The sequence below is a fragment of the Urocampus carinirostris genome, chromosome 4, assembly GCF_059441175.1.
Source record: "Urocampus carinirostris isolate Australia breed hairy pipefish chromosome 4, RoL_Ucar_1.0, whole genome shotgun sequence".
Classification (NCBI taxonomy): Eukaryota; Metazoa; Chordata; class Actinopteri; order Syngnathiformes; family Syngnathidae; genus Urocampus; species Urocampus carinirostris.
In genome coordinates this window covers 46,361,363-46,488,128 of record NC_142352.1, presented here as the reverse complement: position 1 = coordinate 46,488,128, position 126,766 = coordinate 46,361,363, and the positions used below count along the sequence as shown (strand labels likewise).

Here is a 126,766-nt window from a genome sequence, read left to right as displayed (position 1 = left end):
GGTTCCCCGCGACCCTACTGAGGATAAGCGTTGCAGATAATGGATGGATGGATGGATGGATGAATGAAGGTTTTGTTGTACCCTAGGAGACGCTAAATACTACACTCTGTCCCTTTAAAATGACTTATCATTGTTGATGTCTTGGATCAAAATATACCAATTGATATGCCAAAAGTTTAAACTTTACAAAAATTGATAAATTAAAGCATCTACAGCAAGGTTGTCTAAATTTTTGAGAAATCGGGCCAAAATTTAGCTTGATAAAAGGGTATTTAAGCTAGTTAGCAACCACAAGAGACATAATGTGAAAAAAAAAAAAAAGAAAATCAAATTGATTTTTAAAGAACTCATTTGCTAATCAGGGTTGAAAGCAAGTATTTGGTCATTACCAAAAGTTAATATGTATACTTGTTATGTACACTATGTCTGCAATAACGGAGGCCAAACATTTTCTGAAACTCTTCACATGCTTTTCACACACTGTTGATATCTCCAATGTTTTCGCTCAGTATCTCTCTTTTTTCTTTAACCAAACAGTTTTTAATGAATTCACCCTCGGTAAAGGGTTTGCAGTGCTTGGTGATCTGCGCAGCGACGCCGCAGCTCGCCTTGAAGCCTTTTTCGTCGACTTCGTGAAAAAGCACTGCTGTGCCGTTAAACAGCTTCCATTTGCTTCACCTTTTTACAGTGTTCGTTTCCAGTTTGCTTTTTATAGTCAGCATATTTCGTCTGGCAGCGCCTATTGATATCATCCATCCATTATCTGCACCGCTTATCCTCAGTAGGGTCGCGGGGGTGCTGGAGCCCATCCCAGCTATCTTTGGGCAGTGGGCAGGGGACACCCTGAACTGGTTGCCAGCCAGTCGCAGGGCACTCAGGGACGGACAATTTGCCCGCTCATTCACACCTAGGGACAATTTGGACCGGCCAATTCACCTGACATGCATGTTTTTGGAATGTAGGAGAAACCCGTAGTGCAAGTATGGGGAGAACATGCAAACTCCACACAAGAGGTTCGATCTCATGACTTCAGAACTGTGCCGCATACGCGCTAACCACTTAAATACTCAACTTTCCTTTTATGGGTTGGGATAAAATTCTAACAGAAAGGCAAGGACAAGGTGGCCAAAGGGTTACTATAATCATCTGGTGAAATGGTAATTGTATTGTTTTTTGGTTTTTTTTTACAGTAAAAATGTATTTTATACTGCGATCAACATTACTTGTGGGCCACATATTATTTTTCGACCTCGGCCGCGGACTAGCAAAAATTTGATCACGGGCCACAACTGGTGCCAGTCTTTGGACATGCCTGATCTGCAGATATAATCCCTCATTTTCCATGCCGCAGTCTTCACTTCCTGTTTCGTAACGATGGACAGAAATTTTGTACCCTAAACCAATCGAATGTTTAATGGTTTCCTTGTGTTAATGGATGTTAATAATTTAGAGTGTTCTATTGTAGCATTCTTGACAGGTGCCTATTCATTATGATGTCAACAGCTGCTGCAGGAAATCAAGGTGAATGATGCTTACACGAGAGGGTAAAATGTTAGCATCCTATTTAAAGTACACATGTTAAATTGGCATCCTGACAAAACATCAAAATGTACATATAGGAATGAAGTCTTTATTTACCTTTCCGATTCCGATTTTTTGTATCGATCCGATCCAAATAAATATAGGGTAGTATCGATCGATACTGTTATTACATGGCTTAGAAATCCCATGCTGATGGAATAATTTCACCCTCCCCTCCCCTTGAGCTATTTTATGATTACCATAAAAACTATTTTTATATTTTTATTAAACAGCAGTGATGCAAACTTTGACTGTATAAAAAGGTATATAAATGTCAGAACTGTTTCAGAACAAAACTCAAGAAAGTCAAACCCCCCCCAAGAAGCAGCAATTTGGTCAGGACCAGAACGGAGACAGGACCCACTCGCGTAACGTTTCTCACAAGTTTTATTGGTAGAAAGGGAAAGGATTGCACACACGATTCGGTGATCGCTGATCGTGGGGAGCCGGTCGCTCTGAACACGGAAGTGGCACTTCCGTGGCGAGCGATGGCGGTGTCGAGAGCGGAAAAAACAGGAGAGCAGAAAACGTGGTCGAGATCAGCAACGGGTCGAAAGCCAGGAGAGGAGAGTAGACGTGGTCGAGATCAAAACAATTCGTAATTCGGGACGGAAGGGCATACGTGGTCGAGATCAAAACAGATCGTTGCAGGAGACAAAACAGAGCAAACAACAGGACCTGCGAAAAAGGGCTTGCCATGTAAAAACAGACATTTGCAGACGGACCGACAAAAGGGGACTGACAGGACAGAGTTTAAAAACGGACAGGGAGCCAATCCGACAACAAGCTGCAGCTGGCGCCACACGGGCGGGGCCAATTGGCCGCCATGGCAACCGTGACACAATTTAACAAAAATACAAATATAACAAAGTCAACATGACCAATATAATACTTTCCATTGCACAATATTTTGAAAATATGATATTAAAACCTTTAACAAAATTCAAATCCTTCAACATCAACAACTGTTTCAGAGTTGAGTCAAACCAAAACGGCATCAGCGAAAAAAATGTAGAAATAGTGTATGACAAAGTCAACGAGACAACTAAAATACTGTAATTTCCGGACATATTTGAAAATGTGGGTATTTTTGAAGGTGCCTCTTATAATCAAGTGCGCCTTATATTCAGAAAAATATGGAACATTTCATTGCACAATATTTTGAGAATAAAATGGGTAGAGCAAATAAAGTGAAACCAGGATTCGATTAAATTTAAATGATATAATCCATGTATAATGGATTGACACGCTAAAATCATTATTATAGTGAGAGTTAAAAAGGGAAAAACAGTATCATTCACCGTTAATGACCGTGTATCACAGGGGCCGCCTGGAATTTTTTTTTTCGGGGGTCATGAAAGAGTCAGTAATCATGTTACGAGTGATTACTTTTGGCCCTTTTTTTCCATCCAAACATTCAATATCTAGCAATATCTACCACAAAAATGTGTTAAGACAATGTAATAACAGTTTAACATACACAACTAAACAAAAAATGGACTTGTACTTTCAAGTTTATAATGACGTATAGACTTGAACTGAACATGAACATATTGTAAGACAAAATAAAGTGGAAATATAAAATTGTAATAAATATATACAATAAAGTTTTTATGTCTTGCGCTCTCAGTTGTTCATCTATTGTCAACAATTTTTCACCATGACCAGGCCTGTGTGCTAGAAAGTGAAGCAATTCCTGGAGAGAGAGACCAACATCATACATGACCCATCAGAACCTCAATTCATCGCCTCTTTGACAATCAAAACTAATAATAATTAAGTCTCTAATCAAAGTAATGTTTAAAGGATTCAAATGTTTTTCTTTTTGGTTACACAAAACAAAACAAAAAATCTATAAAAATTGCATTACTTATTTTGCCCCTCCTGTGTCATTTCTTGCCTGTGATTGGTCCGTCGCCACACATGGATGCTTGTGAGATACAATTAAAGGAAGTTGCTGTCACCTTGAGGGTGTTTTGGAGAATCCTCTTCGATTTAAATATGGTAATTTAATCAGCACTCGTCACACAGGGGTGCCGACAATAATTTTAATTCATTCCAAGTACTCGCTCAGTATCGATAGTATTAATATTTTTATCGATCCCCCCACCTTTTTTCTCTCTCTCTCTGCCTCTCACTGGGTCCTTCTCTCCACCAATCTCCTCTCCCTTCTTTTGTCTTAGGCTTATTCTCCTCTCTCTCTTTTTTCTCATGTACTCTCTTTGTCTCATTTTCTCTTTTTTCTCTTTTTCTCTCTTACTTTACCTTTCTCTCTCATTTTTATTTGAGGTTATTTCTAACACCCCCCCCCCCTCTCTTTTCAATCAACTAGTCCGGCCCCCGTGATAATGTTTTTTTAGCATGTGGCCCCTGAGCTCGAATGAGTTTGACACTACTGATGTAAAACATAATTGCATTTGTGAGCGATGCTTAGGGACATCTTAAGGGAGGCCTTTGTTAAATGTGTTTTTTCCCTTTATTTCCTCCTCCGATGGCGACATCCGGCAGACGGGAAGATGAGATAATGTTGGGGTTTTTTTTTTCTAAGGCGTGGCAGCAAGTAGAAGCAAATGCAGAGGGTGAAAAGCTGGAGACATGACAACTGTGTCAACAAATGAAACGCAATGCACATAAGTTAGCTTTGTCTGCAAATAGCCAACCACTAAAATAACAGTTTGACGTACCTTGTACAAGGTTTTATTTGTTAAAAAAGCTCGAGATGTTGTATCAGTACATTACTTCGGTGCAGGTAACTAGTTTATAGGTCAGAGGTCTCCAATGTTTTTCAAGCGTGAAGCTACCTTTTCTTACTAATTGGCGCAAAGGGCACCCAGTTTGATGTGAAATTCTAAAATAGAAACTTAGTTAAGTGACTTGCTAAATAATTAAAAAGACACCTTGACAGTTAGCTAGAAAAGAAAACAGGTTAAAATAAAACTAAAAGGGAGCTAGCTAGCTGGCTAAAAGAGTAAAAAAAATGTAAATAGCAAGACAGAAAGGTAAAAACAGAGCTAGTTAGCTAGCACGGAAGGAGGCCAAAATTTAGCTTGATAAAAGGGTGTTTAAGCTAGTTAGCAACCACAAGAGACATAATGTGAAAAAAAACTGAAAATCACATTGATTTTTAAAGAACTCATTTGCTAATCAGGGTTGAAAGCAAGTATTTGGTCATTACCAAAAGTTAATATGTATACTTGTTATGTACACTATGTCTGCAATAAAGGAGGCCAAACATTTTCTGAAACTCTTCACATGCTTTTCACACACTGTTGATGGTATTTTGGCCCATTCCTCTATGCAGACCTTCTGCAGAGCAGTGGTTTGTGGCTGTCGTTGGGCAACATGGACTTTCAACTCCCTGCACAGATTTTCTATGGGGTTGAGATCTGAAGACTGGCTAGGCCACTCCAGAACCTTGAAATACTTACGAAGCCACTCTTTGTTGCCCTGGTTGTGTCTTCCCAGCCCGATATAGGTCAACAAATTGGTCTAAGGTGTCCTTCGACAGCTCTTTGGTCTTGGCCATGGTTGAGTTGAAGGTGTGACTGCCTGAGGTTGTAGGTAGGTGTCTTTTTTACCCATCATGATTCAAAACAGATGCTATTAATAAAGGTAACTATTGGAGCCTTGTTAGACCTCTTTATAAGAAGTTAAACCCTTTTGACAGCCTGAAATCATGCTTGTCATTGATGCCCAAATACCCATTTTCCACTTTAATTTGGAAATAAATTCTCTAAAAATCACACAATGTAATTTTGCACAATTGGTGGGTGACTAAATATTCAACTACCGTATTTTCCGCACTATAAGGCGCACCTAAAAGTCTTATTTTTTTCAACAGCTGACCATGCGCCTTATAACACAGTGCGCCTTATATATGGCTCAATATTAAATTCGCAAGGTCTCGCAACTACGAGAAACAGCCGCCGACTCCATTTTTCGCGCTGTGCATACTGGGAAATATTAAACGATTGGTAGTTGCCGGGGCTCGTGTTGTATTTGTTTACTAAGTGGCAAAATGGCTACCCCATTAAACTGCTTAATTCATATTCAACAAATACAGTATTTGTCTGAATCCAGGGTTTTGACTGGTGAAGATGTAAAGCACAATTTACCTTAAACAAACGCAGAATTATTCAGAATGTCACGTTTGACAGAGAGAGAGAGAGCGAGAGAGAGAGAGAGAGAGAGAGAGAGAGAGAGAGAGAGATTCTCTTTCATACGTGCATTTGTATAAAAAATGGCTCCTGTTAAGAGACACGCGTACAACGCCGAGTTTAAACTCAAAGCGATCAGTCACGCAGCACAACACGGCAATAGAGCGGCAGCGAGAGAGTTAAACTTAAATGAATCGATGGTACGGAAGTGGAGAAAGGATGAAGATAAGCTCCGCCAAGTAAGGAAAACTCAACAAAGTTTCCGTGGCAATAAAGCAAGATGGCCAGAGTTAGAGGAGACACTTGAACAGTGGGTTGTTCAACAAAGAGCGGCAAGCAGAAGTGTCAGTACGATAACTATACGTATGAAGGCAACAGCGCTGGCACAAAAACACCGGACGTGTTGGATGGCCCATTCACTGAGATATGGTCAATTCGAACACAGCAGAAGAAGAATTCGAGGGATTCGTCGATGAGGAGCTTATAGAGTGATCTTTGTTTTTCTTTTGTGTGTTTACGTTTTACATTTTACAGTTATTATGTTATTGCTTTATTGTTATCGTTTTGCACTCGTTGTTTTTGCACATTACGAGTGTCACTTTATTGCGATTGCACTAACGTTTCATTTAAAATAACAGTATCAGACGTTTTTTTCTTTGCGTGTTGACTAAATGGACAAAAAATAAAATGATATGTCGATGTTGTTCAAAGATGTTAAAGATGTGTCACGAAAATGCTTTACCTCAGAGAAAATAATAAAACGGCTGTTTATTTATTTTGGGAGTGAATGGAGTTGTGGAAAGCTTGTTTGTTAATAAAGTTTGACCTTTTTGAATGTTTTGTTGACATTCCCTTGAGCGTGGCAACATCTAGAGGTTGCATAACGTAACTACATTCTCTACTGTAGTCAAGTCGTCACATTTATTTACCGTAAATAGCCCTTAATCCCAAAAATGTCTCGAAGGACTGCACAGGATTACAATTACAAAATTGCACAATTACCTGATCTTAAACCAGCATGCACTTATAGCGCCTTATAATGGGGTGCGTCTTATGTATGGCATAAGTTTTAAAATATATCATTCATTGAAGGTGCGCCTTATAACATGGTGCGCCATATAGTGCGGAAAATACGGTACTTTATCTTTGGCTCTTTCATAGTCCAAAAGCAGTCAGCTGTTTCCATAGTGTAGTGGTCATCACATTTGTCTCACACGTGAAAATCCCCTGGTTCAATACTAGGTGGAATTCAACACTTTTATCATGTTTTAACTGAAAAAATGTGTCTTTAGTAATACTGGTTAACTACTCTACAACTTTGTGTGTCGGTCTTTCACATGGCAGTAGCAGTAAATTAGTTCTATAGTATAGTGGTTATCCCATTTGCCTCACATGCAAAAGATCCCTAGGTCAATACCAGGTGGAAACATCCAACACTAGTGTCAATTTTTAACTGAAGAAAATATATTTGGTGATACTGCTTAACTACTCAACTACTTTGCGTGTGGCTCTTTTACATGGCAGTGGCAGTCAATTGTTTCCATAGTGTAGTGATTATCATATTGGCCTCACATGTCAAAGGTCTCTGGTTCGATACAAGGTGGAAACATTCAACAAGGTTTGACTGAAAAATATGTCTTTGCTAATACTGTTTAACTACTTAACTATTTTGCTTGTGGCTCTTTCACATTTGGCTCATGTGTGAAAGATCCCTGGTTTGATTCCAGGTGGAAACATTCAACACTAATGTCCTCTTTTAGCTGAAAAAATGTCTGTGGAAAAAAAAGAATTTTTGGATTGATTCTTAACTACCCACATAACCAACAACACACTGCAAATAGCAAATAGAGCACAACAGTTAATCTCAGTTGACCAAGTTTTTTTTGTTCATTTTTCATCAATCCTGTGTATAATATCACACTATTTTAAGTGGAACCAAATTGAAAATGGTGCTGACATTCTATGTATTAGCAGGGCTAAAAGAATCGACCCACCCATACCCCAGTGGATAACATCAAATAGATTTTCTGCAAGCTCAATTCCTGAGCATTGTGCCCTTGGATTTGAGACAGCGCCTAAGTGGTGCTATTTATAGCACCGTTCATTTTGTCTTAAAATATATTTCTTTCTTTCTCCTCCAAAAGTGAGTTTTCATGCATGAAGGTGTCCCCTGGCTTCTCTGCTCTTCACTGTCAGCTCTTTCACCATCCACACCACCATGCCTACACTGTTCTCTGTTGCCTTGGCAACCTTATGGCCATTCGTCCCTCCCTTCCTTTTTTCTCTCCCTCTCTCTCTCTCCGGAGACACAACGCTAAGTTGTGTGCTCGCCTCCGAGCAGCTGGATGACTTTTCAATGCAAAAGGTGCACATGTTCGTCCTTTCCTACCCACCTCCCATTTGACACAGGATGAAAATCTAAGCAGGATGTGAATCAGGCATTTTGTAAACTTGAGCCTAAAGGATGCTGTTATACAGTGATCCCTTGTTTACCGCGAGGGTTGCGTTCCAAAAAAGTCCCACCACAGACAAAACATGCAAAGTAGATACATTAATCATGTATTAGATGATAGTAACATATAATATATGCGACAGTAACAAAATGACAACTACAGATCTACAAATGAAAACACGGAACACAAAATTCTAGTTAAATGAATGATCTTTATTGTCATTACACAATAGTAAAACAAAATTGTAGGGCTTCTCCTTTCAGTGTAAAAAAGTAATGTACAGCGCGACCGGCTATCTGCACGATAGCATCAGGAACCTTCGGATTGTGCCAGGTCTCTGTGGTGATTAAAACACAACAGTCACAAATGTATTGGTTGTAACTCCAGGTCATCCATTTCATGCGTTATGGATCCGGTGTTTGTGAGATACAGGCTCGACAGCATCACATTTCAAGTCAAGTCAAGTCACATTTATTCGTATAGCCCTTAATCACAACATGTCTCACATGACCGCACAGGCCACAATTACACCACCCCCTGATCTGAAACCGACATGCGGGCAAGGAAAAAAATCAGCTCAACATGAAAAAAATAAACCCTAGAATGGGCCACACATATGGTAATCCCCCTTCCAGGTTGACCAGGCTGCAATAGATGTATCATTGGGAAACAATACACAAAACCAATGAAAAAACAAATGTAATATGTGAACTCCATGGCAGCTTCCATCTCAACCGGCTGGTCGATCCAGATGAGGACATGCTTCAGGTCAAGCGGCTGGTCCGCTGACTCATCCCAGTTTGTCCTACTCCCTCATTTCACAACCAACCAGGCAGGCGGAAAGGACAGGAAAAGAAAAGTTTGAGGTTGGCATCAATCATAAGCTATAGAAAAGAAGTGAATCTTAAGTATAGATTTTAAAACTTCCACTGAGACTGCAGATCTTATTTCTGGAGGCAGAGCATTGCACGGCACCGGGGCCCGGATGGAGGACGCCCTTGAGCCTGCAAATTTCTTTTTGCCTCTTGGAGTCACATTTTCAATGCGGAGGCTCAATCCAGGAACATAGGGGGAAATCAAGACAGAGAGATAAGGGGGGGAGGTCCATGCAAACATTTGTATGTTAGTAAGGCAAGGGTGGCTTGAGAGATTTGTCAGGTAGCCTAGCTGTAGCAGTATAGCCTTGCTGATGCTTTCTCTGTCGACGCCGCCTCAGTCTCCTCCCAGACCTGATAACAATCCACGAAGCACCCGTTGGTATTCACAGCATTCAACTGACTTTGCTCAGAGTTCGATTTAAATGGTAATTTTGTTTTCAATGTGACAAACCGCTAAGAAAGTAACTGTTCGTAGTAGAATTCAGTGGACACATTTTGTTGTGTGCCCCGCCCCCTGTTTGACTGACAGCATACACCAAGCTATCACAGTCGCAAACACAGACATTGACAGCCACTCGACAACCACACAAAGCCCTCCACAACCTGCCCTGTGATAGCATTTGCTGGGAGCTGTCTGCTGCTGCACACAATGCACGATATGTTAATATCAATGACCATAAAAATTATTTAAAATATCGAAATTGTGGAAAGTAAACTGCGATACAGCGAGGGATTACAGTGGGACCTCGGTTATCGCGGTTAATGGGGACCAAAACCACCCGCGATAAGTGAAAATCCGCGAAGTAGCGGCGCACCTTAAAAAAAAAAAAAGAGAAAAAATGTATATATATTTTTTTTTATTTTATTATTATTTTTTTAGACCCGGTTAATGGGGACCGAAACCACCCGTGAAAAGTGAAAATCTGCGAAGTAGCGACGCCCCTTCAAAAATGCTTTTAAAAAAAAAAAATATATATATATATTAATTATTTCATTTTATTATTATTATTTTCTAGGCCCCCAAAGCTCTGAATCCGCGAACGTCAAAGCGCGAAGTAGCGAGGTCCCATTGTACTGTATTGCTCATTTTGCTTTTCTGTAAAACTATGCAAAGACTGAAGCTATTTCAGGCAATCAAAATGTGGAATTTTGTTTATTTAAAAGTCACATGCTTCGATTCCAGTACAACTTGGCAAACAGCTGGATGGAGCAACTCACATTTGTCCCAGTGGAGTTAAGTTAATGCACAGATCACAGTGTTAATAGCAAAACTCCCCATGGTCATCTTGGGCATGTTGCTCAACTTTGTATGGTGCCAAGTGAGATTAATTGCTTGATGACTCCACTTTCATACTTGAGCACAAATGTAGTGTCCATTTCACGATAAATTATTTCATATTAAATAAAGTCAAAGTAGATAATTTGTATTAAACACAACATAAGGCGTAAGGCTTGGGGAAAGTTTGGATCATATTCTGTGAGTCATATCACATTGCTTAGTATAATGGGGAGGCTTTCATTTATTGGCTGTATAGGTATTTAGGAACATGTAACATTGTGTTGTAAAACATTTGTTAAACCACTTAACGTTCAGCGGACTGTTGTGAAGAAAATACGTGTCTGTACGATGGCACCAATCAGTGAAATATGTCATGCCACATATCATTGGAAAACCTAACATCTTGGGAATCAATATATGCTAAACATTTAAAATGTACTCATCACATAAACATCACAATCAATCTGAGACAAGATACCGAAAACTATAAAGCCTGGGTAGCTCACCAAAGACGTCGTCCTGCAGACATCACATTCGATGATAGTACGCAATTATGGATTCCTTACATCCAGGAGAGTCTAGTGAATCCAACCGTGTAATGATTTTACTCCAAAACACACGACAACAACCACATATGAAAAAAATTCCACCGAAAAGTATCCGTACATCAAAAAACGTTCCTCGTTGCTAGCCGGCTGTTCCGCCCCACGATCCTGTTTATGATTAAACAAACTAGTAAAATGATTTCCTAAAGGCCTTTGGCATTTGAACTTGTAATTGTCATCTTTATCCTATATGGGCCTGTATTGCTATAAAGAACCTGCTTTCTTTCCCTTTGAATAACTTTAGCCAATATTGACTGTTTCAAATGATGATTGACACATTGGTCAGCTAAGGAAATTCAGAATAAATTGATATGAAGATGTCCTTATTGTAACCCCACTAGTGAATAATATTCACGCACCATTTTTCCACGCAAGTATACACAATCATTGATTAACTTCTGGAAAGAGAATTCAAACTTTTAAAACTCTTTCACAATGTCTAAAAAATTGGCCAAAGTAAAATACACATTTGCAAAGGTTTTAGTGCTTTAAACTAGTCGTCTCTAAATGGCCATTTTTGAAAACACCTCAATCTACTCTTGGAAAAATGTTCAAAAAACTCTTTTTTTGTTGACAACGTACCAGGTAAGGCTACCCTCATCTCCAGGCATTTGATTTCCCAAAATCAATGGCGAGAATATAAACCTTTTATTGCGTTCTAACTCAGATGACTTAATCTTAATATTTCGGTTTGGGACATAACTTACCTTTCAAAAGGGACATACACCGTCCATATTCTCCATATTGTTCAAGAACAGCATTCTATCTACTTTGTGTGCGTCTTAGATTGGGATTTTAGGTGAACTTTACAGGAACGTGAACATGTGCTCGTTTTCTTTATTTGATTTCTGTGTACGCTTTTTTTCCTGACAGATTTCTTTGTTAGAATTTGTCTTATGAAGTAATCTATTCGCTTCTAAAAATATTTTTTTTTTAAAAGAAAGGTAAACACACCATTCCCCCCAAGAAAACGTAACATTTTGAAGGAAAAAAGAACAAAGACCATTTTAAATACAAGCAAGAAGGCTGCAAGACACAAATAATGTCGCTAGTGAAGGAAAACAAATAACTATTCCTTCATTCTTGATCAAATTCTCTTGACTGATATGTGAGAAATCATGACTTGAGTGCCGTTGAGCAATTGAGATGTGTGTCCATGGGTATATTCCAGAACTGCAAACCACAAAAGCTAATCCATTTGGTTTATGATCACATGTTAGAGACCTGGGCACTCCGGTCCTGGAGGGCCGTATGTTCTGCATGATTTTTGAGGTTTCTCTGATCCAATACAGGTTATTCCAATCACCAGTATCGTTAACGAGCACTTGCTAGCTTGCTAACGAGGTTATAATTTGTATCATCTGAGTTAAAGAAGAGCAAACTTCAAAATCTGGCAGGACGTATGGCCCTCCAGGACCGGACCGGAGTGCCCAGGTCTGTTAAAGTTAGACAGTTCGAGTTAACCCTTCGCAAGAGGGGGTGTACACCTTTGACTGATTACCAACTAATTGCTGCATAAATAAAAATTGTACCCTTAAGTGGAAGTGACAGAAATTATTTCGTAACAGTAATATGTTTATGGGCCAACACTATATTCTGTGGGATGACGACATATGGTCAGCGGGCTGTGTATAGCCCCCGGGCCGAAATAGAGACACCACCTCTACTAATGATGCAACATCTATATGTTTTATTTGTTCAGGTTGTGCAGCAAAGCTTTGAAGAAATTTCTCGTCCAAGCTACTCTAAAAGTGCATTGTTCTTGCTGAGTGGAAGTGGAATTCATCAGGACCTTGGCACAGTTTTAGGGGCAGAAGCAGATGTGTAGCTGATAACGACAGTGTTGAAAGCACTAAATGCACAATTTACACGCTGTCATGGTAGTTTCCAACAAGCTGTTACTGTAGTAATGACTTGATTTTCTCATTCTTAAACCCATTTAAACTACCAAATTTTCCGGACTATAGGTCACTGTATTTTTCAGTTTGCCCGGGCGGGGGTGCGACTTATAATGGATTCACACTGCAGAGAAATCTGATTTTTTTCACACCAGACCCAGTTCACCTACATATGTAGTCCTAAATACATACATAGCCGATATTTCGGAATGTGTCTTCTGTGTGAACGGTCAAGGCTCAGTCATGCGACCTGCATGTCATCGATAGGCGGCACACGTCACTATTCTGCGCTCAGGGGCCGGTCAAACAGCCGTTTGCGGCTGAATCACGACTAAAATTTTGCGTTTTTTTTTTGCCCGTGGTTGCCCGCGATGGAAAATGCGCAAAATTGGCCAACCCGCTGTTCATCGGTGGTATGCCCGCAAAACAGACGCCAGCGACTGTTCCGCTTCCTCATCGCGTCATTTCCGCGTCATTTTCTCGTGTGGACAACAGGTATAAAGGCTCCCGAGCCGGTGTTGTGCCCAAATCCGACTCCTACACAGCCCCGCCCCCCACCCCCCCAGCCTCGCGTGAATGCGCATTCTGCTGCGATCGCTTTTGTTGGAAGCGTGCATTGACATTGGTGACTTTTTCATCCGCGTTAACAAACGCATTTTGTAGAATACAATCGCACTTTATTGTTTAAATAAACGCGTTATATAGACTAGGATCTCCCAATTGTTATAATTAGCTCGCTTTATTGTTTTAATAAGCGTTTTATATAGAATACGATCGCTTTTGTTGGAAGCGCAGCAGAATGCGCGTTCACGCGAGGGGGGGAGAATTTTATATACGGTGTGCATTACCGTTCGATTACGTTCACAACAAAAACAAAGACGGAATGGTTTTTCATTTTTATTTTATTATCTTGTTATGAAATGAAAATAAATGTCAAGAAATAAAAATGGATTAAGACGAGGTCACTACGCTGACGGGGATCCATGTTCACCCCCTTGACGTCTCGAGCACAACTGACGTGTGCTCGGCAAATCGCGCTGTATATACGCGGAGAAAGGCGTTTGACCGTCACACGCGTAACACGCTAATTTCACGTAATAACACCGCGATACAGGCGCAGAACATGCTATTACCATGCTCCACCCACGATTACCCGCTGAAATTTCCCGTCCTACCCATGTGTAACCACGCCCTGGCCGCGGCCAGAGCACGTCGTTCCGCGTCATTACCTCGTGTGCCGCCCGCGGTTAACACGTGCTCAAAGTTTTGAGCGGCGCAAAACTTTTTCGCGCTGCCAGCCGTGCGCGGATTTCCGACCGCGTGTTAAGCACTGCTGTATCTCGTCTGTATGGCGATCTTAAAGCGTCCAATAGCGTTCTGGCCGTGATTCAGCCGCAAACGGCAGTGTGACCGGCCCCTCAGCAAGGCGGGAGGAAGCGGAGAATTCAAAAGCATTACAATCAGCAAATTGTGAAATATGCAGCCGAAATGCAGAAAGAAGATTTGGAGTTAGCAAGAGACTTGTAAGAGACTGGCGAAAAGAAGAGGTGACCATGAGTCTTAACGTAAGCGACGTAAAATGGGAAAGAGAAAACATATGGCATATTGTTTACAGTGACACTGAAGATGTAAGTTTTATTGGATTCAGTGATTTGGAGTGAAAATGATAGTTTGGTAAGCATGTACTTGATGCTGGAGTTATCAGAATAATTCTTAATATGTTACATCATTGCTGACGAGCGTGTCCAATATCATTAGTGCAGAGACCCCTCGCTAATTTGCACTTCGGTTATGGCTGGTTCACTCCTTCGCAGATTTTTAAATTAATTGATTTTCTCTTTGTGGTCATTAATATCAATGTATCGTGTATTGTGTTCAGCGGGGACAGATTAAGGAGGGCGCTCTGTTGAGTGGGTGTGACTGCCGGTGTGCGCTGCCATGATAGGCTGGTATGACTGTGTGTGCACAACCCTGATAGGCTTGTATGAGCTGTCAGTCAAACAGCGGGCAGGCGCTGTCACGCCAACAAACTAGGAATCACCACGGCCGCTAGCTTTTAGCGTCTTGTTACATCGAAAATAATTTCATCAATGAAATCCTACTCTCAGTAAAGTCAGAAGAGCACAACCAAATTGTGATAACCAGTGGGTGCTTCGTGGATTATTATCTGGTTCCAGAAGCGACTCTGGCGGCGTCTCGGAGAAGGCATGCAGTGCTGCTGGTCTGGCCTACTGCTAATGGCCATACTAACAACTCTTTGAAGCCACCACTGCGGACCGTGTATCTTGCCAATGCCAGGTCCATTAGCCATGAAATGGATGACTTGGAGCCACAATTCATTGGCAACCACTACATTTGGGACGGTTTGAATTGAATCATTGCGGAGCTCTGTCTCCCAATGCTAGCACGCAGTTAGCGGGCCGTTCTCTAACTTGCTTTTTATCATTTAAAGGAGAAGCTCCAATTTTGTATAGAGACAACAAAACCATTCATTCAACTTCTATTATGTGTTGTCTGTTATTATTTGTAGATCTATATCTGTTATTTCGTTACAGTTATATACTCTGAGTCGGTAATGACATCATCTTAAGGTAAGTTTAACCGTTTGGGGGCTTTTGTGAAGGTCCTACGCTACCTTTTCACTTTTGAAGGGTGGTTTTGGTCCCCATTAACCGCAAAAAACGATGGATTTCTGTAAACCATGTTCTCTGTTTTATTTTAATTTTAAATTGCCTTTCAAAACATGTATTTTTGGGTGTTGGATTTTATCAAATAAATTTACCCCCACAATGCGACTTTTTTTCTTCTTATGTATTAATTTTTGGCCGGTGGAACTTATTCCCTGAGAGACTTGTAGTCTGGAAAGTACGGTATACTTTCAAACTGGAAACTGTTTCTCACTTAACATGTTTCGTTATAGCACTATTTAGTCTTTGCTTGATAATCAGTCCCGTTCCGAGATAGACAGACTCAGAGTTTTCAGAGCGTGTGCGTTGAGAGAGATTGAAACAGGGACAAATAAGGACTTTTCCTCACGAAGATCCTTGACTGTGACCGAGGTCACAGTGGAACATTTTGTTTTGTTGGCTTTGACAGACAAATCATTCATGCTGCCCAAGGAAATAATGCTGAAGATATAACTATGGCTGAAATATAATCATCTTTATCATCCTAACACAAAGGTGGAAAAATATGGCCTGTGGGCCACATACAGCCGGCAGGCTCTTTAATCAAGCCCGCTAAACATAGAGGAAAAAAAACTATCGCAAAATGTCATAGATAATAAGCAGTGTGAGTAATTGGTTATAGTTTCCTACTACTCCTTTCAAAAAGTAGTTGAGTTAGTAACTGATTAACTGAGTAACTTTAGAAGTTGGTGTATGTCAAAGAATTTGAAATTTTCTGAGAAGTATTCGGGGTAGTTAAATAGAGAAGAACAGACAAGTAGTTATTATCGTACCTTTTAATATTCATTGTACGTCACCGACAACAGTTTTATCCTACACTTGAAGTGCAACAAACATAAACAGTAAACACTATCATAAAATAACAATCAGCCGTAAACAATATAAAGAGAGTGTTGTAAATCATATCTAACTCTCACAACCTGAGACATCTGGTCAAATAGACATTGCCTATTGTAGTAAAACAATATAGAGTGACTATCCAATTATTCTCTATTTGATGTTATCTTCTTAATAACATAAGAACTATATTAACCATGATACCACATTGTTAATGAGCATTCTCAGTGTGTCCTCATGTTTACGGTTGTATGTTATGGTTTACTTGCAGGGACAAAATAGTAAGCATCCATCCACGCAACACGCCTCGCCTCAATTTTTTTAACGTAACGCACCGCTTTCGACCGTCAATAACAGTAACGGCAATACTAAAAAAATATAACACAGTTGTGTAATGTAAGTCCCACCACTGATAATAAAGCATTGAACCCTGTTCCCAATGGGATTGGATAGCAATTTGTTGTTGTTTTGGGGCCAAACTTGTCCCCAGTGTCCTTTTGTGCTCATATTGCAATAATGTGTACGTCCCTAACATTTAAATAGTGTCATTTTCTGTATTTGCGTTTATTTTGTTTATCAAGATACTATTTATTAGAGCCATCATACTTGCAAAACTATTTGCCCCCCTTGAACTTTGTGACCTTTTGCTACATATCAGACTTCAAACATAAAGATAAAAAAACTTTAATGTCTTGTGAAGAATCAACAATAAGTGTGACACAATCATGAAGTGGAACACACTTTATTGGATATTTTAAACTTTTTTAACAAATAAAAAAACAAAAAAGTGAGTGTGCAAAATTATGAAGGCCCATTGAGTTAATACTTTGTAGCGCCACCTTTTGCTGCAATTACAGCTGCAAGTCCCTTGGGGTATGTCTCCATCAGTTTTGCACATCGAGAAACTGATATTTTTGCCCATTCCTCCTTGCAAAACAGCTCGAGCTCAGTGAGGTTGGATGGAAAGTGTTTGTGAACATCAGCTTTCAGTTATTCCACAGATTCTCAATTGGATTGAGGTCTCGACTTTGACTTGGCCATTCTAACACTTTGATATTTTTTTTGTTGTACCCTTCCTTTGTAGCTTTTGTTCTATGTTTTGGATCATTGTCTTGTCGGAAGACAAATCTCCGTCCCAGTCTCAGGTCTTTTGTGGACTTCACCATGTTTGACTTTGGGGATGAGGTGTTGAGAGTGATGAGCTGTGCTGCTTTTACGCCAAACATAATGTCTTGTCTCATCTCATCTCATCAGCCGTACCGCTTATCCTCATTAGGGTCGCGGGGGGGCTGGAGCCCATCCCAGCCATCTCCGGGCAGTGGGCAGGGGACACCCTGAACTGGTTGCCAGCCAATCGCAGGGCACACAGGGACAGACAACTCATTCGCTCATTCACACCTAGGGACAATTTGGACCGGCCAATTCACCTGAAATGCATGTTTTTGGAACGTGGGAGGAAACCGCAGTGCCCGGAGGAAACCCACGCAAGCACGGGGAGAACATACAAACTCCGCACAGGAAGTCTGGAGCTGGATTTGAACCCACGACAGGTTCCCATGACATGAACTGTGCCGCACAAGCGCTAACCACTGCGCCGCCGTGCTCATAATGTCTTGAATTGTTTCAAAAAAGTTCGATTTTGGTCTCATCTGACCAGAGCACCTTCTTCCACATGTTTGGTGTGTCTCCCAGGTGGCTTGTGGCAAACTTTAAATGACACTTTTTATGGATATCTTTAAGAAATATATATATATATATATATATGTATATAGGCAGCACGGCGTCGCAGTGGTTAGCGCGTGTGCGGCACAGTTCTGAGGTCGTGGGAACCTCCTGCGTGGGTTCAAATCCAGCTCCCGGCCTTACTGTGCGGAGTTTGTATGTTCTCACCGTGCTTGCGTGGGTTTCCTCCGGGCACTCCGGTTTCCTCCCACATTCCAAAAACATGCATTTCAGGTGAATTGGCCGGTCCAAATTGTCCCTAGGTGTGAATGAGCGAGTGAGTTGTCTGTCCCCGTATGCCCTGCGATTGGCTGGCAACCAGTTCAGGGTGTCCCCTGCCCCTGCCCAGAGATGGCTGGGATGGGCTCCAGCCCCCCCGCAACCCTAATGAGGATAAGCGGTACGGCTGATGAGATGAGATGAGATATATATATATATATTTATATATTTATTTATTTATTCATTTATTCACTTATTTTTTACAACTGGAGTGCAACCGTAATCTCTTTGTAGAAATACAATGCTAATAAAGGTGATTCTGATTCAGATTCTGAAAACCTGATCAGACCTTAAGATTGAGCTCAAGTGTTGTCCATTATATTCCCTTCTCGAACGCTTTCATCATTCAGGTCTTTTCCGTCGGACGACAGCAAACGGATGAGCGTGTCAGCCATACTAGGCAGCCAACAGTCGCCCACCTGGATCAGTCAGGCGCTTCCGCAAATCCACCGCGCTGTCACACAATGGCGGCGCTGTTCCCTGGCTGAAAACTGTGTCCAGCCAACCCGATAATCAGCTCTAAGACCAGTCATGCACAAGAGCCATTTTAGACGCTGGACACATAAGAGACTGGAGGAAATCGCTGATGAAATGTGTTTGCTATTCATACACATGCGGGAAAAACAGGTGAAAACAGGGGGTCAGCAATCCAAAATGTTGAAAGAGCTGTATGAGACCAAAGAAACAAATTTACATAAGCCTTAAAATTATTGCAACACGTGCTGTGTGTATCTATATTACTGTATTTTCTGCACTATAAGGCGCACCGGGTTATAGGGCGCACCCCGAAAAAATAGTTTTTGGTCCTATTTTTGACATACATAAGACGCACCGGATTATAAGGCGCTACAATGGGAACGTCGACAAAACAGTCAGATAGTTCAGTCCAACTTATTACCCCCTTAACATTCCCAAAGCTTGCAAAGAAGCAAATACGTGTCGTAGCATCCTACTTTGCGTTTGCCCTGTGATGGTCTAGCGCGCCTCCGTCCACCAGAGGGCACCTAATCGATTTGTAATTAGGAATGGTATGTCTAATCACACCACACCTATCCCTAATTAGACTGACCCTTTAAAAAGGCATTTTTGACAGCGTCTAGTATCGGATTATTTTTATTTTCTGGTAAAGGTGTTGATGATGATGAGATGAAGATCATCAACAGCTTTACCAGTATTATCCTGATTTGTGAGGTTTGGTTTTTGTTTCCCGTTCTGACGGTTCTGTTGCTGTATTTGACCGTTAATTACTTTGTGTATTATTTTGTTAAAAATCGTCATCTGTTATTGAGCACCTTGCCTTTTCTTGCTTCCTTTTTTTGGATCCACCACAAAATCACAACATGCCCATTATTAACAAAGTGTGAACAGAATATTATCTGATTGGGTTTACAATTTTGTAAGTACAACTGTTAAGAGTTTGTTTTCTCAGTTATGTTTGCAATATAGTGATAGGGATTAGCATCCATCAATTTCATAATTATAAAGAACATCTAACATATGCAACATAACCGGGGAAGGAAAAAAAGTCATACACCAGAGCTTTCTAATAATGAAAGATCCAATCACCTGCCTTGTCTTTGAACACACCATAAGTACAGATCTTAATGTAGTAGGGGCCATTGCCAGGGAGAAAGAAGCATGGCCTCTGGGCCAGAGGTTTCCAACAAAATAACTTCTACTATCGAAGAAAGTGCAATTCTATTATGTCAAAGGAAAAATATAATCAATCTAAAGCCAGTTGTTTGTTGTTTCAAATCAGGTAATATATGTCTTTAAACCTGGCTGGATAGCTGTGAATGACTTACAATCTGCACAGCCACATTAGTTAATGAGGTAATCAAAATTGTGACGCTCTTAACAAAAAAAAGACAAAATTTTGGATTGGCTAGAATCAAATTGAATCGAACCGAATAGGCTTGAATACAATTTATTGTCATTAAAACATGTCAAATGTACAATCAAAATTAAAAGTAGCCATCCTAATTTATAACAAGTTAAACAGCAGATAAAATACCACAGTGCAAGATAATAGGTTACGCAGTAATAGTATAAAGAAATAAGTAACCTTTAAAACAAATTGAAGGATAAAAGGTATAATAAAATGAAGAGCTCAACTGAAGCATGTTTTATTTTCCAGTGTTGAGGGTGATTGAGTTTGGGTGGAAGCCGTTTTTCCGTATGTTAGTTCTTGACTTGATGGTCCTGAACTGACACTTAAAGGGCAACAATTCAAACTTGTCCAGGTTGGAAAAGCACCTTAAAGCCCCAATGTGTAGTAATTGACCACTAGAGGGCACTGTTGTCAAATGTGAGTGAAAACTATTGCCAAATCATTACTGTTTAGCAGCTAAATGCCAGATAAACATAGCGGTGACTACTGGCTATGGATTCCACTATGTAAAATAAAAAAATACACATTTGTCGACCTATAATTTTTTTTTTTTGATTAAAAATGATCATCTGTATGATAGTTCATGTAATTTGTCTACTATTAAAATCAATGTGTTTTTGTTTTTACTGGATGAAAGTTTTTTTTGTACCACTGGGGGGCACAGAATATTACTCACTGTCCCTTTAACAATTTTCTTGGCTCTCTCAACACAACAAGCTCAGTACAGTTCATCAAGTAAAAATTGTTGTCATATAAATGAGCACATTATTTATTATTTTCTATTCTAAAGGTTGAAGTCTTAGTTGTGATATTCAAACAGGGAACTAGCAGGCAGCTTAACCCAACTTGGCTATTCAAAAGAGTTACTTGTATTTAATCCACGTGGGTCAAGTGCAAATGTCAGCCAGGAAACATTGGGCCTAGTTAAATGTTAGAGGCATTATACTGCCGACAAGCAATAAGATACGTCAAGGACTGGACCACTTCCATTGACGCCATGGCAGCAGTGAAGATCCGGACTCGGAAAGCTGTTTCCCTTAATGTCGCTAGTGACATCAAGGAGTAAGCGAAATCGCAATCTAGCCCTTCTGAATGGTCGTGAGGGCTTGTTTAGGCGTTTTTTGGGGGGGAGTTTTATTTATGCATATGTGCCCTGTTGATTAAAAATGTGTGGAAAATTGTATTAATAATAGTGGAGAGGATCAATTGTACATGATGTCAGCCTTTTTTAGGAGTCTGGTGTTGAGAATGATGAGGTCAATGTGCTGCAGGCTAAATGGGGAATAGATTCTGGCTCATTGCTCTGTGATGTGTGCATTATGGTTTGACTCCAAGAGGGTGGGGAGACGCTTGCTTTGCTGGATACAACTTTAAGCTGAATTCAGAGGTATCCAAACTTTTCCCTCTGAGGGCCACATGTAGAAAATAGAAGGATACAAGTGCCACATGTTTCAAGTTTTTTTTTGTGTCTGGTTGGTTGGTCTGGTTGAATGGTTGGTTGGGTAGGTAAATAGGTTTGTTTGGTAAGTTTTATTGGTTGGTTTGTCGGTTGGTTTGTTTTGGAAGTTATGAATTCAGTTTTTTTATTCATTGAGTTACAAAGTACACCCCTTAAAAACATGTAACATTTTTTATTCTGAACAGAAATTCAATTAGCTTTTTACCGCACAACTTTGCACTGATAGTACAAACATGATCCAATTTATGTAAAAAATAGTAAAGTACTTCTAAAAATTATATATAATCAGTTTTCATATTTGTGAATCATTCTTAAAGGGATGTACTGTTTTTAAGATATTTTTATGGGCAACTGGCACATTATTTACTTCTATTTCCAGCTTGAATTCTGTCTGAAAAAGAAAAATGCTCTGTGAATAGAGCAAAACAATGGAATGTGTAGAACTGTTTGCTCATTCAAAGTATATTTAAAACATATTTAAAAGGAAGAACTATACGCCCCATGTTATTTAAAAATAATATCATTTTAATTGTTTTAATACAGTTTTTCCTCTTTATTCAAGTGGACATCTTACAGCAATGCATTTTGAGTAAGTGCTCCAGACCAACTGAATATAGTCTGCAGCAGGGGTCTCCAATATTTTGAAGGTGAGAGCTACTTTTTGTTACTATTTAGTGCAAAGGAAACCCAGTTTGTTATGCAGTTCTAAAATACTGGGTTCAAACGGGTGTTTGAAATCCTTAAAATGTTTTGAATTTCTCACTCTATCTTTCTTTCACTCTTTCTTTCTCACCCTCTCTTTTCTCTCTTTTTTCTTTCTTTCTTTCTTTCTTTCTTTCTTTCTTTCTTTCTTTCTTTCTTTCTTTCTCTTTTCTCTCTCTTCCTCCCTCTCCCTGTTTTCTCATTTTCTCTCTTTCTCACTCACTTTTGTCTCTTTTTCATACTCACTCTCTTTCTCTCTTTGTCACTTTGTCTCTTTTTCACTTCTCTCACTCTTTTTCTTTCTTTATCTCTTATCTTTTGCTCTTTGTTCCCTCGCTCACATTTTTTCTCTCCTAATTTCTTTCGCTCTTTTCCATCTCTTTGTCTCTTTTCTGTCCTTTTCTCTTCTTTCCTCGCCTTTTTTCTCTCTTTCTTTAAATATACTTGGGTGGCCACTGTAAGATTTCTTTTTTTTAGCATGTGACCCCAGCTAAAAGGAGTTTGACACCCCTGCATTAAATAAAAAATGGGTAGAGTGGCCAGAAATGTTTCTCAAGAATGTTGTGTTACTTAAGATAATAGAACTCAAGTAAAAAGTAGTCATCCAAATAATTACTTGAGTAAAAGTAAAAATGTACTTAGTGAAAAAAATTACTGAAGTAGGCTACTGTGTAACTGTAGGAACGTCTTATTTATTGATAATTTCTAAACACCCATTCAAACAGATCAACAAAGTCCATCCAATCCACAATAAATTACATTTAACTTAAAAATAGATTAAAATAATATAGTTAAATTCAAATAATTTAATAAACAAAAATTATAAAAATACAAACCAAAGAACTCAATTAAGCACAGGTAGCACATTTAAAGCTTTGACGACCCCTGCTCTACAGTCTTCATCATCCCAATGCTTTGCAGGCAGAACAACAACCTAGCCCAGGGGTCGGCAACACAAAATTTTGAAAGCCATATTGGACCAAAAAAACGAATTTGTCAGGAGTCGGGAAAAAAATAAAAGCCTTATATACGCCTTATTATGAATGCAACACAGGCTGTATGTATCAATATTAGCCTATTGTCAAAATGACTAAGTTGAATGCAGCTGTTTCTGTGGAGAATGACGTGACTACTAAAGGAAAATCAACATACAAGCATTAAAGGAAATCAAAGTATAAGCATAGAGTGTTTTGTTCGATGATGCTGCTTATTGTATGAAAGTACGAGGATATCTGCATGAGCGCGTGACGGGTGGAACAGGATGTGTGGTGCGTAAAAGTGCAAGAATGGAATGTTCTAGAACAGACGGTAACTACCACAAGCAGGGTGATGACTCAGAGGCAGTTGGTAAACAACTGCCAGGAAACCACAACCAGGAGGGGCCAACACGTGAACCTGCAGGGGAGGAAAGACCAATCAGAGCGAGCTAACGATAACTGCATTATACACATAGCCAATAGAATTATGCTAGGATGTTTTTTGCTGTGCTATTTGCATATTGTATAGTATAAATTAATGCTGGGCTACTCGGATGGGGGGTGCGCCTGCTGGTGGGAACAGAGACGCACAAGATTGTATTAAGAGGGACCCGAGACCCAGTTGTTTGTATTAGATTTGAGTGTTAGGAATAAATCCACTCGTGTGTGAAATGCCGGCTTCCTGATGCATTTCTATTGCAGAACGAGCGCATGTGTTGTTGGATGAGTGGCGTTTGGGTAAGGTCAGAAATTGGAGTCAGATTACTAATGTAAGTGTGTATTGATAAAGTAATAATTCCAACACTACTCTGTTGTATGATACCTCCTCAAGTTTATTAATGAACAACAGAATGTTTAGTTGTTTTGGTAAAGTTAAATAAATGCAATAAGAAATCAGATTCATGTCATTTCATTTTGATGATTGGAGCAAATACATTTTAAGTTTATGTATTTTTACCTTTGGGCTCCGTCACCGATCACACACTCGACTGTTTGTTTTAAAATGGCCACCTGCTAGGCATAGGACGCTGCCCCTGTAAAAGGGGCGGGGCTTGGACCGCACAGTGGCTCTCATCGGAGAGAAAAAAAGCAAGCGAAGGACTCGTAGAAATGCGTGTACTTGCGTGGAGGGGGTTTAAGTTGTACCTAATGTTGCAGAGTAAGACAACCGTTTCTCCTTCAAAAATTTACACGAGTAAAAGTAAAAAGTATGTAGTTATTTAGAAATACTCCCAGAAGGACAAAATGTCCCAAAACTTACTCAAATAATGTAACGGAGTATATGTAACTCGTTACTACCCACATCTGCATTAGATCAACATTACAGGCCATACAAGGGAGCACAAAGCAGCACATGGCATCATTAGTGACACTTTACATTCAGGCCACGGCCTTGTCCTCCCTTTAGGGAGGTGCCGGCTGCATCTACGAAGGAGAAGCAGGGAAGACTCCCGAGGCGGGGAGTGGCGGTATACCCAGCTGCTCAACATCCCAATGCAGACAATATTTTTTTCCAGAATTTTTCATTCAACATTGTTATTTCCCGATTGACACAGCTAAAAGCATAGGTGTGACCATTTCCCCTTATAATGACCACTGGAGATAAATCCGAATGAAAAAGGATAATGAAATTGGTGCTAGTAGAAAAATACATTTTCTCTACAATATGTTCCATTAATGCCATCTAGTCTAAACAGGTCTTTTTTGATTTTGATTTTGATTTGTGGAATATCAGTTCATTCGGACAACGAGCTCTTATATTCTGCAATATAATCTTGAATGTCATATTTTGACGAGTGGAGGTAGATACAACATATTCTTTGTTTTATTTCTGACTTTTAGTGGTTGACTGAGTCTACTTAACTTTTTAAGGATCAATCCAGTAATAACATATTAGCATAATGATGACATGATACGTTGTTATTTTAGAAATGCATATTCATCTCAACTTCTAATTTCTTGTCAAAATATGCTCTATGCACAACATACAACAAAAAAGCCATTGCTTCCTCTTCTTTGCGTGCAAACATGAGATAGATAAGGCACAATACATATAAGCAATTGTTTTTAATCAAGTTATATAAAATATATTGATTTTAAATGTGCCAGTATAGCCAGAATCTAAGTAGAACAATTTTGAATTAATTTGTCAGAAGGCATAGAGGTTGTGTGAGGGGTTATGGAGTGGAGCGAGTTAAGAGTCCTGACAGCCTGGTGGAAGAAGCTGTCATTAAGCCTGCTGGTTCTTGCTCTCAGAGACTAGTCTTTTCCCTGACGGCAGCAGGTTGAAGAAGCTGCGAGATGGCCGGGTGGGGTCACCTGCAATCCTAGTGGCTTTGCAGGTAAAGCAGGAGTGATAGATGTCTAGGAGGGGCGTGAGGAAACACCAATTACATTTTTGGCTGGTTTTCTGCTGCGCCTTGCCTTTCATCAGACTAGTAGCTCTTTGCGCTAATTAATTACAAAAAATAGTTCTCAGCTTCAAAAAGGTTGGAGACCCCTGGTATAGAGAGTCAAATTCTTCAAACCCCTGAGCGTGAAGAGTTCCAATGACCTCTCCAGGAGCTGTGGAAAGCCCAGCAGCGACTCACTTCCTGAAAATGCTCAGCTAAAACAACGGAATCTGCTGGTGGTCTTTTTTTTTTTTATCAGGCTTGTCCAAAGTCCGGTTCGAGGGCCGGTTAAGGCCAGTGATCTTTTTTTTTTACAAAAAAATTAACAAAATGTTGCTTACTAGTAATGACCACAATAGAAAATACATTTCCACCATTTCACCAAATAATGGCAGTAGCCCTTTGGCCACCTTGCTCTTAGCTTTCTAGGAGAATTTTAGCCCATCCTATTTCCGATAAAGCGACCATAAATAAAAACAGGAAAGTTGCTTTTAGGAAATGTGATTTTTTTTTTCACCTAAGTTCTAAACCTGCCTAATTTGCCATGGTTGTTTTCAAAGGATATAATATCAAGAGGCACTGCCAGCTGAAATATGCTGTCTTTGAAAAGCCAACTCGTGACAAATAATAACATGGATTTCTGTTTTAAAATACTCATATGTTGGGAAAACTATCTGACTTAACATGAGTCTCACCTTGTGTCAGGCTGGGCAAGAAAAGAAAAGTGGTGCAGTTCGGCCACTTTGGGTCTCTGTAAAATGTATTCTTCTTTGTGCTTTGAAGCACTCGTTTTCAGTTGCACTACACTATCAGCAGCATCTGGTGGTCAAATATTACACAGTGTCCATTTAAAGAGCAATCTAACCCTACATTTTAATATTTGTCATGACAGTGGTACTTGGTTAATTTGGTTTGTGCTGGATATCAAATACTGGTCAATAATTATATTTCGAAGCGATTCCTTGAGGCTCCCTGCACCGTATGGTGCTTAATAATTATGTCGAAGTATACATTGTCATATGCACATTGGTCATAAACTAACTCAAGTGGGTATAAAGAACCAGTACCTCAGTCATAAGATATCAGTGAGAAAAGCTAGAAGCAGGCAAATAATTTTTTTAACAGACTCCGCATGGTAGTTTTATGCCACTGATTTAACGAGGCATGTGTCATAAATGTTATTCCCATCACTGCTTATGGGATGCCAATTTGATGGTAAGGAAATGCATTTTAGATGGTTGGAATCAACCTAACAAAGCCTGTGGCGTTGTCCTCGCATAGACAGACAACACGCAACGGGAATAGACGAGGCCTCGGCTTTCACACAATAGACTGCGACAACATGGAATTACAGCCTCTGCATTAGTCTTTTTATTTTCCCACTGCTCAATATAGCGTTCAAAAAGGCGCAGGGACATACATTCGGAATAATCACCTGCTCTTGTACTAGGATGCCATGGCAACATGTGGACAAACCTGGTCCCCTGCTATAAAAAAGGAAAATACGAGTGCCTTCAGCGGAGCGCAGGCCTCTGCCAAATCCATAAATAAAATCTAAGTGTTCCTTTCCTACACAATTTATTGAGTACATTTTACTTTAGAAAGACTATATTTTGTTTTTATTTAACAGAGCATTATTTATGTTACATTTGTAATTACTTTGAATAGAAAATATACACAAAAACTTACATAAAATTTGAAATTCAGGCCAGGTCCTAAAATCTTACAACTATGTGTTAGTTCTTTATCCCTGTTTTTTTTTAATAATGCCATCCTTATTTTGAGCTCCCCTTTTTGGTTCTTTATTCCCTTTCACTTGGGTCCACCCCCATCCATTCATCTATCCATTAACTGTACCACTTATCCTCATTAGGGTCGCTGATTTGCCGAAGCTCGTCCCAGTTATCTTTGGCCAGTAGGCAGAGGACACCCTGAACTGGTTGCCAGGCAGCAGGGCACATAGAGACAGACAAACCACTCACTCATACACAATTTGGACTGGCCAACTAACTTGCCATGCATGTATTTGGAATGAGGCAGGAGACCGAAGGGCTTGGAGGAAACCCACCCAGGCTCGGGGACAACATGCAAACTCCCCACAGGAAGCCTGGTAGCCTAATTTGAACCCATGACCTCAGAACAGTGCTGCAGATGTGTTAACCACTCATCTGTCGTAACGCGGGTCAACTTCCATAAAACCTAACGTGATGGGTCAATCTCTTAAATTCAACGGATCAGGGCGGGATGATGAGTACACTCCTAGCAAAACCCGCCACGGCTAAGGCTCTGGGATGTGAGCTGCCAGTGAAAAATAAGTCAAGTTAAAAGAAGGTGAGGCCATCAATCATTAATGGGCTGACACATGTGAAAAGGCAGACAGTCTTCACTTGAGATGGGTTCATCGTAGTCCAACACAGCTGACAACATCACATTCACTTATGAATGAATGAATGGTTCAAGGAAGACATGATTCATACGTATGACATCGTGTCTGACTAATAAACAAACCCATTCAGCATGGACACCTCATATCCTGTCCTTCAGCTCCTCAAGTGCCTCAATAGTCACACTTTTGGATGGCACATGGTACAGTGTTTAACCAACCCTATAGTGAAGGGCTGGGAAACTATTTGGAGACGCGGGGCCGTATCCTGGAGACCTATTCAATTTTTTCATTTATGAATGAATGCAGTCCCCTGCCCACTGCCCGAAAGCAGCTGGGATGGGCTCCAGCACACCCCGCGACCCTACTGAGGATAAGCGGTGCAGCTAATGGATGGATGGATGGATGGATTTTTTTAGTAGTTATGTAGAATTTTTGTCAAAGAACTGTAGTTTTATTTTTGTAGTATAGTGTAGTATTTCTCCCGTTGTATTTTTCTAGTCATTCAATAGTAGTATATTTGCTGTATTTTTGTAGTATTTTTTTTGTTTTGTTTTCGGAATGAAAGCGAATATATGTTTTTTTTTGTAGTACAGTATATATGATGTATTTTTGGAGTATATTTGTACTAGAATTTTTGTAGTTTAATTTTCTGTAGTTTTGTACTAGAATTTTTGTAGCTTTCTCACAATTTCTATAGAAGTATTTTGTATTACTGTAGTGGTATTTTTGTAGAAGTATTATGAAGTATTTCCGTGGTAGTATTTTGTAGTATTTCTGTAGTAGTATTTCTGAATTATAGTTTTACTGTAGTGGTATTTTTGTAGTATTTCTGTAGTACTTTTTTGGAATGAAAGCAAAATCCTATATTAGATATCTGTTTTCAGCACTAAATTTGATAATTACTTTTGTAGTGTTTGCATAGTATTACTTTTTTGTATGTCTAGTATTTTTGCAGGTTTTTTTGTAGATTTATGTTGTAGGATTTCTGTGGTAGTACAGTGCCGTGAAAAAGTATTTTCCCCCTTCCTGATTTCTGTTTTGTTTGTAAAGGTTCAAATCATCAAACAAATGTTCATATCACAGACACAACACAAGGAAAAAATGCAGTTTTGAAATGTTGATTCCATTTATTAAGGCACAAAAAAATCACAACCTATCTAGGCCTATGTGAAAAAGACATTTCACCTGAACCTAGTAGCAAATCGTGCCACCTTTGGCAGAAATCAAAAGATTTGTAGTTTTCTGTCTCACAATTTCTATAGTAGTATTTTGTATTACTGTAGTGGCATTTTTATAGAAGTATTTTGAAGTATTTCCTTGGTAGTATTTTGTAGTGTTGAGATAAAAGAGTGGATGTCACTCAATTTCTTGCGTCTTAACTCTGAAAAGACTGAAATGTTAGTAATTGGTCCATCAAGCTTAAAACAATTTTCTACTCTATTGCATATACTTTTCATGGACAATATCTCTGTATTATTTGTGATTGCAACATCCTTTGCTGTCTGGTAATCCTGAAAGGGGGATGCCACATCTGCGGTCCCTTCTCAAGGTTTCTTCATTTTCCTCATGTTGAGGTTTTTGAGTTTTTCCCTGCCCTCGCGTTGGTTCCAGATAAGGGGATGGTGTAATAATAGTCTGAAAAATAGTCTGTGTAATAACCTGTGCAGCCCTTTGAGACTCTCTGTGATTAAGGGCTATACAAATAAAAATGACTTGACCAGACTTATGATAACTGGTAGTGAATATTTCACAACGCTGTGGAACATGATGCCAACCATAAAGCATGGTAGTGGCAGTGCGATGGTCAGGGGCTGCTTTGCTGCCTCAGAACCAAGAAAACTTGTTGTGGTTGACAGAACAATGAATGAATTATTGTGTTACCAGAAGATCCTGAAGAAGAACGTCCAGCCATCAGTTTGTGCCCTCAAACTCAAGTGCTCTTGCAGCAGAACAATGATCTAAAACACACATGCAGGTTCATGTTTGGATGGCTCAAAACACAACAAAATGAAGGTTCCGGACTGTCCAAGTCAAAGACCGGATTTAAATCCAATTGAGATGCTTTACCATTTGGAGTGACCTTAAACGGGCAGTTCATGCTAGAACACCCTGCAATATGGTAGATTTAAAACAATTTTGCAAAGAAGAGTGGGCCAAAATTTCTCCAAGGCGATGAAAAAGCCTGACGGGCATGTGGCTATAGTGACATAGCTGCTATACTGTGTTTAAACATAGAAGATTTCATAAATATTTATAATGTGAAAGACAAATGGCAATTTTCTCTTAAAGGTGCCTGGTGGCTTCATTAACGTGGCACCAAACAAAAAGTTGCAATTTAATTTAGTAAGCCATTACTAGACGGTCTATAAATCGTAAAGCCAGATTATTTAAAAGAGTGTCATCCTCATTCAAACCTTCCTTAAAAAGTTTGACACCAACCATCACAGGAGAGCTTTGAAAAACTCTTTGAACATAAATCACAATTAAGTGGAATTATAGCACAGGGATATCCTGCTTCTCTGGCGAGTGGAACACTTTATGCCGAGTGAGTGATCATCAGGGTTCAACTCAGATATGAGAATAATCTCTGACCTTTAGAGCTAATGAACTCTTCAGAGCATGTGTCATTATGACACAGGCATAAGATGGGGGCTTTAGTGACCTGCACTTTGCGGACGTAAGCATCCGTAAGAAGGTTTTATTATTACTTTCCTTTGAAACACTAATTTCTTCATCAATAAAGAGAATAGCTGACTACCACTATAGACGACCATTCGTAGTTGGGCATATAATGCAAGGGACGTTTGATTTAATCCGGGGGTCGGGAACCTTTTTGACCCATAGAGCCATAATAGTCAAATATTTAAAAAACTTTTTCAGAGAGCAAAACCATATATTTTAAGAACAAATTCAGAAATGCTCTCCAGACAAAACCAAAATTTTCAGCGCATTTTATTTCACTGCGTGACATTTGATGATTTGATAACATTTATGAAAAATGAATAATACCATATTCTTTGTCCCATACAAACAAATACATCCCTTTTACTTGTCTCCCTCCTGCAAATACTTAACACCGTGAGGCTTATTTTGACCATTTTAAAAAAATAAATAATGGTATTAAAATAAGCTACTGCAAACGAGGATACTGATACTGTTTACCTTCTGTGCAGCCTGCACTGAGCAGAGAGTGGTGCGCTCTATGCATAGCTCTGCCCATCCCTACCACTCACCCAATCCAATTGCTCTGTGTGCTTGGCTGGTGATTCTGGCTGTTTACAGTTTTTCTGTGTGTGTTCATCACAAAGTGTCCCAACAGTGAATCTAATTTCTTTAATGAGCTTCTACATGAAGGATTATTTCGCGATGTACAGCCAAAACAGGGTCTATTGGTGTGACACCTTGACTGTAAACTGAAGTGAAAAGTATGTTCTTTATTTACCGGACCAAACTGTGCTATGAGCTCTATCTCAGCTGTGTGCACACTGGACTCGACTCTGTTAACGCGATGTATGAGATTTTCATGAGTATACATTTATCTCCGAGCCATATGTACTCATTAAAAGAGCCTTATATGGCTCGGGAGCCATTGTTTCCCAACCCTTGATTTAATCAATTACAATGTCTGTTAAAAGACAAGGTAAATGCATAATGTGTTAAAGAGTTGTCACTAAAAGTGACCTAAGCAGTGATGGTGCTGCAGAGAATGTATTGCCATGACCATATCCACAATAGACCTCAACCTAATAATGAATTTAATTTTCCTCGCGGTTTCTCTTATGACGTTCATTAGTGTTGCAGACGGAGTAAATGTCATCTTGAATCTCTGATTAAAAGCTAACTTGTTAGCTTGTTCTTTATAAGTAATTAGAGTTCCAAAATTATGTTGTTGATTTCAGAAATGTTTCAAGTATACATGTCAGAAATTTTGAAGCATAAATTTGGTGTTATAAAAGCCATTAGTTGCAAATGTTCTTTCTTGGTCTGTCTGAGCGTGAGTGTGAGAATTTTGAGTGTGGCTCAATCTATTTTTGCAAATTGTTGCACTTCAGAATCAAATAAATAAAAAAGACAAATTTAAAAGAAAGAAGTGCATTGCTTCCATGAATAAAATCGGGAGTGTTTGATACAACCTTTTTCATACTAATATCAATCCGATACACACCACCTGAGCAGTAACTGATACAAATACCAGAGACCGATAACTGTAATACATGTAAAGTCATCTCATCTCATCTCATTAGCTGCACCGCTTATCCTCAGTAGGGTCGCGGGGTGCTGGAGCCCATCCCAGCAATCATCGGGCAGTGGGAAGGGGACACCCTGAACTGGTTGCCAGCCAATCGCAGGGCATACGGGGACAGACAACTCACTCGCTCATTCACACCTAGGGACAATTTGGACCGGCCAATCCACCTGAAATGCATGTTTTTGGAATGTGGGAGGAAACCGGAGTGCCCGGAGGAAACCCACGCAAGCACGGGGAGAACATACAAACTCCGCACAGGAAGTCTGGATCTGGATTTGAACCCACGCAGGAGGTTCCCATGACTTGAACAATGCCGCACATGCGCTAACCACTGCGCCGCCGTGCTGCCCCATGTAAAGTCAAGTCACATTTATTTTTAAAGCCCTTAATCTCAAAAAATATAAATTTTCCTTTCTCCTCCAAGAAAATAATGACTGGAACTGTAGTGTTAAAGCAAACATTATATATATTAATAGTTGCTAACCTTAAACCTAAAATCCAACCCTAGCCCCTAACTCTAAGCTTCCAATCTTAATTGCCAACCTTAATCCTACCATAAAGCTAACCCTCACCCCAAAATTCCATAACTCTAACCCTAAATCTAACCAGAGGGTTAGACTGGTGTTAGTCATCCTCAAACATGGCTAGTTTTGGCCCTGACACCAATACCTGATCAGTACTTGTCCGTCCCTAATCAAAGTAGATAGATAGATAGATAGATAGATACTTTATTCATCCCCGAAGGGAAATTCACTTTTCCAGCAGATCCCTAAGCTGAGAACAATCGAAAATAACTGAGAACAATCGAAAATAACACGGGAGCTGCTGGAGTGGCTGCCATTCGTGACGGCGCCGGAGAAACGATTCAATTTGAATCATGTACAAACAAACAAACAATTGAATCATGTACAAGAAACGATGATTCAATAAGTCATAAATATGTTTTAAAGCACGTCAGCAGAGTGGTTAGCTCGTCCGCAGCATAGTTCTGAGGTCATGAATTCAGGCTGGCTGGCAACCAGTTTAGGGTGTCCTCTGCCCACTGCCCGAAGATAGCTGGGATGGGCTCCAGCACCCCCGGGACCCTGCTGAGGATAAGTGGTGCAGATAATGGATGGATGTGTTAAAGCACCATTGCACAATATAACTTCACACATTTTGGCTTACACTTGTTTCCGATTACATTTTCTTTCAATTTTCAAAATAGGCGTTATTTTTTTAATTTAAATAACAATTACTGTATGCTTCGTTAGATGCTATTTTGTATCCATAGATTGGCTGTTTTTCTTTTATTTTAATAGTGAAATAGACCTTACTCCAGCAATAAGGGCTAGATTTGAAGTGTCGCCTGGCCGAGGCGTGGCATGAATCATCTCACCTTAGCGTGTAGTTTACTTAATGTTAAGTGCTATTTAGTTGCTGGTTTTTTTTCTTGCAGTGTTTTTAATGCAATACAATTTCTTCTTAACTATCAGGCCTGTGGACCACCAGATGCTGTTTTTGCTATGGAAGAGAAAGGGGTTCATTTGGTCATACAAAGCATGAATTTTTTTGTCTGTGTCTGTTTGTAGCAAATCTCTTGGGATGTTAAGTGCATACGTTGGTGGACTTTGGGTGGTCAGTTGATAACTTTTTTACCTACGTTACTACGTCAATTTTGCTGTGCAAGTTTCCGTCGTTTTTAGAAAAACGTCTCTTTTGGCTGGACTCACTAAAAAGAGCTGGCTCTTTAGGCACCCAAGTGGCTTTTCAGATTGTTTCTGTTGCCTTCATCCATATATTAACCAATTATTATGTCATCTTATGCACAAAATGACGTAAAAAGGGAAAAAATAAAGCAAAAGCAAGCTAGTAAAATAAGTAAAAACTATGGGGGAAAAAGAAAAATAAGTAACAAAGGAAAAAATTAAACTTAAAAAGTAAGGGAAAAAAATATGCTAGGAAAAAAAACAAAAGAAGAAAAAAATTAAAGAAAAAAAGGGTAAAAAACGAAGAAAGAAAGGTAGGACAATTGCACATTTTGGGGGTTCTCCTAGATCGCTCTTGTGTTACATTTAAATAATTTGCGTATTATTTGCTGTCTTGGTGTCCCATGGTTTTGGGTGCTCTGAGGAGAGTGATGAGTAACAAGAGTATGAGTATGGATGTTAAGAGAGGACTGTATGAGAGTGTGATTGTGCCGACTGTGTTGTTTGGTGCAGAGCCTTGGAGCCTGGATGCAGATTTGAGAAGGAAATTAAATGTTTTTGAGATGAAGTGTTTGAGGAGTATGTTAGGAGTGACAAGATTGGATAGATTGAGAAATGAAATAGTGAGAGACAGAACTGGAGTAGGAGTGGAACTGAGCAAGCGTGTGGATAAGAGAGTACTTGGTTGGTTTGGACACATGGAGAGGATGGATGAGGAGCAAATGTTGGAGAGGATCTACAAAGCAGAATTAAATGGAAGGAGACCAAGAGGAAGGTCGCGATTGACGTCAATGGATGGTGTTATTAGATGCGGCAGGGGTAAACCAGTGAAAGCTGTTGGGTCCTGCTGAACAGAAGAGTGTGTTGTGTCATACTGACCCGAGTGACATGGCCGCTTTCTTGTGTCCTGTTCCATCTGAAGGGGTGAAAGCATGACCAACTTAGGTGCCGAGGTGCTTAACTTGTTTGGGTGTTTGGGCATTTTGGTTGGCCATGGTCAAATGTTTTGGTGTGTGTTTTTTGCTACTTTTTCCTTTTTTTAATTTTCTTTGTTTTTATGTCGGTCACCCCTCTTGGGGCGTATGACCAGGGTAAATAGATAGCATATTATTTGGATGTAACAGTCAATCTTTTTGCCAACATTGAACTCTCACTAAAAACACAGTTCTTTGTTGTGCAATCAATTTAATAAATCCACAAAATATTTGGATTATTTAACAAAAGACACTTTTTTAAAAACGTAAATCTCATGTAGTATTTGTTGTTAAAACAACTGACGGGTGGGCAGTGTAACCTTTCCAATATGACGTTAGCCAATTTATTCAAATGTGTAATCTAACCAGTGTTGACGGAAAGTCAGCAGAATGTAACTTGATTTGATCGCAGGATTTAGACATGTTTGATAAGGATTTGGTTGCCACACTTTGTGATTGATGTTGCTCACCATTATTTCAAGGGACGCTCTCAGACTCTGTGTGATTGCTCAGACCTGTGGGAGCTTAGAGGGAACATTGCCCAATTTAACCTTTACAAATGTGTAGGGTTGATAGCACAGTCATTAAAGCCACTTTTAGACACATACACTTTTGTCCCTGTGTAGAACCACAAACGAAAAGCAATTGAAATACCACTTGGACCGTCTTTTAATCGACTTTTATTGTTTTCCATTTCAATACACTGCTAGAGAGACAGTAAACCCTGAAGAAAAAAACAGCAGCAGTTGCGGAACAACAGAGCTTTACCCTAGAAATGCGACTGGTCAATGCCATTTCCATTTTGATGGAGATATCCTTCAAGAGAGTAAACAAACAGACATTACGCTAACTGTGGTAATCTAAACATTTTATAGAACTTTTAATCAGTTTTATTTTAGATGGATTTGGCCTGAACTGACTCAAATGCCAGACTTTTTACAGTGCCCCGTAAAAGAGATGGCCCCCTAAGAACTTTTTGACGTATTGACATATTTCAGGCTACAAACCTTTAGATGAAAAACTCAAAATAATTATTAAGAATCTACTACAAGTAACACACAATAATGAAATAAACCCAAATGTAGTCAACATTTTATATTGTACTAACGAGTAAGAATTAAAAAGTAGGTGTTGCAAAAACATTGACCCCCTTTGAGGTCATAGTTGTACGACGTCCTTTTGCTGCAATCATAGCCACGAGTCTCTTTGGGTATGTCTCTATAAGTTTCTTGAAACAGAAATATTTGCCAATTCTTCCTTACAAAACAGCTTGAGTTCCCTAAGGTTTGATGGTGATCATTCGTGCACAATATTTTTGAGATTTTTCCCCAAGTAGGATTGAGGTCTGGACTTTGGCTTGGCCATTCTAACACCATTGTATTGTAAGTTTTAAACCATTCCATTTTAGATTTTGCTTTGTGTTATGGGTCGTTGTCCTGATGGAAGGTAAACCTGCGCCCCATTCTTAGGTCTCTTGCAGACTGCAGCAGATTTCCTACCAGAATTGTCCTGTACTTGTCTCCATCCATCTTCCTAACAACTCTAATGATCTTTTTTTGCAGCTTGGTGTATTTAAAATCTTTCAAACTTGATATAAACTTTAGTCATTTTTAATAAAAATCCGGGTCAGATGTTCTGTTTATTACCCCTACAAACCAACCAAAATAATTATTCAACCCACAAATCAACTGCATGAACAACCATCCAACATATCAATCAACAACCTAATTATCCAAGTAGCTGACCAACCAGCAGACAAAGCATAAGTTGATGCACAAATGGTTGCGTTTCATCAAACAGGTTTGAAAACAAAGAGACAATGCCCATTTGCTAATATAGAGAACATAGAATCCAGCAAATTGATCTAGTAGCTTAGAATGTATGCAAGAAAAGGAACATGTTTGCACCCAAAACAATAACCTAATCCACTTTTGGTTTAAGCTACCTGAAAGAAACAACAACCAGGTATCCAGTGTGGCTTTTTTTATTCACATTTTGCAAAACGTAAAATAACCAAAAGGGTAAAATTAAGAGTAAATTACAACATAACTAAATGGGGATGTGTCACATTCTATTTGTCTATCAACTAAACATAGTGCACACTGTACCGATAATCTTAGTCACATGTACTGTCAACTCACACGCATGACTTTTCAATGAGTTGCGTAAAGTATGTTTTCCTTACCATTGTACTGTATTAGCTATGATATGAACACGCTGAACCAATTTCATTACATAAAATAGAATTTCCACCCTCGAGTGAGCTACCAGCTGCAGAGAAACGTGCGTACATACGAACTTTTTTTTTCTTGGAAATAAGGCTTTTACGTAATCTCTTGCTGCCTTCTCCTGGGATGTGTTTTGAATTTGAACGTGAACTTGAAGTGCCCCAACACACCCAGTGTGTACGACACTGCAAAGTACTGCGAGCTGTCAAGAGCCCAATGATCTCATGCTGTTACGCCCAACCCAAACACAAAGTGGATCTAATGGAAGACGGAGTACTATTAACTGACCCTCAATTGCATTTTTACATCACTACAGATTTTTACTATAGGACCAATGATAAAAGAGAAAATCTTCATTAGAAAAAAATTCAACTATTTTTTTGGCCATTTAAAAATGCCAATTTCTTACTAAAAACACTTGGTGTTTTGCTCCAATCATGCATTTTGTACGTACATCTGTGGAATTTATCAAGTGAATGTTTATATACAATATATATATATATATATAAATATATACATATATATCTCATCTCATTAGCTGCACCGCTTATCCTCAGTAGGGTCGCGGGGGTGCTGGAGCCCATCCCAGCAATCATCGGGCAGTGGGCAGGGGACACCCTGAACTGGTTGCCAGCCATATATATATATATATATATATATATATATATATATATATACAGGGAGTGCAGAATTATTAGGCAAATGACTATTTTGACCACATCATCCTCTTTATGCATGTTGTCTTACTCCAAGCTGTATAGGCTCGAAAGCCTACTACCAATTAAGCATATCAGGTGATGTGCATCTCTGTAATGAGAAGGGGTGTGGTCTAATGACATCAACACCCTATATCAGGTGTGCATAATTATTAGGCAACTTCCTTTCCTTTGGCAAAATGGGTCAGAAGAGGGACTTGACAGGCTCTGAAAAGTCAAAAATAGTGAGATATCTTGCAGAGGGATGCAGCACTCTTAAAATTGCCAAGCTTCTGAAGCGTGATCATCGAACAATCAAGCGTTACATTCAAAATAGTCAATAGGGTCGCAAGAAGCGTGTAGAAAAACCAAGGCGCAAAATAACTGCCCGTGAACTGAGAAAAGTCAAGCGTACAGCTGCCAAGATGCCACTTGCCACCAGTTTTGCCATATTTCAGAGCTGCAACATCACTGGAGTGCCCAAAAGCACAAGGTGTGCAATACTCAGAGACATGGCCAAGGTAAGAAAGGCTGAAAAACGACCACCACTGAACAAGACACACAAGCTGAAACGTCAAGACTGGGCCAAGAAAAATCTCAAGACGGATTTTTCTAAGGTTTTATGGACTGATGAAATGAGAGTGAGTCTCGATGGGCCAGATGGATGGGCCCGTGGCTGGATCGGTAAAGGGCAGAGAGCTCCAGTCCGCCTCAGACGCCAGCAAGGTGGAGGTGGGGTACTGGTATGGGCTGGTATCATCAAAGATGAGCTTGTGGGGCCTTTTCGGGTTGAGGATGGACTCAAGCTCAACTCCCAGTCCTACTGCCAGTTTCTGGAAGACACCTTCTTCAAGCAGTGGTACAGGAAGAAGTCCGCATCCTTCAAGAAAAACATGATTTTCATGCAGGACAACGCTCCATCACACGCATCCAAGTACTCCACAGCGTGGCTGGCAAGAAAGGGTCTAAAAGAAGAAAAACTAATGACATGGCCTCCTTGTTCACCTGATCTGAACCCCATAGAGAACCTGTGGTCCCTCATCAAATGTGAGATTTACAAGGAGGGAAAACAGTACACCTCTCTGAACAGTGTCTGGGAGGCTGTGGTTGCTGCTGCACGCAATGTTGATCGTGAACAGATCAAAGCACTGACAGAATCCATGGATGGCAGGCTTTTGAGTGTCCTTGCAAAGAAAGGTGGCTATATTGGTCACTGATTTGTTTTTGTTTTGTTTTTGAAGTCAGAAATGTATATTTGTGAATGTTGAGCTGTTATATTGGTTTCCCTGATGAAAATAAATAATTGAAATGGGTATACATTTGTTTTTTGTTAAGTTGCCTAATATTTATGCACAGTAATAATCACCTGCACACACAGATATCCTCCTAAAATAGCTAAAACTAAAAAAGCCCCACTCCAACTTCCAAAATATTCAGCTTTGATATTAATGAGACTTTTGGGTTCATTAAGAACATGGTTGTTGTTCAATAATAAAATTAATCCTCAAAAATACAACTTGCCTAATAATTCTGCACTCCCTGTATATATATATATATCCATCCATTATCCGCACCGCTTATTCTCAGTAGGGGCAGGGAGGTGCTGGAGCCCATCTCAGCTAACTTCGGGCATTGGGCAGGGGACACCCTGAACTGGTTGCCAGCCAGTCGCAGGGCACACAGAGACGGACAACTCACTCGCTCATTCACACCTAGGGACAATTTGGACCGGCCAATCAACGTGACATGCATGTTTTTGGAATGTGGGTGGAAAGGAAACCCACGCAAGCACGGAGAGAACATGCAAACTTCACACAGGAAGGTTTGATCTCACGACCTCAGAACTGAGCCGCACATATATAGTCAAGTCAAGTCAAGTCATTTTTATTTGTATAGCCCTAAATCACAAAGAGTCTCAAAGGGCTTCACAGATTATTACACTATATTACACAGACTATTTTTCAGCCGACGAGAAGAGTAGGTTATTCATATGCTATGGAGTAGAAGTGAGTTTTAAGCTTAGATTTAAACATTTCCACTGAGGTTGCAGATCGGATCTCAGGGGGAAGAGCATTCCACAGCACCGGTGCCCGGATGGAGAACGCTCTCGAACCAGCAGAACACTTCTTTGCTCTTCGGATCACCAGAAGACCGGCACTCTCAGATCGTAGGCTTCGGACCGGGACGTAGGGGGAAATCAGATCTGAAAGATAAGAGGGAGCAAGTCCATGTATGATTTTGTATAATACTAAGAGAACCTTTAAATCACATCTAAGGCTAACTGGGAGCCAATGCAGGTTAGCCAAAATCGGTGTTATGTGATCGTACTTTTTTGTCCTAGTTAAAAGCCTCGCTGCGGCATTTTGTACCAGCTGAAGAGACTTGATTCTAGACTTCGGGAGACCAGAGAGTAGTGCATTACAGTAATCGAGACGGGAGGTAACAAACGCATGAATTATAATTTCCGCATTCGGCTGAGACAGTATTGAACGGATTTTAGCAATGTTACGAAGATGGAAGAAAGCGGTTCTAGTAATTTTCTTTACATGCGTTTCAAAGGATAAATCAGGGTCAAATATGACACCTAAATTTTTAACTGAGTCACTCTGTGTGATGTGACATTTGCCAATGTTCACAGCAGTTTTTGAGAATAAGTCACGGCATTTAGATGGACCAATGACTAACATTTCGGTCTTTTCAGAGTTAAGACGCAAGAAATTGAGTGACATCCACTCTTATATATCTGAAACAGCAGCTGCTGGTGTCCTTTTACAAAGCCACAGTGGAGCGCATTCTAACATACTCCATTACGGTGTTGCATGCTGGGTGCACAGCAGCAGACAGGAAAACGCTTCAGGGGGTCATCAACACAGCCCAGAGAATTATTGGTTGCTCTCTACCTAGTCTGGAGGTCATTGCCTGCTCTCGCACAATGTTGACTATTTTTGCACTTAATGTATATTGCACTAATACGATCCCAAAACTGTATGTAACATCCTACATGCCCACATTTCTTGTGTAAATATTGTGTAACTTATAACCTTATCTTCCTAGGGATAAAATTCAATGCGGATGGAGGAGGCGAGACCAACTGGGATGCCGTGACAAGGAAAGTTAAGCAAAAACTTGTTTTTTGGTCACTAAGAAAACTTACAATAGAGGGGAAGGTCCTACTCATCAAAGCGATCATCCTCCCAATGCTTTTGTCAATCAGTTTAATTTTTATGCCTAAAAGAAACGTGCTGTTACAACTGGACCGAGCCATCTTTCGCTTTGTCTGGGGCACAAAGTGGGAAAGGATAAAAAGAGATACAATGAAAAAGAAAAAGGAAAAAGGGGGGAAAGGAGTGCCTGACCTCCAGCTTTTCCTGGGAAGCAAATATGTCTCTCTCCACTTCCAAAACGCTGTGGGCCCACCCAACAACCCGAAAAGTCAAGCAATGACCCGTTTTTGGATGGGCTCATATTTGCGGAAGCTAAAGCTTGTACCAGACAATCGTTTGATTCCAGTTTCGTTTAACTTGCCATCAACACATCTCTTTATTCGGGATTTTTTGAAGAAGTTTGATTTGGAAACACAAGAATGTCACACTTTACAAAACCACAGGGCCCTTATTGCTATTGTGCAAGAGCGAGCTACAGTAAGCCCTGTGCGGGGGCTTGCGTTTGGCGAATCCACAACGGTTTGGAGCAACGTCAATCATCCTGCCCTCCCAAACAGACTACGAGACTTGTCATGGATGGTGGCTCATGAAGTTCTCCCAGTCAGAGCTGTAATGCACCACCGAGGAATGTCAGCGACTTCGACGTGCCCTCGACCTGGCTGTGGCGCCCAGGAGTCGGTGAGGCACCTTTTTTGTGAGTGCAGCGCTGCCCAGGTCTTGTGGACAATGGCCGAACAACTAGGAAAGTTCCCGGACTTGCCAGCAGGAGAGGTCCCTGATGCACAGTACGTGCTTTACGGGGTGAGTCGGTCGAGGAGGCCTCCGAACGACTTTGCCAGGGACTGGCTCACTCTCGCCGCCATCAAGGACGCCATCTGGACCTCCAGAAACCTGCTGGTATGGAGGTGCAGGCAGATCCCCCCCGTGGCTGTGCTCCAAATGGCTGCAGATACCATACAATCTGCGAGCGGCGGGCCTAGGACGCAGCCATAAAGAAGACTCGTCTGCACCCACCCGGAGGGGGGAGCCGGAGCTACACTGTGGGAGTCCCGGCAGCAACGGCCTGGGTTGTGGAACCCAGAAGGGAGAGGACCCACGCAGAAGGGAAAGGACCCACACAGAGGACTGGAAGAATGCTGCTTGGGAGGGTGGGATGGCAGAGCTATGCCCTTGCACAATAGTATTGCCTTTTACACGCTGGTTAACTACTGTAAAAGAAAATAACTCTGAAATTGTTTAATTGATGTTGAAAATGTCAGGAAAAAATGTTAAAACGTCATATCGTCATGTCATATTGTCAAATATAAAAAAATTGTGAATATGCTTGATGGCTGTGTTTTGCTGCTGTTGGTGTCGGTGGATTTGTTCAGACCGAGGACAATCGACTTTGGCCTGGACGGATCTATTGACACTAACAAAGATGTTATATAATGAAATTGTGAATATGTTTGATTTTCGAGAAGGTTTGTTCAAACCTCACTTTGTGTTTGCTGTTAAAAACGTAATATTGGAATATAATATTGTGAATATGCTTAATTGCTGTTGAGATTGTCATGATTGTTTTCTGTTTTTAGTGTCAATAAATTTGTTCAAACCAAAAAAAAAAAATCTTCTTTGTTCCTTTATATTGTGTGAATTATAACCTTATCTTCTTTGTTCCTTTATCTTCTTTGTTTTCTTTTATCCTCGCTGCTAAATGTGACACTGGAGTGCCACGCCCAGTTTTTTTAATCACAATATGTTCATCCCATTTTGACAATGACAATAAAGGTATATTCTATTCTGTTCTATTCTATTTTATTCTATATATACACATATCCCCCTAGTGGAAGGTGGCTAGAGTCAAGAACACATTCACTACCTAAAATCTATTCATATATTTATTATTTGAATGTCAAATGTCATAAAAAGCCTGAAAGCAACCATACTGAAGTCATTATATTTGTGATATTCTTCAGATAGCTGTTTTTTTGTTAGCATTTCCATGCTGGCGATTGTTACACGCTATCTTTACTCTTCAGAACTAGTCAGACATGCAAATTAGTGCAGAATCTTTAACCAAAGTATTCAAGGCATGCATGCGAGCATTCATACTTTGTTTGGTTTTGCTTGATGACAAAAGAAGTCTATGTTACCAAGGCTTTGCCTACAAATTCTTCTCTCATCCTGCTCTCGCACAATGTCTGTTTCTCATCGACAGTTACGCAATACGCTTCTTTTCCGCACGACCAGATGTCGACAGAACAGTGGCAGCGCCCATCTCAACGAGATGGATAACCTTGGCCCTAGTATTTACATGTAGATTGTCTCTGGAGCCTTTTCAACATCATCAACTATTTTTAAAATGACCAAGATGTCATGTGATGAGAACTAGAATTAGAACATCCAGCGATATATCCACGTATGTTTACTTGTCTACTGTTATCGGTAGTGTTGTGAATAACCATGTTTAAATAAACGGGGTCATCTAACTGCCATTACAATGCCGTTACCATTACTCAGGGTTGGGTAGGGATCCTTTAACTTGATTACTTTCAATTATATTATATATATACCACAGCCATATCCCCCTAGTGGGAAGTGGCTGTTGTTTTTGGACTGTGGCTTTGATGCTATGTAAGTCCTTAGCTTGGCCTTTGCCATGATCTTTGATTTTTGCAATCCGGAGATGGAATAAGAGCTTGCTCTGTCCACTCCACGCATCGGCCCGGTATTGCAGTACCTCCGGGAACGGTGCATTCGCAATGATCGCAGCAAGGCTTTAGGGCTAGGACCTTAGCTTGGCCTTTTGGCTGAGAGTAAGTGTCCCGGCTCCTAGGCTTTGTAGCGTATTATGAACTGACCGATAACGGATAATGGATAATGAATAACGAAGATAGAACAATAACCCTTAAAAACCCCAAAACCCCATAGTCATTTCTGTCTCTTTTTGGGAGATTGATTCAGAGGAGGGGATTCCCAGCCCCCTCGCTCAACCCAACTGAGGTGTTGGGAGTCATTAGGTAACCAAACCCCCCAATTCCAACCCCTAATGCTGAACGCCAAGCAGGGAGGCAACGGGTACCAATGTTTTAAATCTTAGGTATGACTCGGCCGAGGCTTGAACCACAACCTCCCAGTCTCGGGGCGGGCGCCATACCCCCAAGGCCACCGAGCTGGTTACTTTCAATTACTTTTGGATTACTCCAATACCAAATATGCTAATGAAAGACACAAGAAACTAAATATGAATAAAATTATGACTCACAACACGTGGTAAGCTTTCTCTCCTGGCTTTGATCTCTTTGATCTCAGGCAAAACTAACATAAAATGCGACAGAAACAAAATGAAAATTAATCCAAACAGCTTTCCAACATCATTTTTGACGTTCCATGTATTCCGTTATTCCCCAAGCCTGCACAAAATTTTGTAATTTTGACAACTTTTTTTTTAAGTAACGGAAAGGTTACTTGTCCTGGTAACTAGTCACTTCTACTAATGAGAAAATCAGTTACTGACTCAGTTGCTTCTTGGAAAAAAAAGTGAGTAACTATAGATAATTTTTTTAAAAAAAGTAACGTGCTAACACTGGTTTTAATTGGGAATAAAGCATGGACAGTTTGAAAAGCAATAGAAAATATTTATTCTCAGCCTCCAATGCAGACAACTCATTATTAACTGGAAAAATAGTAGCTCGAAATCCTATTTTAAAATCATAATTTCAGACTTGGGCAGCTTGACGGATTAGTGGTTAGTACTTGGCCCTTATTTTCTGAGGTCTGGGGTTCAAAATTCTAACTGGTGCTTGCGTGGGTTTCCTCCGGGCACTCCGGTTTCCCCCACATTCCAAAAATATGCATGTCGGGTTAATTGGCCGGTTCAAATTGTCCCTAGGTGTGATGAGCGAGTGAGTTGTCTGTCTTTGTGTGCCCTGCGACTGACTGGCAACCAGTTCAGGATGTCCCCTGCCCACTGCCCGAAGATGGCTGGAATGGGCTCCAGCACCCCCGTGACCCTACTGAGGATATGCAGTGCAGATGATGGATGTATGGATAGTTAAAATGGGAAGACAGAATTTATTTTAAGACAACAGTATTGCCTCAGTATTGCTAATAGTATGCTAATATTATTTGGATTGATCAACCCACCTTTAGTAATGACTTCACATTATTAGGTGAGAAGCTAAACAATAAAGTGAATGAAGAACTGGAGTATAATATGAATAGAATACTGTTCTTGACTCTCGGGTCGGAAATGTAACATTTTTATATCAAATTCCGATGTCCATCTTGGTAAACACCCTGACAGACCACCAAGATATGCCAGACAAACTGCAAAAAATCTGGACAACAATTTGCCATCAAACTCTTGAAATAAAATATTGACCTTTGCCATAAGTTAAAAATCAAATAAAGGGACACTAACTTCATCAGACTGCGCTATGCTGTACTTGAGGCCTCTTAATTAAAGTTAAAAATTGTGTGTTAGTGCTCTCTAGTGTCGAAACTGTTTTTCTACACCATCATTTCGCAGATAAATGCAGTAATTAATAGATAACAAAATGCTTTATTTTGCAATTGGATTGTTTTCGTCTAAGTTGTAAGTATTATAGGTTAGCTGTCTTTTCGCACAAATGTGGTTGGATGTAGGACTTTAAAAGTGAACACCAACCGTCAATAATACGTAAAATGCTTTATTGAACAAAATAAAACATTAAACGATCTTGAACATCATGATAAAACTATATGTACTACAGTAGATAAACTGCTGGGGTTATGTAATTGGTTTGGTAAAATAAAACAAAAGCAAAACAAAAATTTACAATGAAACACCCAACTCTCAACTGTAAGATTCAATGGAAAAAAAAACACACATTTTGACTATTTTTAACCACATCCAGGTTCTTCGGGAGAATTGATATCATCATTCCAAAAACAAAACGTGTCAACTTTGCATACGAATACTGTACCATTACATTTTGTTTTCAAGTTGAAAAGCAAAACGTGACGTCACATTCGGATTGTCAATGCTGAAACTACGTAATATGGAGGCCAGGTGTGCCACAAGACAATTAATTAGATGAACATTCAATTAATAAAAACGTACTTTAAACAAACAATAAATCAATAAAAACGGCCTCTTGTAAATAAAAGGCCTTTAGGAAAACATTTGATTTAAAATGTTATCATAATTAAATTATACATAATTGTCATGGTTCTATTTATATTAAGTTCCTTGTTTTTTCAAAACAATTTTTTTTCCCAATGCCCTTCTGTATTTCCAAACGCTTTTTTTAATGTTGGTTTGCCACATGACGTTTTGACCGATCGCATATTAAATCATTGCTTTTTTTTCAAGTTGACTCTAGCTGTCAATCAAAGTTGGTGGGTGGGAGCTTGGGCTTGATCCATAAAATAAATTATTTTTCCTGGACATTGGTCATGCCTGTCCTGCCCCTGTAGGTAGAGAACTCTACAAATTACAGAACCAGTGCAATCAGAAGTGAACAAAAATGCATTACTTTGGCTGTGTTTCTGTGACTTTAGCAGATAAAATGGAAAACCTGCCATGGGATAATATTTTTCCAAAACTGTTTTATGTATTGCTCTGGATAATTGTTGCTATTGTAAATGCCCAAATCGATTACTACATTATACATACTTTATAAATAATCGAGTGCCCTCTGCATGTAGAATATATGCACTGGTCATGCACAGTTTGAGATTCCTCGTAAAGCACACAGATTTTGGGTGCTGCCTGGCACCAAAGTTTAAAAATTGTCAGCATATTTGGTGTGCCACTTACAACTATCCGGGGGAGAGTTGCAGAAGACGGTTCACGGTCAGTTGCTAATAAATGTTCATGATTTTTGTTGATAAAATGTAATTATTTTTTTCAATTATTTTTTAAATTAATAAGGCAGCACGGCGGCGCAGTGGCTAGCGTGTGTGCGGCACAGTTCTGAGGTCATAAGATCAAACCTCCTGTGTGGAGTTTGCATGTTTTTCCCGTGCTTCCCTAGGTTTCCTCTGGGCACTCCGGTTTCCTCCCACATTCCAAAAACATGCATGTCTCCCACATTCCAAAAACATGCATGTCAGGTTAGTTGTCCCTAGGTGTGAATGTGCGAGTGAATTGTCTGTCTCTGTGTGGCAACCAGTTCAGGGTGTCCCCTGCCCACTGCCCGAAAATAGCTGGGATAGGCTCCGGCACCCTCGCGACCCTACTGAGGATAAGCGGTGCAGATAATGGATGGATGGATATTATGTTATTAATGTATTATTATCAATAAAGCAAAAGTACGCTAATGTCATGAGACTGCAGTATATTTGAGGAATCTTAGTTGATTTGTAAACATTGTGTGATAGTGCTCTGTGGTGTTTAAATTGTTTGTCCACATCATCATTTCGCAGATGAATGCAGTAAAAAAATGTAATACGGAGTAAAAAAAAAATGTAAGAGGAGTAATGCCGCCATCTTGTGGACTTTCTCGACGCGGCCAAAGTGACGTCACATTGAAAGAAAATCGTCACAAATGTGGCACTGGCTTTTTCTACCTTAACTTGGACTCTTTATTTTAATTATGCTCTAATAAAGACATACTGTATCACACGTTTTTGATTTACTATTATGAATGTGTTGTATGAGCCATCATTCAAATGGTAGGATCATGTTCACGATTAAAACGTGATCGAAAAACAATGACGTTTAGTGCATGTTGTTAATTGTCATTAAAAATAAAAAAGGAGGAAGCTGTTGTTTATTCACCGCGTCATCTCCTCTGCCCTCCTTCTTCTCCTCCCCTTCCTCCCTCCTGCTTCACACAACGGCCGCCGTCCTTCACTCCGATCGCTTCTTCTTTCGTCCCAGCTCACAACGCACCGCCTGTCTCGTCGCCACCATAAACCCGTTTTGGAACCAGGTGAGAAGTGGCGTTTACACGTTATAGGAACGCGGAAACGAATCCCTCGTTTGAAAAATGTTTGCGCGAACCGCTTCAAACGCAACTTGCTTCGATTTCGCGCTCGAGGGCTGACCACCACTTCTCTTCCGTAGTTCGTTACCTTTAATCTTTTGTAGCGAGCAGTGTAGCTTAGCTACAATGGCTAAAATGCCGTTTTGATCGCGCTGTTGTTGTTCTATGTGTTTCCGTGTTTGCCATACGAGGGACGAGAGTAGAGCTGTATAGCCGCATGCTGGAGCAGAAGCCGGGGCTACAAGGCCACATTAGCCCTACCATGCCCATCCCTTCTCCTTAACACGGGGATGCCTCATGCAAGGCCCAATCTTCTAACTTTATCGCTGTGGTTGCTATTGTAGTGTGTGGGATGGCTGATTTTATTTAAAATGGTGCTAACATGATGTAAGGGACACTGAGGGGGGGGGGGGGTGGTGCCAGTCACAATCGTGCACTTGACATTGTTCTATTATGCTACGAGCCTGTGGCAGGCAGTAAATGCTAAAACATAGTCCTAGGAAGTAACAGCCAGTGTTGGGCACGTTTTTTTTAAAGTAATTTGTTACTTTTTGGAGAAGTGGGGAGTAACTTGAGTTAGAAACTGATTAACTCTAAAGAAAAATTCACTGGTTTTGGGAAAGTAACTATCTCTGTAACTTTAAAAATAAGTTGTTGCATGTCGAAGAATTTGAAACGGTAACGTCTTTGACCAGAGTTTTCTTGTAGAGATTGTTTTTCTGATTATTTTAGGGAACCGGCTTTGTCGACTCGGCTCTCTAAAAGATACGTCTTTTTCAGGTCTCAAACGGTTTTTTAGGTATTTTTTTTTGCTTTTTGTTCCCTACGTTTCCAATCATTATTCGACATAATACATGGAATGACTTATAAAAAGAAAAATAAAGAAACCAAGGCAAAAATGGAAAACAAACAAAAAAAAGATAAAAGAAGATAAAAGAATAATCTTTACATTTTTATTTCAACACCTTAACGCTGAAAATACAGGAAATGTAATTGAAATATGTATACATTTACAGAAAAGATTAAATCCAAAACGACTTGAACCTTTTTTCCTTCCTTGAAGTCAACATCACAGAGGCCAACTGAAAATGCATATTGACCAATCACAAGATAAACTAGGCGTCCCAGAGAGAATCAGCTGTTGATTTGTGGGAAGTCGGTTGTTTTGTTCGCAAAGACACGAGTCGTTTGTCGTACCATTGAGGGGACTGTCAAATATAGGGATCACATTTTTCGTGACTCAGCCCACACTCGCCTTTTCTTTCTGCGCATAATCGCTAAATAACTATTTGTTCTCTCTACTTTAAATGATGACATGATGCGAAAATATGTGACATAAACAACCCTGAGGTGAGCAGAAAACCTTTTAGGTTTGCAGGCCACGTTAACGTTTTGCAGCAAAAGTAACGCACAGCTTTTGACCGTCGGTAACTAACGCTGTTACGCTCTAAACTTTTCAGAAAGCGCATCAGATTTGGCAAGCTGAAAATGTAATAATTTCACCCTCCGGGAAAGGTTTGCAGTCAGTGTCGCAACCTCATAGCATGCCTTTGATGTGTTTTCATTTGATTCGCAGTCTCTTGACTAAGTGCGACAGTGCTGATAAAAGAGCTTCCAGTTGCTTCACGTTTTCACATCGTTTGTTTCCAGTTAACTTTTTGTAGTCAGCATGTTTCGTCTGGCAGCGCCTCTTGATAACGTATTTATTGAAAACAGCCACAGTCTCTTGGCAAATGAAGCAGACGCATCTTTCGGACTTCGGTGAAAAATGTCAGAATTCCTACTTTTGAACTTTCTATGTTTTATTTATAGTCGCAATTTTTCACAGAAGGCCAAGGTGGCCAAAGGGCTACTGCATCAGCTGATGAAATGGTGAATTTCCTTGTTTTGGTCCAAATTGATTTTTTTACTGCGGTCAACATTACTGGCGGACCTCTTATTAATTTTATGAACTAGGCTGTGAGCCAGTAATAAACTTATCACGGGTCATGACTGGCCCCTGGACCGGACTTTGGACAAGCCTATCTTACCAACAGTTGTATTAAGGCTGCAACTAACGACTTGTCGGCTTTATTGAAAAGATGTTTTGAATAATCAGATAAGTATTATTTATTTTTCTTAAATTTACTATGAAGCTGAATTAATTGTGTGGAAAATGATGATAAACGCCAGAAAAATCGGAAGAACGAAAAATGCATCTTTAATTGAACATACGCCATATTCTAACCAAAAATAAATACAAAGGCACTATATAAATCAAATTTGAAGTTTTAAAACTCAAATGTTTAGGAACGGGCAAAAAATAATACATTAAAATCAACATGTGTTGTATTCCTTTAACCCCTTAACGTTCTGATGGCTCGGTGGCAGGCTGTCAGACTGTTGATTAAAAAAAGACGTGATTTCACAGTTTGACCAGTCACTGAAATACATCATGTCACATATCATTGGAAAGTTTAAACCTGTAAGATTCAAGATATGAGGCTTCCAAAATATACTCATCACAGCAATATCACAATTAGTCTGAAACAAGATACTTGTAAACTATTAAATCCGCATAGCTCACCAATTATGTCCCCCGTTAGTCAGGTGATGAAATTATTGTCTGCAAATATGGACTCGTTACATTAAGGACTGTACAGTGAATACAACCGTGACAGTAAAATATCTACTCCAAAACACACGATAATGCTGACAGATACAAAAAAATTCACCTAAAAGCATTTCTGCATCTTTGGGCGTTCCTTGTTGTAATCAGTTCGTTTTGCCAAATAATTTCAATTTACAAATAAACGAATCGTAAAATTCTTTCCAATATGGCTGGCAACCTCTGACCTTTTGATTGACTTCACTTTTGGCCAGTAGCAGGATTTTATCACTGTGTACAGACCGCATTAGCCTATAAAACGGACATCGCCTCCTTCAGCTTTGTAACCAAATCAAGTGATGATTGACACATTGGTTAGCCAACAAAATTCTGTTAAGAGTGACATTGCTGTAAGTTAGATTTTGTATTGTGTGCACCTTTTTCCGAGTACAGGACATCGCTGTAGTGCTTCTTTCCGCCGCTACCGGCATCTGGAGCTGTGAGAGGTCACCAAGCATCCACCCGGAAGTAGAAAAAAAATCTTCTTTCTAGTCCGTGTGTAAACATGCAATGCTACGTATACTGAATCTCCAGCACGCTCAGAACTTTGCCGTTTGTATTGTTTAATTCAATTCATTCAATATGGTTAGTTTAAAGAAGAGACGAGCCGTTTCTTTTGAAATTAAATGGGAATCAGAAAGCTTAATGCGGTTGAGAAAATGGTTGGATTGCTCTTTTTTGGCCACTTTATTACCATGGAGGAGTACCTTTTGAAGCTCATCTTCCAAAAGTAAGTTAAACTCTGTTTATAGAGCATATTATTTTATGAAATGTTTATTTTTTAGTACCAAGCAACCCAGGTTACTGATACAAGCCTTAAAAATACAAATTATAGAACTGAAGCAATTTACGAACAAATTCAACTAACGAAAGATCGTCTGGAACCTCTCGTTCATAAGTCGGGCAGCGTGTGTGTGTGTGTTAGGAGAAAAACAAAAAAATTCTGTGTTCCAACTCTGATTACCCAATGTTGGTAGTACTTGTAATTGTTATTTTAGTTTGGGACAAAACTTCAGTCCATGACCTTTTTCAAAAGAGACTAAAACCGTCCATATTCTCCAAATGGTTCAAAAAGAGCATTCAATTTACTTTTGGTACAACTTGGATCTGGATTTTAGGCGAATATTAAAGGGCTGTTAAGGGGTTACACCAGGGAATGGAAACCCTTATGACCCAAAGAGCCATGCTAGGAAAATATTTAGTTTTTTTTGAGAAAGTCATACCATGTATTTTAAGCAAAACCCATTCTACAGACAAAAGCTATTTTTTTAGCATATTTTATTTCTGTGACGTTATATTATTTAAATTTATGAAATATTGGCTCCAGAACATGTGGCCCATATCAACAAATTATACTCCTTTAAACTTGTCTCCCTTCCAAAATTACTGTATCATTGAGGCTCATTTTGACCTTCTTTTCTTTAATTAATAATGGTTTCAAAACGAAGTGCAAGGGCCAGACTTTAGGCATTTCTCTTCTCTAAAAATGATCATCAATTTGTAGACCGTTTTCTTTTTCCTACGCCACCCTCAATCCAGTACAGGACACGGCATACAATGGTTTAATATTAGATATTAAAAATCACTCTCCTTAATATGGGGCACGTCAGGCATGTCCAAAGTATTGCCCGTGATCACTTTTTTACTGGCCTACAGCCTCTGTCATAAAATGTGTGGTTTGCCAATAATGTTGAATGCAGTCTGAAAAATATTCGTACAAAAAAAACATTATTTCACAAGATGGCAGTAACCCCTCAGCCACCTTGCCTTTGGTTTTCTGTGACAATTTGAGCTGACCCCATGGCAACCAAAAATAAAAAAAGGAAAGTTGAGGGCCGCCGTTTCCAGTTTTAAATCGAATTGAAAAATACTTCTAAATTCCAGCATACATTCAGTTCACTACTCTGTGTATGGTTGCAGCCCACCAGAGTTGTTATCATCGCATGCCTTTAGACGAACTAGTGGTGTTGCTTATTGACACCAAAATAATTAATAAAACTTGCTTTAACTACTCTGATTTAGTATGTTAGTTTGCTTACAGATCTAATGATGGCATGATAATCGAGGTCCAGCGTTGATAAGTGTTTTAAAAAAAAAACCCTAACAAAATGATTTTAATGCCTGTAACGGAGACATCCAGATTGATAAAAAATTCTACTCAAAAGCAACGAATCCATAAAATCGATCAAAATCGATTATTAAAAGTGTTTGAAACTAATTACCTCGTCAACGTTAAATCAATGCAATTAAGTTCTTTGGATGTCGTTGTAGGGTTGTAGTACCACTTTGATCTGGCAGAGGGTGCTATGAGACTGTTTTTCTAAAAGTATCCTACATTTTTAAATCAGATTTTTCTTGAACATTGCATCATTTTAAAACAAGCTGGCATAAAAGTCAAACAATACAAAGATAACAATTTGTCAAGGGAAAAGAAAAAGCTGTAAAAATAGGGAGAGAAAATACGAAGATAAAATTAATAAGGTAAAAAGTAAAATGAAAACGAAATGATTAACTCAACACAAGGGGCAGATTCCTAAGCATGTTATATCATTTTCACATTGGGAATGTTTATCATATTTGAAGATTTGACCCAAACCCAAAATTCGTTAACATCATTTTGAAAAGTAGGCTTACGTTTTTGATATTTTTTGGTGGATACAAATTTTGCTACACATGATATCTAAATTGTTGCTTCTTTATTTTTGGTTTGTATATTAAGTCTAAATGTAATATGATTTTTGGATGAGGTGGTAGGGAGAGAGTATTTTTGTTAAGATACCCGACAAACACTTGGATTTTTAAAAAATGTATTATACTATAGAATATTCTGTTGTTTTGTGCACTTTTTTTCTATCCGTCCAAACTTCAATATTTTCATATAGGAAGAAAATAAAAAATGTGTTTTTAAAAATCCGATTAATCGATTAAATTATATGATTAATCAACCCATATATTGTTTATTAAAAAATCGTTATTTGCGGCCCTACAAAACTGAAGCTTTGATTGCAGGTTTTTCATATTTCCAACTAGCATGTTCTCGGGATGTCACCATGCTAAGAGGTTTAGAATAGCTGATGGTGGTGTCAGCACATTGCAGTGTGCTGCTCTGCTGCAGGCTGGGTTAAAAAAAAAAAGCTTAGAAGCCTAATTGCCGGGTCTCTGTTGTTCCAACCCTTGTCGAGCACCCTCTGCTATTTAATGAGTAAGGGAAAGCCTTACAGGGAAATGAAGGATACAACATGTAGTAACAGAAAATATCACTTAACCATGGACCCAGCCCCCTTTTACATCTCTCCTCAACAGTCCTGGGCATGTTACTTTAAAAAATAATTATAGTTACTTACTGCTTCTTCCAAAAAGTAACTGAATTACTTTATGGTGAAAGTAACTGGTTACCAGAGAAAGTAACTATTTCTGTGACTTTAAAAATAAGTTGTATGTCAAAGAATTTGAAATTTTCTCAGCAGCATCCGAGTCCTCTGAATAGAGAACAGGCTGGTTGATGTGTTATGGAACATTGTAATATTTATTGCACCGGACCAGCAACAAATTTAACATCGGTAAACCATATAATCAGATAACGGTTACAATGGCAGAAAGAATCATTTGTTAGATTACCCCCGTTAATTTTCTGATTAATTGTAGATAGGTGATATATTAAATGAACATTAAATGAACGAGCACAGTGTGAGTAAACCAAAAGAGGAATCGTTAGCCATTTTTCAACCGAGCAAATATTTTTTCTCTGATTAATAGTAAATGGACTTTACAAACACCATGTGACTTTAAATCAAAACAAGAAACTAGCCATCTTGTAGACCTGAAAGAAACTACAGGGTTCGTATGGGTGATTGAAATATTTGGAAATGCTTGAATATAAATGTTGTGTTTTCAAGGTCAGGAAAATGCTTGTATTTTTGGTGTAGAGCTTGAAAATGTGAATAGGCTTGAAATTGTTGCCATTGCCATGTTTCTTGGCAATCTAACTCTATAGACCAGTGTTTTTCAACCGTTTTTGAATCAATCTACACTTTTATTCATAAAAAAGTTCCGAGGCACACCGTCAAAAATGTTTGTAAATGAAGTTATGTCAAATATTCCACTTTACTAACTCATGAACTGATAATTAGTATATAAAAAACAGAAAATAACACTTAAAAAAGAATGATGTGCTTTGTTTTTATTTTTTTACAGTGCAATCTTAAACCGATTTGTTAAACAAATTAAGTGATTAAATGTACTATGCTACCTCATGAGCAGATTAGTACATAAAAAGTATATAAAAATCTACTGCCACCTACTGATATGGATGACTATTGCAGTTCCTCGTCTGAAGATAGCAAAAATACTGAATAATGGCCTGATTTTTTTGAAAGATAAAATTGGGCAAATTCCACCAGCACACTAGACAAGGTCTCACGGAACACTAGTGTGCCCCGGCACACTGGTTGAAAAACGACGCAATAAATGAAGGTAATTGTTTTTAAAGTGTGTGAAAACGTTGCCGTCATGATTGCTTTGGTGGCCTATCATTATGGCTCCTTAGATTTCTTCTTAATGATATAAATTATAAAAATACTTTATGAACCAGATTATTCAGTTAATAGTAATACTGTGTGTTTTGTAGGGATCTATGAAAAACACACAAAATATAAATTAAAATATTCACTGTTCTACCAAAAAGTTGTTAAATACAAAACAAATGAGCTTTTTACAAACTAGCCAGATCTAAAGCTGAACAACACAAAATCCCTGTAAATGCAAGACAATGAAATCAATAAGTAAAAAATGAACGCCTCAATGTTATGAATAAATGCGAAAAATAACTATTTACAAGTCTATTTTAACCAATTTAGACACATCCTCTTAAGTTGCACACACACAAAATACATTCAAATAAGTAAAACAAGATTGAATGCACTCTACTTTAAAGCCATCAATGTCATTAAGACGACTCCAAATTTGGCTGATTTTTCTGCTTTATATAATTTAATTATTTTTTTGTCCTCTGTATTGAACTCCATTATTACTTAACACCTCTAGAGCCCCCCTTTACATGTTTGTTAACAAGGTTGACGTAGCCAAGCTGCGCATGCCTTGTAGAGGCAGAATTCATGTCATTTTATAGTAGCCCATTGACATAAAAATATTTTTGTTTTTGATGGGAACTGCTCAAAATAGCACAAAGTATGTGCTAGCAGTATGATAGCGACTTTGTTTTAATCATCAAAGTCAACATAAATAAGTTGTTTTTATCGGCGCTGGATTTCTTTCTTTAAAGGAACTGGCCTTGAAAGTGCTAAGAGTGCTTGAATTTGTCTAAAGAAAAAAGTATGAACCCTGAAATTACTTGGCAACATCTTGGTTAGCTTTTGCAGTCATCTAAAACATTCCTTGAATTATTCCTCCTAAAGTTTGTAATTCTGAGTTCTTAATTCTTTCACCACTTGTATTTTTATATAGCATGAAGTGTCTTGATTAGAATGTTCAGTGACAAAACGTCATCAGTCTTTTTACTCACCGGTTCACTCTCCTAACTTGGCCCACTTTGTGCCCTGTTCAGTGTAATTTTAGATTTAGTGTGCGCATGGGTTTGAAAGAATGAATTGTGTCATGATGTTATACCCCACATGCCCATTCCATCCCACATTTCTGTCAATCTTTTTGGAAAATTGTCAGCAAGGGCATGTTGAGTTGTGGCCACTTTGTTTTTACTGACAAATACTTTGCCACAAGCAAACTTTGAAAGTTGAGCTATTGAAAATGAATGTTTAAATGACAAATTGGTGCATCAACTTCTGCTGAAAAGCTTATTTTTCAGCAGATTTTATTTCTTTGTGTGACGTTAGATGATTTGATAAAATGTATAAAATAATAATAATAATAATGCCAGAGTCTGTGTCCCAAATTGACAAATGTATCACTATAAACTTGGCACCGTCCTACAGTTACTTAAGATCACTGTGGCTCGATGAATAAAGTATCTATCTATCTATCTCATTGTGACCTTTTTTTCCGTAAGTAAGGGTCTCAAAACAAGGTTCAAGCAGATTTCTTCTGTAAATATGTCACATTAAAATGCAAACGAAAAGTTTATGGATGCATTTCCCCTGTGTAAGAGACAGGGGAGCGTGCTGTGTTGCATAGCTACGCCCAACCAATCAAATTGTTATGTGTGCTTGGCTAGCGTTTTTGATTTTTATAATGAAGTGTCCCAACAGTGAACATACATTATGTTATGATCTTCCATACAAAGGATTCTTAAGCAATATACAGCCAAAACGGGGTCTGTTGTTGTGACACTTTGACTATAAACTGTAGGTCAGGGGTCGGGAACCTTTTTGACTCAAAGAGCCATAAAAGCAAAAAATATTAATTTTATTTTGGGAAAGAGCCACACCATATATTATGAGACAAATTTACTAAATTGCTAAACCCGCGCCCCAGACAAAAGCTTAGTCTTCAGCACATTTATTTTTGATGATTTGATAAAAATTATGAAAAGAGAATAATGCCAGAGCCCCTGTCCCAAATTCAACAAACAGACCACTTTAAACTTGTCTCTTTCTTGCAATTACTCAAGATCGGTTAAACTCCTTTTGACCCTTTTTTTCATACATATTGGTTTCAAAACCAGATGCAAGCATTTATTTTGTAAAAACGTCACAACATTCTGAGAATAGGGAGCCTTATGTGCTTACCTTTGGCGAGAGATGGGAGGGAATGCTTGTACTTTTTGCATAGCTCCACCCATCCATCCCACTCACCCAATCAAATGACTAAGTTCTCTTCCGGTGTTTTGGCGTATTTACAGTTCTGTGGATTCATCATAAAGTATCTGAACACTGAACACAGATTATATAGTGAACTTTTAAATAAAGGATTCTTTAGCGTTGTACAGCCAAAACGAGTTTTTTTCCCCCTTTTTTTGTGTGACACCTTGACTGTAAATTGTAGTGAAAAACGTGTCCTATATATACTGCGAAGTGTTTCCCTTACATTTAGCTTTGGTTTGGCTTTACGTGTACCTGAATCGGATAGACTATCCTGGTTTTAAACAAGATGGAGAAATTTTGCATGCAATCAAATTGGTCTCTGAGGCACAGATACTCATAGAAAGAGCCATATATGGCTCGCGAGCCATAGGTTCCAAACCCCTGCTGTAGGTAAAACTGTGCCCTTTATATTTTGGAACAAACAGTAAACACGATAAGAGTTGCTTTGCTATGAAAGTCAACCTTTATTGTCAATTCTGCTGCATAAACAGACAATTGAAATTTCGCTACTCTCGCACCAAACCTGAAATTTAACTTAATTCGGACGCTTCAGAATAATTTGTACGAATGGCATTTTATCACCGACCCACATGTACTCATGAAAAAAAATCATATGTTCCCAACCCTGGGTCTGTTTTTTTTTTTAATTCTGTGCCTCCTGTTTTGTAGCAGATTACGTTTTGTAGCCGGAAAATAAAGCATTGCAGCAATTGGGGGGTTCTTTGAAGCGCAATTCTGCTGTGTGCAGTGAAATGGTTGCTTGATGTGTGTAACTTCCTCAAAATGACTTACTTTACTTGTCACTTAAACGTTGTCTCCCTGCTAAACTGATATTGATATCTTGGTACTATCCACTGAATAAAATACTGAAATGGTGAAGTTGGTTCTTTAACACAAAACTTTAGGTGAAGCATTTGTAATGTGTAGATTATTATTCATAATCCTACAAAGGGAAGTTGTTATTAAAAGACATAGTGTATTTTATTTTACCACCTAGATGTCATATTGTGTAGTACAAATCACAAGGAAGAAGGAGGGACGGGTGGATAATGGACACAGACAGGAGTCCTTCGATTTGACATAGTTGTGATGTTTTTCTGCAGACCAGTCTTTTGTGTCCAAAACTACTCATGGCTTTGAAACCCCCTTAGCGCACTTTGATGATAGCGTAGTAACATCCAGGCCCGACCCGAACGTAATGATTGATGTTGCCGGCCCGATGCGGGCCGAACTTCGGGTCTGGTTTGGATTTGGGCTTAAGCTCTCACCACTGTAATTACTTGATGGCTTCTTCCAAAAGCGATAAAAAATTTGAAAATCCGGTACAATCTCCTATTAACATTGTGGAGGGACAGCATTTTTAATTGTTTTTTAACTCCTGGATGAAGGCTTACAGCATTGGGTTAGGAACATAAGGCCTGCGAGCCGAGATTTGGGTCTTTTCATGAGCCCATATGGATCAGGAGTAAAATTCTGGTTGTGTATTTCTTCCATAGTGTATTGATGCTGAAAAGAGCCGGGTTGAGTTTGGTGCCTTCATAGCTGATGTAATGCTAGTTATAAGTATCTGTTAGTCCAGTATATAACGAACACTGTTCCAACTACAGTTTACAGAGTGTCACCCATGTTTTGGCTGTATGTTGTAAAGGCTTCCTTTATATGGAAGCTCATTAATCGATGTATAATCACTATTCAAACATTTATGATGACAGCGCCGTCTGCACCGAAGGTAAAAATGCCAGTGTCCTTGTTTGATGTACTATGAGACATTTTTTACAAAAGAACTTTGCTTGCACCTGGTTTTGAAACCATTATTTATGAAAAAAGATGAAGGCTAAAATCAGTCACACTGATCTTGAGTAACTGCGGCAGGGAGACAAGTTTAAAGTGGTATATATTGTTGAAATGGGATACAGGCTCAGGGTTTTTTTTTTTTTTTTCATAAAATTTATCAAATCATCTAACATCTCACAGTGAATGATCTGGCAATTTTGCATATTGTTGTCTCAAAGTATGGCACGCTCAAAAAATATATATATTTTGTTATTATGGCTCTGTGGAATGGTGGCACGGCAGATGAATGGTCAGCGCGTCCCAACACAGTTCTGCGCTCACAGGTTCAAATCCAGCTACCAACTTTCCTGTGCGGAGTCTGCATGTTCTCCCCGTGCTTGTGAGGGTTTCCTCCAGGGACTCTGGTTTCCTCCCACATTCAAAAATTGTCCCTAGGTGTGAATGATTGAGTAAGTTGTCTGTCTCTGCGTGCCCTGCTACTGGCTTGCAAACAGTTCAGGGTGTCTCTTGCCCACTCCACGAAGATAGGTGGGAATGGGCTCCAGCACCCCCGCGACACCTCTGAGGATAACGATGCAGATATCGGATAGATGGCTCTTTAGGTCAAAAAGGTTCCTGACCCCTGGCTTACAGATTTTCATTTGTGCTCATAGTATGGTAGTCCAGTTGTTGATGGTGTATTTTTTTTTTTAATCTTTTTTCCTTTTTTTCCAAATCTGTCAATACTCATGATATCCGTTATACGTGTCTGAAAAAATGGAAATAAAGGGCGCGCCAGATCTCTTGGTGACAAGTTACACACGTTTCATTGAAAGAATGCCCAAACCAACATTGCTTTCTTCCTTCACTGCCGCCATGTTGTTGTGAGGCTTTGTGCTTTTTTTTTTCTCACTGTCTTCCCCTTCCACTCTTTCCCTCCCCATCCCCCTGTTCTCTCTCCCTCTCTTTCGTTTCTCTCTTTCGCTCCATTTCCATCACCCTTCTCTCCCGCTCTGCACTCCCTCTATCTCCCTAAACCCCCTCTTCCCTTTTGATTTTTCTCCCCTTTCCTCGCCATTTTCCCTTCCCCCACTGCCGTCTCTCTCTTTCTCTCCCCCTCCCAACGTTGCTCTCTTTATCTCCTCCCCCTACAATCCCTCTTTCATTCCGTGCAATCATCTGTTCTCTTCCCATACTTCCGCTTTTTTGCCTCCATTTTGTCCTCTTCTGCCTTCTTCTGTTCTCTTTTCATTCTATGGTCTCTATCCATTTTTTTGTCACTGCAACGTGCAACTTTTAAACTTTGACAATTGCAAAAACTGATATATTCATACTTGTGCATGTCAGTTTACACAAGAGCCAGAAGTCTCCAACCTTTTTGAAGGGCACCCAGTTTTTAAAACATCAAATTATGTTATTTCCATGTTGTTACTATGTTATTAGCAGGTTAGTTATTGGAATCGGGATTAAATAGAATTGGGACCATTATTGGATTTTTCAGACAAGTATTTCAATTTCGATGAATTTTCCATTCTAAAAGAAAAGTGCATATTCTGTGCTAGTTTTTTTTTTTTTCGTGAGAACTTAAATCTCCTGTTTTCCGTGGGTCAAAATGACCTGCCACCGTGTTGTTTAAAAATCTGAAAAATCTATTCGAATTATAATTTATTTATGGTTAAATGTTATGACTTTTTCTAGATTGGTCCCAACAGTAGAAAAATGTTTTTTTTCTCTCTCCACATTTCCATGGAAGCATATTTAAAAAAGTACAAAAATGGTCCTTAGAATGAACATCATACGAGGGTTAATCATATAAAAATGCTTTAACTTTAAAACAACAGCGCCCTTTTTCTTTGGAGCTTTGTCATGGTTGTGGTCTGTTCACACATGGCTAAACCGCAGTGTCTTGCCATGACACAATCGCACTACGTCACATTGCAATATCGATTTGATTTCGGTTAATCGTGTAGCCCTAAAATAGACTCTGTCAACCGCTACAAAAAGTTCATACTACATCCAAACAGCCCACTGTGAAACTTGTTATTGTGCTAGGATTATACATATATTAGGGACATTTATTATTGGCCTTGCGTTTCTAGTGGTAAAATGTAATAGAACTTCCTGCAACTGAAAATTTAAACATATATAATTTTTGCCCAACAACTATATGGGGAGAGACTTGTTTTAAAAATATTTACACACGTTTTACTATATTCACAATTTACTCAATGTTAAAAATCATGTCTCTTGATTAATGCAGAGGCAATATTAGCAATCACAGATATATTTGTGGCTCAGCAAAATACACAATTCAGACCGCATTTCTTCTTTTAAGGGCACTGGAGGAATTGTAAAATTGAAATTAAATCAAAGTCCATAAAAAGTGCTTTAATTTGGCCATTAGTTTCATTTATCACTGATATGCTAAACAATAAAAATCTCCCTTTAGTTTTTACTATTAAATAAGAACATTACCATAAATAAGAATAAGGACGATATGTTTAACTATTTTTAAATGACTTGAGCTTTCTTCACAAGATGATCGCATGTGTAAAACTGCCCAAGGCAACACACTACAAAAAAGGCTATTGCTACCACTTGATTATCCAACTCGCACAAATACTATGTGAACGCAACTTTTGGTATTTTTTTATTTAAATATCTTTAGCAGGTAACCTTCTTTTAATCGACAGTCTGGCTAATTTAATTGCCAAGTGCATCGTCTTACTTTACAAGCATGGTTCCCATGAGCACAGGGTAATCCTAAGAATGAGCTTGTGATCCTGTTCAATAAATAAATAATTTCACCAGTGATTTTAAACTTTGTGTTCCTCAGGAAATGGCAAAAGCGGTCATTTGAAAATGCTGGGTATTCATAGAGATATCCTAATTGTTGTTGAAATGTTGCCATAAGTGTCATCATAACGGACATGACTATCATTTTATTATCATGTTTTTAATGGTAATTTAAGCATTTTTTTCAGCAGTGTTGTAGTTTAATGGGTTTTATCGATTTGTTATTTTTATTGAATTGTTGGTTAGCAAGTATACAAACACACAACTATTTCAGTTTTTACAATAATAATATAGTACTCAAGGTGGCAATCTACGGGGTTTGTATGGGTACTTGAAATCCTTAAAAGGTTGAATTGAAATGCGTTTTCAAAGATTGAAAAGCGCTTGATTTCAGGTTGAAGAGCTTGTAAATGTTTGATATTGTTGCCATGTTTCTAAACAAAAATGACTCAGATACTGCTCTCTGGTGACTTCACTTTGCCATTGCATTTCTTCCCTTGAGATTACCTTTAGAATGGCATTAGTTAGTACGACAGTCTCTATGAAGAGACATCGCCGCCTACGGGCTGAGCTCAAGAGGACATGTGCATGCTAGACCTAAACAGGGCACTACAATGAGTTAGTACAATAATTACAAAGCAATTATAGACATTTATTATGGGCCATTAAAATAAAATAAGATAAGGTTTTCTAGTGGTAAATTGTAATGGTAAGAACTTAATGCAAATGAAAATATTAATACATATTCCTGTCATTTCTACCCAACACTTAAAATCAAGATCCTAAAATCATGTCTTGATAAATACACATGCATAATTAAAATGTTTTTATGTAAATCGCAGATATATATGTGGCTCTGCAAAATACATGATTTACACCGGATTTTTTCTTTGAATGTTTTTGGAAATTTGGCTTTAGAAGTCCTTTAAAAATTGCTTGAATTTGTCCATGAAAAAAACGTGTACAAGCCCTGAACAATAGTAAGTAGCTAAGGTTGACAAAATAAAAACAAACACAACCTGATACAAGCACAACAACAAAAAACGGAACTAAGGCCTACCTTGACATGCCCAAAAAGAGGAAATCAAGTAAATCAACCTGCTGCAGTTACACCTAAACACATTCATGGAACTTTTTTTGCATGGGTTTATTTACATTTAAGGGACAATGTAAATTATTTGACCACTATATGTTGCTTACGGTGAGGGCGTAAAAAGATTATCCACGGCCTGCAATTGGCCCCCAGGCTTGCATGTTAGAGACCCTAAACTCCCCACCCACCAGGGTCACAAAATTCTATGGGAAACACTGGTCACTATAAATACTCACAACAAAACAAAAGTAGCACAGAAAATGCACTTTTCTTTTAAAATCAAAAATCTAATCTACCGTAAATTCCGGACTATAGAGCGCACCTGATTATAAGCCGCACCCACCACATTTTAAGAGGAAAACCGATTTTGTACTTACACAAGCCGCACCTGTATATAAGCCGCATGCGCCCACATTAAGACATGTAACACAATCACAAAATTAGCCCAAACCCGACTTTGAGTGCCGCGATTGCAACTGAATATAAAGTACACAGTCCAAAAACCACAGCCGGTAAAATGAATAGAAAATGATACCGGTACTTAAGGTTTGATGCAGTCCGGGTACCCGATGAAACTAATCCAAGGAAAAAAAGTCTATATTTCCAAAGTTAAGGGTGGGAAAAATATATAACCACTATTGTCCGCCGCGACAACAGGTCTTACTCACCTTTACCCCACTTCCCGTCAGCCCGCGTTTGCTCCGCCCCTCTTTTTTAATTCGCAAAACATGTCAGAATAAGTGTCTCAAATAAATACATTACAAAAATATACAGGTGCAAATACATATTATACATCGGTTACACATATTTACAAAGAAAGACGGTACACCGAGAGAGTTTTCAAAGCTTTAATTATAATAATATAACTTTCATCCCAAACCGTGCGTGTGAAGGGTAGCAAAACGCTATAGCAACACGCTCGCAACACAGTAAACGGGTCTGTTAAGAAAAACATACGGTACTTCTAGAAACCACGGTAAACCGTCCTCATCTTCATCCTTATAACGGACGTCATCAAAGTCGTCTTTCCCAGCATGGGAAAGAGACTTTGTCATATAGACGTCGTCCCACGCTCCCTTATTCAAAAACACGCTAGCAACACGCTCGCAAAGTGAAGTTAACGTACTGGTACAGTAGCTCTGTTTCCTTCTTTATCGGATAGCTCGTCTGCTTTTAGCTTGAAAGCTACGTCATGTGAGTTTCTTTTTGCAATTAGCATGATAAGGATATGTCTACGCCAATTTAATTTGTGCACAAGCTAAGAAGTTGCAGTATTCCTCGGCGCATATATTCCACCGGTCTAAATCTTATCTTTTGTACTCGAGCGCCGCTGGTGGCTGCTAGAAAAATTACATAAATTGGCCGCATCACTGAATAAGCCGCAGGGTTGATGGTTTGGGAAAAAAGTAGCGGCTTATAGGCCGGAATTTACGGTAAATTGTAATACTGGTCTGAAAAATCACAATTAGATTTTTTCCCCGAATCGTGCAGCTCACCCTCAGCAAAATCCACCCCCATTAGGCTTTTAGTACTGATAATTGGTGATTGGTGATCATGAATTAGGTGTGATGGCAGGAGTCTCCTTTTTTCTCTTCTAGCACATCTTGCTTTCCTCCCTTCATCTCCCTGTCTTTTTCCTCTGGTTCATCCTTCATTTGCTCTTCCACTTGCCAGTCGGCTGTAAGCATTCCTCACTCTGCCATTTATCTGCACCCTTCTAACGCTTTCCGCACGGCTTCATGATGGATGCTCACAAATCAGAAGATGCAGCTCGATGTGCATTTGTCAGGCATCATTTTGTACTTTTGGGGGATTTGAAGCACAACAGGCAAGAGTGCTTTAATGTGAGGAGGGGAGGCAGGTTTAAAAAAGTCCCGCCTCCTGTTCGCCACAACATATAAATAGCAAGCGAGCTTCATCCAGCCCGGTACTCACGCTCTCGGGGATGCGATCCTTAAAGCACCTGAAGCCTCACAGAAGAAGGAATGTGGTGAGTTTACAGTGGCTTGTTTTGTCGTAGATTTTTTTCCTGAGGTGCTTTTAAAATTTGCTCCAATTGGTCATCAAGCGGATCTTTTTTTGTCTAAGATTCTTATTCTTAGTCTTTTTTGTTTATCAATCTGCCTCTGCTTCTCACTTCCCTATCTTCCTCATGTTTTCCCTCACTCTCTCTGCCACTCCCTTTTCTCTCCTTTATCTTCCTTGTCTGCTTACTTTCTTTCATCTACATCCATTTTATGTTTTTTTTTTCCTACATGTTTCCGTTTTATTCTAAGCTGCCTTCCGCCCTCATGCAGTTTGCTGATTAGCGGAGCTTGGTGGGTCATCTACAGTAATCTCCATCCACACACACACACACACACACAAAATATTCATATGAAAGATCAGGGATGGTCCTTCATTTGGAAGATTGGTTGTTGTATATACTGAAACGGGTACATGTACAGTATATACACTATACAGACGGCATGCTGCATGTAGTCGAATGGGTTAACTAAGCGTACTACAAGGTTCCTGAAGATCCTTAGTATTATAGCAAAGTAGTCAAAGCCACTGAATTTATTATTCTTACGGGTTTCCACAGATCCTTAAAAAGTCTTAAAAGGCATTTGATTCATTATTTTAAAACTAAATTGGCATTAAAATGTCTCCAAGTTTCAAAAGTCTTAAAAATGTGAACACATTAAAATAAGATTTAGATTTTTTTTAACTAAAAAGATTTGGTACAGTTATCAATTCTTTTTTTTAACTTTGGTGGCAACATGGCATGACCACAATAACAGAACTATTAAAATCTTATGTGGTTTCAGTCGGGCCTTTCAGAGCAGACTCATGTTTTAGGATTACCCACATTACACAGCTTGTTGGGACAAAGAGGTTTACTTTGGACCATGGGAGAAGTGTCCATTTAATGAGAAGCGGCTGTCCGATGAACGTTTTTTGCTATGGCTAAAAGCTGCGCTATGTTATGTATACAAGGCAAAATGTATTGTGTGCAAGAAATATTTTTATTTATTTATTTGTTATTTATTTTTTGGGGTTTTGAGTTTTCTGTTGTTGTTGAGTTGGTCTTAATTTTCATTTCAAAATGCATTAAAAATGTCTTAAAACGTCTTGAATTTAACATGCCTTAAGCTCTAGGAACTCTACTAGCAGGATCATTTTAGTCCTTGAATATTTATTGTTGAGGATTTTTTTTTTGCTTTCAATAACAATGTGTTAAAAGGTAGTGTCCATCATGTCAAAATATTCTACTTGCAGATGCAATTTTCTGGCAGAAATCATCATTTTAGCCTCTGTCAAACTGCTTTTGTTTCTTGTTAAAGATAGTCATTATAAAGGCTCTTTGGTGGCTGTATTACACGAGTAAAATACAGATAATAAGTTGAACTACATCGTGATAGCAGCTGCAAATACTCACGAGGCTGAAAGTTGGTCGAACAGAACCTCCCAAACGGTAGGCGTGGTTTATCACACGTCAGTGACAACAGGAAAAGGAACACACATGAGCACGATTTAACTATAAAAGAATATAAGATTAATAAACGTACAAAAGATGTAATTACACTCATTATTGAAACATTACTTTATGTGTGTGTGTGTGTGAGAAAGCTTGTTTTTATATTTAGGAATATAAAAACAAGTTAATTTCATTGCATTGAAATTCTGAGAAATGTACATCCAAAACGGACAACTTTACATTATCCTGCTGAGCAAATACACGAACAAATGCGTGTCTCTTTTAAATGTGCTCCAAAAACTTCCTTTTTCATTTTTTGGGTTCTGGGTTGGCATTCGGGCTGAATCTGAAACAGTCCTTTTACTATCACCATTTTCAGCTTACATCGTGCATGCGTGAGAATTCACTTTACTCCTTCCCACAAACTTAATGCTCTCCCGGAACACTGAAGATAATTTTAAGACAAAAACTGATGGGTGCCGCGAAGAAATACATATAAAGGCCCTTTGAACTCAGTTGGGAATTGTTCACACATATTTTAATTAGAGAAAATATTTAATTTTAAACTCACTAAAAAAATCACTAATGAAATCATCTATTTATTGAACAGGATCACAAATTACACCCCAACTTTAGGCTTTCTGAGCTGAGATTTTCTTGAGTTGGAGAACTCGAGTATAAGAATTAGTAAAGTATTTTTTCCGCCCTTATAACTTAAAATGTATGGGATGTGTTTGTAACTTGGTTTTATTGTGCTTCTTTTCTTTTTTAACATACACAAACAAAATATATCAAAGTAATTTTTTGAAGTCCAGTATTTATTGTTTGAGCGTGCTGTCCTTTTTTTTTCCTGTAGTCCAACCATTTTTCCTATTTGTCCATGAATTGGGTCTCCTGTATTCCTATTTGAAATGTCCTCCTTTCCACTACAACCAGACTACCCTGAGATTGACGAACTTCGGAAGCTAAACTTTATGGAACTTTTCCAGACAAAGTCAGAGAATGAAATTGATAGGTTGGAACTAAAAGTGATTTTGATTAAATTAATTTATGAGACGTGGATTTTTAACATTTTGCAAACCAGTGTTGCAAATAAAAAGAGGCGGGAAGAAATCTAAGCTCAATAAAAGTTTTTTTGCTCACACTTTCAAAGTCTAGAAGCAGCTCAGGTGTAAATGAACATGGCACATTTTTAGCAGGATTTTTATTTATGTGCACAGGCGCTAACAGGAACAGTACAGGTAACATCCAACTTACTCCCTTCTCACAACAACGACCAGCGTATGCTTGTTTATTCCATTGGATTTTCATTTATTTCTTGAAGATGTTCATTTTTCCTTAAATTTTTTTTGGGGGGGGGTGCTCATTATTTTAATTCAGAAAATAATTTATATTCTAATTATGTGCCTTAAAATTTGCTAGTGAACAATACAGTTTAGCCTTTTATCAGTTAAGATGTAAAGCTGCTAATCATGACAATCCGCTCCATGAGAAATATAAAAAAAATGTAAAATTAATGGACAGACACTCAAAGTTTTGCAGATGAGTTGCATAAAAGAAAAAAAAGAGTAGGAAAAAACAGCAGTTCTTTACCATTAGCTTGCTGTGTAAAATTTGTGGCTGATTATCTGTTTCTGTGTAATTTAAGGAGGAGGCGAGCCGGCGCCTGGGTAGATGTGAGCCCAAGGTAATGGCCAGGCTGGTGGACACAGGCACACAAACGGATCCAGTGGTTGTGCTTTCCTTGGCCCAGGCGGCTGTGCTCGGTCTCATCTCCCAGAATGAAGTCTTTGGCGCAACCATCGCGCCCAACGGCTTCTACACCGGCGACACCAAAGAGTCGCCAGCACCTCCAGTAGACGGGGTGGATTACGAGTACGCGGACCAGCTTATCGGCGCCAACGGAGACTACCTGGGGGACAACTTGCCGGAGGACGGACAGATGCAACCTAGCTGCAGCCAGAGAAGGTGGCATCAGGGGTCACTTCAGCACGCAGACGTGAAAATGGTAATCCCGGATCGCCACACCCTCCAGAGTGGTGAAGTGATAGTGACTCAGATTAAAGGAGAAGTGGTAAACTCAGTCATGCCCTCATGCGTCCATATGCTTAACAATATGGCTCCCAGGGGAGGTTTGGTTCAAGTGGACCCTGCCACCCTGAGAGGAACCAACAAGAATTGTTCAGAGTGTGAGCGGGAGGCTTCCAATCATCAGCAACCCACTGCCCACATCCACCCACCTCCTTCTTCCACCCAAGTGGCGCACCGAGGAGGGGAGCACAGAGGACTGCAGGAGCAGTGTCCCTTGGGGGGCCACAGTGTCCGCGAGGGTGACGAGGAGGTTAATCACCAAGGCAACACCATGATGAAAGTCCAACCAGAAGAGGAAGCCATCAGCAGCTACTTTCAAACAAGCGAAGTGGGCAGCTATGAGTCCGGGGAAATGTCCATGCCCGTCGAATACGAAGATGGCAGTCAAAACCTGGTGTGGACGGACGGTGGCGGAAGCGGGCAGCAACAGCTGTCTCAGCCACTACAACCTCCCCGACGGCACGGAGGCCGGCGAGTGGACCGCTTGGACATCAACATCCAGATCGACGAGTCGTATTGTGTGGACGTGGGTGACGGCCTGAAGCGCTGGAAGTGCCGAATGTGCGACAAATCCTACACGTCTAAGTACAACCTGGTCACGCACATCTTGGGCCACAATGGCATCAAGCCGCATGCGTGCCCCCACTGCGGCAAGCTCTTTAAGCAGCCAAGCCATCTGCAGACTCATCTACTGACCCACCAGGGCACGCGGCCTCACAAGTGCACCGTGTGCAAGAAGGGCTTCACGCAGACCAGCCATTTGAAGCGCCACATGCTGCAGCACACTGACGTCAAGCCGTACAGCTGCCGCTTCTGCCGCCGCGGCTTTGCCTACCCCAGCGAGCTTCGAGCCCATGAGGTCAAGCACGAGCGCGGTCGCTGCCATGTGTGTTCACAATGCGGCCTGGAGTTCCCCACTTATGCACACCTCAAGCGTCACCAGACCAGCCACCAGGGACCACACACCTTCCAGTGCACCGAGTGCAACAAGTCCTTCGCCTACCGCAGTCAGCTCCAGAACCACCTGCTGAAGCACCAGAGCCCCAGACCTTACACCTGCTCCCAATGTGGCTTGGAGTTTATTCAACTGCACCACCTGCGCCAGCACTCGCTCACCCATAAGGTATCTGCCTGTGTGCAGTGCACTACAAAATTTAGCAACAGGCATGGGCAAACAAACAGTTTGACGGTTAACTGTGTTGTTTAAAAAGACACGGTTTTAATTACCGCTAGTATTGGGGATGATTACATGCAGCGAATAGTCTGATTGAGATCAGAATTGCATTGAATAAGCCAGGATAAAGGATCTAGACTAGTACAGGGTCTCGAACCTTTTTTAAGCTTAGAGCTACTATTTGATATTAACTAGCATAGAGGGCACCCAGTTTTATGTGCATTTGTAAAATAACAACTTATCATTTTAATGCTAAGTTGTTACTATGTTCTTACCAGGTTAAGTATTGGAATTAGGTTTGAATAGACTCGGTAAACCACGAAAAAAAAATCATTCTACCAGATAATTACAATGACTCACTAAGTTCGAAACAAGTCTGCAGGCACCTCAACTGTCCTGGTACCCACAGGCGCCACGTTGGAGACCTCTAGAGGGACTCATGTTAACAGAATACTGCCTGTTGAACGTACCCTTAAGGTAGAATTTAGGTTAGAAATTAAAATATCAAAATATACATTTCTGAAACTATTAATACTATGTTGTTACGTTTTTATTAGGTTCATCGTTAGGAGTCGAGTTAGACAGACTCAATAAATCACTAAAAAATTGTTTTACCAACAAATCAAAATGAACTATCGCTGGTGAGCTATTTTCATAACAGGTCCTTGGGCATCTCAGCTGAGCTAAGGGGGCACCCTGAAGCTCGCGGGCAACCACGCTCGAGACCCCTGATCTATTATTGGCATTTAGAAGTGGCAAAACACAAGAAACGTCATTACACAGAAGTTGTTTGCCGAATTTAACTTTAAATAAGACACAATTTTGTCCATGTCACTCACCGCAATCAGTTGAGTTTACCGTAGTAGTTTCCCCCCAGCTCTAGAATTGTACTGCGCCTTGTGTTTGTTCTGCTCGTTCATTGCTCACCAAAAGCAGGAAAATAATAAAGGATAGTGTTAGTTTTTCCGTAGTGACAAAAAATGAAATGAAAATGTTTCAGAAAATTAAACATTCACAAGTGTCATGTTGAGGGCGTTAGCATGTTTAATTTAAAATGCCATGGTTTATTGTGGCATTAATGAAGATGAAAAAATATAGTCAAAGCAGAAAATCTATCCGACTGACTAGCAACCAGTTTAGGGTGTACCCTGCCCACTGCCCGAAGACAACTGAGATGGGTTCCAGCGCACCCGCGATTAATAATGAATTGATGGGTGGAAATCTAGCATGTGCATGTATTAAAGGAGCTGAACGAAATTTGGAACGTTTTTACTGGCTTGTGTTATCATTGCAGGCTTTCTCATCCCATTTATCATGCGCATGCAAGTACATCCATTTCTTAGATGCACTCGAAAAAAATCTTTATCTTGCAGGGTTCGCATGGATGCTTGAAATCTGTAATGCTTGAAATTTAATGTTGTTTTTTTTCAAGGGTTGAAAAGAGATTTTGGGTGGAATACTTGTAAATGCAAAAAAAACGGTTCTTAAATCATTAATCATCATTAATCATTATTATAACTCAACAATAGTTGGTCGGTAGGTCGATCCCTTAACCACTAGGGTTGTAGGGGCACCATTTCCTTTGATGTGACCTGGGCATGTACAGCCTGGTGGCGCCCATTCCTCTCCAGGCAAACAAATGTTGCCACCCGGTCTTAGGCTAATGTGATGTATTATTTCTTCTTTGATTGGTACAGGAGAAGTTTGAAAATTGGCTTTGAAAGTCCTTAAACAATGCCTAAATTTGGCCTTAAAAAGGTGTACAAACTCTTGGTTTTGCGTTGGCATTTGGACTGTCGTTGAAGCAGGCCTCTTGTTACTTTCACCGTTTTCATGCTACACGATCAAATGGAAAAATAAAACAAGCAAGATGTCGAACTCTGGCACACCAACAAACCCCCCTCATTGTTCTCACCAAATACATTCTGCCGCAAAGGTAGATAGGCGGGGTGGAAATTACAGCATAAGGTAGGGCTGCACAATTGTGGAGAAAAAAAATAATTGCGATCTCTTTTTCTTTTTTCATACCTGTATTGCAATTTTAATATGATTTTAAAAGAAAAGTTCATTTTCTGTGCTAATTTTCTTTTTGTGCAAACTTAATCATAGTGACATGCAAACTTACCTAGAGATTACTCATTACTGACTGAGAGTATACGACTGTAACGAAATAATAACTAAAGATATACAAATAAAAGCAGAATTACAGTTGAACAAATGGTCTTTATTGTCATTATGGCAAAAAAAAAGTGGAGGGCTTCTCCTTTTTTTAGTAAGGAAGCGATTTAGAGAGTGGCTGGCTAGCTGCACGCTTGCATCGGGTAACCGCGACTTCATCCATGTCTCCGTGCTGATTAGAATAAAAGAGTCACAAATGTAGCGGTTTTCCACAAGTTGTAACTCCAGGTCATTTGTTTCATGGGTAATGGATGTGGCCTTGGTGAAATACAGCCTCCGCAGAGGTTTCTTTAGAGAGTTGTTGGCTTAGTCGTAGCACTTGGCCAAACCTGCAACTTCGTTATTGCTTTCTCTCCCAAAGCCGCTTTAGTGGATTCCTGAACGCGATAACAATCCACGGACAACCTGCTGGTGAGCACCATTTCTTTGCGCTTTTCTGATTTTCCTCAAAGACTGCTTTAATTTTTTTTTAATATAACAAGTCCCCGCTATAATATTAGCTGTCGTGCCGCCCTTTGATTTGGTGGCCAATTGTGCGCACACCCACCCACACCGACACCGTCTGATTGGCTAGAGTATGCCGTAAGTCAATCACAGCACACTTTGCTTGCAAACTTTGCCTCGTCTTTATTGGCCAGTGTCTTTACATTTTTCCACTGACTCGCCGATGCAGCTAAAACCCAAACTGTATTATTGGTATATTGTATATTTGTCGGCCAAACACTGCATCACTCAAAAAACATGGAATTATAAATCCTTGAAAAGAGCGCAGTGTCTTGAGATTACACAATCGCACTACGTCACATTGCAATATTAATTAGATTTTGGCTAATCGTGCATCCCTAGATTAATGGTTCGTTGTACCATGTTGCGCATTGTTGACGCACTTCACATCACTTAATAGAGAAGATATTGAACTTTGAACTTTTTTAAGGACGCCTCGAACGATGCACCCCACCTTTAAGCTTAGGGAGTAGTCCTAACAGGACCCTATTCCAATTTCTGTGTATACATGGCCTTACAAAACCAAATATCTAGATTCTGATGTTAATTCCACTATTCCCTTCATCCAAAGAAATGCTTCTCAATTTTTTTCTGTTGGCACACCGGTCTTTGCCCGTCTCCCTTCGTGGTTGCAGTAAAGTGATATGTACGCTTCGTCAAACTTCCATGTCTTAGCTTTAAGAGGATACTTTTGTTTGTCTCTACCCCCGTCTCTTCGCTTGTCTCTCCGCATTAGTGTTCATTTTTTTAATGGGTTCACTTGAGGATCTGATACACTTCATGTCCACACTTCATACTCCATGCGTAACTTCTGTGCTTAATGCACTGCAAGGTGGAAGCTAAAAATAAACAAAACACACTGCAAATGAACGCCTCTGCGCCCTAGTGTAGTAGATGTGCAATTACACTTTATCCTTGACCGAGACTCGTACTAGCCCCCAGGAGTGCTCGTCACACAATTTAAGACCTAATTATCTAAACTGATTGTCGCTGAGAAAATCTTGAAAGCATGAGGCCACAAACAGCAGAAGTAAGATTTTATTCCTTAACAAGTCTCAAATGATATTTAAAGTAAAAGGTGTCTCTGGGTCGACCACTGCATCCTCATTTGCATTGCATCCAATGGCTACATCTGAAGGAAGAGATGTGTTAAGAGTTTCCAAAAAGTGTCCTGAAACACCTCAAAGACACCCCCCCGTCCAAAGCTTTTTAAGGTGTCCAGCAATTTAACCCTGTGTGTCAGATGTGCTGAATTTCTTTGCTCGTTTGCAGGGCACGAAAGGGCACAAGTGTGAGGTGTGCTCGCGTGAGTTCACTCTGTCAGCCAACCTCAAGAGACACATGCTGATCCACAACAGCGTGAGGCCCTTCCAGTGCCACGTCTGCTTCAAGAGCTTCATCCAGAAGCAGACACTCAAGACCCACATGATCGTTCACTTGCCCGTCAAACCTTTCAAATGCAAGGTCGGTATCGAGCCGGCAGGGCGACTGATGTTGTAGTTGAGTCTTTTCTAATGCGGTTATTCTGTCTGCAGGTGTGCGGCAAGTCGTTCAACAGAATGTACAACCTGCTGGGCCACATGCATCTGCACGCTGGCAGTAAACCCTTCAAGTGTCCCTACTGCACCAGCAAGTTTAATCTGAAGGGCAACCTAAGCAGGCACATGAAAGTCAAGCATGGCATGGATGTGTCGCCAGAAGGACAAGGTGAGCGACACTTATTGGCTCCTACGGACAAATCCATACAACAGGATTTACCACTCTAGTCACAAAACCAGATTTTTATAACAAGGCATTTAGAGTAACAAGTCACATCTATCTCATCACGCAAGAAAAGTAATCATACATGTAAAATCTAGATCAGCATAATCGTGGCAAGCATGTCGTTTTCATGTTCGTCTTCGCCTAATTCTTGAATGTTTTTATTCAAATTTGGCATTTGTTAAATTACTACAAGAAGTGCCAAGAGTCAATCGTGATCCAATGCAACCAGTCTAGCTCGTCTGTAAATCAGTAGTTCCAGTCAAACAGGTCAGCTTCCTGTTTTCCAAGGCGTTTTTGAGCACGGTTGTGTTTAGCAAGGCTGTTGGCCAGGAAGGGCATCACGGCGGCGAAGTAAAACCTCATTTGCATCCGTCTGATCAGTTGTTCAGACATTTTTCTCAGCCGTGTCCACAAACTCCACATAAAAACGCTGGCATAAATTCTTCCGTGGAGAATATAGAACAGTTTCATTTCCTCAATGTCTTCAATGCACAGTTGTGTTTGACACAGTGATTTCCAATCATTCAAGAAATCTTGAATTTACCTGCTTCACAAAGGCACGGTCTTTCATTCCTCTCCTAAAAGGATCTCCTAGTAGAATGTTTTGGAGATTAGATTTTTGTTAACAAATTAAAGCCTGTCATTTGTAACAAAAAGTTAAACAAGACTGTATAAACATTTACGTCTTTTATATTTCTGTGTCTGCGGAAATTACCTTACCTGACAATTTTCCATCGACGGATTTCTTTTAAGAGTCGACTGGAACATTTTACGGACGTTTGTTATTTTTTGCATCAATATTAAGTAAACTACCGAAGCGGTAAGCCCTTAAAAATCTAGCGCGGCACTTTCAGAGAGAGGCAGAGAGGTAAAGAAAGTGACATGTGGATAACAATCAGAAACGACAAAACGTCCTTTGAATTAATATATTAATTTATGAATTAATATATGCAGAGTTCGTACGGGTGCTTGAAATCCTCAAAAATGTTTGAATTTAACTGCTTTACTTGTTTTCAAGGTCATGAAAATGCTTTAATTTTGGGTGAAGTGCTTGAAAATGCTTGAAATTGTTGACATTGCCATGTTTCTTGACAGTGTTGACTATAGATCACACAATAAAATGAAGATGAAACCAAAATGTGTGTGTAAATGACGCCGGCACGCCTGCTCTAATGAGTTGTCATTATGGCGTTGTCATGTGAAGCGTCACCGCCCCCTACTGGTCGCCCCCAATTGGACAGCTCTATTTAGAAAACTGGCTTTTTATGTTTAGCTCACTGAGAAGAGTGAGCTAAACACAACAGAAGAGTTTTGCAAGGGACATAAATTAAAATTTTCAGATTTACAAAAAATTCTTTTTTTTCTTAGCAATGATACATAGAACAGCTTAAAATAGCCCAAAGTATGTGGTAGCACCAAGATAATGACTTTATTTTAGTATTCTTATTTAAGTATTCTTTTGATCATTGCTAGATTTCTTCCTTGAAAGGTACTGGAAATTTTGACCTTGAAAGTGCTTGAATTTGGCCATGAAAAAGTGTTAAGAACCCAGTATGTTTATTTAGAAAACGTTGCGCGAGAGAAAAGCCCGGCTCGACTCGGAGTAGTTGACATTTAAGGCCCAAAGCCGGGCCGAAATTTGTGTCTGACTCCAGCTTCGGCTCAAGATCTTAACACTGTCTTGATAATTAAACTCTCCCTTGCACTTTCCTCCATCACACAGAAGTAATTCCTCAGATGGAGAGCCAGGCGGAATACGAAGGCCAGAACTTTGGCTTCGCATCCGGCGACAACATGGACAATAGCGGCTCGCAAAACCTCACCAAGCTGACTACAGCCAACATGGACGACATGGAGGAATACTACAACTTTGGAAAAGACAACAACTACGCCACACCCTGAGTGGGCAAAAGAAGGGTGTGTGGGGCAGTTTAGAATTTGAGTGGAGTCCCCTCTGTTTGATAATGACTTGGAGTTTGAGCTGCTCCTTTTTGGGGCGGCAGTGACTTGAACCCCTTTTATGTCGTGTGTGGATTTGTTATGAGGATGAGATACAAAAGAAAACAATGTTCCTTGTCCCGACGTCCATCACCAACATATCATGCACAAGCAACCCTCATTGTCTGAATGGTTGAACAGACTGTGTACTTTTGCGAAGTATTACATATATATATATATATATATATATATATATATATATATATATAAACATGTTGAAAACGTAGACATCACTTATTCTTAGGTTGGAACACATTAGTTCTTGCGCAGTCGAGAAAGGCGCATTTGCGCCTAATCTTCTTGGAAGTTGTTCTGTAAATGCTAGACGAAAGGCATCCAATCTTTTGGTTAACCAAGCCCCAGAGCAGGGGTCTCCAACGTGGTGCCCGTGGACACTAGGGTGTCTCATAAGGACAGTTAAAAAAAATTCCACTTCATGGCCTTGATGGACAAAAAATGGATTCAATTATTGATAATTATTTTTAAGCAATTAAGTGAGTTGAATGAGAATTTGTGTATTACACATTTATTCTTTTTATTGATTTATTTTGCAGGAAATACAACCAACTTGATTCCAATTTGTTTTATAAAGCGAATGGGCAAAAAAATTACGTTTTTTTTTTTTTTTAGCTATATTTCTACGTATTCCGTTATTTAGCAAGCTAGCTAGCCTTTTACTTTTTTGCATGTTTTCTAGCTAACATCTTACCTTTTTTGTTGGATAACTAGCTCCCTTTTGATTTTTGTTTTTACCTAGATAATTATCAAGCTACCTGTTTAGCTAACTATTTAGCAAGCCACCTAGCTAAATTGCTATTTTAGAAATGTATTCCATATTGTGTACCCTTTGTACTAATTAGTAACAAATAGTTGCGCTCAGATTCAAAAAGGTTGGAGACTCCTGCCTCAAAGGTACCTGGACCTCTTAAGTCATGGAGCCTTTTGGGGTTCTTGTACCAAGTGAACTCAATGGTCCTAAAATGTTTTCTTACCTGAAAATCTGAAGTCTTTTTCCATATATTTTCCTCATTTGATACCAGAAAAAAAAATAATCCCTGAATAAAATTTACAGATAACATTGACATGAAAAGTGAAATATTACAATTTTCTTTTAAGTTCCCCCTTGGTTTTAGGAATGGTCGTGTTCAGTGTGTTGAAGGAAATGTATTTATAAAAATTTGCTATATTGTAACTCAAACAGGTTCAAAGCAATTCCATGAGGTCCGTTTAAGCAAAAAACACTTAAGTATAAATTGTGTACATTTTTGTTTTTGAATTCTTATGGTCAAAAGCTGACTGATAGAAATCCAGTTTAATATTTCAGATTCTGTTGTAGAAAGTAGTTCACACTGTCCTGCCATGCAGGTCAGCCAGCTTTTTATATGCACACTGAATCACACAGTTTAAATATTCCGGTGTTTTTAACATTGTGACACGCCACCAAAAACTACAAACCTTGAAATCGTGTTTTTGTCTCAAATGTACTTGTACAATACAACCTGTTGATACAACACACATCTACATGACAGGAAGATTCATTCCATCACATAGACTAATTGTATGAAAAGGCATACTGGAAGAGGAATTGCTTCTTGTTTGCTAACTTTATATAATTATTTGAGGCTTTCTAAAGGGAAAATGAGATGCCACTTCACCCTGGTTGGAAATCCCTGGACTCATCGAACTAAAATTGCTTTAAAAGCGACTTGCTTATTTAATTAAAATTTCATTGATTCGACTGGGATGTCTGAGTATTTTGTTATAAAACAAAAACACTTTTAGTAGACACATTCATCTGGAAAATCACTAAAATAAAACAGTACCTGCTTTGGTTTTAGGGACATCAGTCACACGCCACCATTAAAATAAAATCCCCAAAATATATTGTGTTAAAAGGTGAGATATGGCATTAAAAAAAATTCGAGCCGACCAGGCCCGTGGCCATTAAAGCCCGAACATGACCAATTAACTTGATTTGAGGGATAGAGCTTTAGGGAAACGTGAAGCTGTACTTTGCCACCTTGTAACTACCGGCGCCGAAGTGCGCGCTTCAGTTGATATACGAGCAGGTGCAGCTTTTGGGCTCAGTCCCTCAAATCAATTTTTTACTTCGGCACAAAAGTTTGTTACTCAAGTAAAGGTATTGTTACTTCAAAATATTACTCAAGTAGAATTAAAAATGAGTCCTCTAAATAATTCCTTAAGTGAAAGTGTGCCGTGCTGTGCAGATTCCTCAAGAAAAAACGGCGGGAGGGGAAACCCCTCTCCGATTTAATGATACACATTTTATGCCCGAAACGGGCCCAAGATTTTACCTTTAATCGCGTTGTTCCATGATTTGCTTCAATTGAGCATGGCTCCGCCCTGTGGACTTTTTCAGTACTGCTTACCCTGGTGACTTGATAGCAAGTATTCAGTCAGGAAAAACGATCAATTTAAGTAATTTCATTTGTACAGCCCTTAATCAAAAAGTCTCAAATACTGCTACATGATGGCAAGGATAATCTCAAAAAATGACACAAGCGGAAAATAAAACCTCGAGAAGGGATCTCACATGAGGTAATCCCCATTCCAGGATGACCAAGCTGCAATGGATGTTGTAAAGGGCATCAACAGACAGTACACATGAAATATATATGCCCCAAAATCTTGATCAATGCAGCAGGTTCTAGATCAGGGGTTGGAAAGCGTTTTGACCCAAAGAGCCATAATAGCGGGATATATGGATTATTTTATTATCTACTTAGATTAGGAACACAGTGCACACTCTTAAATGCTGTTTTATTCAAAGAAAATGACACATAATGTAACATGTATTTAATCTTCTCCACCCATGAAGCAGTATACCGATAAAGCCTTCATATATCTGATAAAGGTTTACCAGCATTAGGGAAAATTATTTTAAGATATGCTCCCTTATGTAACAGTGTGCTATATTAAGTAAAAAATAAAAGTAGGAATGTTATTTTAAAATGTACCGACTCTTCCAACATAACTATATTTCAATTTGAGTATGACAAAATAAATTACAGGAAAATAAATTATCCGTAACAATGTATTCTCAGTCAAAGTGGTATCTCTTTCCAGCAATATACACAACATAAAAAAACAGTGAGGAAAATATGGCGTGCTAAGAGAGTTGCAAACATACGTGACTGTGCCAGCAACCCTTTTTATCAGTAAAGTTCTTACACGTTCTTCCTTTAACCAATACTTTTTTTTTTGTCGTTAAAAAAGCTTCTGAGCAAAATGACCTGCCCTATGCTGAGGACAAACAACAAGACCGCTTCACCGATTGCCCACAAGTTGACCAGATTGTTTATGTGGTCCGCTCTCTTGCGGTCGTGCGCTTCCCTGACGCGGTACCAAATCTGGGACTCGGAAACCACCTTCAGGATTTCATGGATGGACACGCATGAGGATTCCAACTGTGGAGAAAAGTATTTTCCAAAGTCACCTTGACTACCGTGTTAAAAACTACAGATCAGCCGATCGCGGTAGACGACCTGAGTCAACACGGTGGTACTGGTCATGCTGGGCAGGAGAGGGCTTTCTTCCCCCTTGCGGAAATCCAGATAGACGTATTTGTGGGAGAAGGTGGAGAACTCGTTGCTGAAGCACACCTTGTAGACGCCCTCCATGGCGGTGGTGTGGGAGAAGCTGTCGTATTGTTTTTTGTTCTCATTGTACAAAATTGTACCGTGAGGGTCCATCACGAGACAGTCCACATCGTAGTTGCCCCCTGACATCACCTTCGCAATGAAAGAAAAACCGTTTTGAGTGTAGTCAGTGGAGGTAAGTGAGGCACAATCACATACATATAAAATTAAAACTTAATTGGTAATGAAGAGACCCCTCGCTACTTTGTGCTTCAGTTATTGCTGGATCACTCCTCTGCGGATTTTAAAAGGAAATTATTTTGTTTTTTTTGTCAATATCATTGTATCCATTATGTGTTCAGATGGGACAGATTCGGGAGGGCGCGCTGTTTGGGTGGGTTTGTGCAGCCGTGAAAGGCTGGTGTATGGAGTCAGTCAAACAGCAGGCGGTCGCTACCAACATAAACTGGGAAGTCAAGTCATGTTTATTTGTATAGCCCCTAATCACAAAGAGTCTCAAAGGGCTGCACAAACCACAAATTATTATGACACCATCACCTGATCTGAAGCATAGCAACCCATACATTGAAAAGAAATTCATCGCCTAAATTAGACTCCGGATAATCTGAGGATTGCAACAAAATGGTGATTACCAGCGGGTGCTGCACGTATTATTGGTTTCCAAAAGTGACTCGGGCGGCGTCTAGGAGAAAGCAAGAGTGGTGCTGCTGGTCCGGCCTACTGCTAACGGATAGGCTAAGTACTCAGAAGCCACCGCTGCGGACCCTGTATCTTGCCAATGCCATGTCCATTAGCCATGAGATAGATGCCTTTGAGCAACAACTTGTAAGACACCACTATATTTGGGACGGTCTTATTTTAATCACTGAGATTCGTTTCCATTCGAGGGCACCCAATGCTTGCACGCAGCCAGCCGGACGCTCTCCAAGTTGCTTTCTTAACACTGAAAGAAGCCCTCCAATTTCACTTTACTTTCTTATGACAATAAAACCTTTTATTCAACTGCAATCAAGTGTTGTGTTGTATTATTTGTAGCTCTATAATTGTTATTTTGCTATGGTCATACTCCGTCGCTAATGACGTCATCTCGCGAAAAGTTTGACCCTTTGGGGGCTTTTATTAAGGTGCAACGATTCTTCATGGATTTTTACTTAGTGCAGGTGGTTTTGGTCCCCATTATCCACTAAAACCGAGGGATTTATAGATTTATTCAGTTAAAATGTTTTCTCAATTAAAGGTGGGTGCGTCGATTGAGATGTCCTTAAAGCCCTAGAGTGAAATATTTGAGAACGACATGGCACTGTTCGTTTAATGGGAACAAAAAACATTGCCACAGCTAACAAGATGGCAGGCAAACAGGGTAGCGACCTATTAGGAATTCCACTAGGTCAGGGGCCTAAAACCTTTTTCAAGGATCGAGCTACTTTTTGTTACTAATTAGCACAAAGGGCATCCAGTGTGATATGTATTTCGCAAGTAGCAACTTAGCTAGATAACTTGCTAAATAGCTACAAATATAGCTTTGGCAGTTAGCTAGAAAGGTTAACAGGTAAAAAAAAAAAAGTAAAAGGGAGCGAAATAGCTAGCTAAGAGAGTAAAAGACCATCTAACATTGCCAGATAGAAAGCTAAACACAAAGTTATATCACCATCTAAAAAAGAGGGCAGAATTTAGCTTGAAAACTAGCAAAAAGGTAAAATCTTGGCGAGATAACATGCAATAAAATGTAAAAAGCTAGCTAGATAGCTTGCCAAATATCTAAAAAGGTGGCTTGATATTTAGCCAGAAAGATAAACAGGTAAAATAATTAAAAGAAAGCTAGATCATTAGCTAAAAGAGTAAAACGCTATCGAAATAGCGGGATAGAAAGCCAAAAACAAAGCTAGATCGTTAGCCAGGAAATAAGCACAATTTAGCTTGGTAACTAGCAAAAAAAGTAAAATGTTAGATGGATAGCATGCAAAAAGTGTAAAAATCTAGCTAGATAGCCAGCTAAATATCTAAAAAGCAAGCTACATAGCTTGCTAAATATCTAGAAAGGTAAGAAGATAGCTAGCTACAAAGTTTAAAAGGTAGCTAGCTAAAATAAACTGCAGATATTTTGCTCATTTGCATCATAAACCCATAAATTTAAATTTAGTTTGATGTATATCCTGTTAAATAAATCAATAAAAAGACGAATACACATAATACACAAATAGATTCTCATTATATTCTCTTAATTGCTTGAAAATAGTTATCAATATTTGGATAGATTATTTGTCTAAGAAGCCCATGGCCTGGAATTAATTCATTTAAAATTCGAAAATAACAACCTATGTTATTACAATGTTATTACTAGGTTATTGCAAGGCTAATCATCGAATACAGTTTAAAAGACTCAACAAAAAAAAATCAGTTTACTAAAAAAATCCTAATGACCCAGCACTGGCAAGCTATTTTCCATACAGATTCGCGGGCACCTCAGCTGTCCTTAGTAAGGAGGCACCCTGGTGCAATGGAGACCCCTGCATTATGTAAAAAAAAAAAATTAAAAAAAAGATAATGTATACAGAAATTTCAGAACCAACGATTTTTCCCGAAAAATTACTGCTGGTATGATATATACAATATATATATATACAATATACAATATACAAATGGTAGGCAATTAATACTACACAATGTACCTATAAGTAGTTGAAAGTAAAATATATTTTCTAAGTATATGTTAATAATTCCCGACTAAGTTAAAATAACTATTGTATATTAGTTTCCACTGCACCTATCATACTTTTAAATTCAAGATAGAGAGAGGAGAGAAGAGAAAGAAAAGAGGAGAGAGAGGAGAGGAGCTGCAACAGACATAATAATCGGCTTGTTGGGGAAAAAAAAAAAGCCGATGCCGATATCGGTCAAATTCCCAAATATTGGTGCAGAGAATCAGCCCGCCTGATAATCGGTCAACTACTATTTATTATCATTAATAACAATACAGAGACACTACCGATAATAAAGACTTAAAAGAGAAAAAAAAGATTAAAAATAGGCTAGGATAAATGGGGAAATATTTACAAGGATAGTGCTTGTTGAATTGTAAATGCATCAGAAACATGGAAAAAAATTACCAGTAATATTTACAAAAGAAGGGTAAAGGGAAAAAAAATGTAAATATGAATTTGTATTTACATAAGTAAAATATTTTCCTCCCCCACAGTCTTGCGTGCTTGTTCAAGGCGGTGATGGCCCAGTGAAAATAACTTAGTGTTTTTTTAAGGTAATTCACAATTTATTTAATGTTAATTCCTTGTTTAAATGGCTTTAGAAGAACACTGTTGCTAGCATCAGTTCAAATTAAGAGTTCACAGATCTCTTTACCACCTGGGTAGTCAGGGCACAACTATCTGTGGTGTGTTATGAGCAAGGATAGTCTGGCAGGAACAATCACTCTCCGGGCAGTTTTTTTTGGGTAGGGGTGTGCTCCTCCCACATGAAACAGATATTACTTGTTTCCATGGTTACCAGTAGCATGAGAAGCTCTCTGTTCTGATTCAGATACAGGACCTTCATGATCTGGTTGCCGTTGTTTTTCAGTGCAAGTCGTCATTCCGCTCTTCTGAGATAAACTGGGCCTCGGAATTAACAGCCAGCCGTGTGTGGCAATACTGATACTATATCCAGAATCACTGCGGAAAAACGTTTTTGTCTGAAAATTTTGAGTATCACATCATAAAAATTCTGGCGATGATGTTCCATTATTTGCTTTTGTGACACACTCAAACAAGGACCAACAGGCTCACAGACAGCTTCTTCCCCAGGGTCGTCACAATCCTAAAGGAACACACATAACAGTGAAAACATATCTTACAAATATTTTGGGCTTATTTCTCTTTTTGTTGAGGCCAAATGAAACTGTGATAGGAAAATATATACCTTTGCTCGGGACTGTGGAGAAAAAATAAAAATAAGTAGATTTCACACACACACACACACACACACAATGAATTATATTCAGTTCTTAAGTGTTTTCTAATGCTCAATGCTATTGCACTTATTTTCAATGCACTATTATCATTATTTTAACATTATAACATTATTATTTTTTCCAAGCACTATGTTGTAATAGTTATATTTTTGGCCTATTAATCCTGATAATATTTCAACACTTTTCTCTTCATAGTCTCTAAATTACATGTTTTACCCTGGAGTGCTATGTCTGATCTATATTTAAATTATGTGTGTATTTATGTCAGTAATTTACCAGACAAATAAAAAAATGAAATGGTTGCTTCAAAAATAAAATAATAATTTATTGGAAATCTATCTATCCATCTACGCTGGTCATGTCCCTCAAGAGGAGTGACCGACAGCAAGACAAACACATACACGAAAAAGAAAATAAAAAAGGGAAAAAGTAGCAAAAAACACACACAATTTTTTTTGGACCATTGCCAACCCAAATGACCAAACACCCAAACAAGTTAGGCACCTCGGCACCCAAGTTGGTCATGCTTTCGTCCCTCCAGATGAAACGCGACACAAGAAAGCGGCCATGTCACTCGGGTCAGGGTGACACAACACACTCTTCTGTTCATGAAATGAAATGATCTGCATTTATATAGCGCTTTTCAAGTCAATGACTTCCCAAAGCGCGTTACAGTGTGCTTCACATTTTATTGCAGCCATGTAAGACGCTAACCTGCTTATTGGGGGTATTAGAGGTTCAGCGTCTTTATATATATATATATATATATGTTATATATATATATATATATATATGTGTGTGTATATATATGTGTGTGTGTATATATATATATATACACACACACACAGAGTCTCATACCTGTCAACCGTTTTTGCCGTACAAAGTACGTTTATTATGCATTTTAAGATACTGTACGAGAAAATCTGTGCGGTAAAACGCAAATTTGTCAATTATGGGAACCATCCGGGACAAGCTGGGATTCGAACTGGCATCCCTTGATCCCAAGATGAGCGCTCTACCTCCTGAGCTACTGCCGCTCCAACAGCGGCTCTACAGCTTTCACTGGTTTACCCCTGCCGCATCATACAGGTACCCTGGCCATCCCTTGGTACGCGTGCAAACATCCCACTATTCTTTTACTACACCTCTCCACTCATTCCTATCACCAAGAGCTCTAGCCTCCACTATATTTAGACCCCTTTCCTGCAGTGCACTCATAACACCATCCATCCACGTCAATCGCATCCTTCCTCTTGGTCTTCCATTTACTTCTGCCCTGTAGATCTTCTTCAACATTCGCCCCCCATCCATCCTCTCTATGTGTCCAAACCAACAGAGTACTCTCTTATCCACACGCTTGCTCAGTTCCACTACTACTCCACTTCTGTCACTCACAATTTCATCTCTCAATCTATCCAATTTTGTCACTCCTAACATACTCCTCAAACACTTTATCTAAAAAACATTAAAATAAGTTATATAAATAACTATTAAAAAAAAAAAATGGTTCCATTAAATGTACATAAATAAATCCATCAATGTAAAAATGAATAGATGTGAAATGCAGACGCATTTAGTTGTTTATAAATATCTTCATAACGAAAAGATTTTTTTAAAGACACTTTAAACGACGCAGCTCACCTTTAATCAGCTCGACAGCTGTTAGGTTAAACAATTGCACCACAAAATAGCCAACATGGTTAGGTCAGGCTCCGTATAACTACTGTCTTAAACAGAGCTTCATCAATCAAACATGTTAATTTAAAAAAAATACAGAAAAGAGCAACGTGCACCTTTGAATGTCAAGCAGACGGTGGGCTTACTTGGTAATCCATGTCAAATTTGAGATCTTTCTGTATCTCCTCGTAAAAACACATTTTCTCGTTATCGGGGAGTTCAAAAGTGAATTCGGTGGTAGATGTCACCACAATATAAAAAAGCAGAAAGCATGGCACTTGCAGCAGTTTGCGCATTTTCACAGCGGCGACGAAACTTTGCGATGATGGACAACAATCCCTTGATGTTTAACTGTGACGTGGCGAGGCGGTCCGACGCTTCCGGGTTATGATATTTTGGTTCATTTTATAAAATAAAATATATATCGATTTTACATTTAGTACTGGTGTCTAAATAAAAATTCCCATTGAACGGGATATTGAAAAAAAAAACCATAATGATAAGTACGCAGAAAAAGGAAACGGAAACAAAGATCAATCTTCCTCTTGTGTTGGGGTCGCCGACGACCCGTTTTGGATTTGAAACTATATACATTTGTTTATTGCATCAAAGTTGACTTTGTAAGGAATATCTTTTCCAACAAAATAATGAAAAAATTAAATATGTACATTACGAAATGCTCTGGTTAAAATACTTACATTTATATTGTTAGCGTGACTTTTGACTAATTTATAAAAACAAGATCATAAAACACTGAATACCACCAAATGTATATGTGTATTGATATACAAATTACCATCCTCCCCCAAAAATAAATAAATAAATATTATTTATCTATCTATCTATCTATCTATCTATCTATCTATCTATCTATCTATCTATCTATCTATCTATCTATCTATCTATCTATCTATCTATCTATCTATCTATCTATCTATCTATCTATCTATCTATATACATATATATATATATATACGTATATATATATATATATATGTATATATATATATATATATATATATATATATATATATATATATATATATATATATATATATATATATATATATATATATATATATATATATATATATATATATATATATATATATGGCAGCACAGCGATGCTGTGGTTAGCGCGTGTGCGGCACAGTTCTGAGGTCGTGGGAACCTCCTGCGTGGGTTCAAATCCAGCTACTGGCCTTACTGTGCGGAGTTTGTATGTTCTCCCCGTGCTTGCGTGGGTTTCCTACGGGCACTCCGGTTTCCTCCCACATTCCAAAGACATGCATTTCAGGTGAATTGGCCGGTCCAAATTGTCCCTAGGTGTGACTGAGCGAGTGAGGTGTCTGTCCCGTGCGCCCTGCGATTGGCTGGCAAGCAGTTCAGGGTGTCCCCTGCCCACTGCCCGGAGATGGCTGGAATCGGCTCCAGCACCTATCACTTTTGAGCAGGTAACGTGTTCATTTTGCCTTTTTCTATTCAAATCGCTCGTATTGAAACTGTTATGCACTCTGCCATAAAGCTTATTTCAGCATAATAAGCTTTACGGTAGAGTGCATAACAGTCCTCAAAAAATGATTTATATACAGTGTGCATTACTGTTCGATTACATTCACAACAAATACAAAGACTGAATGGTTTAAGTTTTATTACATTCCCAACAAATGCAAGACGAAGTGGTTTTGGTTATATGTTCGCAATTACATTCCCGAAAAGTGATATAAAAGTGAGCTAAAACGAGGTTATAGTAGGTTATAGTAGCGAGGGGATGCAAATCTCGGCAGGGATGCATTTCTCGGCATAACACCGGCCAATTCACCTGAAAATAGTCTCTCTACTGAGGGTTTGTTTTGAACAAATTTATTGACTCTAATAACAGAAAACAATCTTGACAATCTCAACAGCAATCAAGGGTAAGCGGCACGGGGTAAGCGGCACAGAAAATGAGGGTAAGCGGCACAGAAAATGGATGGATGCTTAAATGGGGGAGTTGACCAGACCAACGTGGTCGCCACGTAGGTACACGATTTAGCGAGCTGCTACAGCGCACTTACGTATTTAGTGTTCTATGAACATATTTGTGAATTTGATAAGACCCCTTTAATAAATGTTGTTTTAAGTACGTCACTTCTGTTTTGTGACACTGTTTTACGAAAGTGTCACGTCAAGTTTGTATCGTCTACAGTTCGCTCGCTCGTTTCTTTGTCCCTGCCTGTCATCTGATGAGCGTTTGTCAGGACTCTCGCCAAAGAGCGTCTCTTCGACCTTAAATGAGTTACAACTTGAATTGTTTGCCTTCTTGCCTTAAAACCCTCAAATCAAAATGCAATTCTACGTCGACGCAGCGAAGCAGTTCGTCAAGAGGCACGCCGTTGGCATCACCGTCGTAGTTGTTGCAGGTAAAATCCATTTTGTATTTATCCATTATTGTTGATTGTTACGTTTCCATGGCAACTGTTAATCTCGGGGAAGGGGTAAAAAGACCAGAATGTCTGCTAACGTGAATGTTATTTTACTTCGATATTTACACGGGTTCGCTTTAACTAATGTCTCTGAAATTAAAATGTTAAAAGTGATCATTCCCAGCACATCATAGGAATATCCTATTTTCTATCTACAAGCGTGAGCAAATTCTTAGGTAAATTAATATATCAGTTTATTAAATGTCGTTTGAAGTGTCCTCAAAAAGTTAAAAGTACATTACAGGCCGCTTGGATTTTTCTTGTTATTTTGACCAAGAAATAGTCAGAAATTATGTTATAAGCAATAAGATTTGGCCCTTTTTTTCCAAGAACAACCCCAAACTTTCAATATATGGCAATATACACCATACATATGTGTTAAATCAATGTAAAAACAATTTAAAATGAAAAACATTACAAAAAACAGACTTGTATTTTTAAGGATTATAATGAAATGGACTGGAACTGAACATGAACACAGTGAGACAACAGAAATTGGGTATATATATAAACTGTTGTAAATATATACTGTTGTAAATATATACAAAGTCTCATACCTGTCAACCTGTACGTTTTTGCCGTACAAAGTACGTTTGTTATGCATTTTAAGATGTGTACGACGTACGAGAAAATCTGTACGGTAAAACGCAAATTTGTCAATTATGGGTACCATCAGGTATACACCGACTATCACGAAACGGCAAATCAATCAAGTCTAACAAGTTCGCCGCGGAAGCCTCTATCTTGGTATCGTTATTTTCGTTGCAAACGAAGCGAGCGGTTTGATGTAGTAAAAGGAAGTCCGTCTCTTTTTAGAGAACCGTTTTTTTTTCTCGGCTCAACTCATTAAAGAGAGACGGCTCTCAAACGGCTCACCTGCTTTGATGCATTATATTACGAATTATGTTGTATAAAGAAGTTAAGAAAAAGAGGAAGTATAAAATGAGAAAATTAAAAAAGACAGGTTTGTGGTTTATCCCTTTAATCTCTATATTACCAACAATAATTTATTGCAGAAAATTAATTCATAATTTGAACAAGAAAATGTATTATTTCTTTTCCAGCAGCTGCCCTGTTGTTTTATTGTCTGCTCCTATCTTCGGTGTTTTTTCTTCCCGTTTTGACAACTACACTATGGATTACTTCTATCCTATGGACATGGGTTTCAACGCACAAGAAATGCGTGTATTTCAACTCCTTGCCCTGAGGAATTCTCGTGCCGGCGTGATGAAGGGGCCCATGGTGGAAGAAAAGCCGAAGCTAGCGAAGCGGCTAGCGGCGTTATAAGTCTTCGGTACCATCCGTAATCATGGTAAATGCGAACTCACGACCAAATATGATCATCGAGTGCTTTTTGAAAACATCGAAGCGCACAGGGAGCGCAGTTGCTGTGTTTTGCGGAAACGTGGCTCACGTTTAGCATTCCGGACGCTAACGTGTAGCCACCCGGAGCCACCTGGAGAAATCCGGCTTCAACGTCGCTAAACAGAGACATGAAAGCCGGGGGGAATCGGAGAGGAGGCGGACTTGCTAACACGAGGTGGTGTATCCCTGGATTCTCACAAAGAAAAGATTTCCATCTGCCGCAGGAATGTCGAACTTTTGGACTGGCGTGACGTCATCCACTCCGCTACAAGCACCCTCGGGCATCATGTTAATCTGTTAATAAACAACGGGGTAGACTGCTGGAAGTGTGAATTTCCCTACGGGGATGAATAAAGTATCTATCTATCTATCTATCTATCTATCTATCTATCTATCTATCTATCTATCTATCTATCTATCTATCTATCTATCTTTTTTCCTTCTACATTGAACGTCCAAGCTACTTAATTTTTGAACTTTATTTTACAATAAACCTCATTCATGTTGAGCAACTCAGGATCTCACAACAAAATGTTAATCAACATTATATATGATATAACGAAACACATGTACAATATAACATGTTAAACTACATAAATAAACACGTTTTAAAAAATTAGTGTAAGTTTATTTTGTATTTTGTAAGGGAAAATACAACAGTTTGTAAGGGCATGAGCTGTGGAGGTTGACAGGTATGGATTCTTGCTTTCTCAGTTGTCCATATTTGTCAACTATCTTACACTATTACCAGGCGTTTTATGTTCCTGTGTGGTAAAAGGTGAAGTCATTCCTGAAGACAAAAGACCCACAACACATGACCCATCAGTACCCCAATTCATTGCCACCTTGATAATCAAAACTAATGAAGTAATTTTCAAACGATTCAAAATGTTTTTATTGGTTACTGATAGCAAAAAATAATTGACACAATGCCCTCTGCGTCATTACTTGTCTGTGATTATTCCAATACCACACATGGATTACTGTGAGATGATTGAGGGAAGTTGATGCCGCCTTGTGTTTTGGAGAACTAGATTGATTTTTTTTTTTAAGATATCGGTTACCATAATTTAAATAGCGCCTGTAGAACAGGGGCACCTGTGCCCCCTTCGTAATAAGAGGGTTAAGTGTGTTTTAACGATACCTAACTGAGTTGAAAAAATAACTGTAAGCTTTATTTTCCATTGGACCTATCTGCTTTTATCTTACTTTTATCACAACCGTTCGGGGCAGAGCAGATTGGGTTTGAGTCTCGGGGGCTTGGGGAAGTGCTGGATAGTGATGTCATGCACGTCCCTGCAGTTTGTTTTTTAATTTACTATTTGTCTCTGTTGTATGAAAATGGTGAAAGGAGGAAAAGGTCTACTTCTAGTAGAGTCCAAATGTCAACCCAATCCCCCCGTATAGATAAAGAAGAGTTTGTTTTAGTGCGTCTAAGAAATGCACATACTTGCACACACATCATGAATGAGCTGACTGAGGCTGTGATCGTGACCTCAAGCCAAGAAAGACATAAAAAGTTTCAACTTCTGTATAACTTTAAAGGTCCAATGTGTAATATTTGACCACTAGATGGCCCTGTGTTGTCTGGTATGAGCGAGGGCCAATAATACACTGTAGACCATGGCGGAAAAATGCCGGACAAACAAAACGCAGATTTAAGTGGGGATTGCACGGTGTAAAAGGACAAATTTCTCGACCTATCATTTTTAAAAAAATAAATATTAACATTGGTATGATAATTCATGTTTTTTTTAACTCGATGAAGGTTTTTTGTACACTAGGAGGCACTCAATTTTACACACAGTCCCTTTAAGTATTAGATGCTTTATGAGTCACTAGCAATACCTCATAATAACATAGTAACAACATTGTAATAACCCGATAAACTTATTTTGCAAATTCAAATAAATACATTCAGTTTATGGGCTTCATGGACAATATTGATCATTATTTTTAAGCACTTAATTATGAGAGTAGAATGAGAATCTATTTGTGTATTAAACAAATTCAGGTATTCATTTTTTATTGGATTATTGTATACATAATACAACAAACTAAATTCCAATTTATGGGTTTTATAAAGCGGAGGAGTTTTTTTCAGATAGCTATTAGGCTACCTTTTTAGCTTTGTTGTAAAGTCAAGTCAAGTTTATTTGTATAGCCCTTTATTACAAAGACTCTCAAAGGGCTACACAGACCACAGATAATTGAAAACCACAGACTATTATTACGCCATCCCCTGATCTAAAACCTACATGAGGGCAAGGAAAAACCTCAACATGAGTAATATGAAGAAATCTTGAGAAGGGACCGCACATGAGGTAATCCCGCTTCCAGGATGACCAGGCTGAAACAGATGATGCAATAACAAGTAATACACAGATATTGTCCACGTGGAATATAGGTGATTCATAAGCTATCGAATAGAAATGTGTTTTAAGCCTAGATTTAAACAGTTCCACTGAGGTTGCAGATCGAATCTCAGGGGGAAGGTCATTCCACACGACTGGGGCCCGAATGGAGAACTATCTAACTACCTTTTAAGATATGTAGCTAGCTTTTTACATTTTTTTTGCATGCTATCTAGATAACATTTTATATTTTTTTACTGGTTATCAAATTAAATTCTGGCCTCCTTCCTAGCTATGGATCCAGATTTGTCTTTAGCTTTCTATTCAGCTATTTAGACGGCTTTTTATTATTTTAGCTGTCTATCTAGCTCCCTTTTAATTTGTTACCTGTTAATGTTTTTAGCTAAGTATCAAGCTACATTTTTAGTTATTTAGCAAGCTATCTCTAAGTTGCTATTTGAGCAATTCATATCAAACTGGGCGCCCTTTGCGCTTGCTTATTAGTTACAAAAAGTAGCCTGATGCTTGAAAAAGTTTGGAGACCCCCTGTGGTAGGCACTTAAAAGCCTCTGCTCCAGCCTACTCCCTTGGAGCACGTGTGTTATATCATTGTATTGTAAAGCTGTTGGTGTGAAAATATAGTATAATAAGGTGTAAATATTTATGAGATGAAATTGTGTATTATTAAAACGCCGATTAGCTTTTGACCTATGTGTTCACTTAGAAGTTGAAGAAGCAGTCAAAGATGAGTAACAAATATAACCCCTTATCATGACATCATTGTCATATCTTTGTTTTGATTTCCTTTAACAAAAATCCTCTTTGACTAACCGAAATGTTCATTTTTATTGTGGAACATAAACCCCCCAAGGGGGGAGTATTGTTTTTTTCAGCCACTAGGTGGTGAAAAAAAATGCTTAATCTATTATTATTATTACTGTTATGATCAATTTAAAAGCAATATTCATTTAAAGCAGTGGTCTCCAATTTTTTTTAAGCACAGAAATGTTTTTGTTATTTGAGCAAAAGGTACCCAGTTTGATATTCATTTCTAAAATATGACAACTTATCTTGTTATAACTATGTTGTTACTACTTTATGTCATTACCAGGTTAATTATATCAAGGAAGGTTACATAGACTCGGTCAAACACACAAAAAAAAAATCAGATGACTAAGCCGTAGTTTGAAAGCCTAACCCTAGCCCCAACCTTATTTTGGAACATTAAAAACTGTTTAAAACCCTAACTTGTGGCCCAAACCCTCGCCTTTAACCAAAGGCTTACATCTTACTTGATGTAACACTAGCCTTAATCCTGTTTCAAACCATAATTCTAGCTCTAATCCTCTGACTGCTCACTGACCCACCTCACAAACACAATTGTTAAGTTCGCCGACTATACTACCATGGTCAGTCTCATTTCTGAAGGGGACAAGGCGGCGTACAGGGATGAGGTGGAGTCACTGACAACGTGGTGTTCGAAAAACAACCTCATACTGAACACCACAAAAACAAAATAACTCATACTGGACTTCAGGAGGAAAGGCAGGAACCCAGCACCACTCATTATAAACAGAGACTGTGTAGAGAGTCTCCATTCTTTCAAATTCCTGGGTGTGCACATCTCCTTTGACCTCTCCTGGTCTGCAAACACCAGAGCGGTGGTAGGGAAGGCCCAGCAGTGACTCCATTTCCTGAGAGTGCTCAGGAAAAATCATCTGAAACAGCAGCTGCTGGTGTCCTTCTACAGAGCCACACTGGATAGCATTCTGGCATACTGCATGATGGTGTGGCATGCTGGGTGCACGGCAGCAGACAGGAAAACACTTCAGAGGGTCATCAACACAGCCCAGAAAATCGTTGGTTGCTCTCTGCCCAGCCTGGAGGAGATTGCCTGCTCTCGCTACCTCAGCAGAGCAGAAAACATCATCGAGGACTCTTTTCACCCCGGCCAACACCTCTTTGACTTGCTGCCCTCCGGCAGACGTTACAGGTCACACAAAACAAAAACAGACTCAGAGATAGTTTATTCCCCAGAGTCATCACCACCCTTAACACACACTGCACAAAAACTGAAACTCTTGCAAACACACTACCTCATACAGATGTAAAATTGTATTCATGCCTATGCTTACTTTGCACAATGTTGCCTATTTTGCACTACCGCCTATTGCACTAATACGATCCCAAAACTGTATGTAAACACCCAATGTAAATACCTTCTGCCTGTACATGCCTACACTTTCTTGTGTAAATATTGTGTAAATTATCTTTTTATCTTTTTTTTTGTTTATCCTCACAGTAAAATGTGACACTGGAGTGCCACGTCCAATTTTGTGGTCACAATATGTTCAAACCATTTTGTAACAATGATAATAAAAGTATATTCTATTCTATTCTATTCTATACTGGAACACTACATTCAGTGTAGGAGCATAATATGGAGCTCAAACCCTAATTCCTTATACCTTACACCAGTGATTTTCAACCACTGTGCCGCGGCACATTAGTGTGCCGTGAGAGATCGTCAGGTGTGCCGTGAAAAATTATCCAGTGTCACTTTTTAAAATTTCAAATTTTATAAAACATTTATGAATCATTTTCTGCAAATATATTATGCCATTGTCAAGTGTCTGTGCTGTAAAAACTGGGGATATTGTAAATTATATTGTAATTAAATATACTGTTCAGTGTCATTTTATAACATTTTTCGTTAGTGGTGTGTCGCAAAATGTTACCAATGTAAAAAAAGTACCCTGGCTCTCAAAAGGTTGAAAAACACTTCCTTACACTTACACCTACTACAGCTGTAACCCTAGCCCCCACCCCATTTCAGAGCCCTAAATACAGTTTAATAATAATAAGCCTAAATCTTAGTTTCTAACCCTATCCACAATCCTATTTTTTGAACTCTAAAATACATTTAAAACTCGTATTTAAAGCCCAAATCCTAACCATAGCTCAACACCTAACCTAAGAAACATGGCAACATTTACAAGCTCTTCCCTGAAAATTTTGAAACCCAACACTGGTTAGCTTATTTCAGAACAGGTCCGCGGGCAACTCAGTTGTCCTCAGCCGGCACCCTGGTGCTCACCGGCACAACGTTGAAGACCCGTAATTTAAAAGGACAATGTTATCTTTGACAACCAGATCTCACTGTATTGTTTAGTACAACATATAATGAGTGCTAAAAAAAAAACAACTGGAAATATACAAACTACAGAGACTCAGAGTGACCAAACCGCACAATTTTTCTGTTCATCATTTTTGCCCGGCCACAAGGTTTAAGGTTTTCGAGGATGCCCGTAGCAGCAAGATAGCAGGCAATCTTGTCAGCTCCATCTAGGTGAGCCTCATGTTATGTAAAAAATATTGATTTCTCGAGCTACATGTATTAAAAAAACCCTTATATGATAGTTCATGTATATTTGCTTACGATTAAAATTATTTTAATGAGTGAAGTTTGGTTACCAATAGGGTTGCTGAAAAAAGGTCTCTTTAAAAGAAAACCAAAAATACGTTACTGATAAAGGTGCATTTTCTGAAAATATTCGTATGTCAAGAAATTTACATTTATTTGAATTAACATGAGCCTCACCTAGAGGGAGCTGACATAAACTTTGGACATCTTGCTGCTGACATAAACTTTGGACATCTTGCTGCTACGGATAGCCCAAATCCCAAAATCTCTCAAAAGCCTTGGCAAAAAAGAGAAGAAAAATGCAGATATTTGGTTTATTTGTAGTTTGTATACTTGTGCTTTTCAGCACTCGTTTTGGGCTGCAGGACACAATACGGTGACATCTAGTGTTCAAATGATTCACAGTGTCCCTTCACAGGGATATTATGTATCATTCAGCACTTTCTACGGCAGGGGTGTCAACCTTTTTTTAGCTCGTGGCCACATAGTAGAAAAAAAACTCGAGAAAGACAAAAAAGTGAAGGGAGAGAGCAAGGGAAACAGTGAAACAAAGAAAAGAGAAGAGGAAATAGAGAGATAGAAAGAAAGAGAGAATGAAAAGAAGGAAGTGAGAAAAAAGAGAGAAACACAAAGATGAGAAACAGAATAGAAAAAGAATGAAAACAAAATACATAGAGAGAAAGAGAAGAGAAAAAGAGACGAAAAAGAAAGAAAAAAAAGAAATGAAGATTAGGAAAAGAAAGAGAGAAAGGGACTGAAGGGGAGAAATGAAGAAAGATGGAAACACAGAGAAAGACAAATAGAAGGACAAAGAGAGAAGAAATATGAGAAAGTGTTAGACAATGAGAATAAGGCAGAGTTAGAGAGAAGAGTGGCAGAGACCGAGAGAGACAGAGACAGAGAGAGATTTAAAGTGAGCTGACCTAATTTGCTTCTACGGGTACCAAAAACCTTATACTTGTGTGCTGGAGAAGTTGTTCAAGGTTGGGCAAGTATTGAATATTCAAATGGTTACTTTGAGTCTCCGTAGTTTGTATTCTTTTTAGCCCTCGTTTCTAGTTGCATCACACAATACAGCGGCATCTAGAAGTAAAATAATACACATTCTTTAAGTCACGCGTGTCAAACATGTATTCCTTTCTTCTTTATTTCTCTATTTCTATATTATTCTCTTTCTCTATCTCTATTTCTCTCTTTGTTTCATTTTTTTCTTTTATCCTCTCTTTGTATTTTTATTTGTTTTGTTGGCCCTTTCTTTCTTTCTTTCTTTCTGCCTTTTTCTATTTCTTACATTCTCTCTTTCTCAATGTGTCCCTCCATTTATTTTAACTTTATTTCTCACTCTCTTTGTGTCTTTTTTCTCTTTCCCTCTCTCTCTCTTTCTCTCTCTCTGTCCCTCTCTTTCTTTATCTCTTTCTATTTTCTCTCTTTTCTCTGTCTTTCTTTGTCTCTCTCTTTCTCTGCCTATTTTGCCTTTTGTTTCTCCCTCTTCTCTCTCTTCCTTAATCTTTTTTTTGTAATTTCTTTCTCCTTCCTCTCTCTTTTTCCTTCTCTCTTTTTCTATCTTTTTCCCTTTCCTTCCTTTTTCCTCTCTCTCTTTGTTCTCTCTTTCACCCTCTTTTTTTTCTCTTTAATCCACTTGTCCGGCCCCTGTGAGACTTTTTTTCCAATGTTGCCCCTGAACTGAAATAAGTGTGACACCCTACTTGAAGTCACCTCAAAAACTTGACACTGTCGACCGCAAACTCCCCGAAGGCTGTTCGTTCCACTGCATTATCAAGCACTCACAAACATTGCTGTGCTCTTAATCTGCATGTTTCAGGGGCAAGCTTGCTGGCCTTTCGGAGATGGATGGCAGGAGAAGTGTGCCGTAGCAAGGTCAGACTCGATGGCAAAACAGTGCTGATCACGGGTGCCAACACAGGCATTGGCAAGGAGACCGCTCTGGATCTGGCGCAAAGGGGTGAGTTAACACTATCTGTTACACCAGGGGTGTCAAACTCATTTTAACTCGGGGGCCATACGATAGAACAAACATTCTGTCCGGGGCCAGACTAGTAGATTAAAGAGAAAAAAAAGAGATGAAGAAATAAGAGATAAAGGGGAGGGAAAAGGAGAGATGGCGGGACAAAGAAAGATAAAGAGGAGGGGGAGAGAGCGTGAGAAACAAAAGATAAAAAGTCGTGAGAGGGAGAAAAGAAAGGGAGAGAAAGAAAGAAATCCAAAGAGAAATAAAAAGACAGAAGGAGAGAAAAGAGAAAAGAAAGCACAAAGGGTATGAAGAGAGAAAGAGAAAAGAGAGAAAATGAAAAAAGGAAGTTAGAGCATAAGAGGTTAAAAGACACAGGGAGAAAGAGACAAAGCAACAAAGGGAGAGAAAACAAGAGACACAGAGAGTGAAAGAGACAGAGACAGAGTGGGAGAAAAGGGTTGGAAAAGATAGAAAGAGAGAGAGAAAGAGAGAGAGAGAAATAAATACAAGTACAGTGTCTTTGTGAGAGGCACCTGGCTTTGGCAAAATCAAGTTGACATATTTTAACCTGCAGCTTGTTTTTCTCTTGCGCTTCTCTTAGTGTTGTCTCGCGGGCCGGATTTAATCCCTTACGTGCCTGATCTGGCCCGCGGGTCGCCTGTTTGACACACAGTGCCCAGCTGAATTATCCCGCCCCCACCCCAATAATTTTTTGGTCATATTGACACATTTCAGGCTTCAAACTCAAATCTAAAACACTACAACTAATTTCCAAGAATCAACAACATGAGGGTCACAATTGTGAAGGCGACACAAATGTTTTCAACATCTCATCTCATCTCATTAGCTGCACCGCTTATCCTCAGTAGGGTCGCGGGGGTGCTGGAGCCCATCTCAGCAATCATCGGGCAGTGAGCAGGGGACACCCTGAACTGGTTGCCAGCCAATCGCAGGGCACACGGGGACAGACAACTCACTCGCTCATTCACACCTAGGGACAATTTGGACCGGCCAATTCACCTGAAATGCATGTTTTTGGAATGTGGGAGGAAACCGGAGTGCCCGGAGGAAACCCACGCAAGCACGGGGAGAACATACAAACTCCGCACAGGAAGTCTGGAGCTGGATTTGAACCCACGCAGGAGGTTCCCATGACTTGAACTGTGCCGCACATGCGCTAACCACTGCCCCGCCGTGCTGCCTGTTTTCAACATATTATTTTAAATTTACAAAGCAAAAAATGAAAAGTAGGTGTTGCAAAAATATCGCAGTCTTTTACAAAAGTCAATTCCATTGAAGTTGGGAAAAAGTTTAAAATGTCAGTAAAATTAGAATAGAATGACTTGCAAACCTTTTCTAACCCATATTTAAATGAATACACCACAAAGACAAGATTATCCATGTTCAAACTCATAAACTTTATTTCCATAAGCAAATAATGATAAACTTAGAATTTTATAATTGCAACAAGTGCCAAAGTAGTTGGGAAAGGGGCTTCTTCACCATTGTGTTACATCACCTTTCCTTTTAATAACACTCAATAAACGTTTAGGAAGTGAGGAGACTAGTTGTTGAATCGTTGATAGTGGAATCCTTTCCCATTCTTGCTTTATGTACAGCTTCAGCTGTTCAACAGTCCGGGGTCTCCTTTGTCTTATTCTGCGCTTTATAATGCGCCACACATTTTCAATGGGAGACAGGTCAGGACTGCAGGCAGGCCAGTCAAGCACCCGCACCCTCTTACTACGAAGCCACGCTGTCGTGAGACGTGCAGTGTGTGGCTTGGCATTATCCTGCTGGAAGAAGCAAGGGCGCCCATGGTAAAGATTCTTTTTGGATGGCAACATACTTTGTTCCAAAACCTGAATGTACTTTTCTGCATTAATGGTGCCTTCACAGATGTGCAGGTTACCCATTCCTTGGCCACTCATGCACCCCCATACCATCACAGATGCTGGCTTTTGCACTTTGCGTGCATAACAGTCTGGGTGGTTCTGTTCTTCTTTGGACCGGAGGACACGACGTCCACAATTTCCAAACACAATTTGGAAAACTGACTCATCAGACCACAGAACACTTTTCCACTTTGTATCAGTCCATTTTAGATGGGCTCGGGCCCAGAGAACCCTGCGGCGTTTCTGGATGTTGTTGATGAATGGCTTACGCTTTGCAACATAAAGTTTTAACCCACACTTACGGATATAGCGTCGAACTGTATTGACTGACAGTGGTTTTCCAAAGTGTTCCTGAGCCCATGTGGTGATGTCCTTTACACATTGATGTCGGTTCTTAATGCAGTACCGCTTGAGGGCTCGGAGGTCACGGGCATTCAATAATGGTTTACAGCCATGCCGTTTACGCACAGTGATTTCTCCAGATTCCCTGAACCTTTTCACAATATTATGGACTGTAGATGATGATATTCCTAAATTCCTTGCAATTGTACTTTGAGGAATGTTGTTTTTAAACTGTTCAACAATTTGCTCACGCAGTTGTTCACAAAGAGGTGAACCTCGCCCCATCCTTGCATGTGAATGACTTAGCTTGTTCGGGTCTCCCTTTTTTATACCCAGTAACAACTCTCACCTGTTGCTAATTCATCTGTTCACCTGCAAATAGTTGGTTGATTTCCATTCATCCACTTTCTGAGTAGTTATTGACACCTGTCCCAACTATTTTGGCACGTGTTGCTGTCATCAAATTACAGAGTTGATGATTTTCTCCCAAAACAATAAAGTTTATGAGTGAAGACAATAAATATGTTGTCTTTGCTGTGCATTCATTTAAATATGGGTTGAAAAGAATTTGCAATTTACTTGGATCAATTTTTATTTGCAATTAACACACTTTCCCAACTTCATTGGAATTGAGTTTTGTACTATGTGCAAAGACACAGCGCACTGCTAGTCTCTAGGGCAGGAGTCAGGAAACGTTTTGACCCAAAGAGCCATAAAAGCAAAAAATGTTGCGCGGCACAGTTCTAAGGTCTTGGGAACCTCCTGTGTGGGTTCAAATCCAGCTACCGGACATCCTGTGCAGAGTTTGTATGTTCTCCCCGTGCTTGCGTGGGTTTCCTACGGGCACTCCGGTTTCCTCCCACATTCCAAAGACATGCATTTCAGGTGGATTGGCCGGTCCAAATTGTCCATAGGTGTGAATGAGCGAGCGGAGCGACTTGTCTGTCCCTGTGTGCCCTGTGATTGGCTGGTAACCAGTTCAGGATGTCCCCTGCCCACTGCCCGATGATTGCTGGGATGGGCTCCCGCACCCCCGCGTCCCTACTGAGGATAAGCGGCGCAGCTAATGAGATGAGATGTTTTAAAAAGAAATTGAGAGAGCCACACCATATATTTTCAGACAAAATTGAAAAAACTGCCAAACACGCTCTCTAGACAAAAGCTAATTCTTCAGCACATTTTATTTCACTGTGTGTCATTTGATGATTTAATCAAATGTATGAAATGATAATAATGCTAAATCCTGTGTCCCAAATCAATATAAATATTCCATTTACAATTTGTCTTCCACCTTCAGCCAATAGTGTTGAGGCAATTTCTTTCCATGAAATTTGTCAAACAATGTGCATGCAAGTTCTTTTGTAAAAATGTCACAAATTACTGCAAACATCAAGCAAAACGTCATATTCACTTTCGGTGTGGACTACACTGAGCGAGAGAGAGAGACGGAAGTGCCTTGCACCGTGTGCAGGGATCCGCCCACCTGTACTGCTCACCCAATCAAAGTCGTTTGCCAGCGTTTTTATTTATCGGTTTAAATGATTTCTTATCGAACTTCTGCATTAAGTTGCTTCGGCTTTATATGGACCAAAACCGGGATGAAATCACTTGACTTTGGAACGCCACAGAGAGACTTGCAATAGTTACATTTTATTTCAGAGCCATATGTACTCATGAAAAGAGCCATATATGGCTCCCGAGCCATAGGTTACCTAGCCCTGCTCTAGGGAATCCTTTTCATGGAAGTTCCTTAAACAATCTATATTTACTGTTGGGACACATTATGATTAAAACCCACAGAACAAACATTAAACACCCAAAACGCCAGCCAAGCAAAAATCTTGTGCACAAACGATCACCATCAAACTTTAAGGGGTTTAAACTGTTTTGTAAGGAAGAATGGGCTAGATGTGAAAAATTTCAAGAGACATACCCAGAAAGTCGTGTGGCTGTGATCGCAGCAAGAGGAGGTTGTACAAAGTATTAACTCAATATTTTTGCAACACAGACAATTTTGTATCTATTGTATTGATCCACTTCCAGCAGTATTTGTGTTGAAAATAAAATAATAATAAAGTAAAAGAAATAGAATACATAAATACCCAATATAATGTGTTGATATAGATTATTTGAATTACACACTGTAATAAAAATAGGGTAATATGCAATGTGGGGGTGTGGTTTAATGTGGGCTTTTACTGCCCCGGGTGGATTTAAAGAGCCTCATGGCATGAGGAAGAAATTATATCCTCAGTCTGTCTGTGGAACAAGACTGTGACAACAGTCTGTCGCTGAAGCTGCTCTTCCCTTTGGAGATGATGCTGTGTAGTGGATGTGATGAATTATTGTTCGCACAATATGAAATGTTGAATACATTTCCTTTCTTTTCACGATTGTGTCTCACAAGTTGTTAAATCTGAAGCCTGAAATATAGCAATGTGGCAAAAAGTTCTCGGGGGCAATATTTTTGCGAGGTAGGATTTCTGATTTTTTCTTAATTTTTTCTGTGTTTGTGCGCGTATCTCAGGGGCCAGAGTCATCATGGCCTGCAGGGACTTGAGGAAAGCCAACGTAGCAGCTGACGACATCCGCCAGCAGAGCGGCAATTTCAACGTGGTGGTGAAGGAGTTGGATCTGGCCTCCCTGCAGTCGGTCCGAAACTTGGCCAACGACATTTTATCTTTCGAGGACCGCCTGGATATCCTCATTAACAATGCAGGTTTGTCCCTTCATTTTACCAACTGGTCGGACTTGTAGCTTGAAACCTGGTCTTCTGAATATTAGATTGTTTGCTTGCTTGCTTCGAAAGCTTTACTTGATGATGACAATCTTAACCTGGTTGGTCTTTGTGATACTTGGTTGAGACCAGATGAGTTATTAGCACTTAATGAAGCCTCTCCCTCTAATTACTAGAGCTTTCATGTAGATATGTTGCGCTTATTTCTGTAAATATGCCTCTAATAAATATAGAGCGCTCTATATATGCTCTATATATGTGTGTGTATATATATATATATACCATTTTTCATCATTTTTGCCCGGCCACAAGGTTTAAAAGTGCCCCACCTTATCGTGGTGGGGCACTTTGTGCGTCTCCATGACCCCTAGAGCTATGTCGGCGGGAGTCTCGTACTCCTGGCAGGGTTACCCAAGCCGAACAGGTCGAAGGGTAGAGTCCAGACTAAGAGTGATCCCAAAAGCTGGCGGCGGCACGCTTTGAGGCGGTTTCCCACAGACCTGGATTCCGGCAGCCGCCTGCAGTTGTAGGAAGATGCCGGTCGTCTGGGGTCTCCCTTGCCACTGGAACCATCTTCTTTACAATCAAGATAGTGGCGTTGGGGAAAGCGCACCCCTTACGCCACTTTAAAAACCATCATTGCGCAGGTATCCTCTTTTACCTGAGTCTCCGACCACAAAAGTCTGGCGGCGATGGAGTATCCAGTGACGGGAGCAGGTTTGAATGAGCTGGAAGCTCTTAGCTGGAACTCTGCACGTCAGCGGCACAGGGCAAGGGTCGTTAGCAGCTGGGATTGAGTGGCAGCTGTTTCCGGCAGACCCCTGTGCGTCCGAGCAGCACTATTTAGTGGCCGCACTGCTCACCCCAATTGGGGAAAGGCCTAGAAAAGGTGGCCTAAAGATTGCCCACTCAGCACAGTACCCGGACAGGAAACCGCGCCTGTGCACGGGATATTCCACTATGCGGTCGAAAAACAATAGCATTTAGAATTGCAGCATGGAACATAAGGACACTCCTGGACACCAGTTTGGACAGACCACAGCGCAGAACAGCACTCATTGCCAATGAGCTGAAGCGATATAATGTGGATGTGGCAGCGCTCAGCGAGACCAGACTCCTTGAGGAAGGCTCACTCAATGAAGAGGGGGAGGGTTATACATTCTTTTGGAAGGGATTCCCCATGGGCGGACACCATCTTCACGGAGTTGGTTTTGCAATTAAGAACACCCTACTGCTGAAGCTCACAGAGTCACCAGTGGGTGTCAGTGAAAGACTAATGACTCTTCGCATCCCACTTGCAAAATGTAGACATGTTACATTAGTTAGTGCCTATGCACCAACACTGCCATCGAATGATGAAGAGAAGGATCGCTTCTACCAGGCACTCGATGACATCCTCAGTCACATCCCGAGGAATGACAAAATCATGCTGCTTGGTGATTTCAATGCAAGAGTCGGAAAGAACTTGCAAAACTGGAATGGTGTGATTGGTGCCCATGGCATTGGAAAAGTTAATTCCAATGGCATGAGACTTCTTAGTCTGTGTGCGGAACATAACCTTACCATCACAAACACCATCTTCCAACAAAAGAATAAATATAAGGCATCCTGGATGCATCCCAGGTCCAAACACTGGCACCTGATCGACTACGCGATCGTGAGGAGGGCTTACCTGAAGGACGTGCTCATTACAAGAGCTATGCGTGGGGCAGACTGTTGGACCGACCACCGCATGATTCTGACAAAGGTCAGAATGCATGTCCGGCCCCTAGCACGTCAGGGTGGTTCAAAGAGGAAGACACTCAACTGTGCCAAACTCTCCAGTAGCGACACCCTTGACAACTTCCGTTGCTCTCTAGCTGAGAGGCTGGCAAACATTGAGCAGCTGGTCATGTCAGAGGCTGGGATGGATGAGAAGTGGACCCGTTGGTTTTAAAACTAAAAAACACCAGGACTGGTTTGACCAGAATGCCGGAGAGATCTCAACCCTCCTGGACAGAATGCACAAGGCGCACAGAGCCACCCTGAACAACCCACAATCTCAATTCCATAAAAAGCTATGGCAAGCCCTTCGTTCCGAGGCCCAGAGAACTCTCAGAAAACTGCAAGATGAGTGGTGGATCCCAAAAGCCAATGAAATCCAGTCTCACGCTGATAGAAGCGATATGCACAGTTTCTATGATGCAGTAAAAACCATCTATGGCCCCAGAAACTGCTCCCTGGCACCTGTTAGATCTGCTGATGGAACATCTCTAATCAAGGATCAGGCTATGATAGTGGAGCGGTGGGCTGAGCATTTCAACACCCTGCTCAACCAGCCCACCCCAGTGGACCCAACTGTCCTTTCAGATTTCCCTGAACATCCTACATTGCCAGACCTCGACCTCCCGCCAACTTTCAATGAAATCCTGCATGCAGTCAAAACCCTGAAAAACAATAAATCCCCTGGACCTGACAACATCCCAGCTGAACTTCTCAAGGTAGGAGGCTACCTCTGTACACGGACACTGTTTCAATACATTTCAGAGGTGTGGAGACGAGAGTGTGTCCCGCAACTGTGGAAAGATGCGAACATTGTGACCATCTTCAAGAATAAAGGAGATAAATCCATCTGCTCCAACAGTAGGGGTATCTCTTTGTTGGCCACTGCTGGAAAGGTCCTTGCCAAGGTCATGCTCCGCAGACTCATCTCCACGCGTCATCCCAGAGTCACAGTGTGGTTTTCGAAAGGACAGGGGAACAGTCGACATGATCTTTGTGACACGTCAGCTCCAAGAGAAATGGGAGCAGCACAAGGACTTGTTCATCGCCTTTGTCGATCTCTCAAAGGCATTTGACACAGTGAACAGGGACCTACTGTGGCAAGTCCTGAAGAGATTTGGGTGTCCACCCAAGTTTCTCACCATTCTTGCACAGTTCCATTCAGGGATGACAGCCAGAGTGGTAGTTGGAAGACACAGCTCAGAGCCCTTTGGCGTCGAAACTGGAGTGAGGCAAGGCTGTGTGCTGGCTCCAGTTCTCTTCAACATCTTCCTCGTCTGTGTTACAACACTGCTACGTAGAAGGATGGAGAAGCAGGCTGGAGTTACCATCAACTTCAGGGTTAATGGTAACCTGTTTAACATCAGGAGGCTACAGGCAACTACCAAACTGACTTCAGAGACCATCATTGAGCTACAGTATGCTGATGACTGTGCCCTAGTTGCCCATACACCGGAGGCTCTGCAAAACATTCTCTCGGCAGCTGTAACTGCATACACCAGAATGGGACTGACGATCAACACCCAGAAGACAGAGGTACTCTGTCAGTCCAGTGCTGACCTCTTACCAAATCCAATAATCCTCACTGCAGCAGGGCAACACCTGCTCATGGTGCCCACCTTCAAATATCTGGGGAGCATAGTGTCTGACACCTGCTCATTGGATGATAAGATCCAGAGCCGTCTCAAGCAAGCATCAGCATCTTTCGGTCGACTAAGGAGAAGGGTCTTTCAAAACAACAACCTTAGACTCCACACCAAAATGCTGGTCTACAGAGCTGTATGCATCACTACATTACTGTATGGATGTGAGGCATGGACTATCTACAGCCGCCATCTGAAGAGCTTCGAGACCTTCCATGTAAGATGTCTTCAGAAGATCCTTGGCATCACATGGAGGGATAGAGTGCCGCACACAGAGGTGTTGGAGAGGGCAGGCAGCTGCAGCATGGAATCCATTATGGCCCAACGCCAACTTAGGTGGCTGGGGCATGTTGTTCGAATGCCCAGCCACAGACTGCCACGCCGTATCCTCTATGGTCAGTTACATCTAGGCCAACGCAGTGCTGGTGGGCAGAAGAAGCGGTTCAAAGACCAAATGAAGAACATCCTGAAGAGATGTCGGATAAACCCCTCCTCACTGTAGGAACTTGCTTCCTGCCGAGACCTCTGGCGCTCCCACTGCTCACAGGGAGTGGATTACATGGAGGAACAGCGCATGCAACACCGTGCAGCAAAGCGTGCAAAGAGACATGCTTGCCAGGCCACCCCTGCTCCCCCCATCACCCCCTTCACATGCTCTGTCTGTAACCGCATCTGTGGATCCAGGATCGGACTCTTCAAGCATCAGCAGACTCACAATTAAAAGAAGATGGTCATCATCGAATCGATGGACAACCCCAAGCAAGCATATGGCAACCAGTCCAGGGTGTCCCCTGCCCACTGCCCGATGATTGCTGGGATGGGCTCCAGCATCCCCGCGACCCTACTGAGGCCAAGCGGTGCAGATAATGGATTGATGAATGGAAGCAACGATGATATATATATATATATATATATATATATATATATATATATATATATATGCATACCTGTCAACCTGTACGTTTGTGACGTACAAAGTACGTTTATTATGCATTTTAAGACGTGTACGACTTACAAGAAAATCTGTGTGGAAAAACACAAATTTGTCAATTATGGGTACCATCCGGTATACACCGACTATCACGAAACGGCAAATCAATCAAGTCAAACGAGTTTGCCGCGGTAGCCTCTATCTCGGTATCGTTTTTTCGTTGCAAACGAAGTGAGCGGTTTGATGTAGTGAAAGGAAGTCCGTCTTATTTTAGAGAACCGGCTTTTTCGGCTCAACTCATTAAAGAGAGCCGGCTCTCAAACGGCTCATCTGCTTTGATGCATTATATTACGAATTATGATGTTGTATAAAGAAGTTAAGAAAAAAAGGAAGTAGAAAATGAGAAAATGAAAAAAGACAGGTTTGTGGTTAGCCCTTCAATCAGTATATTACCAACAATATTATTTAATGCAGAAAATGAATTAATAATTTGAATAAGAAAATTTATTATTCTACTTGATTATATTTGCATGTATTTTTTCCTTCTACAATGAACGTCCAAGGTACTCAATTTTTGAACTTTTTTATAATAAACCTCATTCATGTCGAGCAAATCAGTATCTCACAACAAAATGTTAATTAACAATGTATATGATATAACGAAACACATGTACAATATAACATGTTAAACTACATAAATAAACACGTTTGAAAAGAAATATGGTGTAAGATTATTTTTTATTTTGTATTTTGTAAGGAAAAATACGACAGTTTGTAAGGGCATGGAGCCGTGGAGGTTAATAGGTATAATTTATTGTTGATTGGATGGACTTTGATGATCTGGTTTCTTATATTGGGTCCTTTTCATCTTAAAATGTTATATGAGTTACTGTTTTGCAAGGTTTCTTCACTTTCTTCACGCTTCCTTGCCCTCATGTAGGTTTTAGATCAGGGAATGGTATAACAATAGTCTGTAGTCTGTGCAGTTCTCTGAGACTTCTTGTGATCAAGGGCTATACAAATAAACATGACTTGACTTGGTTGAATAATACGTATACTTGTTACTGCCACCTAGAGGCTTGAAATTGTGTACTTCCTATTTATTTCTCAGGGATCATGATGTGCCCCAAGTGGAAGACTGATGATGATTATGAAATGCAGTTTGGTGTTAACCACTTAGGACACTTTCTGCTGACCAACCTTCTCATCGAGCTGCTGAAAAAGTCGGCACCTAGTCGAGTTGTTACTGTGTCCAGCATGGCGCATGAAAAAGGTACAGTTTTATTTACTTTGCAATCCAGCCTTTGAATTGTTTAATACTTTAATTTCTTTCCAAAGGGGAAATTCATTCGAAATATTTTTTCCAATGCATTTATTTGTACACTGGAGATCAAAATTAGAGGACGATTTACAACAATTTGCATTGAATAATTCTGAGAAAATGCCATCTTCACGGCTCAACAGTTAGGGACATTTTGTTGTTCTTTATACCATGCTACCATAACACGTTTTCACAAAATAGATAAGGCATTTCAACAAAAAAAAAACGTATTTTGCCAAAAATACACTGATCAAAATTAGATAACACTTTCAGGCGCCTCCCACTTAATGGTGCTAATCTAGCACATGGTGCTAATATTTTTGATTATCTGTCAACCTCTATTTAACTGTCATTCTTACTGAAAGTTTTACTGACTTTGCAAGATCATGGGCCATTCTAAAGTGACCAAAATCCTCCGGCAGCAGGTTGTCCAGATAAAAACGAAAAGGATGACCCCATCAGCCATAGCAAGACAAGTTAATTGTTCCGAATCTGTGATTTCAAGAATATTGAATCTTTACAAAACTACAACTTCATTTAAGGTGCCCAAAAATTCTGGTCGTCTATGGAAGACAAATGCAAGCAAGGACAGGTTACTGCGGAGAATGTCAATGGGTAATCGATTCCACGCTGCAGCTGGAATTTCTCGCCATTTCAGTGCTGAACATGGTAAGGATCTGTCTCGGCATACAGTCTCTCACCGTTTAAGTGCATTTGGACTGAAGGCCCACACTGCAGTGACCAAACCTCTCGTCAGAAAAAAAATAATTAAAGATCTAGACTGAGTTTTGCTGAGGAGCATGTTGTGTGGACAGAGGAGAACTGTTCCAGAGTGGACTTCAGTGATGAAAGCAGATTTGATTAATTTGGGTGTGATGGGAAGAATTATTTTCTGCGACACATTGGAGAAAGACTAAACCCAACATGTGCAAAAAAGTCAGTGACAGGTGGAAGGAGGAAGTGTCATGGTTTAGGGTTTGTTTTCTGCAGAAGGAGTCTGGCCTGTTGTATAGCTACATGGCTAAGTGAATGCAAATGTACAGTATATAAGAACTTTCTTTGACAGCCCATGTTTCCTTACTTGTGCTTATCGCCCATTTTCCTGCAGTTTTCATGCAGGCCAATGCTCCATGTCATATAGAAATACGGGTAAAAAAATGTAACACATTGATTTAATGGCTTGGCCTGCCCTGAGTCCTGATGTCAACACGATAGAAAACCTCTGGAAATGTCCTTGGTGACAAAGTTATGGTCCAGAAAGCCACTAAAATCACAGAACTGTGGAGGAGGCTGAAGGAAGAATGGACCAAAATCCCACCAGAGCAGTGATAGAGAATAGTGCTATTTGGTGGCCGCAGATGTGCTGAGGTCATTCACAGCAGAGGCCTGTACACTTCTTACTCATTGCTGATTCTTGTAACCTTCAGAATTGTTTTACCATACCAAAGTCATTGTTTTTCTCTAATTTTAATCACCGTGTTCTCTAATATTGATCAGTGCATTTTCTGAAAAATGTTTTTTTGGGGAAAAATGCCTTTATTCATTTTGTGAAAAAAATTGTTGTAATACCATAATATAGACACAATAAAATGTCATTAAACCGTGGAACACTGACGATGGTGTTACTTTAAAATTCAAGTATAACATAAGTACATTTTTAAAAGTCAAGTCTAAATATGATCTCCAGTGTATGTCAAACCTATGTTTATGCTGTGCAATAAAAATGTGGTCAGCAATGCAAACCTCACCTAGTAGATAAACTAGACTTGGTCAAAGTATACAACTTCCCCAACCTATATTGGCTGTCCCAAATAAATTAATGAAAAAAAAGCTATAATGAAAATTACAAGTGTCTATATTGCCATTGATGACTTGCATTAAACCATTGGTCATGATTGCACTTTATTTAACATAGACTTGTGCTGCTGTTAAGTTTTTATGGAAACATGTTTACACTTTGAATATTTACGTTTGGTTATTTAAAGTTTTTTGAGATTTTTATTCCGTGGATTTTGTGCTGTCTTTTAATTATTGGATGAAAGGATGTTCAAAACAAATCATCATTGGTCTTTTTAACAATGACAATGGTAATAAATATTCTGAATCTGTAACATTGATTGCAACAAAATTAGACATGGCACTCCACACGTTATAAAGACTTTTGTTAAGCTCTTTACCCCGTCTCTCTTTACCTGTCTTCGCATCCATGTGAAATATTTTTTTCATGGGGTCATTTGAGGGTCTGCTACACTTTGTATCTACACTTGATACTAATTGCTTATTCTCTAAGTGTACTGTGTGGAGGCTTTATGTAAACAAAACACTCTGCCAATGAGAACGCTGCTGCATCCTAGTGTGCTGGACGTGCGATTGCACTTTATATTAAAAAAAAAGGGTTTCCTGAAGTCAAATGTGTCTGCGTCGCCCCTTGATGGAGTGATGGAGCCTCATATCAACCCCCCCTCACTATTTGAGAACCACTTCCTTATAAAAATGTCTTCTTTTAGGCCGGATCCACTTTGACGACATCAATTTTGATAAAGACTACAAACCTGAAGTGAGCTACCGCCAAAGCAAGTTGGCCAATGTGCTGTTCTCCAGGGAACTGGCCAAAAGGCTCAAAGGTGGGCAAAAATCAGTATTCACTACTTGTTCATTATTCTATAACAACGCTGAAATCTTACCATCAGGCACACGTGTGAACACGTACTCCCTTCACCCCGGCGTAGTCCGTACCGAGCTGGGCCGCCACCTGGTCCCAGCGGCGCTGTGGAAGAATCCTTTACTCATCCCGTTCTTGATGATGATTAAAACTCCAAAAGAAGGAGCTCAGACCTCCATCTACTGTGCGGTGGATGAAAGCCTGGCGAATGTCAGTGGCCTTTACTACAGGCAAGTGATGACTATCTACTAAAGATGATTCAAATGTAGTGGGGTGCCGGGGATTTTACGAAAGGCCTTGTGCTGTGTGACATGTCAAGCCTCTCTTTTTGAACAAAACCTAAGATTAACAAGATCGTATAAACAGAGACAATGAACAATGACAGGTGGATAATAAAAAAAACAAGGAAAAAATTGGACTTAGCAGCAACTTGTATAAAGGTACATAAAAACTTAAATAGCTCACAATTTTTTTTAATGAAAATGATAAAAAATGTCAATGCAACAAATATGACTTGAATTAAATTCAATAGTTCTGACATCTACTGAGAATCGGATTGGCTAAACCAAGATCTTTTTTAAAGACTTTTATTACAGGATACGGCCGTCACGATTTTTCGAAAAAACATGTGGAAACATATGTTGGCCTGGAGAGGGTTGGGTGCAAAATGTTACTCATACAACCCGAGTGGTTAAGGGATTCAACCAACCTGTGGTTAGATTTCTAAGCCTAGCAACAACTAATGGCTGAAATGTGATTCTGTAAATGCTTAAATATACAAGCACACATATGGAAGCAGAGCAACCAGAAAGAAGCCATGAAGGAAAGCTGACAGACAATTTGGAATTATTTGATTCTAAATACATGAGATTAAAATGTCTTAAATCCAATTTTCGAAAGTCTTAAAAATGTAAACACATTAATACGATTTCTACTTGTAAAAAAAAAAGAAAGCGACATTTAGAAATTCTTTTTTTAATAATTAACTGTTTTTTAAATTTGGTTTGTTTTAACTGTTTTCTTTTTATCAACTGGGTCTTAAATTTGATTTTCAAAGGCATTAAAAAAACTCTTAAAGAGTCTTAAATATTATTGCCTTAAGACAAAGGTGTCCAAACCTTTCATAAAGGCAGGCCAGATTTGGTAAGCTGAAAATAGGTTTTTTTACAACCGCCGTATGGGAAATTTTGTGGGCTAAAATTCTCACGGAAAACCAAGGGCAAGGTGGCCACATGGCTACTCTCATCATTTGGTGAAATGGTGATTCTTTTTTTTTTTTTGGTACTAATTTTATACTGCGGTCAACATTACTGGTGTACCACATATTGGTAATTTTTGGAAAGTGGCGGCAGGCCAGTAAAAATATGATCACGGGCCGTAATTTGCCAGACTTTGGACATGCCTGCCTGATAACTATTGATAGACAAAATATAATTAACATCACATGATTGAGATATTTTTAGGCCAGTATAGAAGACCGTGCAGGACCTCATGGCTCACCGCTTTTGAAAAGTTGTACTAAGCCGGGTATCGCATATTAAAGTAAAATATCAAGCAGATGTCAATGTAGGATATTTTTTGTTTCCAACAGTGACTGTGCCCCCAAGAATCCTGCCCCAGCCGCTATGGATGATGCTGTAGCCAAGCGATTGTGGGATATAAGCGCGTACATGGTGGACCTCCATTGAAGTCGCCGTCCCACCATGCTCTTGAGCCATAGCAGTCACCAGAAATATCAAATGCACTTCTTTGAATTGTCCCATAAACTTTGAGGTATAACTATATAATCTGTGACATCTTTAGGGCTAAATAAAAAAGGAATAGAAAATCATCTCAGGGGGTCAAATTACTAAACTGAGTTCACACTACAGTGGCCCTTCTACATACCAGATTAATTCGTTCCCAGATCGAGATCATATCCACAACTTCTTATATATTGAACAATTTTTCCCCATAAGAAATAACTGGAAACCAATTAAATCTGTTCCTCGCCCCTAAATTGCTAAAAGACCTATTCTTTGATCTAAAGCACATTAGTAATAGTAATTGAACACAAAATTACAGTCATACGATAAATGAAATATTAACTAAATAAAATGAGTTTATTATGAGCATTTATCATTGAGGAAGACTGTGCTTGCTAACTGAAGTATATTCGTAGTAGTGGTGGAGGAGTGAGGGAGCAAACAAGATTAATGCTACGCAAGAAACGCAATTAAAAAATGCAACACAAAAGGATCAGGTAGGTACGGCATAAAACGCCCCTGCGAACTGAGACAGGCTAATGCTGGCAGTAAGCGGTCTGGAGCTCCCAGCCCTCTAGTGGTAGCGTCTGAAAATTTTAGGAACTTGGATTTTCTCTCGTATATCAGGCAAAAGTTTAGCTTGCAATACATCGCTATCTCAAATTTCCCATAACTAGAATGGTCACGGGGCGGACCAAGAAGCAGGAAGTCGGAACTCATATGCGTAGATGATCTTTCACTTTAATTAGGAAAGAAAAGTTGTCCAACACACAAACGGACCAAAGACAAAACAAAACAGGTTTGAAGGCAATCAAAATTACAAACTAGGCATACTCAGATCAAACAGGCATGAACAGGTCTTCAACAAGGTAAAGCAATGGTCTGGCAACAGGCAGTCCCAAAAGGAGCGTTTAAGTACTCCAAAAGCAATCAGTCCAATGCGTCTCAGCCGGTGTCAAGGGGCGGGGCCAGCTGGCCGCCATGACAACCGTGCAAGACATGACAAGAATATCTCGTTAGAGAGGCTATAGTATTATGACAAAAAGTATGGTACTAGACTCAATATTACAAAACTGAATTCATACTGTTTTGAAAAGGTAGTGATGATAGAAATAAAAAAAACATTTAATTGAGGAAAATGTTTACATTTAGACACTGCCCCACTGCCAATTTACTTTCCTTTTTTTCATATTTTAAATTACTATTCTAGAAAAATAGTCATTAAAAAATGATCCTTTAAACTATATAAAAAAATACAAAAAATGTCTTTAAATTAGTTTATGGTAAGAATTTTGTAATTTTGCTCATTTAAAGGATTATTTTCATTATTTTACAATTATTTTTCTCATCCAGCGAAAAAAAAAAATTCTTTAATATAGGAGATCATTCATTTAGCGAAAAGTAAACACTTAATTTATACTAAACTTAGAACAAGAGTTATAATTAGCTAAATTAACATCCACTTGCCATTTTCAACATTTATTACTTTTGAAGTATTTTTCTCAATACTCAAGAAATAATTTAAACGTATCGTGTAACTCTACCACCCAATTTATATCATAGAGAATTATGAGAATAAAATGAATTTCTCCGAGAAGCTTAGTGTGAAGGGAAGAGTCTATCGATCCATTCATATGAATGGGATTAATTGATGAAAAAATATAAACCTGACATGTCAGTGGAACATTTCTTGTTTTCTTTTTCAGGGGCATTGTGAAACCCTTTTAAAATATATCTCATCTGTATTGACATTTTCACTAAAGGGACATGTAAAGATCCTGGAATGATCTATGATATATCTATTGACAGAAGAATGGCCTTATAATGACAAGTTATTGTCTCAGAACTTGAAATAAACACAATAGTCACCTTTTCAACCAAAACATTTATTGTGGATTTTTTTCGGATCATACATTTATTTCTTGGATGATGTTAACAATCAATTACACATCAAGTGTTGAATCCAACATGTGAAGCTGCCCAGTAAATGTAGGCAGCGTATAAACAAGATGTTGCTTTTGAGAGAGGAATTGGAGACCAGTGTTCTGGATCCCTAAAATGTCAGTGAACCCCAAATTGTACACACTGCAACGTGGTTCACTTTTGCTGCGCGGTGAACTAATCATCTGCCCATCATAGAGCACATATATTTTTTTTTTGGGACCTAACAATCTTGTACTCCAGCGGTCTCTTATTTATTTTTCCTTATTTTTTATTCCTTAAAAAATATTTTTCCCTTCTTTTGGTCATTCTTCATTAACGGCTGGGAAAAAAATGGATGAAAAAGCATGCTTTTTTTCTCACTTTCAGGTTTTGGAGTTTGTAGTCTTCCTTGTACTCATTTTCGGCTCTACTGCATATTACAGCGACATCTAGGGGACAAATATCAAACACTGTCCCTTTAGGAACAGATCCAGATCCTAGATTGAGCGGCCCCCACGTTCAATTGAGTTTGAGAGCCCTGTTGTAATCACACCCCCAAAAAAATGCAATTAAATACTGAATGTCTATGTTAATATTTGTCTGGCAAGAATAAAAAAAGCCTTTTAATTTCACCATTCATAACTTTGATATCTTCAAATGAGCAGATAAGAGGTTGCGCTTTCTGAATGATATTCTTGCAAGTCTGCCTAATACTTTTAAAACTGTGTTTGTGTTTGAATTTCAAACTTTTCTGTGAGAACGTGACCACATTTTCTATACAGCATATACAATTAATGGCCTGTGCCGAATTAGCAGTTTGAATACAGAAATGTTTATCTTTTTTTTTCCTTAATTGAAAACCTCTTTGAACAGGAACCTAAGGCTTGCGACTTACATATGTCTCTTTAATTGAGTCCAAATGGCTCAAAGATAAAATCACACATACATCCATAGCATTCAATTCTGACATGTGCAGAGTCAAGTCTGATACGTGCATACCTGATGTAGCGCTATTAGTAAGGATCGTCCGGTCCAATATATAAGGAGCATAGTCCCCACTACAGTGTACAGTCCCGGTGTCACACCAACAGAACCTGTGTTGGCTGGACGTTGCTAAGGAATCTTTTGTATTGAAGTTCATGAAACAATATAGGTTCACTGTGGAGACATTTGGGGGCGGCAGTAGCTCAGGAGGTAGAGCGCTCGTTTTGGGATCAAGGGATCCCAGTTCGAATCCCGTTCGAATCCGTGTTACATGTCGAAGTGTCCTTGGGTAAAACACTGAACTCTAATCCCCCCAATAAGCTATTGGGAAATGTGGAGCACATTGTAAAGCGCTTTGGGAAGTCATTGACTTGAAAAGCGCTGTATAAATGCAGATCATTTCATTTCATTTCATGATAAAAACCCGCAGTACAAAAAGTAAACAGCCAAAAACGCCGGACAAGCACACAGAGCAATTTGATTGGGTGAGCGGTAGTGCAAACAGCGTCTGAACCGAAGTTTTTTTACATCGTTTGCAGTATCTTGTGACATATTTCTTCTTTACAAAAGAATTCTGCTTGCCCCTTGTTTTAAAACAATTATTTATTGAAAAAAATGAAGGTCAAAGAGAGCTTCAACGATATTAAATGATTACGGGAGAGGGACAAATTTAAAGTGGTATATTTGTTGATATGGGAAAAGAGGCTCCGGCATTATTCTTATTTCATAAATTGTATCAAATCATCAAACGTAACAGGGTGAAATGTGCTGAAAATGTAGATTTTTTTTCTTAAGGGCGGCTTTGGGCAGTTTTGCGGAAATTTGTCTTAAAATATATGGTATGGCTATCTCTCCCCCCAAAAAAAAATTGCGATTATGGCTCTTTGGATTAAAAGGTTCCCAACCCCTGTATTAGAACATTGTTTTTTAACCTTTTCTCAACCAAACTATAGTCATCACTTAACATTTTTATTCATTAATTGCCAGACCAAACACAGAAAATGGAAAAAGGTTGACGTCTATAGCCATCAACAGGATTAAATGCATACTTTCCAACACTTCCGCTTTACTCGTTAGACTAATGCTTTTTCGCCCTTAAAAACACCTTTTTCAAATTCAAACAACAAAAAACCTTTACTCAAGACTAGTATGTCAGTCTACGGCCGCTTTATTCTAAAGCGCGACGAAGTCTTTGTGCTTGAATAAACGGCTCCAAAGAATGCATTTGAGTTCCATTTTGGTAGAAGTTTGCCTCCTCTGGTTTTAAACAAGCACATTTTGTCTGTTTTTCTAATATTTTGGAGACAGATTGTGTTTTGCGTGTAAAACTAGGGTACAAAATAATCTACTGCTTTTCAAATGTCAAATGGCATGTTTGTAAAATTGTGAATGCACCTACCAATAAAACAAATCATTGAAAAAGGAAAAGTCCAGTTGCTTCATTTTAAAAATAAATACTAGAATCTTAAGCAATGCAAGCGTTGAAAATGTCCCCAGACTAATAAGCACATTAACTATTTTGACAGTCCTTACATCAATCAATCTCAAACATAAATTTGCACGTTTGCAACATGCTCACTCTTGCATGCAAGTATGAGACGCACGCTCGTAAAAAATACACAACTATGCAAAGACTGCGCTGTAACGAAAAAAAATGACAGAACACTCCAGCTGGTGTTTCGCAGCTCAAGTTAGCCTGACTCACCTAATTCTTTCACTCCGCTTTACATGTTGCATAACCCGCCCCTAATGTAAAGTTATTGGGTCTTGTTAGTCTGGTCAAGTCATGTTTATTTGTGACGCCCTCAATCACAAGAAGTTTCAAAGTGTTGTACAGACTATTATTACACCATCCCTCGATCTGAAACCTACATCAGGGTAAGGAAAACCTCAAAAACCCCAGCATGAGGAATTTCAGGGTGGTTGGTTGAAATGAGCACTTTTTCAAAAAAGAAAAAAAACAAGCTCGAGTGTGAATGACAAGTTTTAGGGTGAAATATGATCAAAATGCCAGGTGTGCCCTCAGCGGCCTGACAGGAAATATTTTTACCTCTGTGAATATTCCCCCTGTAACTTGTTTTGATTCAGACAAGGGGACTAAAATGAGTAAAACATGGTAATACACACTGTTTTTACATTTACCTCACAACAACCCTTTGGAAAACCTGCGAATTGCGCATCCAAACGGTTTCCTAGCCGAAATTGCAAAGCGCTTCTCGTGAGCAATTAGGACCCGACGTTGCCTCTCCAGCGGTATTGTCACGCACATGCCCTTATCAGTTCTCCGTCCAACGGATACAAAATCAATAGCTGGGCTGGAAAAGTGATAAGGAGATGTGAGTGACTACGTAGCAGCACTTGGGTCTAAGAACGTCCTCTGGAACAGCTGCCCGCTCTCTGTGGTCCCAGCTCAGGGTTTTGGAGTCCTTTGGCGAAGCTCCTCCAAGCTGCAAAGGTTGGAGGAAAAAAAGCCTTCTGCTCTTTACAGTTTGACTGCCGGCAAACTTTTTGGAGACACACCCCACTCAGGAGTTTTATTCCAGCGAAGCCCCGCCTGGTTCCTATGTAAGGCCGTCGTCTCCACGCCATTGGTCCAATGGGTCAGCCAACCTGCCCCCGTGATATCCCAAAAAAAGTTCCTCTGTCCTTCTCAGTCCGACATACATGAGCGGGATGAGAGAGGACAGGCTCAGCGGGTGTGTGTTCCTTGCAGGTGTGCGTCTGCTGACGTGCAAATTCCAGGAGGCGCATACCTGTCAGCCGGTGGGTATTCCGATGGACTGAGGGAGGACTCTCTCGGCCCGTCTTTGCTTTCTTAGGCCCACGCGGAGGGATGGGGAGAGGCCCCGTGGCACGCATGTGTGATATTATGGCCACGTTGTCTGCATTATTTGGTCTTAAGGAAGGTGGAGCTCGCCGTCACAGGATAAGATGTCACAGGAAATGCTTGCTTTTGTGCCTCAAAGGCAAGCGTAAACACATGCAAAGCATTTTCAGAGACTTCTTAGTCATTATGTGCAGCGGCCAAAATGGACTGGACGAGTAATGCCTTCAGACATTTTAGCACGTCTACATATCTGCAATGATTAAAAACAAAAAGTAAAACTACTGAAAGCAGGTCCAACCTTTTAGCTTGTCAAGAATGTAAGATCTATAATAGCTGGACAATCAATTTCTACCTGAGGAAACACTGGAAGGTTTTGCCTTGATTGATGCAAAGACACTTGGTTGAGTTTTCTCCTTAGTCAACTTCATAACCTGCCTTTAGACCCTATTCCCACATCTCTTTTAAATACATCATATAGATTCTTTGAGGAACAGACAGGAGCGATTTTAGGTTCAGAGCTTTGGGAGTGCGGAGCACCCAGAGTGTCTGGCTGTTTTTTCATTTTACTTAACGGGATATGACGTGTGGGCAGCACGGCGGCGCAGTGGTTAGCGCGTGTGAGGCACATTTCTAAAGGTCACGAGATAGAATCTTCCTTTGTGGAGTTTGCATGTTCCCCCCGTGCTTGCATGGGTTTCCCCCAGACACTCCTCCCACATTCCAAAAAAGTGTATGTCGGCTTAATTGGCCGGTCCAAATTGTCCCTGTGTGAATGAGCGAGCAAATTTGTCTGTCCCTGTGTGCCCTGCGACTGGCTCGCAACCAGTTCAGGTGTCCCCTGCCCACTGCCCGAAGATAGCTGGTATGAGCTCTAGCACCTCTGTGACCCTACAGAGGATAAGCGGCGCAGACAATGGATGGATGGATATAACATGTCAAATTTAATTTTCATAACAGTTTAATTAAAATATTTTGCTAAAGGTTTGTCATTTTAAAAGTCATTTTTTATCAATTGAAAGTTCGTTTTAAGGACATTTTTATTGAATGAGAACGGTGCTAGGAACTAAATGGACTGAACCATTTTAAGGCAGTGAAGTATTTCCGACGCTGCGTCGCTCACATCTCTTTGTTCTAACCTTTTATATTTTAGCTAGCGTTTTTTTCATTATATTTAAGCCTGTCCTGTCTGTTATTTAGGAAAAAAGTTTTTTAAATGCTTTAAGTTTTGGGGTGCTTGTTTTGAATTTGGGGGTGCTTGGCCAAGAATGGGCCAGCTACGCCCATCGAATAGATTATATCTTGATTACTTTTATTCATTTTAATTTGTTTAAAATTTTAACCGTACATATATTATTTTTTATGTTTTTGTTCTACAGTTGTTCTCTCTCTTTCTCTCTCTCTTACTCTCTCTGTCTGTTTGTCTGTCTCTCTCTGTCCGTCTGTCTCTCTGTCTGTCTGTCAGTCTGTCTGTCTGTCTCTCTCTCTCTCTCTCTCTCTCTCTATATATATATATATATATATATATATAAATATATATATATATATATATATATATATATATATATATATATATATATATATATATATATATATATATATATATATATATATATATATATATATATATATATATATATATATATATATATATATGGGGCAGCACGGCGGCGCGGTGATTAGCGCGTGTGCGGCATAGTTCTGAGGTCATGAGATCAAACCTCCTGTGTGGAGTTTGCATGTTTTCCCTGTGCTCGCGTGGGTTTCCTCCGTGCGATCCGGTTTCCTCCCAAATTCCAAAAACATGCATGTCAGGTTAATTGGCCGGTCCAAATTGTCCCTAGATGTGACTGAGCGAGCAAATTGTCTGTCCCTGTGTGCCCTGCGACTGGCTGGCAACCAGTTCAGGGTGTCCCCTACCCACTGCCCAAAGATAGCTGGGATGGGCTCCAGCACCCCCGTGACCCTACTGAGGATAAGCGGTTAAGCGGTGCAGATAATGGATGGATGGATATATACTGGACTGTCTCAGAAAATTAGAATATTGTGATAAAGTTCTTTATTTTCTGTAATGCAATTAAAAAAACAAAAATGTCATACATTCTGGATTTATTACACATCAACTGAACTATTTCAAGCCTTTTATTATTTTAATATTGCTGAATTTGGCTTACAGCTTAAGAAAACTCAAAAATCCTATTTTAAAATATTAGAATATCATGAAAAAGTATACAAGTAGGCTATTCAACTAATCACCTGAATCATCTAATTAACTCGAAACACCTTGCGAGGGTTTCCTGAGCCTTAAAAACACTCAGCTTGGTTCAGTAAACTAAATCACTGCTGATCTGACTGCTGTCCAGAGGACCATCATTGATACCCTCCATCAGGAGGGTAAGACACAAAAAGAAATTTCTCAAAGAGCAGGCTGTTCACAGAGTGCAGTTTCAAAGCATATCCACAAAAAGTCTGTTGGAAGGGAAAAATGTGGCCGGAAACGCTGCACAACCAAGAGAGATGACCGCAGCCTTAACAAAATTGTGAAGAAGAGCCGCTTCCAGAATTTGAGGGAGCTTCAAAGACAGTGGGCTGAAGCTGGAGTCCAGGTATCAAAAGCCACAGTTCACAGACGTGTCCGGGAAATGGGCTACAATAGCCGTATTCCCATGGTCAAGCCACTTCTGAACTCAAGACAACGGAAGAAGCGTCTGACTTGGGCTATGGAGAAGAAGCACTGGACAGTTGCAGAGTGGTCCAAAGTCCTCTTTTCAGACGAAAGCAAGTTTTGCATTTCATTTGGAAGTCAAGGCGCCAGAGTCTGGAGAAAGGCTGGAGAAGAGCAAAATCCAAGTTGCTTGAAATCCAGTGTGAAGTTCCCACAGTCAGCAATGGTTTGGGGAGCCATGTCAGCTGCTGGTGTTGGTCCACTGTGTTTCATCAAGTCCAGAGTAAATGCAACTGTGTACCAAGAGATTTTAGAGCACTTACATGCTTCCATCTGCTGAAAAGCTCTATGGAGATGAGTATTTCATTTTCCAGCATGATCTGGCACCTGCCCACAGTGCCAAAACCACCAGTAACTGGTGCACTGACCATGGCATCACTGTCCTTGATTGGCCTGCTAATTCCCCTGACCTGGACCCCATCGAGAATTTGTGGGGTATAGTTAAGAAGAAGATGAAAGACACCAGACCTACAAATGCAAATGAGCTGAAGGCCGCTATCGAAGCATCCTGGGCATCAATAACACCTCAGCAATGCCACAGGCTGATTGCCTCCATGCCACGCCGGATTGATGCAGTAATCCGTGCAAAAGGATTCCCAACCAAGTACTGAGTGCATCAATGGACATTTTCAAATGTTTGATTTAGTTTTGCTGTTATAAAATTATTTTTTTACTTGGTCTGAGGAAGTATTCTAATATTTTGAGATAGGATTTTTGAGTTTTTTTCAGCTGTAAGCCAAAATCAGCAATATTCAAATAATAAAAGGCTTGAAATAGTTCAGTTGATGTGTAATGAATCCAGAATGTATGACATTTTTGTTTTTTTAATTGCATTACAGAAAATAAAGAACTTTATCACAATATTCTAATTTTTTGAGACAGTCCAGTATATATATATATATATATATATATATATATATATATATATATATATATATATATATATATATATATATATATATATATATATATGTGTAACCGCGGTGTACCCGTCCCACCAAAGATCAACATTCACGCTGGACTGGATGATGAGGTTTTTATTAGTCAAGTCAAGTCATTTTAATTTGTATAGCCCTTAAACACAAAGAGTCTCAAAGGGCTGCACAGGTTATTACACAGACTATTTTACAGACTATTATTACACCATCCCTGATCTGGAACCAACATGAGGGCAAGGAAAAACTAAAAAACCTCAACATGAGGAAAATGAAGAAACCTTGAGAAGGGCCCGCTCATGTGGCATCCCCCTTTCAGGATTACCAGACAGCAAAGGATGTTGCAATCACAAATAATACAGAGATATTGACCACGAAAAGTATATGGTATAGAGTAGAAGTGTGTTTTAAGCTTAGATTTGAACATTTCCACTCAGGTTGCAGATCGGATCTCAGGGGGAAGAGCATTCCACAGCACCAGTGCCCGGATGGAGAACGCTCTTAAACCAGTGGAACACTTCTTGGCTTTTGGGATCACCAGAAGACCGGCGCTCTCAGAACGAAGGCTTCGGACTGGAACATAGGGGGAAATCCGATCTGAAAGATATGAGGGAGCAAGTCCATGTATGATTTTGTATAATACTAAGAGAACCTTGAAATCACATCTTAGGCAGCCAATGCAGGTTGGCAAAAAAACGGCTTTTTTGTCCTAGTTAATAGCCTCCATGCAGCATTTTGTATCAGCTGAAGACTCTTGATTCTGGGCTTCTGGAAGCCCGAAGAGTAGTGCATTACAGTAATCAAGACGGGAGGTAACAAATGCGTGAATCATAATCTCTGCATCCGACTGAGACAGTATAGGACAAATTTTAGCAATGTTGCGAAGATGGAAGAAAGCGGTTCTAGTAATTTTCCTCACATGTGTTTGAAACGACAGATCGGGGTCTAATATGACACCTAAATTTTTCACTGAGTAACTCTGTGTGATGTGACATTTCTCAATGTTCACAGCAGTTTTTGAGAATAAGTCACAGCATTTAGATGGACCAATAACTAACATTTCGGTCTTTTCAGAGTTAAGACGCAAGAAATTGAGTGACATCCACTCTTTTATCTCAGTGAGGCAGGCCTCCAAATTTCCACAATTTAGTGTGGCAGATTCCTCCAACGGAAGATATAGTTGAGTGTCATCTACGTAGCAGTGGAAACTGATATTATACTTGCGAATAATATCACCTAATGGAAGCATGTAAATGCTGAAAAGAAGGGGGCCAAGCACTGAACCCTGCGGAACACCACAGGTGACACTAAAGGACTCAGATGGCATTTCGAAATATTTAATACAGTGTGTCCTATCTGAGAGGTAGGATCTGAACCATGAGAGGACGGTTCCTGAGAGACCAATCCGTTTTTCCAACCGTTCTAGTAAGATATTATGGTCCACTGTGTCAAAAGCAGCACTAAGGTCCAGCAGCAGCAAAAGTGATGAAGCGCCAGAGTCCATTGCCAGTAGGAGATCATTGGTTACCTTAATCAGAGCTGTCTCAGTAGAGTGGTTAGCCCTGAATCCTGATTGCATTAATTCAAAAAGATTGTTCTCGGATATGAAATCATTCAGCTGCTGTGCCACTACTTTTTCAAGTACTTTAGAAAGAAACGTTAGCTTTGACACAGGTCTATAATTACATAAGCTTTCTGGATCAAGGTTGGGTCGTTTAATTGTAGGTTTAATAACAGCGGACTTAAAAGCCGCTGGAACTACACCTGAGGAGAGTAATATGTTTATAATATTTAGAACTGAAGGTCCAAGGACCCCAAAAAGACCTCTATTAAGCGAACCCGGAAGCGGGTCGAACAGGCAAGTCGTTGGTTTGGCCGTATTCACCACCTGTTTAAGATTATCGAGTGAATCGGGACAAGTTCCCTGGACAGCCACCATGTCGTGCATTTATAGATTTTAGCCCTTTAGTATGTGTTCTATTAATACTGTCTTCAGAAATTTCTTCCTGTATGCATTGAATCTTCTTATTAAAGAAGACCATAAAGTCATGGGCTGAATGGGTAGAACTATCTGGAATAATCTGTTGCCTTGTAAGCGATGCTACAATGTCAAATTTTGGGGTTGTTCTTTTGTGACGCCATCACCTTCGAAAGGTAGGCTGGTTTTGCAGAGGCAAGGGCCGCTTTATACTTTAACAAGCTGTCGGACCAGGTTTGATGGAAAACCTCAAGCTTGGTAGCGCGGCATTTTCTTTCAGATTTCCTGCATTCTTGTTTAAGGGATCTAATTTCATCAGTAAACCAAGGCGTGCGTCTTTTAGGTCGTGATTTAAGCCGTATGGGCGTTACTGAATCCAGGACACCTGCCAGGGTAGCATTAAACTCATTCATGAGTGAGTCAATAGAGCCTTTGTATGAAGGTATGGGCGCAACTGATCCTGAAAGAAGATCAGAGAGCTCAGAATCTGTGTCAGTGCTTATATTGCGTCTGCTAAATCCTTCAGCTTTTTTAGTACTACATATAACTAGCACCTCGAATGTAACTAAATAGTGATCAGAAATAAAGTAGTACACGGTATCACCGTCATGTGTAGGTTGAAAACTCCTCGAGTCAGAACCAAGTCTAGCGTGTTTCCATCTTTATGAGTTGGCAAATCAACCAGTTGATTAAAACCAAATGTATAAATTAGAGACCGAAACGCAACAGTAAGTGAACTGAGTGGGGAGTTCATATGAATGTTAAAGTCCCCCATTATTATTATTTTGTCTGCATAGGTTACTAGGTCAGGCAAAAGTTCAGAGAATTCATCTAAGAAGGCTGCGTATGGCCCTGGTGCGGGATAAATAGTTACTACATAAATTGACAATAGAGAGGACCGCGTAGTAAGAGCCTTGAGCGTCTTATAATTATTAGAGGTACGAGGAGTAAATTTGAGTGTTTTTTTTCAGAAATTACTGCGACACCGCCACCCTTCTTCAAAGAGCGTGCTACATGGCTGCTCACGTAGTCTTGAGGAGAAGCCTTGGTTAACGGTAAAAACTCATCCGGTCTCAACCAAGTTTCACATAAACCAAGCAAGTTAAGTTTGTAATCACGGATAATATTATCAATAAGTAAAGCTTTAGGAGCAAGCGATCTAATATTTAAAAGACCACATTTTAGCTTTGCTGAATCGTTTAACTTAGCTGAAGTCTTTGTAGAGATCATCACAAGATGTCGCCGTTCGGGTGCGTTGAGTTTCAGGCGTCAGTTGACCGGCAAAATCGATGAAGAAATAATGGTGGAATTAGACACATCTTCATGTCCTTCTTGCTCCTTCGGCTTCGCACACTTCACACACTTCCCTGCACGACAACCCCGCTTCTGCTTCCTGTCTTTACGGCGCCTTTGTCGCTTCGGAGGTGGAGTGGCCGACCACGGAGATCTTGGGTCTCTTCGTATCTCATTCAGGATATCATAGGAGGACTAAAAAGTGCCCGTAGAGTCGAAATTCAGACTCACACCCAATTGAATAAGTTCCTCCCGACTGTAAGTGTTATTGGCCACGCATGTGTCCAGAAAAGAAAGCAAAAAAGACAGGAGAACGGTGAATATAGAAGATTAGCTGGTAGCAATGAGCCGCAGCATCCATGTGCGCCGCCATCTTGAATCAGGACCCAAATTACAGTTATTACAGTTGCTGCAAATGAATGAGTCACAACACATGGTAAGCTTCTCTGCTGGCTTTGATCTCTTTGATCTCGTTGGCAGCTCGTTGTAGACTGCCTTAATACATATCAAAGAGCTTTCTTTTCAGTTGACAAAAAATACATTTTAGAATATCAACCATCACAATACATGTTTACATCCATTTTAACAAGATACTTTTAACAAGAGATCGTACAGTGGCTTTTTAACGTTTATAAATAATTCAACATACAGTATTTTCCTTTAGTCTGAATTTTAACCAACATCATCCTTTTTATATATATGAGAAAATAGAAATAATAACAATAATGAGTATAAAAACGGGTACAATTTACTTGCAAATGAATGAGTCACAACATGTGGTAAGCTTCTCTGCTGGCTTTGATCTCTTTGATCTCTATAAGAGGAATTAGCTTTTTAGCACAACATGTACAGTGAGACCTCGCTATTTCGCGGTTCGACGTTCGCGGATTCAGAGCTTCGCGGTCTGTAATGGTAAAAAAAAGGGGCTTCGCTACTTTTTGCGGGAATCCCCCTCGGCCGACGACCCTAGCACGGCGCGCCGTTCTCGTTTCCCGGGGTTTCCCCGCCTTCCGGTCATATGTCAAAAGCCAAACCAAACCCTACCCCATACCAGCAGGTGTTGGACGCATTATTGCAGGACACTTACACAAGAACTATGCAACATATTTCAGCAGGAATTTCAATAAAACAAAAGTTATTATTACACCCATTACGTATATATATGTATACATATACACAGTATATATGATGTATTTCAGTGTTTCCTTGTGTGGGGCAGGGGGCTTCACCAGTAGGGTGTGGTTCAGTGGCTGAAAATCCTGAGGCTATCTGTGGCCATCCGATCTGTGTGGATAAGCCTTTCCTCACTTGGTTAGTCTGTGCCTTGCTAAAATCACATTTTTTTTCTCTTTTATTGTATTTTAACCCTTGTGTGTGTGTGTGTCTGTGTAGTTGGTGTCTTTGGTTGTTGGGAGGGGATAAAGGAAGGGATTTTGTTGTTTCATTGTCCTGTACACTAAATGTTTTTATACATACTTTTGAATGAAATGAAATGATCTGCATTTATATAGCGCTTTTCAAGTCAATGACTTCCCAAAGCGCTTTACAGTGTGCTTCACATTTCCCAATAGCGGCCTTGTATTGCAGCCATGTAAGACGCTAACCTGCTTATCGGGGGTATTAGGGGTTCTGTGTCTTACCCAAGGACACTTCGACATGTAACACGGACAAGCCGGGATTCGAACTGGGATCCCTTGATCCCAAGACGAGCGCTCTACCTCCTGCGACCCTACAGAGGATAAGCGGTGCAGATAATGGATGGATGGATATAACATGTAAAATGGCAAATTATTTCCTGAAAAGTGCTTTACAGATAAATTTAATAATAAAGTAA

General features: G+C 39.6%; 3 protein-coding genes and 1 pseudogene across 4 annotated transcripts; 3 read left to right on the top strand and 1 right to left on the bottom strand.

Annotated features, from left to right (window-relative positions):
• The first annotated feature begins 43,806 nt into the window (after positions 1–43,806).
• LOC148368017 (U2 spliceosomal RNA) lies at positions 43,807–43,926 on the top strand (annotated as a pseudogene).
• A 3,993-nt stretch (positions 43,927–47,919) lies between these two features.
• Positions 47,920–78,130, top strand: LOC148368016 (uncharacterized). Its single transcript, XM_088334733.1, has 5 exons — positions 47,920–48,084; positions 68,332–69,897; positions 73,903–74,094; positions 74,166–74,337; positions 76,118–78,130. The coding sequence occupies exons 2-5, from the start codon at positions 68,374–68,376 to the stop codon at positions 76,294–76,296; spliced, it is 2,067 nt and encodes a 688-aa protein (XP_088190859.1). The 5' UTR covers positions 47,920–48,084; positions 68,332–68,373; the 3' UTR covers positions 76,297–78,130.
• A 1,026-nt stretch (positions 78,131–79,156) lies between these two features.
• On the bottom strand, positions 79,157–86,140 carry tmed3 (transmembrane p24 trafficking protein 3). Its single transcript, XM_088334735.1, has 3 exons — positions 85,800–86,140; positions 79,899–80,144; positions 79,157–79,820 (listed from the first exon to the last, which is right to left on the bottom strand). The coding sequence occupies exons 1-3, from the start codon at positions 85,947–85,949 to the stop codon at positions 79,596–79,598; spliced, it is 621 nt and encodes a 206-aa protein (XP_088190861.1). The 5' UTR covers positions 85,950–86,140; the 3' UTR covers positions 79,157–79,595.
• Positions 86,141–87,823: 1,683 nt separating this feature from the next.
• On the top strand, positions 87,824–114,153 carry LOC148368014 (retinol dehydrogenase 13). Of its 2 annotated transcripts, none has more exons than XM_088334711.1 (7): positions 87,824–88,055; positions 97,084–97,224; positions 101,998–102,189; positions 107,654–107,815; positions 110,371–110,487; positions 110,554–110,755; positions 112,117–114,153. In XM_088334711.1, the coding sequence occupies exons 1-7, from the start codon at positions 87,980–87,982 to the stop codon at positions 112,211–112,213; spliced, it is 987 nt and encodes a 328-aa protein (XP_088190837.1). In that variant the 5' UTR covers positions 87,824–87,979; the 3' UTR covers positions 112,214–114,153. The 2 variants fall into 2 exon arrangements, with proteins under 2 accessions (XP_088190837.1, XP_088190838.1); XM_088334712.1 differs by lacking the exon at positions 87,824–88,055 and adding an exon at positions 88,104–88,294.
• Positions 114,154–126,766: the final 12,613 nt, after the last annotated feature.

Coding starts and splice junctions, on each gene's coding strand:
- LOC148368016 (XM_088334733.1), top strand. CDS start 68,374: ATGGCCAGGCTGGTGGACACAGGCACACAAACGGATCCAGTGGTTGTG. Junction 69,898..73,902: donor AGCACTCGCTCACCCATAAG/GTATCTGCCTGT, acceptor GCTCGTTTGCAG/GGCACGAAAGGGCACAAGTG. Junction 74,095..74,165: donor TCAAACCTTTCAAATGCAAG/GTCGGTATCGAG, acceptor TTCTGTCTGCAG/GTGTGCGGCAAGTCGTTCAA.
- LOC148368014 (XM_088334711.1), top strand. CDS start 87,980: ATGCAATTCTACGTCGACGCAGCGAAGCAGTTCGTCAAGAGGCACGCC. Junction 107,816..110,370: donor CAGCATGGCGCATGAAAAAG/GTACAGTTTTAT, acceptor GTCTTCTTTTAG/GCCGGATCCACTTTGACGAC. Junction 110,488..110,553: donor ACTGGCCAAAAGGCTCAAAG/GTGGGCAAAAAT, acceptor TCTTACCATCAG/GCACACGTGTGAACACGTAC.
- tmed3 (XM_088334735.1), bottom strand. CDS start 85,949: ATGCGCAAACTGCTGCAAGTGCCATGCTTTCTGCTTTTTTATATTGTG. Junction 80,145..85,799: donor AATTTGACATGGATTACCAA/GTAAGCCCACCG, acceptor TTCATTGCGAAG/GTGATGTCAGGGGGCAACTA. Junction 79,821..79,898: donor GTACCACCGTGTTGACTCAG/GTCGTCTACCGC, acceptor TTTTCTCCACAG/TTGGAATCCTCATGCGTGTC.